Source organism: Pongo abelii, chromosome 4 (genome assembly GCF_028885655.2).
Source record: "Pongo abelii isolate AG06213 chromosome 4, NHGRI_mPonAbe1-v2.0_pri, whole genome shotgun sequence".
NCBI lineage: Eukaryota > Metazoa > Chordata > Mammalia > Primates > Hominidae > Pongo > Pongo abelii.
In genome coordinates this window covers 94270422-94414600 of record NC_071989.2, presented here as the reverse complement: position 1 = coordinate 94414600, position 144179 = coordinate 94270422, and the positions used below count along the sequence as shown (strand labels likewise).

General features: G+C 36.2%; 2 long non-coding RNA genes and 1 other non-coding gene across 5 annotated transcripts; 2 read left to right on the top strand and 1 right to left on the bottom strand.

Moving 5' to 3' along the window:
• Positions 1 to 10243: 10243 nt before the first annotated feature.
• LOC134761488 (uncharacterized) lies at positions 10244 to 23840 on the bottom strand. The gene is made up of 2 exons (XR_010140163.1): positions 23638 to 23840; positions 10244 to 10415 (listed from the first exon to the last, which is right to left on the bottom strand). It is a non-coding gene; the product is annotated as an uncharacterized LOC134761488 (long non-coding RNA).
• Positions 23841 to 66357: 42517 nt separating this feature from the next.
• LOC129059455 (uncharacterized) lies at positions 66358 to 125240 on the top strand. Of its 3 annotated transcripts, none has more exons than XR_008525359.1 (6): positions 66358 to 66449; positions 67186 to 67351; positions 68716 to 68825; positions 69659 to 69810; positions 72506 to 72580; positions 124791 to 125240. It is a non-coding gene; the product is annotated as an uncharacterized LOC129059455 (long non-coding RNA). The 3 variants fall into 3 exon arrangements; XR_008525358.2 differs by lacking the exon at positions 124791 to 125240 and adding an exon at positions 105662 to 105860; XR_008525357.2 differs by lacking the exon at positions 124791 to 125240 and adding an exon at positions 97733 to 98092.
• LOC112133535 (U6 spliceosomal RNA) lies at positions 110194 to 110300 on the top strand. The gene has a single exon (XR_002915182.1). It is a non-coding gene; the product is annotated as a U6 spliceosomal RNA (small nuclear RNA).
• Positions 125241 to 144179: the final 18939 nt, after the last annotated feature.

Here is a 144179-nt window from a genome sequence, read left to right as displayed (position 1 = left end):
AGAATACAATGCCTAGGAATCCAACTTACAAGGGATGTGAAGGACCTCTTCAAAGAGAACTACAAACCACTGCTTAAGGAAATAAAAGAGGACACAAACAAATGGAAGAACATTCCATGTTCATGGATAGGAAGAATCAACATTGTGAAAATGGCCATACTGCCCAAAGTAATTTATAGATTCAATGCTATCCCCATCAAGCTACCAATGACTTTCTTCACAGAATTAGAAAAAACTACTTTAAATTTCATATGGAACCAAAAAAGAGCCCACATAGCCAAGATAATCCTAAGCAAAAAGAACAAAGCTGGAGGCATCATGCTACCTGACTTCAAACTATACTACAAGGCTACAGTAACCAAAACAGCATGGTACTGGTACCAAAAGAGATATATAGACCAATGGAACAGAAAAGAGGCCTCAGAAATAACACCACAAATCTACAACAATCTGATCTTTGATAAACCTGACAAAAACAAGAAATGGGGAAAGGATTCCCTATTTAATAACTGGTGTTGGGAAAATTGGCTAGCCATATGCAGAAAGCTGAAGCTGGACCCTTTCCTTACACCTTATACAAAAATTAACTCAAGATAGATTAAAGACTTAAATGTTAGACCTAAAACCATAAAAACCCTAAAAGAAAACCTAGGAAATACCATTCAGGACATAGACATGGGCAAGGGCTTCATGTCTAAAACACGAAAAGCAATGACAACAAAAGCCAAAATTGGCAAATGGGATCTAATTAAACTAAAGAGGTTTTGCACAGCAAAAGAAACTATCAGCAGAGTGAATAGGCAACCTACAGAATGGGAGAAAATTTTTGCAATCTATCCATCTGACAAAGGTCTATTAACCAGAATCTACAAAGAACTTAAACAAATTTACAAGAAAAAAACAAGCTACCCCATCAAAATTGGGTGAAGGATACAAACAGACACTTCACAAAAGAAGACATTTATGCAAGCAACAGAATTATGAAAAAATGCTCATCATCAGAGAAATGCAAATCAAAACCACAATGAGATACCATCTCACGCCAGTTAGAATGGCGATCATTAAAAAGTCAGGAAACAACAGATGCTGGAGAGGATGTGGAGAAATAGAAAGGCTTTTACACTGTTGATGGGAGTGTAAATTTGTTCAATCATTGTGGAAGATGGTGTGGTGACTTCTCAAGGATCTAGAACTAGAAATACCATTTGACCCAGCAATCCCATTACTTGGTATATACCCAAAGGATTATAAATCATTCTACTATAAAGACACATGCACACATATGTTTATTGCAGCACTGTTCACAATAGCAGACTCTTGTCCAACCCAACTGTCCATCAATGATAGACTGGATAAAGAAAATGTGGCACATATACACCGTGGAATACTATGCAGCCATAAAAAAGGATGAGTTCATGTTCTTTGCCAGGACATGGATGAAACTGGAAACCATCATTCTCAGCAAAGCAACACAAGAAGAGAAAACCAAACACCACATGTTCTCACTCATAAGTGGGAGTTGAACAATGAGAACACATGGACACAGGGAGGGGAGCATCACACACTGGGGCCTGTTGCGGGGTGGGGGGCTGGTGGAGGGATAACATTAGGAGAAATACCTAATATAAATGACAAGTCGATGGATGCAGCAAACCAGCATGGCACATGTATACCTATATAACAAACCTGCACATTTTGCACATGTATCCCAGAACTTAAAGTATAATTTAAAAAATCTTAAAAAGAATTTTACTTTATAAACAGTAAATTTGAGAAGTCATCTATTTATGTTAAAATAAGTCATATGTGTTTGTATTACAAATAACCAAATAAAAAGAAACCAAACAGAAAAACAACAGTAAATCCTCCCATTGATTTCATATGCATCTAGGCTTTATTTTTATTTTTTAATATTATATAAAAATTGCATATGAAAATGTTTTGTTTTGAAACCTCTATATAGTTTCTATCTTAAATGAAGTTACAGCTTTGGATAAGTAGAGGACAAACTAATGGGATAGTTTTCAGTAGATAATTAGACTTCACTTTTTTCATAATGTGTATGAAATTATCTGTTGCTCATTCATTTGCCCGTCTATTTCATTTGTTCATTTACATAAAAATACATTGAATGTCTATTGTATTCCAGGCACTGTGCTAAATCCTGAGAATTTGTTAGTAATCAAGGAACAATCTTTGCCTTTGAGGGTTTATTACCTACAGTAAAAAACAAACAATACTGAATCATATGGAAAAGTTGCACTTATAGCTAAAAACTGGTTTTATATTGGTATGTTTAATTTAATGCATAGACAATTTTAATGTAGAGTAAGAAATATTATAACTATAGGGGTATACCACTGTGAGATTATATATACTTCCCTATGTTATCCAGGAGGACTTCTTGAAATGAGGTCCAAGCTTAAATCTATAGGGAAAGTGATGAATCTGAACTTCAAACCCTGGTGTAAGCCAAACACTACACTTTGCTCTTTTCTCTCACTCTTGTTAACTTTTCCCTCTCCATTCTTTTCTTCCTTCTTTTCTTTTTCTGGTTATTAGGCTTAAATCTGTAGGGAAAGTAAGTTAAGTGAAGATGAAATAGTGCTTTAGGTAGAGAAGTCAACCTGTCAGTGGAGAGACTTATAAATTAATCTGTTCTGACCTACATGTGGAATTTGGAGATCCTCCTGCTAATAGTTACTAAGCACTTTAGATTTTTGTTAAATCTAAACTGGAAGTCACTAGCCTGAGGCTGTCTCTGAGTTCCTGTGTAACAAACTACAACTGAACCTGGTAATAAACAAAGCAAAACCTGGTAATAAACAAAACTAAAACCTAGGTTTTAGTTTTTGTAACAAATAGCCAGATTTCACCCAATCACACTTGGCTGAGATTTAGCCAATCACAGGCATCCAACTGATCAGATCATACCTAAATAAGGCAAATGCCTTGTCACACCATGCCCACATAAGGTAGATACCTAGTTCATTGGGTGATTTTTCTATTTTGCTTCCATATTTGAACTATAAATGCTTACTGCTCACACCTATGGGCAGAGCCTTCTGAACTTCTTCAGGTTCCGAGTGCTACCCAATTCATTAATTATTCTTTGTTCAAATAAACTGTCAAATATATTGCATCTAAAGCTTTACTTTTAATAATATACAGAATAATGCAGGTGTTTAAGTTTCCATGTATTTACTATATACATTAAGAATTAATAATCAGTAAAAGTAAAGAAGGAAGAAAGAAAAGAGGGAAGAAAAGAAGGGAGAGAAAAAAGAGCAGCCAGTCCTGGTGACTCACACCTGTAATCCCAGCACTTTGGGAGGCTGAGGCAGATGGATCACAAGTTCAGGAGTCTGAGCCCATCCTGGCCAGCATGGTGAAATCCCATGTCTACTAAAAATACAAAAATTAGCTGGGTGCGGTGGCACGTGCCTGTACTCCAGCTACTCTGGAGGCTAGGGCAGGAGAATCGCTTGAACCCAGAAGGCAGAGGTTGCAGTGAGCAGAGATTGCACCACTGCACTCCAGCATGGTAACAGAGTGAGACTCCATCTCAAAAAACAAACAAGCAAACAAACAAACAACAATGAAAACAGCAACAAAACAAGTGAGAAAAAAGAGCAAAATGCAGTTTTTGATATTAAACCAGAGTATGAATTCCAGATTCATCATTTGTTGGCTTGTCACTTTGAGCAATTTACTTAATATATCTGAATTTCAGTTTGTCATGTTTAAAAAGGCATTGATTATTACAACCCTTTTACCCTGTGTTGGGAATGGAAAACAGTATGAAGATTCACCAGAAAATTAAAAGTGGAATGACCTACCATATGATCCAGCAAACCTATTTCTAGGTATTTATTTAAAAAATTAAAACCAAGATCTTGAAGAGATATTTGCACTCCCATTTTCACTGCAGTATTTTTCACCATAGTCAAGATATGGAAATAACCTATATGTCCACTGATGTTGACATGGCTTGAATCTGTGTCCCCACCCAAATTTCATGTTGAAATGTAATCACCAATTTTGGAAGTGGTTCCTGGTGGGATGTGATTGAATCATATGGGTAGAGTTCTCATGAATGATTTAGCATCATCCCCTTGGTGATGTTCTCATGATAGTGAGTTATTCTGAGATTTGGTTGTTTAAAAGTGCATTGCACCTCTCCCCTCTCTTTTCCTCCTGCTCCAGTCATGTAAGATATGCCTGCTTCCCTTTTGCCTTCTGCCACAATTGTAAGTTTTTGGAGGCCTCCCCAGAAACAGAAGCTACTATGCTTCCTAGACAGCTTGCAGAAACTTGAGCCAATTAAACTTCTTTTCTTTATAAATTACCTAGTCTCAGCTCTTCTTTTTAGCAGTGCTAGAATGAACTAATATAGAAAATTGGTACTGAGGAGTGGGGCACTGCTATAAGGATACCTGAAAATGTGAAAGCTACTTTGGAACTGGGTAATAGTCAGAGGTTGGAACTTTGTAGAGACTTCCTGAATGGTTACAACTAAAATGCTGATAGTGATATTGACAGTGAAGTCCAGGCTGAGGAGGTCTCTGATGGAGGTGAGGAACTTATTGGTACCTGGAGTAAAGGTGACTTTTGTTATGCCTTAGCAAAGAGGCTGGGTGCATTGTACCCCTGCCTTAGGAATCTGTGGAACTTTGAACATGAGAATGATTATTTAGGGTATCTGGTAGAAGAAATTTCTAAGCAGCAAAGCATTCAAGATGTAAACTGGCTGATTCTAACAACCTATGCTTATATGCAGGAGCAAAGAAATGTCCTAAAATTGGAACTTATATTTAAAGGAAAAGGAGAGTGTAGCAGTTTGGAAAAATGCAGCCTGGCTATGTGGTAAAAAACAAAACCTATTTTAAGGGGAGGAATTTAAGCAGGCTGCAGAAATTTACATAATGAAAGAGGAGCCAATTGGTAATAATCAAGACAATGGGGAAAAGGCCTCAAAGGAATTTTGGCGATCTTTACAGCAGCCTCTTCCATCATAGGCCCAGAGGACTAGGAGGACAGAATGGTTTTGTGGGCCAGGCCCAGTGCCCCAGTGCCCTGTGCAGCCTCAGGACACTGCTCCCTGCATCCCAGCTGCTCCAGCTCCAGCTTCAGCTCAAAGGGCCCCAGATACAGCTCAGGCTACTGCTCCAGAGGGTGCAAGTTATAAACCTTGGTGGCTTCCATGTGGTTTTAAGCCTGTGGGCTCACAAAATGCAAGAGTTGAGTCTCAGGAGCCTCCATTTAGATTTGAGAGGATGTATGGAAAATCCTGGATGTCCAGGCAGAAGCTTAATTTGATATATATGAAACAACTAAAACTTTGACTAATGGAGTTCAATAGATCCCCAATATCCAATTGCCACTTAGTAATATTTTAAAGGTACTTACTATGGAGATGAAGAGATAAATCATTAAACATCTAACCATAATATTTGGTTCTTACCACTTTCACAAGAAAAAGCAACATAAATAAATGTGTAAATAGAATGTATCCAGGATGAATTCTAAATGATGACCAAAGTTGTAGGCCTATTTCTTAATTCCCACCTATCAAGTCTTATCTCTCCCTCTTTCTCCCACTGTTTAACACTTTCTTCAACTTTTGAGTGCTTTTTAAAAGCAATAAATGCAAAAATAGATATTTTTTGTTTTACATAAATGTGGCATGCTATACATAAAGTTCTAACTTTTTGTTCAGTAAATATATACTGAATATCTTTATAGATTATGTATACAGATTTTATCATTCTATTTACCTACCAGAAAATATTTACTATCTGAATAAAAATCTTAAACCCTTACATAACTTAATTTTCTATTTGAAAAATCTGATGACATAATATAAAATGACTAACTGTAAAATTTATCTTCAATTAATGGAGACAACTGTTAATAGCTATCATGCTTAAATATGAAAAGAAATACATTAAAATGACAAATTAATTTAGAACAAGAGTCAGTAATGTGAATGAAAAGTCTTCTCACTGTTTTGTCTTTGGGCACCACCTTCTTAAGGATCTAGTAAGTCTAAAATAGGTGCTGATAGTTTTTCAGCAAATTTGTATCTTCTGATTTGCATTTGGTCAGTGATATTGCTATTGCTCCCACAGTATATAATAAATGTCAAAAATGTTTTGCACATATTACATTTTCTTCATTAACCTTCTGCAAAATGAAAATTAAGTACTTAGTTTTTTATTTAACATGTATTTTATTTTTTATAGTTTGTTACTGAGTTTATTGGAAAAATATTTTTAATAAGATTATCAATAATACAATAAGTGATCAAACTACAAAGTAAAAGCTTTCAGATTACTCTCTCAACTCTCTAATGACTATTCAGCTTTTATTTCATACACATATTTTACTTACACCTGCTCTTTAATTTCTCTTGTATCCCATCTTATGTGCAGCCAGGCAGCCTTGCAGCTGTTGTATCTCACAGACCTCTGCACAGGTCTCAGCATAAATGGTTAAATGCCAAAAATCTAGGCAAGAGGCAGCTGTTTCCCATACTTTTACTAAGATTGAATCTGAAGGAGTTAGCTGCCCCTAGTTGCTCTTGTTCTAAGGGTCTTTATTTTATTAGTGGGCAGTCAAGATGCTGTTTTTGAAAAGAAAGTGTTAGTTACTTTGGATCCATAAAAGCTTGAGAAAAGAGAAAAAGATTACACATTAAAGCAAGAATTACATTCACTGCATTGCCTATGATGTTGACTCTCTCCCAATCATGCCGTATGAATAGGCTTTATAATGCTATCATGAAGGTTTTAGGCATTTCTTGCTGACTTATTGATTCTGTAGTACTGAGACACTTCAGTTCATTTGCTTCAGCTTGCAATGCAGTCTTCAAGAAGCAGGAAGCTAGTGCCAGGTTGATAATAGTTCAGAGATCCACCACCCTGCTTCACCACCTGCAGTTTATGTATCTGTATAGCAATTAGAGAAGGTGCCTCAAATGAGAGAATCCCTTTCTTCAGTTATTGAGTTTACCTTGACAACTAAAGAAGCAGCAGTGGTCAAAATAGATGTTAAGATATGTAATTCAATGAGTAATTCTGAGAGGGGTGAAGCAGACTCTGATGTTTTCCATGCTGGGAAAGGTATGTGCAATATTAGCAAACTCAAAGGAGTATTAAAAATTCCATTCATATTCACATTTTTAAAAATGCTGAGCTGGATAAATAAAAACCTATACTGGCCAAATTCTACATAGGGACAATAAGTCAATGACTTATGAATTCAATCTTTAATTCCACAAATGAGGAGGTAGAATCCAAACAATTTTAAATGGCATGACTAGAGGATATGATTAATCAGTGGCCGTGCTAGGATTAGAAGGTGCACAGTCTTCCTATAATTGACTGCAAAATTAATGCTAATCCATGTGTATCCCTGGCATTCATAAATGCTTCCAACTATATCTTACTGCATGTATATTTTTTGAGTAAGACCTCTTTTGGAGTAATATGTTCTATAAATTAATCCCTCTCCTTATAAAATACTACATTAATCCCAAATCGGAAAGAAACTATAGCCCCTCTTCAATAGTACATTTCACCAAGACTTTAAAAAAGTGGCCATGTGGGTTTTCTCAAAAGCTCTTGATCTCGTTCTCGTAAACATAGCCCTTCTAAATATACTTCAGCACAAGGACAGTGCGTGAACTGATTATGCAAATGAATTCACCGTTTTCTAGGTCACAGCAGGCCTTTTACATAGAATGCACCAACAGGAATATCACGGGGTGCTTGTTGCCAGAATGTAAATGACTTCTACTGACAAAATTTACTGGAGATGAACGGTGTTATGTAACTCTTATCTTCCCACTCACTTAAATGAACTGTGATCTGAGACAATATTCTGCCACTCCAGAAATAATAGTCATGTTGGTTTCCAGGCTAGGTGAGTTACAAAATTTGGGCCTAAAATTTGTTCCTGCCATTCTGTCATTAACTCTGCAGGATCTTGTAAACTGCTTGGGTCTCAGATTCCTCATCTGAATAATCACGTTTATTTTTAAATGGGGGTAGGGAATAGATATTTAAATACTATAGCTAACACCTTGTTAACATACCCAGAGAGGACTTGACAAATAACTGGTTGTTAGGTTTCCTTAGATGTAAAACAAACACCAGCATTGTTATTATTTAAGATCTTTGGGAGGGTTGCTCATATGTTCTCAAATGTTAAGAAAATTCACTAGAATTGTAATGCAAAGCATTTTATTCTTCCCAATTTGTCTTCCACTGTGGATTAAAATATATCCTCTGTATATATAGATTTCCATGTATACTGAAAGGAATACATCAGTTTGGTTCAATGAAAATTGAAACTGCCTTTGCAAATATTATAACAGTGAGAAAATTATGGCAGTAAAAGATATCTAATCTAACCTCTCCCCCATCTTGTCTTTAGCCTTCAAACTACCCTTAATTATTCCTGGGCTTGGGCCAAGCTAACTTTGGTAGAAATTTAGTTTATAGGTTAAATTATAATAGCTGTTTCCCAAAACTCAACCGCCTTTGTAAAGCTAATGAGAGACCACCAGGTTAAGAGGGTAAGAGAAGCCTGAATTCTGCTAAGGTGCAGACATAAATGATTACCTGCTATTATTCTGGAGGTCACAATATGCAATTGCCCCACATACTCCTGCAGATAATGTCACTGTTGTAGAACCTAAGATTAGCCTTTTGTGATGTCTTTTCAGATTTTTTGCATGTTTGACCACCAATGGCTCCACCTGGACACACCAACCTCTCTTGTGGCCCCACCCAGAAGTGATTCAGCACACATGAGGACCATTTACCATATCCCTATAATTGCACCCTCGACCAATCAGCAGCAAATTCCCATTGTCTAGTGACTGCTCTTTCTTCCCCCCAACTATCCTTGAAAAATTCCAGCCTGTGAATTTGAATTTTCTAGGAGACTGATGTGAGTAATAATAAAACTGGTCTCCTGTTCAGCTGACTGTGTGAATTAAGCTCCTTCTCTATTGCAATTCTCCTGTCTTGATAAATCAGCTTTATCCAGGGAGTGGGCAAAATGAACCCACTGGGTGGTTACAAAACACTGGACATGGACTAGGACAAGTAGGAAAAGGTGCTAGTTCCACTACTTACACCTGTGGGACCCTGGACATGCTGTTAACTTCACTGAGCCTCAATTATGTCCATAAAATGATCATTATTCCATGAAAAGATGCTGCTGTACCAAAAAAAGGCATTGTTATTATGGTGTCATGTACAGTCATTTAAGAGCACTGAGGTTACATAAACATATTTTGTTGCTTCTTGCTGGCCTTTTATCTGTTGTCTAACTTTGATAAAATTTTGGAAGAAAATAATTAGTCCCCTTTCTGGAGAGCTTTGCATTTAGAGCACAGTCAACATATATCAAACAAACTTGCAGTTATGAGATGAATAAGTTCTGGATAGACAGTGTACAACATGGTGAATATAGTTAATAATTTATTGCCTACTAGAAATTTGCAGAGAGTACATCTTAAGTATTCACATCACATCTCTAGAGTTAATCTCCAGACTCATTTTAATGACAATAACAGTTTTGACCCCTGACTGAAATATCTGAAGTTTGACATCAGCTGCAGATGAAAGTTATGAGGAAAACAACAGACCCTTTTACAGATAGGACGTAACAATCTTCTATTCAAGGTGAATCACTGACAAATCTCTACAGAAGAGAAACTCTGCAAAGCATTATCTGTGGCTGAGCCCATCACAATTCAACAAAGATTACGCTTTGGTTTATTTTTCATTTCAAAGTGTGTGCATGTATGTGTTTTTCCCCCTTCTACCCACACATTCCCCTGCCTGTAAACTCCTTTTTACCAGAAGGGTTTTGGCAGAACAAAGGTGTCAAAAGAAATTCAGGCAGTCAGACACGATGTTAGCTGAACACATAATGGTGTTAGCCGCATGACTCAGGAAAAGAGAGTGTAGTTATTAAATCCCAGAAACTTTCTTTGATGAGAAAAATAAGTAGGAAACAAGGTAAAACAATGAAAACAGGATTTTAAAATTCACAAACTATAGGATTCCTTGGTTCAGAGACACTTTTGTCACTTGGGACTTGAGTTCATTGAAAATACTTATATTCACAAGTGACCATCAAGCCAAAGACACGGAATGGGTATAGCAGGTACCTTTGTATCTGTGAAGTCTACTGATACCATTAAAAAAAATAATGCAATGAATGCTGATTGAGTACCTGCTATGTGCCAGGTACCAATCTCTAAGTAAGAGATTGTATTAGAGATTATGGTGGAATCAATATGTTCACATTTCCAGATTCAGTTCTTGTGAGGTGGGATTACTTTTCCAGATATTTCTACTTCATTAGTTCCGAATAACTCTGCTTCTTGCCATCTCCTACAACCAGAAATAAAAACCAGGAATTAGGCAGAAGTTGTGCTGGTGCTGCTGATTGTTGGGCTAATGGAGGAAGGCTTTGGAATATAAATGGGGTGTGTGTATGGGGTGGAATTGGTGAGGGTATGTGTTTTAGCATAATCAAGTCAAAGATAAGTTAACAGAAAGAATGGAAATCTCTTATGCAATCTGGTCAAGCTTTTCTGGCAGGTTATCTAATCCTCACAGTGTGATCTCTAGTTTCATTTTTGTTTTTCTTTGGGGGAAAGACTAGGTAACAGCTAAGAATAGGGAATTTTCAAATTCTTTTTTTCTCCACCCACCAGGCCCCAAGAAGCATTCTTCCCTTTAGCAAGTAACAGACATTTAAATATGCAATTTATAAGAGATAAGACAGATATTGGTAGGTGACAATTTCCAAGGAAAGGAAGTTGTGACTTTACAAACACATAGAGTTGTGGTGAAAGAAGATATGGGAGAGCTGGAAATATTGACAGTCATGAAATTCTTATTCAAGAGATGAACTTTGGGAAAAAAATAGGTGGTAAAATTAGGAAATGAAGCTGTATTCTTGTGAGAATCTCCAGAGGCTAAGGACTGTCTAGACAACCCCCAAAATCTCTGTGGTGAGGCTTTATTTCTGTAGGGTACAAAGATATTGATTAGTTAGCAGTAAATTTTTGAAAAAATAAAATAAGGACTTATGCAAATATAAAACAAAAGTGCATTAAAGATTTCAACTAATTTATTTTCTTTCCCCTCCTTTTTAAAAAATGGAGACAGGGTTCTGCTCTGTCACCCAGGCTGGAGTGCAGTTGCAAGATCTTGACTTACTGTAGCCTCGACTTACTAGGATCAAGCAATTCTCCTGCCTCAGCCTCCTGAATAGCTGGGACTACAGGCATGTGCCACCATGGCCAGCTAATTTTTGTACTTTTGTAGAGACAGAGTTTTGTCATGTTACCCAAGCTGGTTTTGAACTCCTGGGCTCAAGCGATCTGCTCATCTCAGCTTCCCAAAGTATTGGGATTACAGACGTGAGTCACTACACCCAGCCTCACTAATTTCTAAACAGGAGAAGCAGTAAGATAAAGTTCGAAAGAAAATTTGTGGAACTGAGATATATATGTGTATATATATATATACACACATATACACACATATATATGTATGTATGTATAGTCAGTTGGCAATACTGAAATGAATTTGATAATAGAAACCAAATTGCTTAATATTGTATTGGACAATAAATTGTAATGTTTGCATTATTGTTTCAACCAGGGGGGAATTCAATTTTATCTTTACTGAATAAATTTAATTTACACAGTTATGAATAGGAACCATTTATATTGCCACAAAGAGGAATCATTTGTAACTTCATTTCTACAATTTAGTCTCTAAACCTACAAAATATACAATAGCCTTGTCAACAACAAAAAAACAATCGAAATTGTATTCTCATAGAGAATCAAATTATCCTTGAGGAGTCCACTAGACAACAACCAGCATGCCACAGAAAGGTCATTTAAATGGTATCTTTTGCCAATTTTCAAGCTTAAACTTTTTCTTAGAGGTGAAACTTTTTTTCAGTCCTCTTTGTATAGTTTGACATCAATTTTAAAAATTGCTTAGATCTTCATGAAGGTTTAGCATCTATATTTACTTTAAAATTGTAGCCAAGAATTTAGAATAGATAACCTCTATTCTGCAGTCACCAGCAGGCATCTGAAAGAAAGTTTATTTCCTTGACTTTCCCCTCCCAAGAGAATAATTATCAACATACAGAACAAAATATCTTTTTGCATGGTATTATGATATGAGGAACAGATTTTGTAGATAATCTAATAGCACATTCCTGGAATGCCCTCCTCATTATCTGAATGAACTCTGTCTAGTCTATTCAAGATGTTCTTTATATTTAAGTATCCTGGCTGCTTTTTAAACAAGACGCATTGGTCTTGTGAATTAATCGTTTCCATCTTCCCACCTGAAAGCACACTGTGGTTTTGGGATAGTACAGTACGTGTGCTGCACTCTGGTTGTGGAAATTTGGTTTTGGTATTGTATAATACAGTTTAGTATGAAGTCAGTCCCAAGCTAGAAGCCAACCTGGGTAGGCATAGGGGTCCTGAGCAGTAACACAGTGGTAAGAAGTACTTCAACAGATATAGCTAGGCCAGATGTGGGGGAACAAGATTGAGTACAGCTACTCACCACAAAGAGTAAGTACATTCAACAGTCTAAATCTTTATGGAAAAAAAGAGGTATAATGAAGTCAGATATAGTTTAGGAAATAATCCGTATTAGGAAGACCAGTTTAACAACTAGACACTACTAAAAAGAGTTCTATTCAGAAATCATGCTGATAGCAGGTAGAGATCTGACCATATGTGGATTCGGGGAATAGAACTCAGCTTCTTGGAAAAAAATAGGCTATAAAGATTTAATTCAAGCACTTGGTACTTATTTTATGGAGAACACTAAGGAGAATAACAAAGGCTAAACTCATGGAAAGACAATCTTGGTATATGCATAAGCTTTGAGTAGTATAGATTTTTTGGGGAATTATCACCAGGGAGCGAAGACTATCTGGGCCAGTGGCACAGGGTAAAAGAATTTACCAAGACAGTTGTAGGTAGAGACAGGCAGATTTATTAGACAAAGAAGGAAAATACTTGTGATGAGGCAACAGGCAGAATCAGCGGAAGAGAAGCTGACTGCCAAGAATCAAAGGCTTGCTGGGGATTTTGTAGAATAGTGTTTATGCTGTGTGCTGAAGAGGGCTTTGTGCAGTACTGATAACGCCAAGGTTGCAGTGAGCTAACTTGAAGCAGTCTGGTGATAGTTGGATGCAGAAAGATTGTGGGTTATTTGCACAGGAGGGCTGTGTATATTTAAAATATTTGATCCTAGACTATGAAGAAAGGCAGACTTGTAGCTTATCTGCCTTCTCTTTTTGCTTTCCCATGCTCCCACCAGTCTGATTCTGTTTCCCTAATTCAGACTCCAAAGGAATCACGTTTTGTCTCTGACACATTTTATCTATATAGGGTTGGAATAATAAAAATTTGGTGAGTTGAACACAGGGGACAGAGAAGGGCCATGTGACAGCCCTGAAAACAAAACTGAATTTGTTAATCCCTAGCTAGAAAAAGTATGCTGAAATTACTAATTTTATTAAGTGTGGGGCTGATATTTGGATTAATTTTTTGTTAAACTAGGGTGGGAATGAGTATGGTATGTGAGTAGGAATAGATGCACATTTAGGAAATCTTGAAAGTAATGGCACAAAATACAAATCTGGAACTAGATAACAACTAATTCATTATTCTATTATTTCTCCATCTTGAGCAAAACATAATAGAGTCGATCTTGTTGACTATCCAATCTAATATCCTGGGCTTCCTTCAGCTGGCTGTTGGTATAGAAATACTAGTACATGTGAGCTTATATTCATTCTGCAGTGTTTGTATATATTCTTTTTTATATCAACTTTTAATAAGTGATCACACGGCCTCTTTTTGAAAACCCTGCTATTTATAGACTTGTTAACTAAATTGACATATATTTCATTTTTATAGCTCCCTCACCTCTTTTCCAGGTTTCAATCTTCCAAGTTTTACAATTTAATATATCTTTTCCACCTATTGTTATGATTATTAATTCCATGACTTTTGAAGTTAATGATCTTACATCTGGGTCTTCTGTTGATTTAAACCTAATTTTGACTCACATTTAAGCATTATTTCTACCCTGAGGCCTTTTTAAGCATTATTTCTACCCTGAGGCCGCTTGCTTCCTGAAACTTTATTATCTATTTTCTTTAACCACAGTATGCTGGATGTAGCTTGTACTGATTCTACCAACTTGCTAGAGCTGATTATTAAATATTCAGGAATTTTGTGAGTAGATTGTTAAATTTGCCATGGTAGGAGTATTTATACCAAATTAATTTATAGTTCCTGCAGCTGAAATGTTCATAGACAAGAGAATCAAGATACAGAAAGGTTTATTAATTTTCCCAAGATCAAAATGCTAATAAGTTCTGGAGATAGAACCAGAACTTGGATCTTTTCTATTCTAACCCATGTCATGGGCATTTTATGATTCTTAGGGAATGTTGAAGCAGAATTTAATAGTCCAATATAATGTTTGTAGCTAAAAATAAGGAATGTAATGGTATGATATGTATTTTAATAAAAGATGGAAGATAATGACTGTAAGATAACTTAAATGCTCTTTCTGAAATAGGGTTCACATTGTAAAACTAGCTTAAAGATTGTTTCTGGCTGGGTGCAGTGGCTCAAGCCTGTTATCTCAGCACTTTGGGAGGCCAAGTGGGGTGGATCACTTGAGGTCAAGAGTTGGAGACGAGCATGGTCAACATGGTCAACCTCCTCTCTACTAAAAATACAAAAATTAGTCAGGCATGGTGTCACGTGCCTGTAATTCTAGCTACTCAGGAGGCTGAGGTAGGAATTGCTTGAACCTGGGAGGCAGAGGTTGCAGTGAGCTGAGATCGCACCACTATGCTCTAGCTTGGGCAACAAAGTGAGACTCAGTCTCAAAAAAAAAAAGGTATTTTCTACACAGTAACACAGTGTATAATTGATTTTTATATAGTTGGTTCAAGCTTATTTATGGTTACAGAACTTGAAGTGTTAATGTCTCTGAATAAATGCAGTAAAATAATATATTTCCATAAATTTCTATATTAAAACAGCAGCAGATAAAGCAGTTACACTAAATGCCAAAAAATGTATGTTGTTAAGTCTTAAAAATATACAATGCAAATTGGGGACTTATTTGTTATACAAAAAAGATACTTGCACATGCATGCTTATAGCAGCACAATTTGCAATTGCAAAAATGTGGAACCAACCCAAATGTCCATCAATCAACAAGTAGATAAAGAAACTGTAGTATACATATACAATAGAATACTACACAGCCATAAAGATGAATGAATTAATGGCATTCACAGCAACCTGGATAAGATTGGAGACTATTATTATAAGTGAAGTAACTCAGGAATGGAAAACCCAACATCATGTATTTTAAGTGGGAGCTAAGCTATGAGAATGCAAAGGCATAAGAATGACACAATGGACTTTGGGGACTCAAGAGGAAAGGATGGGAAGGGAGTGAGGGATAAAAGACTACAAGTTGAGTGCAGTGTATACTGCTCAGGTGATGGATGCACCAAAATCTCACAAATCACCACTAAATAACTTAATTATGTAACCAAACACCACCTGTTCACCAATAACCTATGGAAATAAAGAAAATTTAAAAAGGGGGACTTCTTGCTATTATTGATATCAGTAATAAATTAAACCAGTTGATTCTCCACCACTACCAAACCCCACAAATATTCACCCTAAGTTACAATCTGCTCCCCTCCCCGACTGGCTTTCTAGAGCCACATGTTTCCCCTCAGGGACTAGCTACTTGTTCTTCTCAGAGAAATTTGTCACCATGTTTCCAGCAGAGCCAGTCTTGGCAGTATCTCTCCTCCCTTAAACGATTTAGATAGGAAACCTTGTTATCTCTTCCGACTATATGACTCACACTCATCAAAAGTCCCAAAAGCTATGATCTCATGTATTAGGTTTCTTTTCCCTGTGGTTTTCTTCTCCTTTAGTGCTTCTGTTAGAACCATCTATCAACTAACTTCTTGGTCATTAACTCTCACCCCTTAGCATGAAAAGCCAAACCTTATTTATCAGGTTATGAACAGCCTTCATATATTGAGAAGTCTTCCTAGTCCCTCAGATGAACTGAATTGGTAATCAAGCCTCATTAATTACGATTTGAACTTTTCTCTCTTCCCTGTCTTCTCATTTCACTTACTACTGCTTTAATCTTAGTTCACGCCCGTATCATTTACATCAACAGTAACAACAGCCTCTTTAGTGGCCTCTTAGTATCAAGTTTTTACTTCCTTCACTATATTTTAAAATTATCTTTAGAGTAATGTTTCCAAAATATAAACCATATCACATTCAACTTATGCAGGGTTTTTGTATCCTCAGGATTCAACACTACTCAGGTCAAAATTTGTTTGTTTAAAATATTTGATTCAAAGATAATCCATTGTTAAAATATTTTTATTACTAATAATGTTCTCCTGGTTATAAATGCAATAACAAAGTGCAGAAATATATGAAAAATATTAAAATTATTCCTAATAGTATAATTTAGATATAACCATTATTAACATAGTATATTATCTGGTTTCAATCTGTAGAGATTTTTCTTGGTTGCAAAGTTTGGTAATGTCATAAAACAGCTAAGCCCACCATGATGATGGTTGGAATGACCTTGTTCTCCAAATAGATGAAGTAAATGCTACTCACTTTATTTAGAAATAAACTGCATTTAGTTTGATTTTTTTTCTCCTATTTTGGCAAGAGTGACAGCTTCTTTAAAATGTTGACTCTGAATTTTTTTCATTTATCACTTTATTCATCAAAAGCTATTATGCACCCATTATATGCATAGCACACAATCATTTACACAGTAGGTGAATAGGCTGGGTCCTTGCCCTACAGGACATACAGTCCAACAGGGGGAGCTGTGACAAATACATAAACTATTTTAAAACAAATTAGAATGGTACCAGGTATTTAGAAACAAAGTGATGGAGTGTTTCTGGAGAAATTGCTTTCTCTCTCCTAGGGTCATGGAAACTTTATGTATGAGTAGCAGTTGAGCTGAATTTTGAAATGTGGGTGTACATGTGGAGGAACTGCTAAAACAAAAGACTAAAGAAAGGAAAGCTGGGAGTCTTCGGGAAAAGCTATGGAATTGCAAGTGTGGTGAGATTCAGTGAAAGATACAGCTGTAAGATGGAGTATGCTGAGGCAAAGGAGAACCTTGAATTCAAGGAGTGGGTATTCTCAAGCTACTTGGTATAGTCAGGAATCCCTGAGTGTTTCTGTTCACAAAAATGACAAAATTATAGTTTTGTATTAGGCTTGCTACAGTAGCAGGCCAGCAGGCCATAAGGTGGGTGGGAGAAGGAAGAGCTTAGAGTTGAGAACAGTTTTGGAGTGCAAGTTAGAGGAAGCAAGAGCCTGAATTACAGTAGTGGCCACTGAGACTGGAAGACAGGAGAATTTAGGCAACATTAAGGACAAAAAAGTGACTGGACTTGCTGTCTGAATATGATGATTAAAGGTAAAGATGTAAAATATCACCAGCATGTTAATTCAGGATAACCAGGTAAATGGGTTGCCTTGAAAAGTAAAAGGGCTGAGAGGGAGGAGAATTTTGATGGAAGATGACTTGGTTTCAGATATAGGAATTTTAAATATTCATTGGCTCAACATGGAGACATTTTTCAGCATCAGTTTCAACTATTACTTTCAGAACTTCTTAAAAATTTTATTAGTTTGGCTGAACTATTCCTCCTTGAAAAGGAAATTTAGACTATTTGTCACTGTCATGCCAATTTCCTTTTTTCACGTTATGCTCTTACCTCTAAGATCTTTATATCCTGTAATCATGCCTTCTTTGTTTACAGGGCAGATGGTTGGTTTGCACAGTCCCTTCCCCTTCATTCTGCCCTGTAATTTTTGTATTGTTTTGACTGCCCTCATTGATCTGCTAACCACGTTTCATCCTGTAACTATCACCTTGCTAATAGTATGCTGTCTGTGTCTGCTGGAGAGGAGGATGCTCACCTTAGAGAGGCATGTTTGAAATCAAAGTTCAATGAAATATTTTGTGTCATACTCTGTGGGGGTGAGTAGCAGGCATAATGCAAGTTCTTTGAAATTATTTGGTTTGGAAATCAAAACTCAATACTTGGGCAAGCTGCCATTTTCTGTTGTTATTGAGTGGCACAGCAAGGTGAGGTAAAACAAATCAGCTTAGTTGCTTTGGTGTGCTAAATGATCCGTTTCCTTCTATTCGATTAAAGATGATTCTTAAAGTTAAAATTTCAAACATGTTTTGGGCTGGCACAGTGGCTCACACCTGTAATCTCAGCACTTTGGGAGGCTGAGGTAGGCAGATCACTTGAGGCCAGGAGTTTGAGACCAGCTTGACCAACATGGTGAAACCCTGTCTCTACTAAAAATATGAAAATTAGCCAAGTGTGGTGGCCCGTGCCCGTAGTGCCAGCTACTCGGGAGGCTGAGGTGGGAGGATCGCTTGAACCCAGGAGGTGGGGATTGCAGTGAGCCGAGACTACATCACTGTACTCCAGCCTGGGCGAGAGAGTGAGACTGTCTCAAGAAAAAAATAAATAAATAAATTCTGTTTTGCAATCCAATGATAGTTCCAAACTGTAAAAAAAAAAAAATGTTTTGCAATCCAATGATAGTCCCAAACTAATTATTATTATCATTGCCTAGTCTTCTAGCAGTATCTTGGTATTATAGATGCAAACTACAAAACAGTTTTTCAGGATAGTGTCATGATTTCTCTGTTGTGATTCTGGTGCTGATTTCAATATTGCTCTCTGTTCTTTCTGATAACTATATACTAGAGGTAAGAGTGGGGATAGAGTCAACCTGGTGTTTATGTAATTATACAGTGATACACAATTTACCTGGTATTGATAGAATGCCAAGTTTGCTTCCAATCTGTTCTTAATATTAACATCATCAACAATAACAGAGTTTTTGTTTCAAAGAATGATAGAAACAAGCACTGATACACCTGGGATTTTTTCCCTCTTCAGAGTTTAAATACTGGAAAACACAAGTGACTGAGCAGTATGGTCACTTTACAGCTTTTCATATTTGTGTTATATAATTCTGAACCCTCCATGTCCTCTTTCTAAAGTGCTTCATTCCCCAAACTGGTGATTTCTTAACAATGTGGTCTTGATTACATTTTCCCTCTTTACAATAGTAACGCTGAACTATCTGTCTCTTTACTGGGTCATGCCCTCTCATTCATATGCCGGTTTTGGTGCTTGGCAGGTGTCTGCAACCTTACTGAGACAAGGCTATTTGAAACACCACAAGGGCAGGACTTGTGCTGTTCAGAAGTCTACATCAGGTGAAAGGTCAAGCAGACTTCATCAGAGTTGCAGAAGTTTCTTGCAAGTAATTCTAAAACACTTGGACTGTACAATAAGGTGAACTTTTGCTGGTTTCTGGTATCAGAAAAGTACCTTTTTATCATAAGAAAAAGGCAAAGAAAAAAGGAATAAAGAAACCAGAAAAGCGTTTCCTTGCTATTGGAAAAAAATAAGAAACTTTAAAGTAACACGAAACTGCTTTATGTCATTCATAATAAAAAATAATAATTCATATCCTGCTCTAACTTTTGGCTGTTGACTTTTTGCTGTTAATCTTAACTCATAGGTCCCAACTGTCAAATTCATTCCAGGATTTTTTGACTAGCTTGCTATTTTTGCATTGACTTGACACAGGTATTCATAAAACTAAACTACTTTCCCACAGCTGGAATATTAAGGAAGGCTGTGGACTATAAACATAAACCCACATACTTCTAGGTGACAAACCCTTTTCTAGACTAAAATGTTAAGAACATGTTTTTCTTTTTAATAAAATTATTGAACCTGAAACACAAATTATATCTGTTGGCACTGTTAGTGCTATAATGTTTATATTTGCTAAGGTTTTTAACTCATAAAACATTTATTTTCAGGCCAGGCGTGGTGGCTGATGCCTGTAATCCCAGTACTTTGGGAGGCCAAGGCAGGCGGATCACGAGGTCAGGAGATCGAGACCATCCTGGCTAACACGGTGAAATCCCATCTCTACTAAAAATACAAAAAAAAAAAAAAAAACAAAGAAAAAAATTAGCCTGGCGTGGTGGCAGGCACCTGTAGTCCCAGCTACTCGGGAGGCTGAGGCAGAATGGTGTGTACCCAGGAGGTGGAGCTTGCAGTGAGCCAAGATAGCCCCACTGCATTCTAGCCTGGGCAACAGAGCGAGACTGTCTCAAAAAAAAAAAAAAAAATTATTTTCAGAGGACAGGAAAAGAAATGATATAGAAAATTTATAAACTTAAGACAGTAATTCTTTTGAATTCATAAACTAAATTAATCGATTTACAAATTACTGACTCAATATTTAATTCCATTTTCACTATGATTGACAGTTCCCATCAGACGTGGAAAAGTATTGTGCTGTTCTCTAAAGGGGAATGTGAAAACATGAGGGGGCAGAAATGCTATAGTTTCCACAGTCTACCATATAATACCATGAAACTTGGTTCTGTTCCTCTCTTTGCATTAGCTGCCAGAAACCCTGGAGCCAAACACTTGGTAAGTGTGCAAATATTCAAGATGCATAGGTTGTGTACTAACCTTCATGAGTCTTTCCTTTTTTCCTTATCTTTCTCTTAAATGTATTTTAAATGTATTGTTACTTATATTGCTCATAGTTGTTTTTAAACCTTTATTTGGAGTTAGATACAGGATACAATTTTAAAAGTTATATATTTCCTTAAAAAATCAATTTTCCATATATGCATTTCAACAATTTTTAAACAATGCCCCACAAAAAATTAGAATCAAATCAGTATGATATAAGTTTATTAATATGTTTCAATAGCTCTGTAAAGTGACAATAGAAGATTTTAGATTTTGAGGTTCTAAGATAGCATCAGGATTTGATTCCAGGTTGGGCCAAAGACCCAGTAGAATTTTCCAACCTTTTAAACACTGAGGATAATGTTTTCACAGCCAAAGTCCAAATCAGCTAAGCTGAAGGAACTACAGTGAGAATACTTTATTGAATATTTCAGAACCTGAGGCAATTTATATTTGGTATTGTTGGGTTTCTCATAACATCTTTTATTCTTCAGCTCTTTACAGACTACCCAGTCAATTCAGTAACATTTGCTGAGCATCCTTAAATTGTATAGCTTTATACTTGAGTCTTGATGTGTGTCTGGTAATTTCTGTCACCACTTGTTTAAAATTGCTTGGAGTGTTGGCCTCAGATATTTCAACTCAAAGTCATAGATAGCTCTAGAAATGTTAGACAGTCTATATTGCTAAATATTACAAAAGCTGTATTTTTCCCTGAGAAGTTGGTGGAGGGCACATCTTCCCATATTATTCTCCTTGAACATACTATTTGTCATAGATTGTCACAGTTCTTTGCAGCTTCTCCTACCTGGAGACGGAGTGTATTTCTTGACCTTCTTGAATTTGGATTTGTCTTGCAACTTGCTTTGGCCAAGAGAATGCAATGGAAACCAGATTACATAGGACTGAATCTGATATTTTGGAAACTTTTCACATTTATGCTGACTCTCTTGGATGCCTGTAACCACCCTGTGAGCAAGCCTCCTCCTGCTAAAGGATAAAAGACACAGACAGCATATCTCAGCTGGAATGCCTACAGTCAGCCCCTAGGTGATTGTCAGCTATCTGCAGACCAAGAATGAACACAGCTAAAATAAGCCTAACCAAGCCCAGATCAGCAGGAATGTTCAGCTGACTCAGAGACTCATAAGCAATAATAGAAGATTGCTGTTTTAAGTCATTATGTTTGGGGGTGGCTTGTATATGGCAATAGGTGACTGATTACATTGCTTTCAGGTCCTCTGAAAGTGGTCTGTTTTTAGCTTAACACTTCTCTCTTCTCCATAATGATAATTGTGAGTTTGAGCTGTCATAAACTTGAAGGTAGTTATGTGAAAGGGAGGCCTGTAGGCCTAATTAAGATGCTATCAAGTATAAACACTGAATCTTGCTATTCTCACGTGGCTGAAAACTCAAGGTAGTAGACTTTCTGGTTTTTCAAAACACATTGCCTAAAAACAGTCTTACGACCAGCCAGCAATCAATATATAAATATCAGGAAGAAGTCATTTTATCTTGTTGTTGTTGTCCTATTATTTAATAAAACTTACCTTCAGGAAGTTTGTTCTTATGTTATTACCATAAAAGTACTGTCTATTTCCCTGACACCTGTTTGTGAACCAGGCTTTCTTATTCGTTCGTTTTTTTTTTTCAGCGTACACATTTTTCTCAACAGGCTATTTTGCTGAAATGTTTTCAGAAAGTTCTATTAAAAATAACTGATGTCTTATACTTAATAGATTTTCAGTAACTTCGTTAAATGAATGTCAAGCACAATGCTAACGCTGATATTTGGAAATGATGTTAAAGTTTCAATAAGGACATCTAATGTTATGGATGGTAATTAAGTCTTACTGTAAATTACTACCTGACTCTGAAACTTAGTAAGAGTAAATGTAGCTCTGTAAGAGGAATAATAAAGATATAATTGTCAAAAAAAGTTTGTTCTTGTGTCTTGGCTCAAATTCCCTTTTTATATTTTAAACTCATATTCTGAAGTCTTTTTCCAGAAGTGAAACTTGTTGGCTTCAAGCACCCTCAGGGTCCATCTCTTGCTCTGCAATACAATCAGCGGTACCAAGGGCATGGCCAGTGACTTTCCCTGCGTATTAGGCTTCTATTTTGTGCTTGCTTTTTAGAATGCTCTGAGGAGTCTAAAATTTTTAATACTTGTGGCACCTATTCTATCTTTTTGGTAAAATATACCAGAGAATATCAGAGACAACATAGCTCATGAGTATAGGAAAGTATCTTTAAGTCCATCATTAAAATAAACCTAAGGAGAACATTCTGGTATCAAACTATTTCCTTAGATTTCCCATTTCCTTTGGAAAGCCACTAGAAATTTGCCTTCCTGCTTCACAGGAGAGAGAAAAGCAGCTTGTTCCCAGCAAACTAATAAATACAACCTACCTGGAGATTCATTTCAATATTCGTTAAACCTCTCTTTAGTCTCCTTCATCCACAATTGGTCTATCCATGTGCTATTCTCAGTACGGTACGTACCTAAACTCGTTTACTCCATCTACAACTACTCTCCAGAAGAAGAGCTCTTTTTTGCCTCTTTTATTACCCCTTTTATTGCCTCAAGACCTTTATTTCTAATTTCTAACCAGCTTGTCAATTTATTCATACACATCATATTAATATGTGATAACTTTTATGTTATCTCCTTTTCAGAGACATACCATGTTTGTAGTTGTTTCAGATTTTCAAACCCTAAACTTGAAGAGGTGGCTAATCAGTGAGAATTTTTGGCACTATGTATTTGTCCAGGGAGCCCACTAATATTATATCCATTACGTGCCATCTCTATTTTCACACAAAACCGTTTTTTAAGAAAGACCTCCCTTTTTATCTTACTATATTCCAACCAGATCAGTGTCTCATTCCTAACTGAAAGCAGCCAAGTCCCCTACATACTCATTATGAACTCCTTCCATAGATCCTGTTAGTAGACAAGAAAAAGGGGGCATGTGTGTGCATGCACTCCCAGCCGCCGGGATGAGCTATCCTTTCCATTCCACTTGGCTCCTCACCATAACAAGTCTTGGATATTTTGTGGCATACTACTTTGAAATGTCCGAGAGAGAAATAATCCTTTTTTGCTATTGCTTGAACCATTCAGATTCAACAAAGACATTCTGTAAATGATGACATCCCTTTAGAACATGATTCTAGAATGTAGGCATCTGCAATTTTTTGGTTGCTATGGTAATTTGGGTAGGGGTACTAGTTGAAAAGTGGACATAGCTTTTGTCCAAATATGAGTCTTGGATTTCCCGGGCACATGGTCCTACCAGTGGCACTACAGTCAACTAAACAGATATAATCAAAAAGTGAAGAACAAATGGAATTCCAGATTAATAATGATGAGCCCAAGGCAAGAGTAGGAAACGCAGAATGGCCTTGTATGCACATGATGAATTGTTATCCTTGGTCCTAGTGACTTTGAAAAATTAATAAAGGATGCTAAAATGCTTAATTCCTAGTAACCCATCAAAAGAAAGGCTACATTCCAAGAAAATTCTTCTCTGCATGATATTATATAAGCACGATTAATTTCAGCATAAAATTTTGAAATGCTTATGCCAAGGCCAATTCCAACTGAGGTAATTTTCTCAGATTAAGTTGCAATAAATGTCACATTTCAAAGAAAATTACATTGTGATATAAAAAAAAAGTCCTGTTCCAAAGGCAGATCACAGCTCCTTCTATAATAAAAAGGAATAAAAAAGAATTCTGATTAGTAAGAATGAATAAAATTTCCCCTGTATTAAAATGTAAGATACATGAGGTTAATTTTTACCCATAAGGTTCTAAAATTGCTTATAGAAATCTCCTCATTTATACATGTAAACTGGAGTGCGACTACATGTTGTGTGTGGGAAAAATTAAGGATTCAGCAAGGAACAATGCACATTAAACTTATGATTGCAATTTTAGAGTTTGAATGGAAGTTGTTTGAACATTGGTCTTAGAGCTGCTCTCCAGTGGTTTCAAACTTGGAAAAAAAATAACCAGAAAGGGGCCTGAAGGTGAATTAAAATATTGGCATTCATTTTGTGTGTACCTGACACTGGGCCTGGACAACTCATCAAAGAACTGTAACTGTCTATGTTGGACTTCCCCCAGTTGTGTGGTGGACTCACTGAAGTAGAGTTACCTGGGTTGCTTATTGAAACTGCAGACTCCAGACTTTACCTTGAATACTCTGGATCAAAATCTCTAGTGGGTGCAGCTTGAGAAAATGCATCTTTAACAAGCTGTCAGGATGATTCTGATGCACATTCAATTTGAATACCACTCCCTTGTGGAACATTAGTAGATACTCTGTTGCATGCAGTTTTATAAAATACAGTTTCTTAGATTTAATAAATACTACATTGATGAGAGTAGTGAGAAATAGGAATTATGGCCATTATTCAGGTGCAAGTTGTTTTGGGTATTAGAATATGGCCAAAGTATTATATAAACTTAATATATAAAGTCTGTCTCAATCATTCTCTTTCCTCAACCTTAACTTGATCCAGGCTTGACAACCAAACTTCTCTAATTAGCACCACCAGCAGAATCCAAGAATCTCTAATTTGTAAAACTTGTCATTGCCATATTTTTTTTTGCCTTTTTTGTATTCAGCCAGTTTAAAGTTCAAATTCATTTCATACTAGATGTCAACATTTTACGAGCATTTATTCATGCATATTTGCTTATCTACCTCCCTGGAAAGATAGAGTAGGCCAGGTGGCTGGTGGTATCTCATGAAATTTGATGACTGGGAGGTAATTTATACTTTTTAAATGTCATGCATGTGCATATTGCCCATTCTATACATTGATCAAATTTATTTCAAAATGTAATAAAAATTAGCTCTATATTCTATATCCTACCTAATATTAAACTCCTTAATGACTTAGACCTCTGAATTTTCTTTTCTAACCCCAGTAAGTCTGTATAGAAAATGAAAATTCCACAAATGTTGTTGAACAGGAGTTTTGAAACAGACAAAAGTAATTTCAAAATGCAAGCTTGTATTTTTAAAAACATGTATTGTATTATTTTGAAATTTAAGTATATTTCCTTTGAAGTGCTGCATTGCCTTTTGCAAATGATATTATTAGACAGGACTTCTTTCAGTACCAATAACATAATTTACCCTGACACTCTTTCAAGGAGATAACATCTCTGAAAGATGGATTGCTGAAGATATTTGAAAACCTCATCCTAATTAATTATTACTCTAAGTGGCTGCAACATCTTGGGCTAGATTTGAGACACAAACAACTCTATATTAGCTCTGAAGTTTCAGAAAGTTTACATTTTGCTTCTGCATTTAAAATGGTACCACTAGGGAAAAAATCCACACAAATGAATGTTTGCAAAGCCCCTTCTTACGTCAACTCAATACTATGCAGGATCCTTATTCAACTGGTTAAGCCATTAAAATGACAATATATTTTTAAGTAAGTATATAAAAAGCTGCACAAATCTCACTGATGCTAGAAAAAGAGTTGTTAGTTTTTGGGCTTAGTCATTGTAAATAATACATTCATAGGAACATTAAATGGAAAAAAAGTCCCAACTTCTGACAAACATCAAGCCATGCACAGGCTAAAAATGTTTAAAATACCAAATAGAATCAGCACAGGTAATGATGTCCTGCATTACATTTCTGATTATTTCATCTCATGCTGATCTTTTCCTTCTCTGAAATTTTTATAGTATTTATCTAAATGATATAATTTAGCATCTAAACATTGAAATATTTTATATGAACATACAAAGATATATCTTTACAATATAAATATAAACAAATATATTGGCATATTTATTGTTAGTATACTGTATAGAGAAGGAAACATAAAAATATACTGCTTAATAGAAAGTGCCATTAAACGTATGACAATCAATTGCCTTCCTATGTCAACATTACCAATAAAGACTTATAAGCCAACAGAATATCAACCCAGCAATTTCTTTCCATCCCCATTTCCTCCTACCCAGTTATTTCTTGCTGAGAATTTTCACCAGTTCTTTAATATTTGTTCATATTTAGGAGACTGGTTGCCTTGGCATTGCTTTTTTAAAATTTGCCTTTCTTGGGGCAGATCAAGCTTTTAGATAGAAAACTACATTTTAACATTAAATATATTTTAACATTAAATATTTCAGCTCACTATGTTTTTCAAGCAATAAAAATAGGATTGAACTGTTACTTTTATGCAAATTCCAACAATGACTCAGGGGCAATATGAAGAATTTTTAATTTAAATAAAGAGAAATTTGTTGACATTTCAATCCTTAAATACAAATTTACTGTTTAGGCTGACCAGTCCTTATTATATTTCAGGAACACTCTTCATTATTTTATGAAATTAAAATGTGCACAGTCTTAAGTAGGTTATCAGATTTTAACAATGGAGAAATGGAGGCATGCAGGGTTGACATGTGTTAGAGCAAATAACTCAGCAACTTTGGGGGTTGTTTTCAAAATAATGGAGGGTAGTGAGGAAATCACTAAAAACATTGCTGTGTAGATCCTATATGCTAAGGGGTGGGGCTCAGAAACCTTCATTTTCAGTAGCAGTTCCTAGTAATTCTGTTTTAACCTCTAAGAACACACTTTAAAAAATGATGCTATGGAGAAATCAAGGATACTTTATTCTATAGAGAATACTCTGCATAAACACAGTTGAAAAACTTTAAAACAATTCTAAATTTTCTCTTTTGTTTCAATCAGTTGGCTAAGGTTTTGGTGATAAAACTGGAAATAACACAGATAATGTTCCCCTAATCATATAATGTCTTTTTTTTTCTGATGAATTTTCCACACTGGATAAATACAAATTTTAAACTGGAATGTTTCTGCACACCAAATCACGCAGTCTTATTTCAGGAACACTCCTTTATCTACAGACAGAAGCAAAATGTAGAAATTGGGTAAATGGAAATGAAGATGGCTAAAATTTATTAAATGCTTACAACAATCTATGTGCTTTACATGTATTAACTCTCAACCACCCTCTAAGTTGGTTGTTTCTGCCATGCTTCTACAGATAGAAAGAAACCAAAACATAATTAAGAAAGTATCTTGCTCTTGTAGGAAATGATGGTGCTAGGCTTAGAATACAGAGTTAGCCCATGTCGTTCAGACACTCGATCATTATGCTTTTATATGACCAGTAAACTGTGTGTATGTTTATTCATTTCTAATTAGGGGAAATATGACAATTGGAAATGTTATCTCTGCGGTACCTGGGAAGGAGGACTGATTGAATCAGGTTTCCTAAAAGCAGAACACTACACATTTTGTGGCATGAAATGACACGAATTTATAATCTCATAGTTCTGGAGGTCAAAAGTCTGAAACAGGTCTCACTCGGCTAAAATCCAGGTGTTGGAGTGGGTTGTGTACCTTTCTTGAGTCACTAGGGGAGACTCCTTTTCTAGCTTCTAGAAGCTGCCTGCATTATTTGGCTCCTCGTCTCTGTATTAGGCCCTTTTTATGTTGCTATAAAGAAACACTTGAGGCAGCCGGGTGCGGTGGCTCACCCCTGTAATCCCAGCACTTTGGGAGGTTGAGGCAGGTGAATCATCTAAGGTCAGGAGTTCAAGACCAGCCTGGCCAACATGGTAAAACCCCATCTCTACTAAAAATACAAAAACTAGCTGAGTGTGGTGGCGGTCACCTGTAATTCCAGCTACTGGGTAGGCTGAGGCAGGAGAATTGCTTGAACTCATGAGGTGGAGGTTGCAGTGAGCCAAGATTGCACCATTGCACCTCCAGCCTGGGCAACAAGAGTGAAACTTCATTAAAAAAAAAAATAACTGAGGCTGGGTAATTTATAAAGAAAAAGATGTAATTGGCTCATGGTTCTGCAGACAAAGCAAGAAGCACTGAGCCAGCATCTACTTCTGGTGAGTACCTCAGGAAGCCTACAATCATGGCAGAAGGCAAAGGGGGAGCAGGCACAACACCTGGTGAGGGCAAGATAGAGAATGGGGAGGTGCCACACAGTTTTAAACAACCAGATCTCACATGAACTCACTTATCACCAAGGGGATAATGCTAAGCCATTCACGAGGAATCCACCCCAATGATCCAAACACCTCCCTCCAGGCCCTACTACTTCCAACACTGGGGTTACATTTAAGCATGAGATTTTGAGGGGACAAATATCCAAACCATATCAGTCTCCTTCCACTATCTTTAAAGACAGCAAGGTTGCACTTCTCTGGACATTCTCCTATAGTTACATCTCTCTCTGAACTCTTCTCTCTTCTACCTTTAGGGACCCCTGTCATTACATTGGGTCTACTTTGATAATCCAGTATAATTTCTCTATTTTATGGTCAGCTGATTCACTATCTAAATTCCACCTGCAACTCTTCTCCTTTACCCACGTAACCTAACATATTCACAGGTTCTGGGGTTTAGGTGTGATACTATCGGGAGCCATCATTCTGTGAACCACAGGGATTCTTTTTCAAGTGATTGATGAGAGTACTCTCAGAAGAGCAGGAACCAGGGAAACAAAATAGGTCTGAAGAATGGAGCTTCACTGAGATGTGATCTCAGCTGGAGACTAGCTTCAGCCTGATCCCAAGTCAAAGCCCTGGAGTATAAAGTGCACCCCTAAGTTAGCCCATCCTGAGGCAAAGGGCCTGGCAGAGGTCTGGGGTGGTTGCCGCCTACAAGCTGAGGTGGCTGCCATTTGGCTAAAGGCAATCATCAGAAGTGCAGCTGTGAGGCTTTTACAGGCAATACTCACAGCAGCTAGGTAATGAGTGCCACTTCTGGTAAAGAGGATTTGGACAGAGAAGCAACAGCATCCACTACAAACCATATTATGCAGTTAGTTATGTCCTCTCCCAAAAGATACATTGGAATCTTTGGTCTCAGTACCTAAGAATGTGACCCTATTTGGAAATAGGGTTTTTACAGAAGTAATCAAGTTAAAATGAGGTCATTAGAGTAAGCCCTAATCGAATATGACTGGTGTCCCTGTGAAAAGGGGATATGTGGACATAGAGACAGATATGCACTGAAACTAGATGACATGAAGGCACACAGGGAAAATTCCATGTAAAGACAGAGAACCACAATAATGCATTTATAAGCCAAAGAACATCAGAGACTACCAGAAGCTAGGAAAGAAAGAAGAGACAGTTCCTTCCCTAGTGCCTTCATAGAGAGCACAGCCCTATGGACACCTTGATTTCAGACTTCTGGCCTCCAGAACTGTGAAACAATAAATCCCTGTTAAGTCACACAGTTTGCGGTATTTCGTTATAGCAGTCCTTGGAAACCAATACAGACCCTAGGTCACAACGTCTAAAAGAGAGCAACTTCATAATCTGAAGTCAGCCTCCCGATAATTTCCCCCAAGGGATCTTATTACACATTGTCAGTGGGAATATTTGAGATTTCCTTTAGCTAAGAAATCATTAATCTAAACTCTTCAGGATAGATCCTTTTCTGACCCTTGTACCCTACTGGCAAATGTTATGAATTTCACTTCTAGATTCCCATTCTTCCTTGCAAGTGCTTTGACAATAGGTGCATAGCCCTTTAATTAATTACATAATTTTCTTATGTATAAACCAGCAAGTTCTGTGAGGACAGTTCTTTACATAGTCATATCTATTGTATCTAGCATGTGGCCTGATATGATAGAAAGGTTGAGGGAACTATTGAATAGTGTTTTTCCCTCTTGGGAACCCCAAAGAAACATTAACAGTACTTGTGTGTTACTCAAAGATAAAAATAAAATACAGAGAAAAGAAGATCTTGAATTATTAATGTAGTAAGCCAGGATATAATGGATTGGGTCAGCAATAGAATAACATGAGTTTTACCAGCTCTGCCCTTTGACCCAATAGGCAATCTCAGAAATAATAAGATTATTTCTGAGAAATTATAACCAACAGGCTTATGAAATGGAAGCATGATTAGAAGTAACTTTGGCCCAAACAACCCAGAAACACAATAATAGTTTAATACAGTTGAGAGAAAAAACTTCAGCCAAATAAACTACCTGGCATTGTTAGAGAAGAGAAATTTCTCCAATGCACTGAAATTATATAATTGTATGGCTCCTAAGAGATATTGAATCCTACCACTCTTGACTCAGTCATTGGGGCATAAACACAGCCTAGGTTTTATGCTGACCTAATACTACTTTAAAATTATAATTGAATTACTTAAATGTCTTCTACCACTGTGCTAAAAGCAGAACCTTGGGAGTGCTAAAAGCAGAACCTTGGGAGTACTAAAAAATAACTTTAAATGAAAGGACTAGGGTACCATAATTTCTATTCCAATTCAGACAGCAAATAAAATGCACAGTTGCCAAGGCCAGATTTCTTCTACTGTACTTTGAATAAATTTCATCCCTATAGGAAAAGTGTGTAAGAATCTTGGTGAAGGAAAACTGAAATACAGATTTACCCATCTATCATCTCTCTCTCTCTCTGTCTGTCTGTCTGTCTTTCTCTCTCTTTCTCTCTCAAATTTCTGTAATCCAATAATGTGCTTTCAGGCCTATGACATAAATTTTGTCTTAGCCTTCCAAACCCATTATCACACATAAAACTAGAAAAGATACATCTTAGAATTATCTTAGAGAGCACTCACATATTCAGGGGAAAAATACAAGTAATTTAAAAAGGGAAAAATATCATTATTGAAATGTTGCAGTAACAAAAACAGATTTCACTACATCTGTTCAAATACAGAACTGTAACATTTAGCTGGGGAAGAACATCAAGACGGCTGACCAGAGGCATTTGGTACTCACCTCCTCCACAAAGACAAATCAAAATAGTGGGTAGATAATCACACTTTGAAAACATCGTCTAAGAGAGAACACAAGAAATGAACACAGGAGTGACAGAAAACACCTAAGGAAAGGAAGAGAGGGAAGTGAGGCAGCCTGCTCAGCACGACTTAGCCTGGAGAAAAACTCACCAATGCAGGGAAAGGGTAAGTTTGAAATTCCCAGCAGTCTGCATCCCCACCAGGGACAACTGCAATCCTAGGTGTAGGAGAATCCCCTAGACCCTTCTGAGCACTGAGATTAACATACGCAGCTGCCTAAAGACTGCATGGTGGCATTGCTCCAGAAAGGGAGCTCACACTGGGTCTCATACATTCCCTGAATACTAAGCAACTACAGCATAGCACCATTTTAAGTGTCAAACTGCCACTAGACTGCATTCTGCACTGGGGCCCAATAGCCTTTGCATCTCCATGTCCCTAGAAAACCATTGACATCCCCTTCCTGAAGCTGCCACTGCTGTTGGCTGCTGCCATCAGAGCCAAAATGTGAGCCATTAACAGCAACCACATTGGCCCCAGCAGTGGAGCTGACATATATTTTCACATGCCTTGAGGACAGACTTCCCCAACCACAACCTCTGCTGCTACTGCTGAGTGCTGCTTCCAGGGCTGAAGTACAAGCCAAGGACAGCAATCCCACAGCCCCCAGCTGTGGAGTCACTGCACATTTACAAATGCCCTGAGGACAAGCTATTGCCTACAGCCAACACCTGGGGGCAAAATGCATACTTCCCAGCTGCCTGTCTATGGCTACTGCCACTGAAAGCAATTCAGGATATGAATGAGAAATTTGCCAAGCAGGCATTATAAAACAAGGGTCCCCAACCCCTGGGCCACAGACCAGCCTGTTAGGAACAGGCCACACAGCAGGAGGTGAAAGTGGGTGAGCAAGCAAAGCTTCATCTGTATTTACAGCTACTCCCTATCACTCTCATTACTGCCTGGTCTCGGCCTCTTATCAGATCAGCAGTGGCATTAGATTCTCATAGAAGCACGAACCCTATCATGAACTGCACATGTGAGGGATTTAGGTTGTACACTCTTTATGAAAATCTAATGCCTGATGATCTGTCACTGTTTTCTGTCACCCTAGATGGGATCATCTAGTTGCAGGAAAACAATCTCAGGGCTCCCACTGATTCTATATTATGGTGAGTTTTATAATTATTTTATTATATGTTACCATGTAATAATAATAGAAATACAATGCACAATAAATGTAATACACTTGAATCATCCCAAAACTATCCCCCCACAACTGGTTCACAGAAAAACTGTCTTTCACAAAACCAGTTCCTGGTGCCAAAAAGGTTGGGGACCACTGTCATAAAGAGAACCAAACAGAAATTCTGGAAGTGAAAAATTTATTGAATGAAATATAAAGTATGTTCAAATGCTTCAACAATAGACTAGATCTAAGAATAGAAGGAATTTCAAAACTTGAAGATGGGTATTTTGAAATAACCCAGTCAGACAAAAACAAAGGAGAAAGAATAAAAAGGAAATGTACAAAGTCTATGTGACATGCGCAACATGCTAAAGTAACCAAATGTTCAAATTATCAGGGTCCCCAGAAGGCCTACAGAACACCAAAGGGATAAAAACCTATTTAATAAAATAATAGCTGTAAGCTTCCCATGTCTAGTAAGAGATTTAGAGATCCAGACACAGGAAGCTCAAGGATTCACAGTGAGTACAATTCAAAAAGGTCTTCTCTACAGCAACTTGGAAAAACTGTCAAAAGTCAAAGACAAACACAGAATTCTAAAAACAGCAAGAGAAAAGAATCTAGTTACAAGGGAAACTCCATTAGACTAACAGTAAATTTTTTTCAGCAGAAATCATATAGTCCAGCAGAGAAAGGGATGATATCTCCAAAGTGCTGAAAGAAAAAAACAAAACAACAAATCTGCCATCCCAGGATATGATACCCAGCAAAGTTATCTTTTATAAATCACAGAGAAATAAAGTGTTTCTCTAGCAAGCAAATGCCAAGGGAATTCACCACTAAACCTGAACTACAAGAAATGCTTAAGAAAGCCCTACACCTGGAAGTAAAAAGACAATATTAGCCATCATGAAAATGCAAGAAAGTATAAAATTCACTGGTAGAGTAAACACACAAGGAAGAGAAAGGATTCAAATGTTACTACTACAAAGAATTTTGTAAGCAAAATGATAAACAACTGCAGAGACAAAGAAATGAACATATACAAAACAAGATACAAGATATAGAAAACAACCAGAAATCAATTAATAAAATGACAGGAATAAGTCCTCACATATCAATAATAACCTTGAATGTAAAGATTAATGTAATGTAAAGATTAAACTTTCCACTTACAAGACATAGACTGGCTGAACAAATATATAAAAAGACCCAACTGTATGCTACCTACAAGAAACTCACCTCAGCTATAAACACACATATAGGATGGAAGTAAAAGGATAAATCAAAATATTCCATGCAAATAGAAACCCAAAACTAGCAGGACTAGCTATTCATGTGTCAGATAAAACAGACTTTAAATAAAAAACACTAAGAAAAAGACAAAGAAAGTAATTATACAATGATATGTGGATCAATTTAGCAGGAGGATGTAACAATTCTAAATATATTTGTATCCAAAAATAACACCCAGATACCTAAAGCAAATAGTATTACATATAAGGAAGAAATAGGCTTTAATACAATAATAGTGGGGGACTTAAAATCCCACTCTCAGCATCAGACAGATCTAGACAAAAAAAATTAAAAAGAATCATTGGATTTAAACTGCACTTTAGACCAAATGGAACTAATGGACATTTACAAAACATTTCATCCAACAGCCTATAGAATACACATTCCTCTCATCAACATATGGAATATTCATTAGAATAAACCATATGTTAGGACACAAAAGAAGTCTCAATAAATTTTTAAAAGTCAAAATCATATCAAGTATCAGGCCAGGCATAATGGCTCATGCTTGTAATCCCAGAGCTTTGGGAGGCTGAGGTGAGAGGATCACTTGAGGTCAGGAGTTCAAGACCAACCTGGGCAAAATAATGAGACTATCTCTAAAAAAAAAAAAAAAAAAAAGAAAAAAAGAAAAAAATAATTGAAAATTAACTGGGCATAGCAGCACATGCCTGTAGTCCCAGCAACTCAGAAGGCTGAGGCAGGAAAATGGCTCAAACTCAGGAGTTAGAGGCTGTAGTGAGCTATGATTGCACCATTGTACTCCAGTCCAGGCAACAGAGCAAGATCCCATCTCCAAAAAAAATTTTTTTTAACTTTTATTTTAGGTTCAGGGGTACTAGTGCAGATTTGTTATATAGGTAAACTGCATGTCATGGGGGTTTGGTGTAAAGATTATTTTGACATTTAGGTAATAAGCCTAGTACCCAATAGGTATTTTTTTCTGATCTTCTCCCTCCTCCCAGCTTCCACCCTCAAGTAGCACCAATGTCTATTGTTCCCCTCACCGTGTCCATGTATTCTCATTGTTTAGCTCCCACTTACAAGTGGTATTTGGGTTTCTACTCCTGCATTAGTTTGCTTATGATAATGGCCTCCAGCTCCATCCTGTTGCCGCAAATGATGTGATCTCATTCTTTGTTTATGGCTGTGTATTCCATGGTGTATGTGTACCACATTTTCTCTACCCATTCTATGTTTGATGGGTATTTAGGTTGATTCCTTGTCTTTGCTGTTGTGAACAGTGCTATGATGAACATATACATGCATATGTTTTTACGGTAGAATGATTTATATTCTTTGGTGTATATACCTGATACTGAAATTTCTGGGACATATGGTAATTCTGTTTTAAGTTCTTTGAGGAATTGCCACACTGCTTTCCACAACAGCTGATCTAATTTACACACCCATCAGCACCATATAATCATTTTCTTTTCTCTGCAACCTCACTAGCATCTTTTTTTTTTTGACTTTTTAATAGTAGTCATTCTGACTGGCATGAGATGGTATCTCATTGTGGTTTTGATTTGAATTTCTCTAATGAGTAGTGAGGTTGAGCATTTTTTTCTATGCCCATTTGCCACATGTATGTCTTCTTTTGAAAATTGCCTGTTCATGTCCTCCGCTCACTTTTTCATTAAAGTTTCTCACTTTTTCATTTAGTGAGAAAGTTTTTCATTTAGTGAGAAACTTTTTCATTTAGTGAGAAACTTTTTCATTAAAGTGTCTCACTAAACCCAAACTCTACCAAACATATGATGTTTGGGGTTTCTGTGTAAATTTGTTTAAGTTCCTGATAAGATTCTGGATATAAGACCTTTGTCAGATGCATAGTTTGCAACTATTTTCTCCTATTCTGTAGGATGTCTGCTTACCCTGTTGATAGTTTCTTTTGCTGTACCAAAGCTCTTACATTTAATGAGGCCCCATTTGTCAGTTTTTGTTTTTGTTGCAATTGCTTTTGGCATTTTAGGTTATTTTCTATCTATTTTTTCCATCTATTATTTCCATCCATTAACCAACTAGGTTATTTTCCAGGATTTTTTATAGTTTTAGGTTTTACATTTAAGTCTTTAATCTATCTTGAGTTGATTTTTGTATATAGTGTAAGGAAGTGGTTCAGTTGCAATCTTCTGCATATGGCTAGCCAGTTATCCCAGCACCTTTTATTGAATAGGGAGTCCTTTCTCCATTGCTTGTTTTTGTCAGCTTTGTTGATGATCAAATGGTTGCAGGTGTGTGCATTATTTCTGAGCTTTCTATTCTATAAGATTTTAAATAAAAATATTATCAAGTATCATCTCAGACTACAATGGAATAAAACTATAAATCAATATGAAGACAAACTTTGAAAACTGTATAAATATATGAAAATTAAACAACATAGTTCTGAACAATCATTAGATCAATGAAGAAATTAAGATGAAAATTTTAAACAGTTTTTAAACATGAAAATGGAAATACAACATATCAAAACCTGAGGGATACAACAAAAGCAGTGCTAAAAAAGAATTTTATAATGCTAAATGTGTACATCATAAAGTAGAAAGATTATAAATTGACAACCTAATGTCATACCAAGGACATTAGAAAAGAACAAAGCAGACCCAAAATTATCAGAAAAAAAGATATAACAAATATCAGAGTAGAAGTAAATGAAAGAGATAAAATTACAAAGGATTAAGAAAAATTTTTTTTAAAAAGAAAAACATTGAGAAACCACTAGCTAGACTAACCAAGGAAAAATGAGAAAAGGCCCAAATAAATAAACCAAAAATGAAAAGGAGATATTATAAGTGATACCACAGAAATACAAAAGAAAAAATCAGCATAGGCTTATGAACAACTATACACTAACACACTTGAAAACCTAGAGGAAGTAAGTAAGTTTATGGAAACATACAACCTACCAAGATTGAATCAGAAGGAAACAGAAAATCTGAACAGACCAATAACAAGTAAAGAGACTGAATCAGTAATGAAAAGCCTCCCAACAAAGAAAAACCCAGGACTGGATGGCTTCACTGTCAAACTCTACCAAACATATGATGTGGAGTTAGCATCAATTCTCTTTAAACTATTTTAAAATATTGAAGAAGAAAGATTTCTCCCTAATTCATTCTATGAGGCCAGCATTACACTAATACCAAAAACAGGCGAGGATGCAACAAAAAAAAACTGCAGGACAATATCCTTGATGGACATAGACACAAAAATCCTCAACAAAATACTAGCAAACCACATTCAACAGCACATCAAAAAGATAATTAATACATGACAATCAAATGGGATTTATCCCAAGTTTACAAGGATAGTTCAACATATGCAAATCAATAAACATGATACATCATATTAACAGAATGAAGGATAAAAATAACATGATCATCCCAATAAAGAAAATGCACTTAATAAAATCCAACATTCCTTCATGAAAAAAAACTGTCAACAAACATAGTGTAGAAAGAACACATCTCAATATAATAGATGCCACATATGGATAAACCCAAAGCTCACATTTGACTGAGTAAAAGCTGAAAGTGTTTCCTCTAAGAACTAGAATATGAGAAGAATGTCCAGTTTTACCACTCCAATTAAACATAGTACTGGAAGTCTTAGAGCAATCAGGCAAGAAAAAGAAATAAAAGGCATCCAAATTGGAAAAGAGGACGTCAAACTGTCCATCTTTCCAGATAACATGATCTTATATTTTAAAAAATCTGTAGACTCTACCAAAAACTCTTAGATCTTATAAATACAGTAAAGTTGCAAGATACAAAATCAACACACAAAAATCAGTAGTGTTTCTATACACCAAAAATGACATAGCCACAAAAGAAATGAAGAAGCAAATTCTTACAACAGCTAAAAAACCCCAAAAAACAAAAAACAAAACAACAACAACAAAAACAGAAATGAATTTAACCTAACAGGTGAAAGATCTCTATAAGGAAAACCAGAAACTACAGTTGAAATAAATTGAAGAGGACTCAAACAGAAAGACAACCTATCACCCCAAAGATCAACTGAATTAATACTTTTAAATGACCACACTATTAAAAGGAATCATTAGATTCAATGCAATCCCCATCAAAATACTAATGTTATTTTTCACTGAAATAGATAAAACAATTCTAAAATTCAGATGGAGCCTAAAAAGAAACAAAAAAAGAGCCCAAATAGCCAAAGCAATCCTGAGCCAAAAGAACAAAGGTGGAGATATCACATTATCCGATTTCAAAATATATTGCAAGGCTATAGTAACCAAAACAGCATGATATTGGTATAAAAACAGACACACCAAGGGAACAAAGTAACAGAACCATAAACAAATCCACATATTTACAACCAAGTGAATTTCATAAAAGTACCAAGGATATATGTTGGGGAAAATAAGTCTCTTCAGTACATAGTACTGAAAAAAATTAGATACCCAAATGCAGAGGAATGAAACTAAACCCATACCTCTCATCATATTAAGAAAATCGACTCAAGACAGATTAAAGACTTACACATAAAACTCAGAAAGCAAAAAAATGCTAGGAGAAATAATAGGTGAAATACTTCAGGACAATGGTCTAGGAAAATACTTTATGGCTAAGACCTCAAAAGTTTAGGCAACAAGAACAAAAATAGATAAACTGGATTAAAGCCTCTGCATAGCAAAAGAAAAAACAGAGTAAAGGGTTAGCCTGTTTGAATGGGAGAAGATATTGGAAAACTATTCATCAGACAAGGATCTAACATCTAGAATATATTAATGCAAGGAACCCGGGGGGTGGTTCCAAGATGGCCAAATAGGAACAGCTCCAGTCTACAGCTCCCAGCATGAGCAATGCAGAAGACGGGTGATTTCTGCATTTCCAATTGAGGTACTGGGTTCATCTCACTGGGGCTTGTTGGACACTGGGTGCAGGACAGTAGGGGCAGCCCACCAAGCAAGAGCCAAAGCAGGGCAAGACATCGCCTCACTTGGAAAGCGAAAGAGTCAGGGAATTCCCTTTCCTAGCCAAGTAAAGCCATGACAGACAGCACCTGGAAAATCAGGCCACTCCCACCCTAATACTGAGCTTTTCCAAGGGTCTTAGCAAATGGCACACCAGGAGATTATATCCCGTGCCTGGGTCGGAGGGTCCCACGCCAATAGAGCCTCACTCATTGCTAGCACAGCAGTCTGAGATCTAACTACAAGGTGGCAGTGAGGCTAGGGGAGGGGTGCCCACCATTGCTGAGGCTTGAGTAGGTAAACAAAGTGGCCAGGAAGCTCGAACTGGGTGGAGCCCACCACAGCTCAAGGAGGCCTGTCTGCCTCTGTAGACTCCACCTCTGGGGGCAGAGCATAGCCGAACAAAAGGCAGCAGAAACCTCTGCAGATTTAAATGTCCCTGTCTGACAGCTTTGAAGAGAGTAGTGGTTCTCCCAGCATGGAGTTTGATATCTGAGAACAGACAGAGTGCCTCCTCAAGTGGGTCCCTGACCCCTGAGTAGCCTAACTAGGAGGCACCCCCGAGTAGGGGCAGACTGATACCTCACACATCCAGTTACCCCTCTGAGACGAAGCTTCCAGAGGAAAGATCAGGCAGAAACACTTCCTGTTCAGCAATATTCGCTGTTCTGCAGCCTCCGCTGCTGGTACCCAGGCAAACAGCGTCTGGAGTGGACCTCCAGCAAACTCCAACAGACTTGCAGCTGAGGGTCCTGACTGTTAGAAGGAAAACTAACAAACAGAAAGGACATCCACACCAAAACCCCATCATCAAAGACCAAAGGTAGATAAAACCACAAAGATGGGGAAAAAACAGAGCAGAAAAGCTGAAAATGCTAAAACTCAGAGCACCTCTCCCCCTCCAAAGGAATGCACCTCCTCACCAGCAACAGAACAAAGCTGGACAGAGAATGACTTTGAAGAGTTGAGAGAAGAAGGCTTCAGACGATCAAACTTCTCCAAGCTAAAGGAAGAAGTTAGAACCCATCGCAAAGAAGCTAAAAACCTTGAAAAAAGATTAGACGAATGGCTAACTAGAGTAACCAGTGTACAGAAGTCCTTAAATGACCTGATAGAGGTGAAAACCATGGCACAAGAACTACGTGATGAATGCACAAGCTTCAGTAGCTGATTTGATCAACTGGAAGAAAGGGTATCAGTGATCGAAGATCAAATGAATGAAATGAAGTGAGAAGAGAAGTTTAGAGAAAAAAGAGTAAAAAGAAATGAACAAAGCCTCCAAGAAATATGGGACTATATGAAAAGACCAAATCTACGTCTGATTGGTGTACCTGAAAGTGATGGGGAGAATGGAACCAAGTTGGAAAACAGTCTGCAGGATATTATCCAGGAGAACTTCTCCAACCTAGCAAGACAGGCCAACATTTCAATTCAGGAAATACAGAGAAAGCCACAAAGATACTCCTCGAGTAACTCCAAGACACATAATTGTCAGATTCACCAAAGCTGAAATGAAGGAAAAAATGTTAAAGGAAGCTAGAGAGAAAGGTTGGGTTACCCGCAAAGGGAAGCCCATCAGACTAACAGCGGATCTCTCTGCAGAAACTCTACAAGCCAGAAAAGAGTGAGGGCCATTATTCAACATTCTTAAAGAAAAGAATTTTCAACTCAGAATTTCATATCCAGCCAAACTAAGCTTCATAAGTGAAGGAGAAATAAAATCCTTTACAGACAAGCAAATGCTGAGAGATTTTGTCACCATCAGGCCTGCCCTGCAAGAGCTCCTGAAGGAAGCACTAAACATGGAAAGAAAAACCAGTACCAGCCACTGCAAAAAACATGCCAAAATGTAAAGACCGTCGATGCTAGGAAGAAACTGCACCAATTAACGAGCAAAATAACCAGCTAACATCATAATGACAGGATCAAATTCCACATAACAATATTAACTTTAAATGTAAATGGGCTAAATCCTCCAATTAAAAGACACAGACTGGCAAATTGGATAAAGAGTCAAGACCCATCAGTGTGCTGTATTCAGGAGACCCATCTCAAATGCAGAGACACACATAGGCTCAAAATAAAGGGATGGAGGAAGATCTACCAAGCAAATGGAAAACAAAAAAAGGCAGGGGTTGCAATCTCAGACTCTGATAAAACAGACTTTAAACCAACAAAGATCAAGAGAGACAAAGAAGGCCATTACATAATGGTAAAGGGATCAATTCAAACAAGAAGAGCTAACTATCCTAAATATATATGCACCCAATACAGGAGCACCCAGATTCATAAAGCAAGTCCTCAGAGACTTACTAAGAGACTTAGACTCCCACACAATAATGGGAGACTTTAACACCCCACTGTCAACATTAGACAGAACAACGAGACAGAAAGTTAACAAGGATATCCGGGAATTGAACTCAGCTCTGCACCAAGCGGACCTAATAGACATCTACAGAACACTCCACCCCAAATCAATAGAATATACATTCTTCTCAGCACCACATTACACTTATTCCAAAATTGACCACATAGTTGGAAGTAAAGCACTCCTCAGCAAATGTAAAAGAACAGAAATTATAACAAACTGTCTCTCAGACCACAGTGCAATCAAACTAGAACTCAGGATTAAGAAACTCCCTCAAAACCGCTCAACTTCATGGAAACTGAACAACCTGCTCCTGAATGACTACTGGGTACCTAACAAAATGAAGGCAGAAATAAAGGTGTTCTTTGAAACCAATGAGAACAAAGCCACAACATACCAGAATCTCTGGGACACATTTAAAACAGTGTGTAGAGGGAAATTTATAGCACTAAATGCCCACAAGAGAAAGCAGGAAAGATCTAAAATTGACACCCTAACATCACAATTAAAAGAACTAGAGAAGCAAGAGCAAACACATTCAAAAGTTAGCAGAAGGCAAGAAATAACTAAGATCAGAGCAGAACTGAAGGAGATAGAGACACAAAAAACCCTTCAAAAAAATCAATAAATCCAGGAGCTGGTTTTTTGAAAAGATCAACAAAATTGATAGACTGCTAGCAAGACTAATAAAGAAGAAAAGAGAGAAGAATCAAATAGACACAATAAAAAATGATAAAGGAGATATCACTACTCATCCCACAGAAATACAAAATACCATCAGAGAATACTATAAACACCTCTATGCAAATAACCTGAAAATCTAGAAGAAATGGATACATTCCTGGACACATACAACCTCCCAAGACTAGATCAGGAAGAAGTTGAATCCCTGAATAGACCAATAACAGGCTCTGAAATTGAGGCAATAATTAATAGCTTATCAACCAAAAAAACTCCAGGACCAGATGGATTCACAGCCGAATTCTACCAGTGGTACAAGGAGGAGCTGGTACCATTCCTTCTGAAACGATTCCAATCAATAGAAAAAGAGGGAATCCTCCCTCACTCATTTTATGAGGCCAGCATCATCCTGATACCAAAGGCTCGCAGAGACACAACAAAAAAAAGATAATTTTAGACCAATATCCCTGATGAACATCAATGCAAAAATACTTAATAAAATACTGGCAATCCGAACCCAGCAGCACATCAAAAAGCTCATCCACCATGATCAAGTGGGCTTCATCCATAGGATGCAAGGCTGGTTCAACATATGAAAATCAAGAAATGTAATCCAGCATATAAACACAACCAAAAACAAAAACCACATGATTATCTCAATAGATGCAGAAAAGGCCTTTGACAAAATCCAACAGCCCTTAATGCTAAAAACCCTTAATAAATTCGGTATTGATGGGACATATCTCAAAATAATAAGAGCTATTTATGTCAAACGCACAGCCAATATCATACTGAATAGGCAAAAACTGGAAGCATTCCCTTTGAAAACTGGCACAAGACAGGGATGCCCTCTCTCACCACTCCTATTCAACACAGTGTTGGAAGTTCTGGCCAGGGCAATCAGGCAGGAGAAAGAAATAAAGGGTATTCAATTAGGAAAAGAGGAAGTCAAATTGTCCCTGTTTGCAGATGACATGATTGTATATTTAGAAAACCCCATCATCTCAGCTCAAAATATCCTTACGCTTATAAGCAACTTCAGCAAAGTCTCAGAATACAAAATCAATGTGCAAAAATCACAAGCATTCTTATACACCAATAACAGAAAAACAGAAAGCCAAATCATGAGTAAACTCCTATTCATAATTGCTTCAAAGAGAATAAAATACCTAGGAATACAACTTACAAGGGATGTGAAGGATCTCTTCAAGGAGAACTACAAACCACTGCTCAACAAAATAAAAGAGGATACAAACAAATGGAAGAACATTCCATGCTCATGGATAGGAAGAATCAATATCATGAAAATGGCCATATTGCCCAAGGTAATTTCTAGATTCAATGCCATCCCCATCAAGCTACCAATGACTTTCTTCACAGAATTGGAAAAATACTACTTTAAAGTTCATATGGAACCAAAAAAGAGCCCACATCGCCAAGACAATCCTAAGCCAGAAGAACAAAGCTGGAGGCATCACGCTACCTGACTTCAAACTATACTACAAGGCTACAGTAACCATAACACCATGGTACTGGTACCAAAACAGAGATATCAACCAATGGAACAGAACAGAGCCCTCAGAAATAATGCCACACATCTACAACCATCTGATCTTTCACAAACCTGAGAAAAACAAGAAATGGGGAAAGAAATCCCTATTTAATAAATGGTGCTGGGAAAACTGGATAGCCCTGTGTAGAAAGCTGAAACTGGATCCCTTCCTTACATCTTATACAAAAATTAATTCAAGATGGATTAAAGACTTAAATGTTAGACCTAAAACCATAAAAACCCTAGAAGAAAACCTAGGCAATACCATTCAGGACATAGGCATGAGCAAGAACTTCATGTCTGAAACACCAAAAGCAATGGCAATAAAAGCCAAAATTGACAAATGGGATCTAATTCAACTAAAGAGCTTCTGCACAGCAAAGGAAACTACCATCAGAGTGAACAGGCAACCTACAGAATGTGAGAACATTTTTGCAATCTACTCATCTGACAAAGGGCTAATATCCAGAATCTACAAAGAACTCAAACAAATTTACAAAAAAAAAAAAAAAACAACAACCCCATCAAAAAGTGGGTGAAGGATATGAACAGACACTTCTCAAAAGAAGACATTTATGCAGCCAACAGGCATGTGAAAAAATGCTCATCATCACTGGCCATCAGAGAAATGCAAATCAAAACCACAATGAAATACCATCTCACACCAGTTAGAATGGCGATTATTAAAAAGTCAGGAAACAACAGCCGCTGGTGAGGATGTGGAGAAATAGGAACACTTTTACACTGTTGGTGGGACTGTAAACTAGTTCAACCATTGTGGAAGTCAGTGTGGTAATTCCTCAGGGATCTAGAACTAGAAATACCATTTGACCCAGCCATCCCATTTCTTGGTATATACCCAAAGGATTATAAATCATGCTGCTATAAAGACATATGCACATGTATGTTTATTGTGGCACCATTCACAATAGCAAAGACTTGGAACCAACCCAAATGTCCAACAATGATAGACTGGATTAAGAAAATGTGGCACATATACATCATGCAATACTATGCAGCCATAAAAAAGGATGAGTTCATGTCCTTTGTAGGGACATGGATGAAGCTGGAAACCATCATTCTCAGCAAACTATCGCAAGGACAGAAAACCAAACACTGCATGTTCTCACTCATAGGTGGGAATTGAACGATGAGAACACTTGGACACAGGAAGGGGAACATCACACACCAGGGCCTGTCACGGGGTTGGGGGAGAGGGGAGGGATAGCATTGGGAGATATACCTAATGTAAATGATGAGTTAATGGGTGCAGCAACCAACATGGCACATGTATACATATGTAACAAACCTGCATGTTGTGCACATGTACCCTAGGACTTAAAGCATAATTGAAAAAAAAAAAAAAAAAGAAATTGAATCCCTGAATAGACCAAAAAAAAAAAAAAAAAAATACAAGGAACCCAACAGAGAAGACCCAAATAATGCCATTTAGAAAATGGGCCAAGGACATGAATAGACATTTCTCAAAAGCAGACATAGCCATAGCTAACAGGTGCACGAAAAAATGCTCAATATCACTAATCATGAGGAAATGCAAATCAAAACCATAATAAGAGATCCTTTTACCCCATTTAGAACGGCTATTTTTAAAAAGACAAAAAGTAGCAGATGCTAGTGAGGATGAGAGAAACAGGAACTCTTACACATTGTTGCTGGGAATGTAAATTAGTAGAACCACTGTGGAGAACAGTATGGAAATTTCTCAAAAAAAAAAAAAAAAACCACTAAAAATAGAACTACAAAACAAACCAGCAATCCACTATTAGATATTTATCCAAACAAAAGGAAATCAGCATATCAAAGAATATCTACGTCTTCATGTTTATTAGGGAATCAACCTATGTCCATCAACGGAAAAATGGATAAAGAAAAATGTGATGTATACACACAATGGAATACTACTTGGCTGTAAAAGAAAATGAAATCATGTATTTGCAGCAACAGAGATGGAACTGGAGGTCATTATTATTATTATTATTATTATTATTGTTATTATTTTTTGAGATGGAGTCTTGCTCTGTCACCCAGGCTGGAGTGCAGTGGCATGATCTCGGCTCACTGCAAGCTCTGCCTCCTGGGTTCACGCCATTCTCCTGCTTCAGCCTCCCGAGTAGCTGCGACTACAGGCGTCCGCCACGACACTCGGCTAATTGTTTTGCATTTTAGTAGAGATGGGGTTTCACCATGTTAGCCAGGATGGTCTTGATCTCCTGACCTCGTGATCCATCTGCCTCGGCCTCCCAAAGTGCTGGGATTACAGGCATGAGCCACCGCGCCCGGCCTTTGGAGGTCATTATTTTAAGTGAAATAAGCCAGGCACAGAAAGGGAGACAGCAAATGTTCTCACTCATATGTGGGAGCTAAAAAAGTTAATCTCAAGGAGGTAGAGAGTAGAATGATAGATACCAGAGGCTTGGAATAGTTTTTGTATTGGCTTGTGTGGTGAGGGAGATGAAGAGAGGTTGATTAATGGGTATTAACACACAGTTAGCCTGGGCGCCGTGGCTCACTCCTGTAATCCCAGCACTATGGGAGGCTGAGGCGGGTGGATCACGAGGTCAGGAGATGGAGACCATCCTGGCTAACACGGTGAAACCCCGTCTCCACTAAAAATACAAAAATTTCTCCTGGCATGGTGGCGGGAGCCTGTAGTCCCAGCTACGCCGGAGGCTGAGGCAGGAGAATGGCATGAGCCCGGGAGACGGAGCATGCAGCGAGCCGAGATGGAGCCACTGCACTCCAGCCTGGGTGACAGAGCGAGAGGAGACTCTGTCTCAAAAAAAAAAAAAAAAAAAAAAAAAGAGGACTTGAAGTGTTGAAGTGTACCCAACACATAGAAATGATAAGTATTTGAAGTGATGACTAGATCATTATACAATTTATGCATGTGACAAAATCGACATGTACCCTATAAGTATGTACAAATATCATGTTATCAATTAAAAATGAAATTTAAAAATAGAGTTAGAAGAAAATAAGTGACTTCTGAATAAAGACCATAACTAATTGATATCCCAGAAGCAACAATGAAAACTAGATACAGTGGAATATCTTCAATATTCTATAATAACTATTGATTTAAAAAAATCATAACCATTATTTATTTATCCATGCATCTGTTTTTGTTGGAGTGTCAGTGCCCAGACAGATGCCCAATAAGAGTTTTATCCTCTCCACCTCCATGGTATGACCTTGTTCTTTTCTTCAGTCTATACCTCTTTTCTTGCTTCAGGATTCTACAGCTGCACCAAGCCCCTCTTGGCATCCTGTACTTTGAACAAAGATTTCTACAAATGTTAAAGTACTCCCCAATTAGCCCATAAGAGCTGATATTCTAAGGATTATTGTGACTGCTAAACCCTACAGATAAATTATTTGATGTATAAATATATATACAAAAACACATAAAATGGTTGGGCATGGTGGGTCATGCCTGTAATCCCAACACTTTGGGAGGCTGAGGTGGGCAGATCACCTTTGGGCAGAGTTCAAGACCAGCCTGACCAACATGGAGAAACCCCATCTCTACTAAAAATACAAAATCAGCCAGATGTGGTGGCGCATGCTTGTAATCCCAGCTACTCGGGAGGTTGAGGCAGGAGAATTGCTTGAATCCAGGAGGCGGAGGTTGTGGTGAGCCAAGATCACACCATTGTACTCCAGTCTGAGCAGCAAGAGCAAAACTCTGTCACAAAAACAAACAAACAGCAAAACAAAAAAAAAAAACCACATGAATATTTTTGCATAAGTTTAAACCTTTAAGTTAAAATTGTAGTCTACTAAAATATCTTCAAATATCCACATATGATGATCCTTAGGGTTTCTCTCCACTGCAGGTGAATACTAGGATTTTTAATTATTAACATTGATGCCAACTTCTTTCTTCAGTGACATTTTGGTTGAACCATTTTAGAAAGCGTGAGAAGCAAAATATGTCTGAGTCTTAGAGACGGATAACTCTCAAGTGCCTAGTAAACTTAAAGTATCCTGTCAAATAAATGCAAGCCCTTTACCAATCCCTAAGATTAAATCGACTTTCAGGCCCTCTGTGGAGTTACGACATAAACCAACTGACTCTGTGATTATCTTTCTGAGTAATTTGGTTTAGTTGTGATGCTTAATTATAAAGATCAGTAGAACCCTTTCATTATTTTTAACATTTAAAGTCTTAGAAAAATTTTAATAAATGACTCCCTTATTTGGACTTTCTAGTCTTGTCACGTTCAGATGTTGTTATAGTTTGAATCCATTCCCTCTCCAAATCTCGTGTTGAAATGTAATCCCCAATGTTGGAGGAGGGGCTGGTGGGAGGTGTTTGGGTCATGGAGGAGGATGCCTCATTGCTTGATACTGTTCTTGTGATGGTGAGTGAGTTCTCAAGAGACCCGGTTGTTTAAAAATGTGAGCACCTCCCTGTTACTCTCTCTCTCTTGCTCCTGCTTTCACCATGTGATGTGCCCGCTCCTGCTTCACTTTCCGCCATGATTGTTAGCTTCCTGGGGCCTCCCCAGGAGCAGATACCAACAGCCTGCTTTCTGTAAAGTCTGTAGAACTGTAGGCCAATTAAACTTTTCTTTTTAAATCACCCAGTCTCAACTATTTTCTTATAGCAGTGCAAGGATGGCCTAACACAGATGTCATTGAGGATTTTCTCTAAGAAAATCTACTCTAGGTGATGAGATTTAAACTGAATCCAAAGAAACAAATCTTATGAAGGGTACTTTGCGGATACAGTCAGTCCTCAGCATCTGTGGGTTCTGTGTCTGTGGATTCAACCAACTACCAACTGAAAATACTTGGAAGAAATAACATAACAATAAAAGTGATACAAATCTAAAAAGAAATACAGTATAACAACTATTTACATAGTATTTACATTGTATTAGATATTATAAGTAGTCTAGAGAGGATTTAAAGTATATAAATACTTTAAATGTGAGTACATTATATGCAAATACATACCACACTATTTTATATAAGAGACTTGAGCATCCCCACAGATTTTGGTATCTGTAGGGGTCCTGAAACCATGAATACCAAGGAAAGACTGCATTATCAAAATAAGTGTATAACTCTTTGCCCGATAATTCCTGGGTAAGAAAATTGAGAACTTATGCTATAAATACTAGCATGTGTGAAAATGACACGTGTTATTCACTTCTGCATTAATAATTGTAAAGATAGAAATTCACACAAATGTCCAGCATTAGTGGAGTAGGTAAATTATGACACCCCCCCAAATTTTATTTATAATATGTTCAAAATATATTGTTAAATTAAAGAAAGAAACAAAGATATTGAACAGTGTGTATATGAAGCTGTCTTGGGAAAAAGGAGTGGGGTTAAGACAATATAGTTATAATTGCCATAGATGCATCCAAACTATCAAGAACCTAATAATTATTACCTATGTGTTGGGGGATTGCTTGAAACTGAAGACACAGAGGATAGGGAGTGGGTGGAAGACTTTTCACTATATTTATTATTATAGTTTGTGACTTCTGAACTAGGAGTAATTACTAATTCAAATATTTTAGGAATCATGACACAAAAAGTTAAGCAACAACAACAAAAGAATTCCAATGTAACAGAACATACTAGGTAGGATAACTGAAAACGCTCATTCACTGCCTGGCACCTAAGTACTCATGCTATACAATCTCAGAGAGGATTGATTTCAGCTTGATTTAATCATTCAGTGATGTAAACATACCAAAATATTACATTGTACCCTATAAATATCCAATATATACAGTTATTATCTGTCAATTGGAAATAAAATTTTTAAAATATTGAAAAGGTGTTACCTCTCACACATCTTATGTCTGGTATAGCTGGAAAAACCTCTCATTTTTCTGGAGAAATATTATGGTACCATGATATAGATTATCTCTTCAAATGCAAATTTTTCTTTTTCAAGGGTTTTCTTCTACCATATTTGATATCTCCATTCCTCTCAATTTACTACAAATATAATCTGCTTAATATGAACATGCTCACCCTCCACCTTTCTTTGAATCATGACTTCTGAAGCATTGTTGGCTGACTTGACCTTCATAAATATAAGTCTCCCTCTGAAGGCTCTAGTCCATGCATTTCCCTATTCTCCTACTCCAATATCACCAATAGTGTTCTTCAATTTTCATTATTTTAACAAATATGTAGGAAGCAAAAACAATGGATCCAACACTGTGCTAGGTGTTATGAGGAACGAAAGAAGATTAAGGTGTGCTCCTGCCACAATAAGGCTATGATCCAACCACCTTGCCTCCAGCTTTAAACTATGTTTTTTTTTTTTTAACAAATATTGTTTGAGACCCTTCTTGTTACCAAGCACAAGCTTTTCAATTTTCTTAAGCCTCCAATTCTTTCCACCTCACGAATTCTCCTTCTTGATAGTAATACAAGCTATCTTTTATAGATATAATTTTCTGTGCCAGTCACAGGGCTTAGCCCTTTGTAAGTATAGAAAGTCCAAGTTTTACTGACTATAAATTTAGTGAGCTAGAAATGTAACTAATTTTTTTTCTATGACTGAACTTTTATTTCAAAATTGATTCCGCTGGTGGCAGAGATGGAATCTTAATCTCTGGATGAACTAAGTCCATTCAGGGTTTCTTCCACTCTCCCTTCAGTTTTATTGATATTGTGGTAGGCACTGGAGGGCAGCTGGAGATACTTATGCAGTATCCAGTTTTTGAGCAAAGAAATTATTTTGTCCTCAGCTGTGTTCTATCTAGGTTAACCTCTCCTGGGGTCTTCATTGTCTCATTTGATTGAGACTGTTATTTTTCACTAGCATTTTTTGGTCTTACTTGATTCCCTGGCACCTACTGTTGCATTCCCCACCTGCACTGCAATAGCCCTCCAGATCTAGAACTCTCAGTGTCCCCTCTGCTCCAGTGCTGATTACACTGGGAAACAGTCAGCTACTCCTGTACCATGGGTGGGTGGGAAGTTGTCAGCCTCAAAATCCTCTAACATAACATTCAGTGCTTCTACTCTGCTACTCTTACAACATGTTGCTGTTCTCTATAATCTGAGATTACCAAGCATATCTGGGGGAACTATATTTCTCTATGAAGGTCAAGGAAAGGTGTGCCCTCCTTCCTACATTTTCTCAGGTTTTCTGTCTCATTAACATCAGTACTCTCCTTTCCACCTTGCCCATCTTCTCCTACCCTAGAGGATGCTTCAGCCTCTGTGACATAAAGATCTGAGTCAGTAGATATTCATTCACATCTATTAGGTACTCCAAGAATAAGAATTTACATTTGTAGTTTGACATTGTGCTAAATTCTCTCTGGAAATATATCAGCTAATACACCAAAATGTTATCCCAGATGTACAAATATTAACTCATTTACTGTTCACAGCAGCCCTACAAATATAGGTACAATAATTTTTTTCTCTTCTGGGAACTGAGGCTTCGTTGTTTTAAGTTAGTAAATAAACAGGAATTGGATCCAGATCTGCTCCCAGGGCTTAACCAAATCTTTTATCAAAAAACTTTTTTTCTCCTAACTTCTCATGAAAGTAATACTTTTCTTAAATGATTCTGTACTCATTTAGTAGGAAGAAAACATCCAAATTTATTTTCATATTTGGCCACTAGGCACCTTTTTATAGTATACAGATTTTACAGTTTTTTATTTCAATCAGATCCAAATCAATGCTGTTGGTTATCAAATCTGTTAGCTGATGTTGCTTCTTTTGCATTTAGTGTTTTATCTAGAGATCATATTTTGCTCATCTTTGAGGCTTTTTAAAAAGCAGCTTACTTTACCCCAGATTTTTTTCTTCTTAGCATTGATGTGAATTTTCTTCTATCTCTCTTTACTGATAGTGTCCTTGACTCAAGTTGCTCCCCAGTGTTCCAGCCCGTTTTGGGTGAGTTTCCACTGTTCCCTGTGGCCTTTCCAACTTTGAGCATTTTCCTTTCAAGCAAAATTTGCAGACAAAGGTACAGCATGTGGGCACAGCCTCACCTGCATAGTCCAGCTGATCCTGCAATGCCTTTGATGCTCATGTCTGAGGATTAAGCAGGTGGATAAGCCAAAGCAGGATGCTCTCCTCTTACCTACTATGTACCCTTCCCCCTGCCCATGGCTTTGGAAGGAGTGAAAATGAAGAGATAAGGTCTAGGGAGGAGAATGATGGGAGAGGGGAGAGAGAGAAAAAAATGGAAGAATGGGGAAGAGGGAGGAGGAAGGAAGGGGGAAAAAGAACAGATAAACAACGGAAAATTTGCTTGGAAAGCAGAAGACCAGAGCAGAGCTTCAAGGGAAACAGAATCAATCTCTCTGTGGGAGCAGGAATGCTAGCACACTGTGGAGTGTTCTGACAGGTGGATTTTCATAACCCACTAGAGAGGAATATTGCAGCACACAAACTCCCATTAGGCACATATGACAGTGACCACATGATTGATAAGTTACAGAGGTGTGAGGTCAAAGAATTTCATAGCTCTGAGTTCAGGTTTGCTCTTCGAGAGAAAAGTACAGTTAATTTCTGGGGATCAGAACATTACACTCAGTTGTTCTGGGCTGAAAAAAAATTCTTAAGTGGAGGCATTTTAAGTGATGACCACGGAACTATTTACAGTTAAACTAACCAGACTCTCATCTAAGCTATGCACTGCAGTTGAGTTCAAGTCAATAAATATTTATGTACAGTTGCTATTTGGGGTACTAGAGATAGAATAGTGTATAACAGTCTTTCTCCTCATGGAACCTAAAGTCTAGTGGTAGAGAAGGATTCATTTATGACCCTTGACCTGAATAGAAAAGATTTGAGATGGGAGCACAGAAAATACAACTCATATGGCCAGGAGCGGTAGCTCAAGTCTTTAATCTCAGCAGTTTGGGAGGCTGAGGAAGGTGGATCACCTGGGCCCAGGATTTCAAGACTAACCTGGACAACACGACAAACACTATTGCTACAAAAAAATATTTTAAAAAATAGTTGGACATGATGGCACATGCTTGTGTTCCCAGCTACTTGGGAGGCTGAGGTTGGAGGATCACTTAAGCCCAGGAGGTCAAGGCTGCAGAGAGCCTTAACTGCCACTACACTCCAGCCTGGGAGACAGAGTGAGATCTTATCTCAGTCGATAAATAGATGTCCTTCTTGAAAAGAGAAAGAAAACACAAGTCTTAAGTTCTAAAGGTAACTAATGCATTCTGTTTACAGGTGCAGAAATGGCAATTTACCAGTTAGGTGACAGGTTTTGGTTATTCATTCTTCATTCTGTTGTTCAGTTAACAGCTGAACAACTTCTCTGTACCAAACACTGTATGGAATGCTATATGTAGAATAATTTACCTAGATTTCCCTGACCATTAGATTTGCCTCTGTAAAAACAAAACAAAACCCTACAGAATTCTCTTGGAGATTCTTACTTCATACAGAAATAAGAATTAGAGTTGATCCCAGAAGTATGTATGTTCAGCATGCCCTTCAGGAGATGCTTATAAACAAAAAAGTTTAAGAAATCCTGCTATGGAAAATACAAAGATAAAGTAGATATGGGACCTAGTCTCAAAGACTTTACAACTTCTCAAACTTTTCTGATTTTCCTCTGTTTGAAGTGTTAATTTGCTTTATGTCAGTTAAATAGGAACTATAAAATAATGTCACTTTATTTTTTGGTGACTCTGAAACTGGCTCTGCAGGAAATTCCAAAAGCACAGTCCCTAATATATTTGGAGTGGTGAATTTCCAAGGTGACTAATTTAAATTGCAGAATTAAAAAAAAAGTTTGGTATTAGAAAAAAAAGTATTACTTTAGAGTCATATGCTTCACAGTTATAAGCATGTAATTTTGAAGGTCTTAAGAATCCTGATAATTCTCTCAAAAATTCATGGGAAAACTGGACCCAGATAGGCTCAGTTTCCCACATTCATTCATTCAGAACTAGTCATAAGAGAAAGAGAACTAGAACCTCTATCTAATTCTAAGAATATGTTATTTTCATCTTATCATTATTAATCCTATCCTTCAGCTGCTGACAGAAAAGACAAAGGGTCTTCCACAGACTTCAAGCTTCACAAGGAGCATGGGGTTGAACATCTTAAGCTCATCACTGTATCCCAGCAGGGAGCACAGTGCCTGGAGTGCTTCACAGGTGAGGAACCATTTCCTCTCGCCCCATTAAACCAAGGGTACATGTGGAATGCGTATCAGTTTTTCTTGGCAAACACCCCAGCACCCACCTTAAACCACCCTCTCTCCACCCTTACCCTTCCCTGGAGCACTAGTACACAAATATGTTTACCAGGTCCTTTTGAAGCCTTCTGGGTAACTACTCCAAGCATGTTCCCCATCTCAGCAACATCAGCACCAACCGGGAGCTTGTTAGAAATGTGGAGTATCTGGACACCCCAGACCTATTGACTCAGAATCCACATTTAACAAGATCCCAGGATGATTCCTATGCACATTAAAGTTTGAGATGCACTGGTCTAGGGTCTATATCAAACACACATTGGACAAACTTTACTTTTTGTAAAGATGTAATGGCAAGGGAGTAAATTATAGTTTAGGAAAGAAATAGAAGATGGCTGACCTCTTTGGGGGAGACTGATAAAAATATTTCCAACCTATAATTACATTAATTAACAGCTTTATCCTTGGAAACAGTTTTTTTGGTCTTGTATCTAATTTGTTTAATAATAATTAAGTCCTGAAAAGATTTATTATATTGTTACTTAGGATGATTTTGGTAAAAACAAGTGAAGTAAAAGGCATTTCTTGAGGATTAATGAAAAGTTAGAAGGAATGGCTGGCTTGAGACAAGCCTGAAAGCAATTAATCCATCAATTAGTAATTCTTAACACACACCTTATGTTGAAGTTGCTATTGTTTCATTCACAGAGCACTGGGAAAAGAAAGAAAGAAAGAAACAGTGCTCTATAGATCTTTTCTCATGCTCTAGGCAGTTTCATTTTGTTGTTTGCTAATATTTTCTGGAGGCCCTTATAGAGAACCATTGCTTTGTTCATTAACCTTTCAACTTGCTTAATGTTTGCAGCATACAGTGCAATATGATCTATTGCTGTTACCTCAACATTTCATTTAATTCACTCTACTATTCCTACTACATGTAGAAAATGTAGTGTCAATTCCAAACTCCTTATGTAAATACTTCACTTAGGTGCTGTTATTCTGACTTCCATTACCTCTACTCTACCATTATTCCTGCCTCCTGTGAATCAGAAGTGTCAAATTACATATGTAGATTTGTGGGATTTTTTGGGTTTTGGTGTGATACTGAATGTCTCCCACAGACTCAGCAGAAAATCAACTGTATTTGAATCAACTACTGCATTCTGCATTTTCAAATATTACAGTTCTAATATGTCCTCTCAAGAAAAGTCTTATAGCATACAGGCCTTAAGAATTAGCTTAGGAAATCATTTCATACTTACAGAGCCAGGGAACATCTTCCCTCAAAACACATACATGTCTGTATGTTCACTGAAACTTCTATCTGAAGATGGTATTTAGTTCTAGGTTAAACTATGGAAGGATTCCGTACTATAAAAAAGTTTAAAAGATGAAACAAGACACAAGGGCTTACCTTCTATACATAAGACTTTTTTTTTTAATACAATAGGCTTTACTTTACATGTTTGTAAGTAATAAATAGTATGCCCTAAATAAATCTATCTGCCTTTATGTGCAATAAAAATGTATTTGAATTTCCTCAAAATCGAGTTCACATTCTTTGTATTTCAAGGAAATGTCCCTGTCTACAAGTCCATATGTTAGATCACTCTTTTATTCAAAACACAAGATATTAAAATACAAAAAGTCATTTTCCATAACATAAATAGAATTTTGCTCAGTTTGTTCACTGCTATTCCCATGTTGGTTTAGCCTCATATATGCACTCATAGCTGTGCATATGAGTAATGCACAGCTGACCTAAGAGTGTTCAGGTGAAGTATTTTTCCCCTTCCCCCAACTCCTCATTCCAAAACCCATTGATTCCATCTCTAGCTGGTTTTAAGTACCCTTATTAATGGCGGGTAAAATCTAAACATTTTTTATCAAAGGATACTCATGATCTGAGTCCAATTTAATCTTTTGAAAGTCCCCACCTCACCAAGATGAGTATTTCATCAATTATTGCCTGTATATTGAATAATTTCTCATATAGGTGTATATGTGTGGTTCTTTATCTTTAAATATATGTAGATGTAGTTGTGATTAATAGAATAATACACTTAAAAGTATTCTTACATTGACTTCTTATTATGTTTTTAATCTAAGCTATTGGATATTCATCTCTCGTAAAAATAAATTTATCATTGTTAAAAACAAAAAACTAGATTTCGTTATTGAAAATGTGGATAAAACTACTCTAGAGAAGAAGATAACATGAAGTGTATGTGTGCCTTCTTTTGCTGCACAAATGAAATCCCCACCAACCACTGAGCATCTGTTATCTAGTTAATGTCAAGCGATGTACTAGGTATAGATGACCACACTAAAATGTATATGACCCAGTCTTTGTTTGACCCGAAGTAGCTTATAATAGGTCTAGACCTGTGAACTGAGGCATGAGTTTTCAAGTTTTCATATGATTTAGTCAATTTTAATGCAATAAGATAAAGGATAATATGTAAAACAAATGCATTATGGATTATATTAAAACTTTATACAGAAAACTATATACATATATGTGTGTGTATACATATATGTGTGTGTGTGTGTGTGTGTGTATATATATATATATATATATATATATATATAGTTCATCTAGGAGTGATAATTTGTCTTATAGCCACCTTTAAGAAAGATGGTGATTGGTGACAGAAGAAAATGTAGATTAGAGCAGCTGCAGTATACAACATCTACTACACATTTAAAACACTGTCCTCAATAACCTTAAAAAGCCTTTGATTTGTGTGTACTTTTACCAGTTCAACAGATTTCTTCAACCTTTATTATATACTGACATCCACGGATATTGATCCAAACATATTTTATCAATAAAAGCAGTTGATGTATTTAAGCATCTAAAGATTTTGTTTTTAGTGCATTTTTATGTATGATTCATTTTCCCAAGATCAACAATTTCTTGACATTCATTTAAAACACGGTTAGAAATATCAGAGCCTAACTTAATTGACTCTTCTAATTAACAGTCAAACTTTTACAGATTCCTACAAATCCTGGTCTTGAAAATGGCCTAAAACAAAGAGTATATTACAGCAAATGTTTTAGGTGATGTGTGTTTTCACCAAGCTATCTCTTGTTTGAAAAACCTACCCAGTCAAAATTGTTTTATTAATGAATTTATAGATTCCTTTGGTCAAATAAGCAGTGCATTTACAACTTTAACGTCAGCGTAAGTCTTGTGACCCTTTTTCAGATTTAACTTTTTCTTCCAAATGGTCATTTAGAGTTTTATGGTTTAAGATACAGGATAGATTTTGGAAGTGATTATGATCTGAGGAGTGAATTCTGAGAGAGTAAAGTGTTTTCATTTCCAGGTTTCTGAAACTTTGTATTAACCAACTCTGTAACTTTCTCTATAATATGGATGAATTCACTGTATCATTTGAGGAATCACTAGTAATTATTAGCTATTTAGGCAGAAAATGTTAAGTATTAGATAAAAAAGTGTATTAGTCTATTTCACACTGCTATGAAGAAATACCCGAGACTGGGTAATTTATAAAGAAAAGAGGTTTGATTGATTCACAGTTCCACATGGCTGGGGAGGCCTTAGGAAACTTACAATCATGGTAGAAGGTGAAGAGGAAGCAAGGATCTTCTTCATATAGCAGCAAGAGAGAGAAGAGCTAGCAAGAGCAGGGAAAACTGTCTTATAAAACCATCAGATCTCATGAGAACTCACTATCATGAGAACAGCATGGGGGAAACTGGCCCCACGATCTAATCACCTCCCACTGAGGCCCTCCCTTGACACATGGGGATTATGAGCATTACAATTCAGGATGATATTTGGGTGAGGACACAGAAAAACCATATCAGACAGGAAATAAAAAGAGATTCAGAAGTTCAACATAATAAAATTTTTTAAAAAGTTAATTAACCAATTAACTAGTTTTCCCAAATAGTTGATGGGGCTATTTTGAAGTGCTGGATGATGCGCTGTGTATCAGTAACATAATTTGGCCAAGTTACAATATGGTGGATGAGATGGTGGTAATCAAGGTGAAAAGAGGTGAGGTGAGTAAAGAGGTGACAGGCATTTGAATTTGTAAGTGTTTTTTATAACCCATCTTGGCATATTTTTGGCAGATCAAGAAAAAAGATCACATTGGAAAATTTTAATTTACTAATCATTGAGGGGGAAGAGAGCCCATGATGGAGCAGGACTAAAAGATCTCTGTCCTTCCTTTAATTTGCTTAGATTTATACTTAAGTAATCAAAATATGTACACAAAACTGAATGTGACTTCTGACTATACTGAATAAAAGTAAGTGAATTAAAATAACTAGTTACTAATAGATCTGTATTATCCTAAACAACTGTTGACAGTAGTAAATCAACTTCTTTGGCCCTGATACAGCAGACAAATACTTTGAGGACACCTGATTTCAACAGGGTGTTTGGACATTGGGTGTAACACATATTTACTTCAGAGTATGTCAAGCACTCCTTTAAGTACTTTATCATATATAAGGTAGATGTAGTCTATGTCTTTGTTCTTAGTTACAAAATTAATGAGATTTCAATACTAAAATGCTTGCAACAATAAGGATATTGTAGACAAATCAAAGTGCATTATTTAGAATGTGAATTGGCCAGTTTGAATACCTTTATTGATTTACCTATTAAATAGCTTTTAAGCTCTATTAGAATAGTTCTAAGCTCTATTAGAATAGCTCTAACTATTCACTAAAAAAACTATTTTTTTAGTGAATGCTTGAATCCCTGTGGAGAAACAGCCCTGCTTCCTTGTAGTTTGTTTTCTAGTGAGCTATAAATAGAATAAACAAATAGATGAAAATCACAATTATGGAAATTGTTAATGCTATGAAGGAAAAAAACAATAAATAAAGTAAAATGAATATAAAGTCACTTTATTTGGCATCAGGCAGACACCATTTGAAATCTGTGGCCTAGTTTACAGAAAAAACACTGTACTTGTAATGAATTTGAACTCTCTAACAAGGAACATGCAAGCTAAGGAGTCACATAATGACTTTTGACACATAAGGTAAATCTAGAAACAAATGTAGATAATATCTAATAGCTTTGTAGAGGATGTTGCAGAAGTCAACACTCTTTCAATGAACCATTAACACTTAAAGATATGTATTAAAATGTTGCTAAGATTAGAATATAGAAAAAGGAGTAAGAAAATTTAATGATCAACTTAATACTTTAGTTTTGCTACAGGGCCCACTATTTTACACACTTCAGATAAATAAGTGACGAATAGTATAATAGGTCAATGATGTCAGACAGAGCTTCAGGGCAAAAAAATTAAGACATGGCCAAATTCTGAGCAATAATATGTAAAAAATGCTTCATGATATATTTTTTCTTTCAAATATATCCCTGTCCCAGTTTCCTAGTTAATAAAGTAATACTTTTTAGTCTCTCACAGCAATAACCTTTTCACACTGATTTATAAGAGAAAGACAAAGAATACTTTATTCAAAGCTTTCAATCATTTATTGTTCACTGAATTGTTGATTGTTCATTCAATCATTTATTTATTGAACAAATATTTACTGAGCATCTATTACAGTTCTTCCTAAACCTGATTTTGGTATTTTAGAAATGTACAGTGGCTGTTTTATACTCAGTAAGACCAAAGGATGATAACATAAAGAAATTATCTACGTATGCCCCTCATGGCTGTTTTACTTGGTTGCTGTGGATTCCTACAAGTGTATATATGGTGCAGAGCATCAGATTACTTACCAAGGACTTCCTTAGGACACCATTTAGTTGTGCTGAGTTGTTGGATACTTTGTGATATTATCTAGACACTGGCTAAGGCCACTTTTATATTTAGGAAAAATGCCTATCACAGAAATGTTAAATGGGGATTGTCTCATTTATATACATTCAGCATAAAATCACTGTATTTATTATATATGCAATATTGAGCTCTTTAAAAAAATGAATAAACACATCATTTGTATAAATAAGGTATAATATAGAGGAACCAAAAGAAAGTATTCTGTTATAGTTAGCACTTATTAGACCCTTACCTAAAGACTATGTCCAGATATTAATCCACAAACTAAGGAGAATGTAGATTTAAGGAAAAAATGAGAAAGAAAAATTTAAAATTAGAAAATCAGATAAGGAAGAAAATATTACATTAAAATCACTTTTTGTAAATATAAAAAAGCTGATATAATTCAGTAATATAGAACTGTACAGAGCTATTAGATAAAAGATATTGAGCAAATATTCTGTATAGTCAAGAGGGTAAAAGTGGGGTAGGAAGAAGTGGGAAAGTTAGTTTAAGGACCTTATATAATGTCCTTTCCCAAACTCTTAATCAGCAGTACACATGGTATTGCTCTTATCCGCTATGGGTCATTCATTCCAAAGTATTTCTAATTGAAATCTAGAGCTCTGACTTTATGTCCTTACAAATCACAATTGCTATTTTTTGATTGAGTTTGAACTATGTATGTGTAAGGCATTTTTCTATGGCTTTATATTCTAATACCACATCAGTGCTGCGAGGTAGGTGTTATTAAACCTGCTTGCCAATGAATTAACTCAGCATGGGAGTTCAAGCACCTCACTCAAGGTCACTCAAAGGCTGAAGAGTGAATGGTCCCTTTGGAAGCCCTCGATTTCTGTAGAACTCGGGGCTTGTACAAACGTCTTTGCTTCTGGGCTTTATCGGGAGGCAGAAAGTGTGTAGATTTGCTCTATCAAATACACAGTTCTTCAGAACACAGAAATCTAATTGCCTTTGAAATGACAGTCTCTAGATAATAAAGTTGCACTGACCAGCCAAAGTTTGAGTAACTATTCAAATTCTAGCAATAACTTTATCAAAAGTGTATGTATTTATTTAGGATGAGTAGGCAGCATAAATACTGATTTATGCTGATAAAGTTACTTGCAAATGCTGAGGCACTAAGCACAGAGAATTTCAATTACTGTGACTCAATACAGTCTAACAACAGTGAAATCATAAAGAGTTTATGTACTTGCAAGTAATAAAATATTGTTTTCTGAGATTGAGGTCTCAATAGCAAATTCCAACTTAGTCATACAAAATAAATGAGGTAAATAAGATAGAATCTAGTAAAGGTGTTGTCTATAGTTCCATATATTAGAGAACTTGAAATATCTAAGAAGGTACATTTGAAATTAATGGTGCATATGGAAGAAAATTTTAAATGTCAGTCTTGCAAGGAATGTGAGTGGGATGAGATAATGAAAGTTTATTCAACTTTAGAAATGTACTAGCTCAAAATGGTCTTGCTCTTCTAAACAATCATTTATTTTCACAGAAAATATATTAAGTCAATAGTTTTTATTCTACTTAAAGAAAACTTTTTGTGTTGATAAGTGAGGTAGAGTGGCCTGAGGAAACTTAAAAAAAAAAAAGGAAACATTAACTGCAGCAGATATTCGTTATATTACTTCACTCTTAATAATAGCTATAAAAATGTGCCCAAATCTGAGACCTTCAAAATTGTTCAAATATATTTAATAGAATTTCATCATGCATTTTCTTTCCATTTCTTTATATTAACAAACATACATTGTGTATAATAAATATTAATACACTGTCACCATGTTCCTTCCATTTCCAGATATATTTAGTTTACTTTTACTCTCTTCCCCCACCCTTTTTCCCCCCAGTTATAAGTCCCTCTCATTCCATTCAATGAAATGCAAATTTCATCTCGTCTCAGGGTCAAGAACAAAAATCTTCCACAATGTAGAACTTGGACCCCACACAACAACTGTGAGTTAATGTCCCTGGGGACCTGAAGCCTAAGGTAAATTCTCAGTGTTTGTTAGTTAAGTCTGCCATAGCTCTCTTGGAAAAGAGACTCCATCAGCTGCAAAATCCAGGTTTGTACAGGCATATGAAATTCCTTGAAGTTCTTGAATAAATTTTTTTCCAGTTCTTTCTTATTTACTATTATATCACCTTACTCTCATTATATCACCTTATGTCATCTGGTGCCAGAGTTATGTTATCTAATGGGAGATACAATCACTTGTATTGATGTGGGAAAGTTCTCAGAAACTCTCTGCCCTCTATTATGTTTGTGTTCAAATTTACACAGTTGCGAGTTTTTACATATGTCACAGAATTCAGGCTTTGAGGTACATTTTTAAACTGGAAAAATTGTTAGGTAGAATTTAGAACATTTGTTTTACATGGCAACAATTAAACTATATATTGCTAGCTACGTAAAATAGTGTTCTGCCCATTCTCTCTAACAATTATAAAAACTATTTCATACTCTTTTTCCCTATAGCTTTCATCTAACCTAGGTGTCCAACAAATACACTACATTTAGGTGAACTCCAGCCCTCCTCTCTATGTTTTTCCTATACCCCAATACTTTCCCCAGCTTTCACCATAGTGTACCATTACCATACTACAATTATACCATGCACATTCACAATAACTCCAGCCTTGCTATCAGAGATTGTGCCTCTTTGATATGAAATGACCTCTTGCATATTTCCTCCCTCTAACACAAATGTTCACTTCCTTACAGTATTTCTCAGGTCAGCAACCAAATAAAATGTGATAATTCTTCTAAGGTGCTAAGGATTTAAGGGAATATTGGCATTTTTTAAAGCAGCTTTCACATGCTACACAATGTTTCAAGGAGCTAATCATTACTAGCATACATTTAGGCAAATAAATACATTACAAAGCAGATATTTGGGAATAAAGGGATCCTCACATAATATCCTCCAAGGACATACATTAAAATACTTTTTCGATAGACTGACAATATATCTTTTCTCAGTTTCCTAGGTAAGATAATACAGTGAAATGGGAAAATCTACTGGACCTCATGGTATTCCAAAGTATTGGCATTTCTATTCAGTTTTGCAATGAATAACATTTCCAGCATTTCTCTTAAACTGTTTTAATCTCAACTTTTCCATATATAAATTAAATTTTTGACATTAAATATATGATTCTATAGTATTATGTTCTTAGAACTTAGTTTATCTGATATTTGTATTGTGAAACAATGGCACTGATACAGTTTGGCTGTGTCCCCACCCAAATCTCATCTTGAAATGTAGCTCCCATAATTTCCACGTCATAGGAAGGAACCAGTGGGAAGTAATTGAATCATAGAGGCTGTTCAGATGATAGTGAATAAGTCTTATAAGACCTGATGGTTATATAAAGGGGAGTTACCCCGCACATGCTCTCTTGCCTGTCACCATGTAAGACGTGACTTTGCTCCTTATTTGCCTTCTACCATGATTGTGAGGCCTCCCCAGCCACGTGGAACTGTGAGTCAATTAAACCTCTTTCCTTTATAAATTACCCAGTCCTGGGTATGTCTTTATTAGCAGTGGGATAACAGACTATTACAGGCATAGAAGAAAAAATACAGATTAGAAGGAGAGAATTTTTTATAAAAAATGAGAATTAAGCTTTCACAAATGTAAGATAAATCAAAATATATGTACTTTAACAGAGTACATGAGTTTAGTACTGGTACAAAAACAGACATGTAGACCAATAGAACAGAATAGAGAACTCAAATAAGACTGCATACCTACACATCTAAGCCATTAAATCTTCGACAAACCTGACAAAAACAAGCAATGGGAAAAGGATTCTCTATTTCATAAATGGTGCTGGGAGAACTGGCTAGTCATATGTAGAAAATTGAAACTGGACCCTTCCCTTGTACCTTATACAAAAATTAACTCAAGATGGATTAAAGACTTAAATGAAACCCCCCAAACTATAAAAATCCTAGAAGAAAATCTAGGCAATACCTTTTAGGACATAGGCATGGGCAAAGATTTAATGACAAAAACACCAAAAACAATTGCAACAAAAGCAAAATTGACAAATGGGATCTAATTAAACTAAAGAGCTTCTGCATAGCAAAAGAAACTATCAACAGGGTGAAGAGACAACCTACAGAATGGGAGAAAATTTTTGCAATCTATCCATCTGACAAAGGTTTAATATCCAGAGTCTACAAGAAATTTAAATTTACAAGAGAAAAACGATACCATTAAAAAGTGGGCAAAGGACATGAACAGACACTTCTCAAAAGAAGACACACCTGTGGCCAAGAAACATGGAAAAAAAAGCTCAACATAACTGATCGTTAGTGAAATGAAAATCAAAACCACAATAAGATATGACCTCATGCCAGTCAGAATGACAATTATTAAGTCCAGAAGCAACAGATGCTGGTGAGGTTTCAGAGTAAAAGGAAGGCTTTTACACTGTTGGTGGGAATGTAAATTAGTTCAACCATTGTGGAATACGGTAGAGTGATTCCTCAAAGATTGAGAAGAAGCAGAAATACCACTTGACCCATATACCTAAGAAATATATACCTAAAGGAATATATATCATTATAAAGATACATGCATGCATATGTTCATTGCAGCACTATTCACAATAGCAAAGATGTGGAATCAAATGAAATGCACATCAATGATAGACTAAATAAAGAAAATGTGGTACATATACATTATGGATTAATATGCAGCCATAAAAGGAATAAGACTATGTCTTTTGCAGGGACATGGATGGAGCTGGAAGCCATTATCCTCAGCAGACTAACACAGGAACAGAAAACCAAACACTGCATGTTCTCACTTATAAGTGGGAGCTGAATGATGAGAACACAAGGACACATGGAGGGAAATAACACACACTGGGGCCTGTTGGAGAATGAGAGTAGGAGGAGGGAACGCATGAGGAAGAGTAGCTAAAGCATGCTGGGCTTAATACCTAGGTGATAGGATGATTTGTGCAGCAAACCACCATGGCACATGTTTACCTATGTAACAAACCTGAACATCCTGTACATGTGCCCCAGAAGTTAAGAGAAGTTGAAGAAAAAAAAGGAAAAAATACATGATTTTTATTGAATATGTTTATAATTTGTCAATTGAGTTCTAAAGAAAAGAACCCAGAGGGGGTCATTAATGTATTAATAGGAACTTTAAGAATGAAATCTGACTGTAATCCAATCTTTATTGCTTCTAAGTATAATTTTATATTGCCCACAATTCAATGCATTTATTAAACAAGTGGACCTGCCAATTAATCTTAATCTTGAAGGGCAAACAGCTCTGCAACTCACAAAAAGAAATATTTAAAGACTTCTAGTTTTGATTATATTCCAAACACAGGCTTTATACATTTTACTATATTACTTTACAATGATATGTTAGCACTCCCATGCTGCATCCCAGTCAAGGTTTTGAAGCAAGGACATGCTTAAGTGAAAACCTGAGAGAATCCACAACGATCAACGCAAGGTCATTGTGAGCATACAAAGCATCTTCTACCCTCCAATTCCTAAACACAATTTGGAAACCTTTGAAACAAAGAAAGAGGTGCTGGAATCCAAGAAAAACTAATTCTTCAGATAATCATTTCAAAAATAAGATCTTTACAGATGAGAAATGACTCAGTTCAGATGTCATGCTACTAAAAACAGTAAAGAGATTTTAATTTATTCCTATGGGACAGAGTGTGGGGAAAATCAGATGAGAGGTAATTCTGTTAATCTGCTACCTGCAGATTCTTTCCAGTCCTGAGGAACTTTGATGACAAAATCCTTTAAAAGAAGATGAGGAGTGGATTCTAATCTTTTCCCGTGGTAGGGTAAGACACAGTGAGAGACTGTACTCCAATTGGATGAGAAAATTAAAGAAAACTTTAAGTTAAAAATTTTAAATTAAAAGAAAATTAAAGTTTTCTTTAATTTTCTCAATATGACAACTTCTAGCAGAGAATTCAATTAAAAAATAAATTTCTGATTTACATTGAGGAAGATCTTGAGATAAGAAATTGACAATACCTCTTTTCACAATCATATTTTTTTAAGGTCCATCCTAGGCCAACTCATAAACAAATTTTTGGGGGTCTCTTAATCTACCCCTTCAATGCTTTTTATAGGACTCTTTGTGTTGCATAGTGCTGTGTGTGTTGTTACTCTAAATAGTAGTATAACATTAGTCTACACAAGGATACTGTCATTCTATTAGATCTTGAAGACCTCCCCAGTCAAGAATGAGAGAGATATGTTTGGAAAAGAGATCAGTCTTTCTAATAGTCACTATTTATTTTGTGCTTGGTCCCAGGGATTACATTGGGTATCTTATTTTTAAATAACTTTTTTCTTCTCTTTATCATCTTCTAAACATTGGGTATCTTACATAATCTTTAAAATTCTCACCAAAATCTAAAAGTTTTCCATTTCCATTTTAAAGAGAATTGAGATATAGGAAAGTTTAACTTCTTTTTCTCTGAGACACAATTAGAAAATATTAAAGGTGGAATAGGAACCAATGCCTGTCTTACTCCAAAACTCTATATCTTTTATTGCATTTGCCTCCCTTTTGTGTTGTACTTCACTGCACATCACTTCCATCTACAAGGTAAAATCAATTTTCTCCAACTCAAGGTTGAGTGTTCACTACTCGGGACTCAGAAAGAGGACAAAAGTACAACAAGGCAGATGACTATAGGCTGTTAATTTGTAGCTCAAGGACCAACAATGTCAGTTCTAAATTCTCTTACAATGTCAGTTCTAAATTCTAGAATTATTCCAAGTCTCAAGACCTGCAGCTTGGTGCCACTCTATTCATCTAACCTGTTTGGATTCTCCACTCAGGCCAGTTTCTTCATGTCTTTCCGTGATCCAAGGTGTGTTTATTTGTATAGTCAAAACTCTTGCTGCTTTTCCTATTTATTCTCCTTCAGTTCCCAGTTTCTAGCTTATTCACATTCTACTCAACTTTTGGGGACAACTCTAACCCCCAATCCTTTTCAAAGCCTTTTCCAACACTTACAGACTATTCTGACCTCTTTTTCTGCTTCTGAAAAAGTCCTTGGCAGCTATGCTATTTTTCATTATCTTCCAAATTGTTTGTGTCTTGTCTTCCCAAGGAAATAGCGAGTAAGAAGCAAACAAAATGCTAGATCACTTGTTCTCAATAAATACCAACTATGCAAATAGTTGTGCTGTTTAAGCATGAGATATATCTGAGACATTGTCGAGCAAAACGTAACAGAAAAATCACCCTTCAGCCAATCCCAACTCATACCTTAAATGCATCAGGGTCAGGGAGGCATTTTTCTATAAGCCTTTCCCATCTAACTTAAAGAACCTTATATGTGCATGTGGTGAGCTCTTTAGAACATTCTGGAATTTATTCTCAATAAGAGCAATTCTCTGAATATTTGTAATATTACCCCAGCTATTTGTACAATCACTGCAAAATTCTTGATGATTATATCTAAGACACACATTACAATTTCTTAGGTTTGGGAACTTCGAGTAAAGAAAGAAACAAAAAAGCTTTTTTAAAAATGTAATATATACCATGAGGAGAAGCCTTGTGGTTTTTGTTTTGTTTTGTTTTTGTTTTTGTTTTTACAGTCCTCTTGAATACACTTGGTGAATATATCACTTCAAAAAAGATTCCAGTGAGCAACAAAGTTAATGTCAGCCTGGAACTTTGAAGAACTAGCAGAGCATTTTCAGTTAAATATCTACCTCTAGAAAAGAGCCCAATGGAAGAAACTCCAGTGAGTCACTACCTCAGGTATAGCCTAGATTTTATAATGGGCACAAACTCATGGACAACTATTTCTGGTCTGCTGGCAAGACTGTTGATGTTTTAAATTTACTTCATTTAAGTATCATATGACTACTGGAAGCTTTAAACCCAGTACTTTCTTTCTTTCTTTTTCTTTCAACCCAATTACTGTTTCTTGCATCTGCTCCCTCATGCACTATGCACAAGATCCACAAGTCTGTGCTATGTGGAAAATCTGAAGTGAAGGAGAGCTAACTCACACAAATTTCTATCACCTCCTTTTCTTCCAACTTTCTCCACTTTACCTAGAAAGATAACAGAATAGAGGGCATAAATAGCTGTGGGTTTTACAACCATAAGTGTTCTCTCTTACCCCTTTGCCTAGAGAAACTATGTGGTCCCTGTATCTGTTTGTGGCTTCCATCATGCAAGGCTATTAGAGGTGCCACCATGCTTGAAGCATATTGCAGAAGGCCTGGCTCTGGAGAGAGTAGGCAGGTCCTGAATGAGCAGTAGATACATTCATTTTTAAAATTCTATGGGATCTCTCTCAGTGATTATACCAATGCCTGGTATACAATAGGCACTTAGCAAATGCTGGTTAAGCTGATGCTATGGCTAGGATCCTGGAAGAAAATTTATTTTTAAGACATTACTTAAAAGAAAACATCTTGTATTTATACCTAACTTTTGCTGGGAGAGATCTGAAATGGCTTTTAAAACTATCAGATATATGCCTGTAGACTCTGGTTTTGGGGGCTGCAATAATTGTTCATATTTGCATAGTAGACATGATTTAATCAGTTTGTCTAAAATATACCAAAGCAACAATAACACTTTCAGAGTTAAGGATCTAGGTTAACATTATCACAGTTCCTCAACTGATGTCATGAAAAGTTCAGTGGAGAGGTCTTTGGCAATAGTTATCCTTGCTCAGAAACATTGAGACAGAACATTAAGATGATACTTAAAATACTATGCTAGTTCCCCTGGTTTGTACTTTGTTAACTGCTAGTACTTCCCTCTTTTGTTTCCCACAAAAATTTAATGTTTTCTATTCTAAATAAAAAAAATGTAGTGACTCAATTTTAAAGAGACATTAGATTAGGTGGAAATGTTTAGATGAATCTGGACACAAGTTTCCTTGGGGATGGTTTTACCTCTCTACTTCCTAAATAGCAAACAGTCAGACTGAAGTAGTTCTCAAATGTCATATTTTGTTATGTTTATCAAATAAATGGGATCCAGGGTCCTACAGTAAGTTGTAACCAGGAGACACCTGACTCTGTCTTGACTTGGGGCCATTAGAGCATATTGGGGCTGTTCCACTGCTATTGTCTGATCTTCATTTTCTTTTTGTATCAAACAAGGTGTTTCACCACCTGCTCTGTTCCACACACAGAAAAGGGAAACTGCCACAATTCCTTCAAAAAATTGTTACTCTACCAAAGGCCTACAGAAAAGCCTGGATTAAAATGAGGTTGGTAATTTGGTACTTTTTTTATCCTGCTTTCAATATTCTCAGATGTTTAAATCACTGACTTTGTTTCTCCCATAACACTAGCACAACCTCACTTTAACCCCAGTTTGATTCTGGCTCAATAGTTAATGTCTGACTTGCTTTCAAAATTTCAAAGACCATAGTGAGCTACTAGCATGGGAAGAAGAGAATTAAAGTGTCTGACTTGCATCTTAAAGGAGTCTGAAAAGCAGATATATACATAAGCTTTTAAGTTGACAAGTTTTATTTCAAGACTCTTGTTAAATTCTCTCTGTACCCTTATGTGCTTCATCCAAAAGAGAATCAAAGAATGCATGGAGAATACAGTTATCACCTTTGGTAACTCACCTTGCTCTTCCAGCTATTTGTCTGGTGAACTTCTGATAACCAGCTTCTCTAAGTTGGGGCTGGAACAACATATCATCTTGAGAAAATATTTACTCATGTTCTGAACATTAAAGATACTGCTTTATGCTGCATGACAATACTTGGTGGTCTAAAATTTGAGTAGAGTATCTTGTACACTTAGGATGTTAGTGTTCTGAAGAAAAAACTTGTTTATGTTAGTGACATTGAAACACTATGAAAGATTTTTCCAGGACTTTTTAAAAATAAAAGTCATCTGTTTTGTTCTAGAGTTTTTGATAATATAAATATCATTTTATCAGTCAGAAGTCATTACTGATAACATAGTCAATCTATTTACTGAGTGGATTCAATCTTCGTATTTCTTATTGCTTAGAAATTGCATCATTCATTCCTTCAGTGCTTAAAGAGCACAGTAACTTTCATCCTTCACTCTTATTTTTAAGATATAGGTCACAAGAAGATGAGATCAACTTTGAAGCCATAAGTTTTGTCAAACTTTATTTTCAAATACCCACCAAGCAGAACACCTAAAATTAAATTCTAAGTGTCATTTATGAAGAAGGAGTAAATTTTTCTCTCCACTGGCATAATTAAGGTACATGAATCATTTTTAATAGTACTTTTCCAAAGGTCTAAATGAACTTGTCCACTCTTTGGATCTTCCCCTTGGTGAAAAATATGACTGTTATTAAAAACAGATTCTAATCCTTATACCTTTATTACTTAGATGTCCACACAAAGCAAATGATAGATGGATCTATATACTGTCTTCATAAAATCCTTCCTGAGAGCATTTTTACTGATTACTAAATATTATAACACTAGAAAAAATAATTTAAGCAAAAATTTATAAATATAACAGAATTTTTGGTATTAATATTGAACTCAGAAAGGGTTTCATCTTGATCTAATTTATTCCAAATTAATATACATGAATGAAAGTGTTAAATAAAAATACTTGGGAGAAGTACCCAAGATTAAATAAATCTTGTAACAATCTGTATTTGCATTACACACAACGTACTACTTGTAGTCTTTTGTTTTTGGGTTTTTCATTTTTGCCCTTTTAGTCTTTTTTTTTTAACAATATTCTAAATTTAATTAGAAATAATTAGCCAGTATTTTGTATTACACAGGTTCATGTCAAAATTAGAACGCATGCATTTTAGTGGGACCTCACTGTATAACTTTTGATAATGCATAATATTCAATAGAAGGCAGTGCTAAATTGAATCACACCCAAGAGGGGCCTCAGTTACTAAAATATATTGGAGACCTCATTATAAGCCTATTTTCCCTTAAAGTAATCCCACATCCCAGAACTTTTTAACATCCGTACATAGCAAGATGCTCTTCTTTACAGAACATCCTTCTGAGCTTTGTGACCAAGATGTCCGATTTAAAACTTAAACACTAGATAGAAAGCAGATTTGATTTTCTTCCCAATGGGAGCTGAGAGAAAGCCATCAGTATGGGCGGACACATTGGATTATCCAGTGTGATTGTGGGGGGTGAGGAAGTCGCAGGAGGTGTTCAGTGAGGTCACGGTATAGGGGAAATATGAATTGATAACCTCTAATAAAATGACCAATGCCCTACTTTCATAGACGTTTGAATCTTGTGTTTTTGTATCGACTCTTCGAAGAGCTAATAAGTGCATATTTCCCCCAGAGTTACATTTCAATAACCAAAAGCATCTTTTTAACTTTTGACATCTAAGTTGGCGAGCCTTTTTATTGATATTAAAACATTTTAACACCAAGATCAACTTTCTAGATGTCTCCATGTCTACTCATGCTACAATTTTAAGGAACCAGGGACTTGTTCTTCTCTTACTCATATTGTTTTGCACTTCAATATCAAGACGAACCTTTGCCAGAAGGTACAACTCTTTAGTACCATCATTAGAGATATGGAAAACAGACACCTCTGGCAGAGCAAATGCATTGGTAAAACTGAAGAAAGGAGCATTTTTTTCCAGATAGTTTTTGAAACAGAGAGAGCATGAGGGTAATGAGTGCTTAAAGTGGAGTATTGATCACATAAAACAGGGAGGAGATATAGAAGAGAGAGATTGAGTATAACATTTAAGCGGCACAAACAGGTCTAAAAACAGCAAGCGATAAATGTTATTCCTAGTGCCTTTAGCTTTTCTAAAGCTGGCATAACTCTATGTCCTAAAAGCTGTTTATAAGGAATAAAGACTATCTTCAATTAATTAATGTTTTTGAAGAACTCGTTTGAACTGGGGGCTACTGAGGACTTAGAAACAAAAGCACATTCTCTGATCTTGAGGATTTTAAAATCTTGTTGGAAGAGATCTGAATGACACAAGTCAAAAAACAGCAATAGAATGTTAGTCACTCTGCTCTACACAGAGAACAGTTACCCGCTTTCTGCCTCCACTAACTCTCACTTAACTACCTCTGAATCTGTGATCAAACACACTGACCCATATATACTAATCATATAAAATGTATTTGTAAGGAAATAACAAGTGTAGATAGTTTCAAAGCAGGTTCTAAGATACCTAATTTTTAAAATTAAACATTGTAGATGAAATATGAATACAGGCATACCTCAGAGATATTGCAGGTTTGGTTTCTAGACAACTTCAAGAATGCAAATATCACAATAATGCAAGTCACACATTTTTTGTTTCCCAGTACATGAGTTGTATTTACATTATATGTTAGTCTATTAAGTATGTGACAGCATTATATCTAAAAATCCAATGTACCTACCTTAACTAAAAATATTATTTTGCTAAAATATGCTAACTAGTAATCATCTGCGCTTTCAGTGAGTCGTGATCTTTTTGCTGGTAGAGGGTCTCGTCTTCATACTGATGGCTGCTAACCAAACAGGATGGTGTTTAAGGTTGAGGTGGTTGTGGCAATTTCTTAAAATAAAACAGCAATGAAATTTGTCACACTCATTGATTATTCCTTTCATAAAAGATTTTTTCCCATAACATGTGATTCTGTTTGACTACACTTGACCCATATAGAACTTTCAAATCTGGAGTCAATCCTTTCCAACCCTGCCACTGCTTTATCAACCAGTTGATGTACTATTCTAAGCCCTCAGTTGTAACTTAAACAATGTTCACAGCATCTTTATCAGTAGATTTCACCTCAAGAAACCACTTTCTTTGCTTATCCATAAGAAGCAACTCTTTATCCACTCAAGTTTTATCATAAGATTGCAGCAATTCAGTCACATCTTCAGACTTGACTTCTAATACTAGCGTGTTTTTTTTTTTTTTTCTGTTTCCACCATATCTGCAGTGACTGCCTCCTCTGAAGTCTTGAATCCCTTAAAGTCATCCATGAAGGTTGAAATCAACTTCTTCCAAAGACCTGGTAATGTTGGTATTTTGACCTACTCCAGTGAATGTTGTTAATGGCATTTCAAATAGTGAATTCTTTCTAAAGGTTTTCAATTGACACTGCTCAGATCTGTCAGAGGAATCACTGTCTCTGGCAGCTATAGCCTTACCAAAATATATTTCTTAAATAAGATAAAGTTGAAATTACCCCTGATCCATGGGTTGCAAAATGGATGTTGCTGGAAGGCATTAATCTTCTTATACCTCTCTACCAGAGCTCTAAAGTGACCAGGTGCATTGTCAATGTGTAGAAATATATTAAAAGGAGTGTTTTCTTCCTGAACAGCAGGTCTTAACAGTGGGCTTAAAATATTTAGTAAACCATGCTATAAACAGATGTGTTGTTATCCAGGCTTTTTTGTTCCATTTATAGAACACTGGCAGAATAGACGTGGCATAATTCTTAAGGGTCCTAGGATTTTCAGAATGGTAAATGAGCATTAACTTTAACTGGAAGTCACCAGGTCTATTAGCCCCTAATAAGAGAGAGAGTCAGCTTGTCCTTTGAAGCTAGATATTGACTTCTCTCTAGCTATAAAAGTACCAGATGGCAGTATCTTTCAATATAAGGCTGTTTTGTCTACATTGAAAATCTGTTTGTTGTAACCACCTTCATCAATGATCTTAGTTACATCTTCTGGATAACTTGCTGCTTCATCTTATACTTCTGTATTATGGAGATAACTCCTTTCCTTAACCCTAATCACCCAACCTCTGCTAGTTTCAAACTTTTCTTCAGCAACTTCCTCATCTCTCTCAGCCTTCATAGAATTGAAGAGAGTTAGGACCTTATTCTAGATTAGTATTTGACTTAGGAGAATGTTGTCACGGGTTTGATCTTCTATCCAGACCACTAAAACTTTCTCTATATCAGCAATAAGGCTGTTTTTTTAAAAAATCATTTGTGTGTTCATGGGGATAGCACTTTTAATTTTCTTCAAAAACTTTTCCACTGCATGCACAATATGGTTGTTTGGCATAAGAGGCTCAGTTTTCCACCTGTCTTGGGTTTTGACGTGCCTTCCTCACTGAGTTTAATCATTTCTAGATTTTGATTTCAAGTGAGAGATGTGCACATCTTTTTTTTTTTATCACTTGAACACTTAGACTCCATGGTAAGGTTATTAATTAGCCTAATTTCAATATCATTGTATCTCAAGGAATAGGGAGGCCTGAAGAGAGAGAGAGAGAAGGAACTACTGGTTGGTGGAGCAATCAGAACACACATCATCTTTGTGTGAGCCAGTGCACTTAAAAGTGGGCATGGTTCATGGTGTCCAAAACAATTGTAAGAGTAACATCAAAGATCTCTGATCACAGATCAACATAACAGAAATAATAATAAAGTTTGAAACATTGCAAGAGTTACCAATTTGTGGTACAGAGACATGAAGTCAGCACATGCTGTTTAAAAAATGGCACCAATAGACTTGCTTGATGAAGGGTTGCCACAAATCTTCAGTCTCTAAAAAACACAATTATCTGCAATCTGCAAAGAGCAATAAAATGAAGCACAATACAAGATACGCTTGTATACTGAAAAGAAATTATGAGCTGAAAAAAAAATGACTTTTGATCTTTAGATATCAGAGTTGGCTACATAAAAACTTCTATTCCAAAAGACAGTTATGAGAACATGTCATCATTTAAGCAGTACTAATAATTTCATGACTTGTAAAAGCATTTTGATTACAATTAAATATTTTCAGGTAAATATCAATAGGGATGAAACATTGAAACATATATTATGTTATACAACATGTTATAAAGTCTTCCTCCTTGTTGTTTTCAAAATATATCCCAGGATTAAAAAAAAAAGTTCTCTGCTCTTTTCTAAAATTAACAACATAACCGTGTCTTTACTCAATTTGAGCATGATTGGTTAGCAATGCTCCAAACTTGTCATAGCTAACAAATTTGTGGTGGGATTATTTCTCACTTCTTAAACTTCCACATTCTACACTGCTGTACTACTTGAAAGTTGGTACTCTTCTGGCTTCCAAATTAGCCTATAATTGCAATAATTAAAAGTAGCATTTATTAAGAACTTTTTATGGGCCAGACAATGTACTACTGTACATTTATTAGCCGTGTGTTTTTCACAACAGTATTTATGGTAGATGTTATCACTATACTATTTAACAGATGAAGACATTGCAACTCAGTTTAAAAACTAGTATTATGTCTCTACTAAAAATACAAAAAATTAGCCGGATGTGGTGGTGGGCACCTGTAGTCCCAGCTACTCGGGAGGCTGAGGCAGGAGAATGGCGTGAACCCGGGAGGCAGAGCTTGCAGTGAGCCGAGATCGCGCCACTGCACCCCAGCCTGGGCGACAGGGCGAGACTCCGTCTCAAAAAAAAAAAAAACAAAAAACAAAAAAACAAACAAAACAACAAAAAACTAGTATTATTCAAGCATGGCTTAATGTAGGTCTTTCTGATTCCAGAGGTCAATTTCTTGATTACTTTTTCTACAACCTCTCTCAATAGCACTTTGGATTTTGGACTTTTCCCCCAAAGCTGTTGTTCTGTCTTATGATATTTCTATCACTTTATTAAGTCCTCCATAATGTACTAATTTGTTTTGCTTTCTCTACTTGTCTTAGGCAGCATATTACCCCAGTTCCTTATGTTCAGCTGCCTTTTTAATATCTCTAATGGCCTCTTTGTCATATGAAATGCAATTAGGATATATTAAGCTGCAGTAAATAGAGCTAGATACAGAGTCAGAGATTGTAAATCCTTATTCTAGATTTGTTATTAACTATCAGGGCTTGAAAATGCCACTTAAAAATCTTTGGATTTCAGTCTCTTCGTCTGTAAAGTGATATTTGGCTTCACAATCTTTAAGGCTATTTCAAATCTTAAAAACATGTTTTGTATTAAACTTAACACATTTCTTCTGAGACATACTCTTCATTCCAACTATTGCATTTCTCCTATGACAATTCCATTCACTTCTGTAGCATTCTGAATCTTGATCCGTCTCCTTATCCTGTAATTCCTACACAGAGTCATAAAGTTTAGTATTTCTTTGCTCAGTTGTGTTTATTTTGCCTTACAGCATAAAGCTCCATTTCTCAGTCATATCATCTAATTATGGGATTTAGTAAATAAATATGCAAGGGTAATTATGAGCCAAAATCTGTGACACTATGTTCTTAGAAATAATTAGTTTTCTAAGATTGTGAATATAACAAAAAAGATCAAAATTTAACAATAATACTATATTAGGAGAAATAAGCTCTGTGTGTGTTAATTAGCATGGCTGAAGATTAACTTTTAAGGTCCAAAAATAGAGTAAGATGTGGTTTCATTTTTTTTCTGTAAAAATATGGGCCTTTACACACTGACAACAGAGAAAACAAAAACAACTGAATGCCTTTCTGTATTATTATCATTATTTTTACTTTTTTCTTGGCTGATGTGTGTCTTCTGGGACTCAGAAGAAATGGTAGGCTCCCCAATGAAGAGTAAAAGTAGGATTTATAGATTCTATAACTCCAGGTCAAATTTGAAACTTGGTGGGGTGAAATATTTCCATTACCCTGTGGGTATCTAGTCCTCTGCTTATGGGATCCTGTAAGTTATAATCTTAATTTTTGTTGCAAGTGGTCTGACATTCAGTAGCAGGCAGCCTAGGTACCTATAACTCATTAATCCTTTTTAACAGACAACGCCAAAAGCAGGCAACACTCAAGTTTCAAGTATAACATTTACACCAAAATTAAAATTGCAATATTATAATCAAGTTATACCAGCAAGCTTTGTATATAAGGATTTCTGACTGTCAGTTCTTTAGGGCTGGTCAGGAGACCAAAGAAAGTCAGTCTTATTACAAAGTGACATTTACTTAGGGAGTTTCAGACATCATGAAGAGGACTACCTTCCAAAAACGTTGTGATTTTTCCATAGCAGATTCAGAAATGTTTACTCTGATAATTTCAGCCTTATCAACAGATTTGAGTCACTTGAGTCACTAGAATCATTATACAGAAAAGTATTTGACAAGATCCCTCTTTACTCCCTTCAAACAAGAAAAAAAAAGCTGCATCTAAATCCTCCAAATGATAATTTTATTGGTATACACACAAATACTGCAAGCCATTTGTACCTACAACTGGACTTAAATCAGAGAGCAGTTAAAGAAATAAAAATGTGAAACATTCATTCAAAAGAGTTAATTGGAACTAAATGAAAGTGTTTTGTTTTGTTGTTGTTGTTTCTTTGCTTAAGCAATTATATAATTGTCCCCCTCCAGTATTAAGAAAAAAAACGACAAACAAGTTCATTTATTGGTTTACAAAACTGAAATTACTTGGCTCAAAGAATTACAAACTCCTGATCACAAGCAGCTATCATTTCATGGAAGGAAAATCAGGAACTGAAGTGCTAGCAGTGTTACACAGTAATCAAGCAACAAACTTTCTTGGCATTAGTGAATTACTACTACAGAGCATTAATTTCATGCTTGTCTACTCCAGTAAACTATGAAAGCTTGCAGAAATTTAGGAAACAATAGTTAGAATAGAGTCAGAAAGCTCCTTAAAAGTAGAGAAAAATGAAGTAATTGAAAGCACTTAATACAATTAAAATTTTTTATCTTAACCATGTTTGCAAATATCATGAGTATATCTAGGGTCTTATTTTTTGGAGAAATTGTTAATAAGTCTATTGCACATGAATCATGCATATTAAAAATGATTTAAAAGTTATGAGAAGGGATACCTTTATTTAAGTTGAAATTTGGAAGGTTAGGAGTCAGTGAGGAGCCAGTTAGGAGCCAGTTTCATTCTTAATTCCCCAACCTAAGGTTTTAAATTTTATTTTACATTAAAGTGGTTAAAACTGAGGAATATGGAAAAATGTAGCAAGATACAAACTCATAAATTTTGGGTTTCACTTCACAAATTAATTTTTTCTTCTCTGATTTTACTTATTTATTCATAATGACCTTTCCTATTTTTTAATTTAGATTCATTGGTTTAGTCTGTAATGTAGCACTGATGATCCAGGAATGTTTTTTGCTCTAATAAACTGCTTACAGAGGTACAAGCACTTGTCTGAAGTCACTTTAACTTTGTGTCTGCATGCCCTCAGGGATACTATCATTTGTTTTGATGTCCCATGTGTGAACAAAAACACCTCGCAGAATGGCATTTATATGTGCATGGAAATTTTCAGCAGTTATTCTTCTGCCTTTGCCACTGACTCATTTGTAAATCACTTTCAAATATACCCTCTATTCTGCACTAAAATGACTTTATCCTCAACTCCTGAAGATAGTTTCATGACACAAAGTTGTCATCTTATGGTTCATTATTTTTGTGGAAGTACTTGAGCCGTATATACCTGAAGAGAAGACACCAGTGGGTTGTGTGTGCACATGCTCTTAGCTCTCTTGATCTTACAAGTATTCTTATTTCCCATCTCTCTTGATTAAAGGGGGAAAAAAGAAGGAATTGTGAATATTCTTATAATTGAATCAAATATGTAAGACCTATTCAGATATGTCAAGGACGTGTGCTTATCTGAGACAAAAGGGCACACTTCTGGTCATTCTTGCAATCTGTAAATAGGTATATATTTAGATCTGGAAAAGTCAATATAATCTATTTTGTCTTCTTCTCTAGAACAGATAGAGATGTTTGGGAGGGAGTGGGGATTGCAGAGCTACCAGTCTGGTTCAAGCCCATACATATGCCCAATGTCCCATACTGAACTGATCTGCCTTGTATTTGAACTTCGTGTTTCAGAAACATAATGATGAATAGTCTTATCATAACTTCTTTATGAAAACATGAAAAACAGATAAAAGCCCTCAGTCGGTAAAACGGAATTTTTTAGCAGTACATTTTCTATAATAGTTAAACACTCCTAATCTGAAAATCTGAAATCTTATATGTGCTAAAATCCAAAACTTTTTGTGTTGACATGATGCTACAAGTAGAAAATTCCATAACTGACCTCTTATGATGGGTTGCCATCAACATGCAGGTGCACAATATACAGTTTATTCAGTGTTCCTGGGGGAAAAGACCCTTGGTAAACCTTTTCAGTTGCAATCTATCTTCCCTGAGCACACCCAGATTCTTCCATGCAAGCACATCCACAAAGGGTAATAAGACGGCAAGCGTGTAGGCCGAATGTGCCAACAGCAGTTTCCTGATGCCCCACATGGGGCCAAGACCTATGTGGATTACCCATGATGATTTTTGCTTATTCTGTGCTGTGGTGTAAAGATGTTGTTGAAAATGCCAAAGAGGACTGCAGATACTTCTATGGGTAAAAGTGAAAAGAAAAGGAAGCATTTATGTTCATCTATAGCACAGAAAGCTAAGCTGTTGGAGAAACTAGACTGCAGTATAAGTGTGAAACGTATTACAGGAGAGTATGGTTCTAGAATGACCACCATGTGTGACCTGAAGAAATGGAAGGACAAACTGTTGAAGTTTCATGCTGAAAGTGATGCATAGAAATTATTGAAGAACAGGAAAACACTGCATAAAGCTAAAAATGAAGATCTTGACCATGTACTGAAAGAATGTATCTGTCAGACTAAGTGAACACATGTCACTAATGATATGCTGATCATAAAACAAGCAAAGGCTTATCATGATGAACTAAAAATTGAAGGGAACTGTGAGTAGTCAGCAGGCTGGTTACAAAAATTTTAGAAAAGACAGGGCCTTAGTTGTTTTAAGATTTGTGATGATAAAGCATCTGCTGACCACAAAGCAACCATGAAATTCATTAAGTGGTTTGCCAAGGTAACTGCATATGAAAATCTGATGTCAGAACAAGTCAATACTGCTGATAAAACATCACTGTTTTGGCATTACTGCCCCAGAAAGACACTCACTACAGCTGATGAAACAGCCCCTACAGAAATTAAGGATGCCAAAGACAGGATAACTGTGCTGGGATGTGCTAATGCAGCAGGCACACATAAGTGTAAACTTGCTGTGATAATCAAAAGCTTGTGACTTAACTGTTTTCAAGGCATGAATTTCTTACCAGTCCGTCATTATGATAACGAAAAGGAATGGATCCCCAGGAACATCTTTTCTGACTGGTTTCACAAACGTTTGTGAGCAGCTTGTGCTCATTGCAGGGAAGCAGGATGGAATGACCAGTGCAATATTTTGTTATTCCTTGACAACTGTTCTGCTCATCTTTCAGCTGAAATTCTCGTCAAAAATATGTTTATGCTATGCAATATCCCCCAAATGTGACTTCATAAATTCAGCCATTTGACTAGGGTATCCTTAGATTAGTGAGGAATAAATATAAAAATACTTTCTTAAACAGCATGCTAGCAGCAGTGAACAGAGGCATGGGTGAGGAAGGTTTTCAAAAAGGATCACATCAACGTAAAATAGCCGAGATAGTTCTGAATCAAGGTGATTGTGATAATAGTGATGATGAAGATATCATTGTTAACACTGCAGAAAAAGTGACTATAGATGACATGCCAGAAATATGTGATTGGCTTATTGAAGGACTAGAGCAGTGTGATGAAATCATATCCATTTATAAAATTGAAGAGAGAATTCCAAGACAAAATGTTAATGAGGCTGCCCATCATTAATGAGGCAGATGACTCAAAAAACATTTTAAAGAGCCACCCAGCAGAATTCCTCCTTATCTTAGAGGACCTGCTTCCTGGTCTCTCAATGGCCTCTGATGTTTCTTCTCACCTAAAAAAAAAATACAGTGTACAGGCCAGGCGCGGGGGCTCACGCCTGCAATCCCAGCACTTTGGGAGGCTGAGGCGGGCGGATCACAAGGTCAGGAGATCCAGACCATCCTGGCTAACACAGTGAAACCACGTCTCTACTAAAAATACAAAAAATTAGGGGGGCGTGTCGGCGTGCACCTGTAGTCCCAGTTGCTGGGGAGGCTGCGGCAGGAGAATGGCGTGAACCCGGGAGGCGGAGCTTGCAGTGAGCCGAGATCATGCCACTGCACTCCAGCCTGGGCGACAGAGCGAGACTCCATCTCAAAAAAAACCGAAAAACGAACAAACACACACACAAAAAAACAAAAAAATACAGTATGGGGAGGCTGAGGCAGGAGAATGGCGTGAACTCAGGAGGCGGAGCTTGCTGTGAGCTGAGATCACTCCAGCCTGGGCGACAGAGCGAGACTCCATCTCAAAAAAAAAAAAAAAAAATACAGTGTACATAACCTTTTAATAAAACACAGCATCATAGCTGGAGACTGAAAGCCTGCTGTTGTGTGTTTTTGCTGAAGTTTAACAGCTGATCCAGGTATTCTGGTGATGTTACTCTGCTGCTTAGTTACCATGAATGCATGATCTTTTCACTGTATCAATGGTATGTCATCCTTTTTCCTGTTAAATACTTATGTGTGAATAAGTATAAGGAAATAGTTGCTTAACAGTAGCATATATTTTCAGAGTCACAAATGTTGGTGTTGCCAAACAATCACAGACTGGCTACATGGATGACTGAGATAGTGAACACTTTTGCTTTCTGAGGTTCAGTGTACACAAACTAGTTTCATGCACAGAATTATTTAAAAATTGTATTAAGTTACTTTCAGGTTATATGTATAAGATACATGTGAAACGTAAGTGCACTTCATGTTGAGACTTGGGTCCCATCCCAGGATAGCTTATTATATATATGCAAATGTTCCAAAATCCAAAAAATCTGAAATCTGAAGCATTTCTGGTCCAAAGCGTTTCAGATAAAGGATGTTTAACCTGTATAATGCTGACAAATTTTCACCAGTTGAACAATTAGCTAAAATAATATGCTAATCCTATCAGGGCCAAGAAAGTGACTCAGTCAAAAAATTTCTTATTCCTCTGTAAACCAGAATGTGTGGCCAATAGAAAGGAACATAGAGACCAGTCATGGTACAGAAGTCAAGAGGGAAGCTTGAGAAAAGATCTCTCCAAGGAGCAAAGGAGGGTGGTAGCATTCAGAGCCTGAGAGTCAGTATACCAGGGAGAAGCAGGTGAGATGGTCAGAGGCAAAGTGGTTCAGGGTTAATACCAAGACTGCTACCCACATTAAAGTGTCCTGTGTTACTTTTGGTAAGGTGCATGGGAAGACTGGCTGAGCTGAAGTGACCAGAGGTAGGGTTGAGAACTAAGACGATTTGGCTTGGTCCCAAAGAAGTTTTGAATGAGGATTAACTTATCTCCCTGCTTTCTCTCAAACTAGTCTTCCATGTGTCCAGACCTTCATCAACTGAACTCTGCTAATAAATGAGCTTAAATATAATCTGTTTTGAAATGTCTAGGAATGCCTAGATCTTGATTTTTAGGTGTTTCATTCAATACCTTGCATGAAAAACTGACTTGAGGGAAACTCCAAGACTCTAGATAGAGAATTCTCTTATTCTTATAGCTAGCCTCAGGCAACCTAAGCCCTTCAGTGTTCATTGTGTAGTAAAAGACAATTTAGAGATGTAACCTAGGCCTTTGAATTTAAGATTAAAAAAAGTACAGGAGTCTTTGGATTCTTAACACCTTGTCAATGTATGAGTTTGAGAAAATCTCTGAAAAATGTTTTAAGCCCTATATCTTGAATACCTTTAATTTTAACAGAAAATCTTAATGTTTTATGCTAGTTTTATGCTAGTCACTATGATATCCAATATAAACCCATTTCTGACAGTCTACCGATTACCAAAGCCTTGTCAATTATGATTCTGAAAACAAAAGCACTTGTAGGTACCTCTAGAGTAAGAGCTTCCTAATTAGAATTCTAATAAATCATTTCATATTAGGCTAACTCTAAATATCACACACAAAACATCCCATTGTATACACTGAGGTGTTTTTAAGAAAGTTATAAACATGTAACAGATAAATTTGACAAAATTACCTAAAAATTACTATTTATCTTTCCTACATTAAGCTAACGTTTTTCATAAACAAAACAACAACAAAAAATAACCCACATGTTGAAACTTGTCATATTATTTAAGATCTGCTATGTAAAATAGTATTTTTTTAATAGCATAAAACTTGTAACCCTGAAATTCCAGCGATTCTGGAACGTTCATTCGAACTATAGTGTTTATAAATTTAAAACTTAGATTTCTCTTTAACCACCCCAGATGGAATCAAGTTATTTCTCATGTGGAAACTTCTATTCTTAGAGAAGTTAGTTTATTACAGATTTCCAGGCCCCATCTCCTGAGTTTCATAATTAATTGGTTTTGGGGTAGGATCCAGATATTGCTTTTTCTTCCCCAGGTGAATCTATTCTGCAATCAAGGTTGAGAAATCTGGTATCAGTGGTGTTTAGAAATCTGGTGAAGGCAAAAACCATATACCTTTTAAATTTTCAAATTGTAATAGATAAAAAAAAAAAACTAATACACTTTTGGTTAAAATTCTAGATTCTCAGATCATAGCCACAAACATTCTTGATAAACAGGTCTGAAATGTCACCAAATAATCAGTATTTTTAACAGATGGCCCCTGTGGTTCTAATATAGGAGGTATCAAGAAGGACGGTATAAAGTCCACAGTTTGAAAAGCAAATTCCTGCAATATTTAGTAAAGAGTACTGAGTCACGAGGGCCCAATATAGATCTGTAAAATGGAATATTGGGAGATATGATCATAATTTTGATGAATGATTCCATATGTTTTTACAAGCTCAACAGTTTGGCTGGGACACTGGTCAAGTGGCCTATGTGTGAAATTGAAGAGAATTTCTACGGGATTAAGGGCAAAGACACAAGCTCTTAACTGGGGCAGTGGAGCAGGCCATACACCATAGGAATATGGTCAATAAATATAGTGGACATCTGATGTTTTGTACAACTAGCTTTTTATTTCCTATTCCAGTGGCTAGCTAGGTTTAGTCCTTGGGCCAGCAACAGGAGAAATCACTCTGACACTTACTAAAAATGCAAATTATTAGGCCCCATTCCAAATCTACTAAATCAGAAACTCTATGGGTAGGGCCCAACAATCTGTGTTTTAACAAGTGTTATTCTAATGCATGAAAAAACTTGAGAATCATCATCCTATTCCTTCAATATATGCTAGCTGATTTTCCTGTAGTGAATCATCCTTCTTGCAAACTTAGTCTCGGTCTTCTGAATGTGGTGATCCCACCTCATCCTGAATCTTAGGGAGGGCATATAAGCCAGTATGGAAAAAGAGGCTAAGTTCCAAGTCTTAACATAGCAAAAAGCAGGAACTATTTTTAGTAATGGGGCTGAAAATAAAGGTCAACCCATAGGAAAACAAAGGCCAGTGATGAAGAGAGGCCAGAGACATAGTCTGAGCCCCTGATCTAAGCTGTGTGTGAAAACTGCACTTTCAGTTACATAAGCTAATAAAAGTTTTATTAACCAAGTCTGAGTTGGGTTTCTGTAACTTGCAATCAGAAGTTTGACCAATACAAACAGAATCCATTAGGGAAAGCAGGCTGCAAGGACTGAAACACAAAAGACAAGCTGCTAGAACATCTCAGTGTAGCCAAAGTGTTAAGGGTTAGGGCTGAGCAGAAGCAGAATCCGAAACTGGGATAATGAAGGGAGGTCTTGGGGCTTCAGTTGCAGTTTGATTAAGTAAGCACTTAGATTCTTAGTGTTTGTGTGGGTCAGAATGGCTCAAAGGGCCAGAAGAGGGAAGACAATTACTGTTGTGCCTTCCCATAAAGCTTAAGAATCTTAACACATACACTCAAACATCCCACAAAATTTTTAGAGTCTTCCTGTGTTTGCTGTGAGAGATGCAATGCCAGGAGAGCAGAACCCTGGCCTAATGAAAAATGTGGTTTCTCTTTTTAATAATCATAAATTATTTTTGTGTGTAGTAAATTATTTTTGTGTGTAGTAGTTAGACGTCTTTCTGTGTCATGTTGCCTGTGGTAATCTATAAACAAAATATAATCAATAAAAATAGTTGACATTTTTGGTACATCAGATGCAATTGCAGTCCAATTGCACAATCATGGTAGCCTCTGCATTCAGAAGTCTATGGTTTTAATTATTTGATTAAAAAACCAATTTAACCTGTGTCAGGTGGTTACCATATAACTGTTGAAACAACAGACACAAATCTCAAAAATATGAGTCCTTTAGATAATAGTAGTTAATAAAAGTTTCTGAAAAATCTGGTGTCAGTGATGCTCACCAGGAAGCATTTCAAGTCCTTCAGGAGTATTCAAGGGTCTTCATTAGGCATTTTCACTAGCTGGAATCACAGCACTATCTTTTGTAACCACTGAGTTAACCGTTAACACAAAGTCATTCAAAGTCTTTTCTTTCTCTTGAAATGTGCTTTTGACTGAAGAGGGTTTTTACATCATTTATTACTAAAGATTATATTATTTTACCCACATTTTTATTCAGATAAATTATTCCAAATACACTGTATTTTCAGGGAAGAGTAGATAGCTTTAGGACTATGTAAGCTTCTCTTTTGGCCTCTTCAATGTTACAGTCTGATACTTTAAAGCCTTTTTCTTTTTTTTAACAATATACAACATTGAGAAGATTTGTGAACAACACATTTAAAAGTACCAACAACTAATGTTTACAGAGCATTTATATGTGCCAAACATTTTATAGGCATTATCTAATTTGTGTTGATGGCAATCTTGTAGGGGTATGTATGATCTTGTAGGGGTATGTATAATTTTATACATGAGGAAACTGAAATGGAAAGAGGCTAAGTAGCTTTCATAGGGGAATAGCTGGGATTTGAACTCAGATTTGAGAGCTCAAGCTTTTTATGATACTGCTTAATAAAATTATATAGACTCTATATGCTTTCCTGAACATATAAGCTTTGCATACATAGGAATATAATTTGACTGTAAGACACATGAAGGAAGAGATCATGACCTGTTTTACTAATAATTTACTAGTACCTAACAAGTATAACCATGTTTGTCACATAGAAGGCAACAGAAAAATTATTTACAAACAAATAAAATTATGAGTAGGATTGTATGGTGATACCAAGCATACAGCCGATTTTAGAGGACAGACCTCAACATTATTAGATAATTTTGTGGCATATTTTCCAGAGGTATGATTTGATATACATGAAAAACTGCATAACATTTCATTTAATATTTGTTTAGTAAGTTACTCTGACCACAGACACATTGAAGGATTTTTTCCCCTGATAATCTAACCTCTTGGGTACATCAAAAAGCTACTGAATTATAACTTAGAAGTTCTTTATCCGGAACTTCTATTCATTGTTGAAATCTTATCTATAGCACTCTTCTTGATGTTTGGTCTCTGTAGAACACTTCAAGTGACAGGGAGCCCAGTATTACATATGGCAAGCCACTCCATTTTTGAACTCTTATTGTATAGAAAGTTCTATCTTATAGTTAGTTGAAATCTCCTTCCTTGCAACTTCTTCCCATTGTTCTTAGTTTTGTCCTTGAGAGCTACTCAGAGTGACTGGCTGGACAAATGTCTACATGACAGTTCTTCAAATATTTGAAGGCAGTAATCATATCCCTCTAGGTTTTTTGTGCTCCAGGCTAAAAATCCCCAATTCCCTCAGATATTTTTCATGCTGCATGGTTTTAGCATTCTAGTGGTCAGTTTGTCTTTAAAAATCATCCTTTGACAGGCATCGATTTACCAAGAAGCTAAGAGCTCCAGGGCTTCACTTAACATGGGCGCCTTCCACAGTCTTAGGAGGGGACAGAGCAACATGTGTACATAGGAATATGTTTGGTAAAACTTGCAAAAGGAAAATATTGAGGTATCAGTGGGTTAAGACTCCTCTTTTAGGTGATAATGCCAGATGGCTTTGTGTTAGCCACAGGCATTTTTGGATTTGGCTAGTTTGGGAAATCTTTTAGTGGTTTAGTGGGATGTAACTGTGGTTTTTAGTTACTTCTGTGACTGTTAAGCTATTGCTAGCTGTCCCAGTATAGGGATGCCTTCCAGGAATCTTTCTATGTCTTTTGTGCCAACACTTCAAGCATCCTGACTTCAGGAAATTGAAGACAATCTGGTTAGTGAATATCATCAGCTCAAAAGGTATTTACAATTAGTGCATAAAAAACTTGATATGATCTGAAATCTTACAGCTCATATATGAAACTAAAGAGCACTTTTCCTTAAGTTTACAATAATCCTAAATATTGATATGACATTACTAATGAGTTTTGAAACTGAAAACTGTGTTTTTAAGCAATCAATAATTAAAACTAATTTCAACCAACTATGCTAAAAGATTGAAATATCTTTCTCTTCCTTCTACAAAAAATTGTGAAACTGCCATTATATAATGAGGTCACCTAAAGTTCTGCAGTCAACATATGTTTCTTAGAGGTGTGTTACGCAGTTCATTATAATGATATTTTTGAATCTTGCGATGTTTGTGGCATTTGTCAGCTTTTCTCATTCTAAATATTAATGCTTATACTTAGATTTGCATTTGTAATTTTTTAATTTTTAAAGAAGCCCCCCCACACACACACACACAAACTATAACCCATAGGCTTCACAAAACCTGGATCTTCCCTGCTCTCCAAAATAAATGCTGTCTGAATGAAAATATTACAATAGAAATGTTACCTCCTTTGATCTAATACTTTGCTTTTACTGAAGGCGGCTGGATTCCATTAGCTTTTCTGGCAGTTTTGCCACTCTGATTACAGAATTGCTGAATCAGAATCTTGGGATTGAGTATAACCTCAAAGGTCATCTAAATCAAACACTCATCCTATGCTCAAATCCCCTGCTGATGCCCCTGCAGGGTAGACATCAGCCCATGGTCGAATGCTTCCAGTGACAGGAAACTCATTATGGCCTGTGGAACTCATTACATCTTTAAACAACTCAAAATTTCATAAGGGTTGAATAGTACCTCTTATTGGACTTACTGTAAAATTAAATATCTCTTTTTTAATACACTTACCTAAATCTGATTTTTTTTAACTTATTGAATTTAATTGAAAAATAAAAATTGTATATATTTATGGTGATGACATGATGTTTTCAAGTATGTATAGACTGCGGAATGACTAAACCAAGTAAATTAACATAGGTATTATCTGACATAATTTTTTGTGAAAATACTTAAAAATCTACTTACTCTTAGCAATTTTCAAGAATACCATATATTGTTATTACTACAGGTACCATGTTGTACCTCTTGAACTTATTTCTATTGTCTAATTGCCATTTTATATGCTTTGACTAGTATCTCCCATATGTCCCCCTCACTTGTTCCAGTCTCCAGTAACCACCATTCTACTCACTGCTTTTACGAGTTCTACTTTTTGAGATTCCACATATAAATGAAATCTTTTTTATCTGGATTATTTCACTTAACATAATGTCCTCCAGGTTCATTCATGTTGTTGCAAATTACATTTTTAAAAACAACTTTATCAAGATAGAATTAATACATCTTTTTATTGTACTTAATATTTACATTTTTAGATATTACATATATTTATAATAGGTGAATATAATAAAAGGATATTATTCATATTCACCTATTACCAATAATTTTAACTTTCCAACATATCCTTCAAATAGATATTCTTTAACTGATGGTCTGTACTGTGGTAGCCTGGTCACTAGTAGAAAAAAAAAAAACAACGAATGTTATAGTAATTACCACTTATACAGCATTACTGTATGCCCAGGAAGATTTTATTTATAAGAATTTCATTTCTATAATAACACTATGAGATAATATCTTCTGTGTCTTATAAGTTAAAAAACTGAAGCTCAACCCAGGTAAATAATTTGACTAATTTCATGCAGCCATAAAGTTGCAGAACCGAGGTTCAAACCTAAGTCTATGTAACTGTGAAGCTCATACTTCAAACCAGTAGACTACACAAGCTCCTATAACATTGTGTTATCTCTAGTAATGATATTCAGAAGCAATAGTATGTACCAAACTCTCTACATAAATTATTTCATGTTAGTATATTTATCTGGAAAACCCAATAAAGTAGGTATTGTGATATTCAATATATAGTTCAGAAGGGTTAATCTGTCCAAGTTTACTTAGCTAGTGAGTGGTATAGTTAGTGTTTGCATCTGTCTAATATTTTTGGGCTGCTATGACAAAATACCATAGAAGGTTTATAAACAACAGAAATTTACTCTCATAGTTCTAGAGGCTGGGAATTTCAAGATCAAGTTGCTGACAGATTCAGTGTCCTGTGATGGCCTCCTTCCTGGTTCCTAAACAGCTGTCTCCTTACTGGACTGTCATATGGTAGAAGGGGCAAAAAGAGTCTCTGGGGTCTCTTTAGTAAGGGCACAATCCCATTCATGAGGGGTCCATTCTTATGACCTAATCACCTCCCAAAGGCCCCACATGCTAATACCATTACCTTGTGGGCAGGATTTTAACATACAGATTTTGGGGAGATATAAACATTAAGATCATAACAGCATCCAAATACACTTAATGTCAAAGGCTTTGCCTTTCCCCTAGCTTGTTCCATCACTTGGGTTGTAGAATAGGTCAGTTGTCTAGTAATGTCCTGGGGAGAATCATGAGTCATCTAAGATCCTCATGATTGCATTGTCTCATTCTGTTGCTGCAGCTGATCTCTTGAGGCTGAAGGTTGAAAGCAGCCACCAGGATTTACAAATATAATATAATATAATATAATATAATATAATATAATATAATATAATATAATTGTGTATACGTACACATTTGTGTATTTGTCTATATTTCCATCCTAGTCATTTGGCCTAATATGGAGTGAATAAGTAAAATATCACTGCTAATAGATTTCCATTCCAAAGCTGCCAGCTCTATGATGAAAAATTCGGCTTACCACTGCCCAATCTGCTTCTCCACTTCAATCTGGCAAACTATTCACTTATTAAAAGTATATCTCTATAAAGCCTTTTTGATGGGAAGGTGAGACACTTGGGGAATATCATATTATAAATTCCACATTGAGGTCCTCTCTTCTTATGCTCATTTTAATACAAAGTTCATTTACTATGACTGTAAAAGTTAGATTTGGAATGGAAAAGAAGTGGTGTCATGTAAGGACAACATGACGCCCAAGATGAACACATATTATATCCTACCTCCGGGTGGAGCTGGCTTAGGTGGTCAATCAGTCCCATTGTGCTAAGTATATGTGTCTGCTTATGTATATCATCTTTAATGGTTGTTGAATGACTATTTTTTTAAATGATAAAAACTATAAATTGTATATAATACAGAAAAGTGTTTATCATCTACACATTGTTAGCTATTATCTTAGTTACTAAAAATATTGATATCATACTCTGTTTGTTGAGTTTAAAAGAAACTTTTAAGCTATTTTAGTATAATTATCAATTGTCCTGGAGTGTGAGTCCTAGGGAAAACAATTCTTCTATCAAATTTTTTAATTTCCATGGAATTTTATAAAATAATTATTTAACACCATTGCTATGTCAAACAATTAGCTACACCATTGGCTTTTTGAAATATGGTAGTTGTCACCTGTCTGATGCCAAGTGTTCTACTTCTGGTGGCTTAATAGGTAAGCCAGATTTGATTGTGTGAACTCTAATTGTCTCAGGGTGCTTTGCTGTTTGATTTTGTTTTAAATAACAATTGTAGACAAATTTTATCTCACTCATAACTTGACATATTCCATATCCATCTCAACTTGGTTGGTCCATGTTACCAGGACAGAACCCCAAATCAAAGGTTTTAGATTAAAAAGTCATTAGGCTTATTGTAGAGGTTGGCTGCAATCTTAACCTGTCAAGATCTAAACAGCCTGCCTTTAGCCTCCAATTTTATGGTCTTATGAGAACGTTTCCATGACTAAATTCCTGTTTCTGTTTATCTGCCTGATTTCCTGTCCCATTCATTCCAATATGGACTATTTTATATATATAAATATATATATATATATATATATATATATTTATTTCAAGTATTTCATGATTTTAGGATCTTTGCTAAAAAGTTGGACCATTAAGGAAGTGGTCATATCATGAAACACACTGTCTTCCATTATCTCACCAGCTCCAAACCCCTGGCCTCTCATTTTCTCTCAGTACTTGGCTGTTTTTCAGAATAACTCCCACCTTTTTTTACATTTTCTCAAGGATAACTTTTTTTTTTCTCCTAAATTCAGTCCCTAGTCCTTGCCTTTCTTTCCAAACTAAGCCCCTTAAGGAACTTCCAAATACAGAATACTCCCTAAAGGTAAATCTGGAAAGTGTAATTTCCTCCGTGATTAAGATTATTCACCACCCTATCGATTGCTAAGGTTATTTTCTCTGCTGTCATATCTCACGAAAAGCTTTGATAAAACTGACCAAACATTTGTAACATATCCTGAATCTAGCCACTTTTCTCCCCTTCCACTGTGACTATCTGTCCTGGTCACCATTTTTTCCCAACTGGATTATTCCCATAGCATTCTAAATGATCTCCCACTTGCACCCCGATCCCCTAACAGAATACTCCCAACCCTACAGCCAGAAAATCCTTTTAAAACATATATCACTTCTCAGCTTAAAACTATAAAACTTGCAATGGCTTTATATTTGACAGAGTGAAAGCCGACGTCCTTCCAATAGCCTAAAAGATCTTATCTCTCTCTGGCTTCTTCTCTTTCTACTCCCCTAACTCCTCCTTGAGACACTCCCAGCTCATGACACTTCGTCACTTCTGGTGATTATCTTTGCTTTGTTTGCTAGCTCAGAATAATTTTTCCCCTGGTATAAGGTTGTCCTGCTCCTTCGCTGATACCAAATCTTTCCTTAGTGAGGCTTCCATGGACATTTTACTTAAAATTCCTCACTCAACACACACCACTAATCTTCCTTTGTTTTGTTTCTGTAGCACTTTTGACCTTTTAACTGACTCTATTATTGCCTATCTTCCCCCTTCACCCATGCTTAGAATACAAGCTCAATGAGAACAGGCATTTTGTAAAAATTGGTATATTCTCAGAACCTAGAAGGGTTCTTGGTACACAATAGTTGGCAAATAAATATTAGATAGCAAAAGCAATGAATAAATTAGTGAGATTATTTCATATTCATGCTGAGATCTACCTTTAGTTGAGTACATTAATCAATGTTTAAAATTTGATTAGGTACATAACTTTATTCATTCAACTACTTTAGGGACACATTGATAAATGGCACTTAATATGTGGGAATACAAACAAATAAGTGATCATTTTAAATGATAAACGCTTTGAAGGGAAGAAACAGAGTACAGTGATGGAAGATAGCTAGGATGATCCAACTTAAATGGTTGACTTATCTAAATAAAGTGGTATCAAACCAAAATATGCAGAACGAGGTGTCTGCTACATGAGGAACAGGGGTAAAAGCTTCCCAGAAGCAAGTTACAGCACATGCAAATATCCTGCAGCAGGAAATAGCATTTGAGGGACTGAAAGGAATACCTGTAAATGGAGCCCACTGAGGGAGAAGGGTTTCATGAAAGGAAAGTGAAGAGTGAGGTGGGGCTGAGATTATGCTGGGTCTTGCAGACCATGAATAGGGGTTTAGTGTGCATTCTAACTGCATTGGAAGTCACTGAAAGGGAGCAACACAATCATCTAATTTTTTTTAAATGGTCATTTTGGCTTCTGAGTAGAGAACAGATTTGAGGGAACAAGAGTGTCTTAGGTTCTATGAACAACAGCTCAAGAAAGATGAGAAGATACAGGTTTTTAAAATATATAATCATAAAACAAAAAGTTAAGGTACAAAGCAAAATTTGGAATATAAACAGAAAAAGTGAATCATATTTCCTCTTTTTTTCCTCTCTGCTCTCTACTTTCCTACATTTCCAAATAGTTAGTGTTAGAATATCTTAGTATTAGTTAGGGGAAGAAAATCACAGGCATGAACATACATACAAACATAAAGAGAAAAAAGAGAAGAAAAATTCAAAGTAAAATGTGAACTCTGCTCAGTGGATTTATAAAGTAATTCATTTACAATTGAATTTTATTTTTTAAAAACCAAATTGCCACTGACATTAAATTTAAGTCATATTTGTTTTGGAGACTATCCCAAGTTAAAGTATAGATATGAATAATATAATATTTTGTTTTTTGTAGTTTTCCATTATTAAAAAAATCCAAACAAATACCACCACGACAGTATATAACAGAAACACAGCAATAGTGGTTAAAATATTTATCTTTGATTACAGAACTGAAGATTAATAAGTTATCAACATTTAAAGGGAGGAGTAAACGCCAAAGAAATTTAACATGCTTCTTCCATCTATCAGTGTCTATTGTGAAAAGTTCAAGTTACCTATTTTGTTTTTATCTTCAATGGGATAAAGATCCTTTGTCTACAATATTGGTTGTTGTTTCTTTGAAAATCTATGCTTATGGGAAATTTCAGAATTAAATGTAGAATGAGGTTTAAGTTTGATTAGTCCATTGCAACTGAACACAGCAGGAAGAGGCCAGCAGAGTGTAGGGTGGAATTAACATTCATGCAATATATAGGGTTGCCTACTGATAAATTGTGTGTCTGAGCCTTTTGCTTTCTTGGAAACTATTTTCAAGGTTGGTATAAGGCTGTGGAACGTTTTGTGAAATCACTAATGGTTTTCTAGACCTATATTGAGTATTTCAAAATGTCTACATTTGTATTTTGTGGTTGGTAAAAATGATTAATAATACCTTGCTTTTAAATAAAATGTCAAATTATATAATCTTCACAAAACTAATCATATTTTCCACCAAATTTTCTCAGTTCTCCTAAGCCCTTCTACAAACAGGGAGGCCTTTATGTAATATCTTGGCTTGCTCAATCGACAGAATGCTATGAAAATAACTGTTACTAAAGGTTTTAAACGAATAATGAAGGTTGGCTGAATTAAATGCCCTCCGGCTTATGTTTCCTTCTCTGACCCTAAGGCAAAAGGACACTCACAATATCTTTTTATTTTTATTTGTAGTAATTACAGTGGGCCCATATGATTTTAAGAGAAATTTACACCAGTTTCAAATCATTCATAAAGGCAATCTAATTGGCAATGATTCCTTAATGTGGATATTGGTTTTGGTTGCTGACTCCTTCAAAAACAACATCTTTTCTCATGTGGAAATACTGCCTGGGAAAGAACTAGAATGTCCATGTGACCAATGAGGTCATATCAGCCTTGAGTGGGTTTGGCTGCCTTGTCTGTTAATCTCCTGGTGCCAAGTTAAACACAGCCCAGGGAAAAATTATGTGCTCCATTTATTATCACGCACATCCTTGGAATGAACTGAAGGGGGCAATATTGACTAAGAAAATTCAGCAGAGCAGTAGTTAAGGAAATAAACTTGGGAACACTGTAACATTATTTAAGATAAAAATCATTTTTGTTTGCCAGCTGCTACTACCATTACACACATATACACATACACAATGCCCAATAAAGAATTACTGAGGGACTCAAAGTTTCAAATATCATGGATTGTATTATAAATTATATTCACAGATTATAATAACAGCCAAGTTGGTTTTTGTCTGCAAAGTATATTTTAAAAGGTACATTTTAATAGGTTTGGCACAAGTTTAGCTAACTTTATTAGCCTTTCTATCTAACTCACTCTGTGTGAAGTCCCTCACATAATAGATTTTGGTTGTTTCACAGCAAACATGATTTCTTCTTTCAATTAGCTTAACGTACACAGATAAGAGTAGATAAATCAGGCCTGAGGTGCCTCTCCTTCCAACAGCACTTTTCCTATGCGATTTCCTCTAGCCTTTATTGAGGAAAGCAGACATTCTGGCAATAATATCTTTAAACTTGTGCTATAGGCAGGCATGGTGGCTCATGCCTATAATCCCAGCACTTTGGGAGGCTGAGGCGAGAGGATCACTTGAGCTGAGGAATTTCAGACCAGCCTGGGAAATATAGGGAGACCTTGTCTCTACACAAAATTTAAAAAAAAAAAAAATTAGCTGGTTGTGGTGGCATATGCTTGTGGTCCCAGCTTCTTGGGAGGCTGAGGTAGGAGGATTGCTTGAACTTGAGAGGTAGAGGCTTCAGTAAACAGTGATTGCACCATTGCACACCAGCCTGGGTGACAGAACAAGACCCCCATGTCAAAAATAAAAAACCTGTGCCACAAGTTGTCATAAGTTTATATTTAAGTGACAAATATAGCAAACATAGTTTTTCACTTAGGAATATTTGTATGTGAATGAATGTGTGTGTGTAACTTTCTGCATATGATATGGCTTCTAATAAAATAGAATAACAGCATTTTCACAACTTAGATTTTTACTGAAAAAAAAACTATATTATATAAACGCATACCTGCTCATTTTATAATAGTAGTCAGACCACTCTAATTTTCCTGTTCCAGAAAGTGTGTTATTCTTGACCACTCCCCTTTTCCCTGGATAACTTTATTTGCAACAGAAATATCTAGTCTCTCACTTCTACTACTGAATTGCTCATTTTATTCCCCATTCTAAAACAAAACTCTTGGGAGGATTACAGTTAGTAGTATACCTGGATGAGGTATTGTTTGAAGAACAGATAATTTAGGGAGGTGAATTTTGTTGTTTTGAGTGGGGAGTGGGGACCCTCAATAGTTGTATTTTATACACACATAAAATTCTACATAAAGACAATTCTATATAAATGAAGTAATATAAATACAAACTAATATTAATACAAGATATATGAGATGTTTGTAGATAATTCTCTCCATAGCTTAATTTCTCTACCCCTAAAATGAGAAGGTTGGACTAAATTAGCCAAGGAGGGAATACAAAAAATTAGTACAATCACTTCAGAGACCTGGAATTGACACCAGAAGCAAGGACTTGATTATCCAAGGTCAAACTGCTCAAGAGAGCCAGAGTCAGGCCTAGAACCCAGGTTTCCAAAAGCCTAGTCCATGCTTCCTCCACCAGAAAAATACCGTATTGTTCCTAGAATGAATGCCATATCCGGATACTTGCTGCTGTTAGTCAAGCCCAGTGCTTAGGTGTCACATTGATGACAAGGTACATACAGAGATATTTACTGAACCAGACTAAGGGCATCAAAGTTTCCAAGCACACGTTTAATGAAATGTCCTCCACCAGTCAAGGAGGAATGAAGAAAAAGCAAAACAAAGAAGGGAGTGAAGGAACAATACATAAGAGAAAGACGGTTCCATTAAGGACAAGGGACAGGCATAAATATGAAGAAGATGGTATGGGGAGCTGGATCTGTGTATGCTTGAGGAAAGCAAAACAAAAAAGCAAGCAATTTTCTGTCTATTGCCGGTAACTCACTCTCCTTCCACCTTCCCTCATTGGGCAGGCTATTCTGAGAACCTATGATTTCCTTTCTCTCTTCGTTTTATCTTTGTTCCCTTTCAGCCGAACATCTGTTTATTTTTATTGATTAGTTTAATTATGAGATATTAAAAATGTGCTCCTACTAATTTCACTTTATTTTTTTCTTAATTAGAAAACAGTATAGGAATTGGCATAATCCTGAGTTGGGCCTAAATTGAACATTTTTAATTATTTTATTGTATAGCAAAATAACTTACCTTAAAATTAAGGGCCTCCTACAATTACAAATTTAAAGGATTACACAATGTTCCTGAGACACTTTTTAGCAATTATTTATAAAATAACATAGCATATAAATATCAACTCACCACCTAAGGGGTCCCAAGTCTAAGACACACCCCTTCTTCTCAGTACCTTTTTCCAATAAATCATTAGTCATGAAGATCTTATTGTGCCCCTAGGACACACTGTTTTAGTCCATTCAATGCTCTTATGTTTAAAGTCCTGAGAAGAACCAACTTGGTTGAATAAAGTAGCGAAGATCAAGGTCACAAGATTTCTTAGGATGATTTATATGTCTTCTGTCATCAACCATGTTGATTTCAAAGACATCAGTAAAGTATCAACCCTGGATTCAATTCAAAACTACGGATATGTGTTGCTTTAGGCTGGGGGGCAATCTTTTTTTATCTTACAAAAAAAAAGAAGACTATGTCTAGGGGAGTATACAGTGTTGTAAAGAACTGATGTCCTTTTCCAAATATGATACTACTATTTGCATTCACATATGGTTAGAATGTATTTATATATAATTTGTATATCATTCCCACTATGCACACTATGCATTAGTGGTGTCAGTTCTCTTGTTTACTGCTTCCATTGATTTTTACAACTCTAACTCTGAAATGGCACTACAGTTGAAGCTTTCCCTAGCCTCCTCTTCATTCTTTACACATTCTTTGCTCTTTCCATTGCTCTGGTTGTCCAGGCATCTCTAATTATACTACCTATTATAGTTATAATGAGCAGGTTTTCAGTTTTTCCCCTATCCATATCCATGATTATTAAATTCTCTATTACTCCTCCTTACCAGAAAAGATACTGTTTGTCAAACACCCAAAAGAGATATCGCTGTGATGAAGTCATTACTGATTTCTAAAATGATCAGAAGGAATTTTCTTGATTTAGCATTTTGTGTCTATTTAAATGAGGTTAATGAATTGAAGAAGCTCTCCTACAGCAGAGCATGTCAGGTTAAAATGACCATCTATGAGTCTTTGGATTCATAACACCTACAAATACATCAAAACACAACGCAGGCAGAAGAGCACTTTGCTCTGACTACAAGAGTGTTGAATCATTACAAATTATTATAATTATAGTACATGCATTCATGTGGGAATTTTTATCACTCCCTGACAAATAATGGTTCTCAATAATATTATAAAGTTCATAAGCAATTAAAGTATATCTTTTTCTTTTCATAGAATTTTCTCTATTCATTTGTCTTGTATCTGTCTCTATGCATTTGTGTGAAACATCTTTAAGGTTAACAGCAACTATGAAAATCTAGGGAGAGAGGATGATCTGAAAAAAGAACCAATGAATTTTAAATGAAGTTCATATTGGAAGGCCTTTGAAAAAAAAGAATTAATGTCTTTACTGTAATCTGACTATAGTGGGTTAGCTGCTTAAAACTAAGTTTTGAATTATTAATGCTGAAAAACATTTCTACAAATGTGCCTAATAGGAAGTTGTAGAAACAAACACAATAGTCTTTAGTGAAAATGTATAAAAGTCTTGCTTGGTTGTTTATAACCAACCAAGACATTTAAAATAATAAAATATATAAATGTCTTGGCCCTGTGGATGTCTCTTAAAAATAGGTACTTATGAGAGTGTACATAAAGAAATAAAAAAGACAAAACTAAGCACTATCAATTAAAAGACCTGCAGTGTGACATGTTTTGAATGCAAGTTGATGAGTCAAGGCTATGGTGCCCGGCTGAAAAGCAGGTGTCCCTGAGAAGCCAAGAATCCTGGAGAGTATCTGAGAACTACCAAGGAAAGCAGTCCCACCACACAAACGGCAGACGAAGTGCCAGAAAACCAGCTTAACAGCAGCTTACGGAAGGGAGGCAGCGCAAATCTCTCAAGCTGTTCTGCTGCCATCCAGGAGTGCCTCGTATGTAAATCCTAATAAACTCACCTACTTGCCAAGCTGGACTTGTCTGAGTCATTCTTTGGTCTCTTGGCTCCCTCCTAGTTTAGGAGAAGCCTTTTGTTTTAATGTGATTCCGGGTTTTTCTCATTACATCATTTCATGTCAATTGGTACAAGAACATATTCTCTATTTATGACATTTCTATACATATTTGACTTTTTGAATTATGTCAGATTTGCTGGAGAAATCTAATAATATCCATGACCAAGCTTATGAACTTCTCAAATGTTCACATGGACTCAAGATTCTGGGTGAGTCTGTAGACCATTCCTCTTGGCAACAGTCTGAAAGACAGAGAACCTGACATCTCCTTTCCCTATGCAGTCTTCAGTCCCAAGCTGGCTCTGAGACAGCCTGTTCTCAAGGAACATATGGCTTCATGTTAAGTATTATCCTGTTTCAACTCTCAGTCTTCCCATCTAGCTGTATTGGATCACATATGAACAACAATAACAAAATAATAATACGCTATTCAATATGGGACTAAAATCAACTCATTTAAAGCTTAAAGACTAAGGTATTCATATGAAAACAAGCTTTGTAAGAGAATCAGAAAATATGAAGTCTAAAGTCTTGACACTAAACAATTGACGTATCTTTTTTCATTTAATATAAACTTTTTATTAAGAGAAAACATTTTCTGAACTCAACCATATTGATAATAATAAACCATGGCAGAAAATGATCTTCTTACTCTGCTAACAAGCAAGTTTAATTTTCCTGGAAAATATTACATATTATCTTAATTTTAAATTTTTATGAGAACATAGTAGGTATATATATTTATGGGGTACCTGAGATATTTTGATACAGGCATACAGTGTGTAGTAATCACATCAGGGTAAATTGGGTATTCATCACCTCAAACATTTATCATTTCTTTGGGTTACAAACATTCCAATTATACTTTTAGTTATTTTAAGATGTACAATAATTTATTGTTGACTGTAGTCACCCTGTTATCAGATACTAGATCTTATTCATTCTGTCTTTGTACCCACTAACCACCCGCCTCCACCAACTACCCTTCCCAGCCTCTCGTAACCATTATTCTACTCCCTGTCTCCATAAGTTCAAATGTTTTAATTTTTAGCTCTCACAGATGAGTGAGAATATGCTAAGTGTGTCTTTCTCTGCCTGGCTTACTTCACTTAACATAGTGTCCTCAAGCTCCATCCATGTTGTTGCAGATAACAGAATCTCATTCTTTCCTATGTCTGAATAGTACTCCACTGTGTACATGTACCACATTTCCTTTATTTATTCATCTGTTACTTGGATACAAGTTGCTTCCAAATCTTCGCTATTGCAAATAGTGCTGCAATAAACACGAGACAGCAGATATCTCTTGAATATACTGATTTCCTTTGTTTTGATTATACCTAGCAGTGGGATTGCTGGATCATATGGTAGTTCTATTTTTAGGTTTTTGAGGAACTTCTATACTGCTCTTTACAGTGACTGAAGGATATTTACATTCCCACCAACAGTGTATGAGGGTTCCCTATTCCCCACAACCTTGCCAGCATTTGTTATTGCGTATTTTTGAATAAAAGCCATTTTAACTGGGGGGGAGATGATATATCATTGTAGTTTTGATTTGCAATTTTCTGATGCATTTTTTCATATGCCTGTTTGCCATTTGTATGCCTTTTGAGAAATGTCTGTTTAGATCTTCTGCCCATTTTTAAATTGGATTATTAGATTTTTTCCTATTGAGTTGTTTGAGCTCCTTATGTATTCTGGTGATCAATCCCTTGTCAGATGATAGTTTGGAAATATTTTCTCCCATTCTGTGGTTGTCTCTTCACTTTGTTGACTGTTTACTGTGCAGAAGCTTTTTAACCTGATATGATTCTATTTGTCCATTTTTGCTTTGGTTGCCAATGCCTGTGGAACAGTAAGAAATCTTTGCCAAGGCTGATGTCCTGGAGAGTTTCTCCAAAGTTTTTTTTTTAGTGGTTTCATAGTTTCAAGTCCTAGATTTGAATCTTTAATCTATTTTAATTGGATTTTTATATTTGGCAAGAGAGAGGGGTCTTGTTTCATTCTTCTGCATATGGATATCCAGTTTTCCCAACACCATTTGCTGAAGAGACTGTCTCTTCCCAATGTATGTTCGTGGCACTTTTGTTGAAACTAAGTTCACTATAGATGTATGGATTTCTTTCTGGATTTGAAATTACATTCTATGTGATGCTATCCTCTTCCCTGGCAATAAAACAAATGAAGTTGCCTTTGTACAAATTCCATGGTGACTTACAAATATTTTCATAGACATCTGATCCTTTAGTAAGAAAGTGGCCACATTTACTCATTTCTGATGAAACAAAAGTAGTTCTCTGACCTGTTGGTAAGTAATTACACAACAGAAAGTACTGACAGTTTGAGAAAGGAAGCAAGAATAAGATTCCACTTACATAACGGGACTCATAGGAAATTAGGAAAAAGAACAGGTCTTAGCAAAAGCTCTCATTTTGACAACAGTTGCCATTTGTCTTTTGCCTCTTAATCCTTACAATTACAAATATAGATTTGCTTTAAGTTACCCATTAGGTAGGAAGACAGAACAAAAACAACAACAAAACGCCAACAAATTCTTTCCTATTAGGTAGTTTTAAGCTAATATATTATCCTGCGGGCTGGAAATGCAAAAAGCATCTTATGGAATCACATCATAAATGACCCATGTAGGACAGTATATTTTTCATTAGCAAGGTAAGGAGGCATAGAGCCAAATAAATCAAAATGAACAAGGCAATTATTGTTCCTCCCATAATGTCACCTTAAAATGGAAGCAATAAAGGAAATACAATGTAAAGAAAGAATTTTTTACTGGGGAACACATTTTTATATTTAGAAAGAAAAACTTTATGCCTCTGAAAAATAGTGAACCAATTATTTTATGTGAAAAGTAAATTTTAAAAGAATACAAAGTTAGATTTATGAAACAGGTCTGGGAAATGCTAATTATTTACTCAAAATAATAGGAATGTAAGAAAAATTTAGACTTTAAAAAATAACTTCTAAGTGAATGCCAATGATAAGCAGGAATCAACATTTAGATAGCAACACTGTCCTTGATGTCTTTTAGATTTGTAATGCTATAGATTTTGTAGAAATATAATGACCATTATTATAGTGAATTCTTCAGTATGCATATTAGTGAAAATTGACAATAACATCTTCATAAGCAGTGAGATTCCCAGAGTTCAAATGTCTTTTAAGTTTGAATAGGTAATATTCACCTATAGTGGTCATTGCTGATAAATTGATTTTTGTAATGCTGTAAAGCAAGTAGGTATGAGCCAATTACCTGTCCCTCCATACAATTTTTTTCTAAATTTCATACTCAGTAATGAGGTCTTAAGGGGAAGCTTTTGTTTTTTTTAAATATATTTAGGGAAAATGGTCAAGTGTGAAAGCTGTTATGACTAACAGCAATCAATGTTGTCTCTTACAGTTTATATTACTTCTACTTAAGAAATAACATACTCTTACTTACGACTAGGCTCAACAGAAATTTTTTCTTTTCTAGACAAGAATAGAATGTATAGTAGTGAAAAATTGAGCAACCATATGGGAATGTGATATGGCAAACGGGAAGATGCGTGATCTTTAAGGATTTTAGATGCAGGACTGACAAGAGCATACCAGATGGTATCAGACCCATTTTTTTCCCATTTATGACCAAATTGTTGATGCCCTTATAGACTGTGTGACACCTTCTGAAGAAACTCTAAAGTGCCTCCAGGTCCCTTAAAGTACTAATTAGAAATTTAAAAAAGGGTTTATGATGCAGATGGGAGTTTCAATTCTTTTTTATTGTGCCGTTACGTCTTTAAAGAGACTATAGACAAAAGCTGGTACTACTAGATAGTGTCAAAGAGGAGAATCTTTCTTTTGGATCATGATTTAAGCTGTTATTTTGACAAGGGTAAAATATTCTTTAGAACTGAGAAGAATGTGTAATTCAGGGGGCTTGTTTACTATAGATGAAAATCTGATCACCTTCTTGGTTAAAATGTAGCAATATTCCCCTTCCTTTAGAATAAAGTTTAAAATTCTTCACCTAGGTAAATATAAACAAATATATATTCTTTGTCTTAGCCCCTAACTTAAAGCATTTTTCAAAACTCTGCCCCTTATATTTTTATGGCTAGCCCTTTCATTGCAAACTGTATGTATTTGTCCATTCTCATGCTGCTTATAAAGACATACCCGAGACTGGGTAATTTATAAAGGAAAGAGGTTTAATTGGCTCACAGTTTAGCATGGCTGGGAAGGCCTCAGGAAACTTACAATCCTGGCAGAAGGGGAAGCAAACACATCCATCTGGCTTCCTTGCTCCTTGAAGACAGCCTATTGTGGGACTTCGCCTTGAGATTGTGTGAGTCAATACTCCTTAATAAACTCCCTTTCATATATACATCTATCCTGTTAGTTCTGTCCCTCTAGAGAACCCTGACTGATGCACAACCTTTATCCCAATCTTTTCCCAGTTGACTCATTGTTCTAGCCTCATTCAGTTTGTACCTATTTCAGGAAACATTTTCTGAACTACTTTCTCACAACCTAATCTGGATTCAGTAGGCATTTCTTTATGGAGCTCCAGTAGCATCTTGAGTTTAACTTAATTGTTGGGTTCAGCATGCATTACTGCTTGGAAAAGCAAGCTATCTTTTTCCTCTACTCTCACACCAATACAACAACAATCAACACATAAAACTTCAAAATATGTGACCCCAAAATACGTGGTGATTCCTCCCCACCAGCAAGCAAGCAATTCTGCGGCAGACACCAGCTGGGTGTCCTCCAATTCAATTGACACTGTCTACCTGGAGACAGAATTAGATCCCACAGGTTGAGCGCTCAATTCCACAAAACCTCCTCCTCGCTTCCCACCAGTTGCATGTCTAGGCCTCTAGAAAGTTTGACCAACTTGCTTCAAGTTGGGGTTCTCACAACGCCTTCTTTGGGTTTGATTAGTTAGAGCAGCTCACAGAATTCAGGGAAACGCATTTACTAGTTTATTATAAAGGGTCTTACAAAGGATACAGATAAACAGATTCACTGGGTGAGGAATGGGGAAGAAGCATAGAGCTTTTATTCCTTCCCTGAGTGTGCCACCCTCCAGGAACCTCTCTGTGTTCAGCTACCCAGAAGCTCCTGAACCCTGTCCTCTCAGGCTTTTTAGGGAGACTTCACTGGACAGGCATGATTGAAGCATGGACAACCATGTTGAAATGTGATTGGTCAAAAGGGTATGATCTAAACATAATAAGGCCTGTCTGTTCAGATTCTTTTAGACCTTTCTGTGAAATATTCCTTCCTCCGGGGAACAAGTCAGGACCCTTTCTAGAATGAGGTTCTTGTAACCCACAACCAGCTTCGAGTCCTGCCGTGGGCAGGTAAAAGAAGAGCAGGAAAAGACCAGAGAGGAAGATTCTGTTTACTGTAACAAGAGGTATGGGAGTTATGAACCCAAAGCCATGGAAGAAAACACATATACATATATTAGGTTATTATGTATTATCACTATAAATGTCCATTTGTGAATTTAAACTTCATTTGAACTCTTTAAAGGAAGAGCTTGTGTCCTAGTAGTTTTTATCTTTATAGTCTCTTTGTCTAGCATGCAATATGACCTGTGCTCAATGAATACGTATATGGCTGTGGAATTGAACAGAAATTTCAGTGGAAGTGTTAAAAATGCATAGATAAAATTAAACCTGAGAAAAGACTGAGTAACATAGAACATACTAGAGAAGGCACCCAGAAGCTCTGAAGAAGTTAATGAAAAAGTGCTTCAAATTAAGTGTTTATGCACCAACACACAATACGTAGAAATTAAGAGAATTTACGCCATTAACATCAACTGACAAACTTGATTTCATAGATGATCATCTTAATATGTGTTGTCTGCTGGGCCAAGGCGTATGCATGTATTGGGACCATATATTTAAAATTTTTATTTTTTATAATACTAGACATATATGTATTTTTATATACAAATATGAGTATTTTATGCTCATGCAGAGCAAAAATATATACATATATAGGTATATATTCTGGGAGTTCTATATCCAGTAGAGGCCACTTTTTAGCATTTTCATATTTGTTTTACAAAAAAATTTTTCCTGTTATATATTGCTTTACATTTTTCCCCCCAAATAATCTAGAAGTACATGCTAAGTAATCAAGTAGAGGTTTTTTTAACTATACAGTTACAGATAGCTTAACAACGGGGATACTGTCTAAGATATGTATTGTTAGGCAATTTCATCATTGTGCAACTATCACAGAGTTATTTACACTATTCTAGATGCTACAGCCTATTACACACCTAGGCTGTATGATATAGCTATTTCTTCTAGGCTAAAAACCTGTATATGTTACAGTACTGAATACTTTGGGCAACTATAACACAATGGTAAGTATTTGTGTATCTAAACATAAAAAATATATAGTAAAAATACAGTATTATAATCTTATGAGACCACTGCCCTATATGTAGTCTGTCATCGACCAAAATATCGTTACACGGTGCATGACTGTATATCATAAACATGTCTCTATGTCACTACATCTGCATGTATATAGCTAAAAATCTAAAGATTGAACCACCTGAACAAAAGCATTTATTTAATACAAAAGAGACAAGATGGGATATCCCTGTGGAATGATATTATATGCAACCCTGTCAGACTGTATGTGAATGATTTTCTAAAATACATTGGAAAACAGGCACCAAGGCAAAATGTATTGGTAAAATGTTTATCTTCTGAAAGCATGTAACCTCGAATATTACCGTTTGAATTTGCTGTGGGCATGGGAATGGTCATCATGCAGAGCAGGGTTTTCAAACAGGCCTACAGAACAACCTACATCAGAAAATACAGTAAGCTTGCTAAAAATGCAACTTTCTGGCTCTACAACAAACTTCCTCAATCAGAATCTTTGAGGAAAAAATAGAGCTGGCTTTTTGGGCATGCTCAGAAGGGCCCCATGCTGGGTTTAATGTCTTACTGTCACCATCGTGTACAATTCTTCATGATTTTGATGTCACCATCAAAAATTCTTAATGCCTTTCAACATGGGGCTTTAATTTTGCACTATGCCCTGCTAATTGTATAGCTGGTTCTGAGAAAGAGCACTGAGAAATGCACATTTTAAACAATCACTCCACGTGTCTGCAGACCACACTGTGATACACACTAAAAACTGAAAATGATTGACTGAAGGTTAAAGAAGCAAAGAAATGTTACTCTTGGGTAGACTTCTTATAATCTAGGAAGACAGGACTATGAATGTGGAGGGAACAGAAACCATGGGAGACAGTGTAACCATGTCATCTTCGAGTTCATAAAAGCCAAGCAGTGAGAGACAGAGAAAAGCAAAATGCTATATTTTTTTGAAAGAACATTTCCGAAGTTCTGAGAGAGATAGAATTGTACCTTTGTTCAGAAGTTCTAAAGGGCATATGGTGAGGAATTAAAATCAGAGACTCCAAGTACTAATCCCCATATTATAAATGTAATGTAAGCTACTGACCAAATTTAGTAATCGGAAATTTTCATGTCTCTACAAGGTAATGAGATCAGACCTTCAAGGTTGAGAAGATGTAAGAATACAAAAAATGGAGAGAATCTGAAGAAGTTTACAAAGACTTGAAACACTGGAAAACTCTTAAGACAAAACAAGGGCCTTTACATAAATAAAGCAGAATAGAGCTTTAAATGGAATCAAAATCCAGTACTGGGAAACTTGCAGAAGAATCTGATGAGATTAAAAAAAAAAAAAAAAAACACCTCAGGAATGAAGCTTTCCCTGACCCAAACTAAGCCCGCAATCTTTCCATAAGAGAGAGCACTGAATACCAGCACTCACAGTGTGGATACTCAGTTTTGATCACTATCACCATTCTAGGGTAACAGCAACTATACAGACACAGTACCAAATACAGAGTAGGTGCTTTACAAATGTTAACTAAATTGTAATTCTATGTTTGTTCAAATACGAAAGTGCTACCTTAGGTTGCCTCAGATAAAAAACAAGAAAATGCATTGAGCTAGAGTATTCATAGTACCAAAAACATTCCAGGTGCTTCTCCAGTGAGTTCTCCTGGACACACATTAATCTCATCCGGCTCACCTCAGTAATTTGTTTGAACACCTGCATATGAGTTTTTAGTTTCAGCTTCACTCATTATTAACTGGTCTTAATCCCTATTAAGTAGACTTTCTTGGCTATGCTGCGGGTACATATGCTTGCTCAAAACAATCCACACACCTCAGGAAGTCTACAATTTACTACAAAAAATATGTTAAGCAACAAAGCAGAGAGCGTAGATTTATTCACATTCTGTTTTGCTCTTTTCCCCATCAAGGAAAATAATTTTCAAGCTGGCAAATCTAGAACAAACATCATTAGAAGGGAATTGAAGTACAAGATAGGTGCAGAGATAATAAGGGACTACTTTACAGCTTTAAATTAATTCAAGCCTTAGGGCCCAGATAAATTATATCCTAGGATATTTAAATGACTTGCAGATGTGATCAAGGCACTCCGGTTGTTAAACTCTAAGAAATCACAAAGAAAAAAGGAGGCCCCAAAAGTCTGGAGATGGGCAAATGTTATTCCCATTTCTTAAAGGTGGGTGTGTGTGTGTGAGGGGTTGAGGCAATGGGTTCTAGAAATTGTAAACTTAATGCTAACCCCTAACCAGATTATTGAACAGAGGTTAAGTAGTCTGTGAGTAGCTCTCTTGAAGGCAAGGACCCTCCCTGTCTGTGTCATTCAACACAGTATCCTCAGGGTCCTTAGCAGGGTGTGTCCTTAGCAGGCACTTAATAAATGCTTATAGAATATTAACTGCTTAGCAGGGAAAGTTGTATTTGAAATCAACATTTATTAACTGAGAAGTAAACTTAAACAAGTTGTTTGACTCTCTGGGCTTCAGTAGTATTGATTGTACTGGGTAAGATTTTCAAGGTTATTCTCTGGAAACAATTCTAATACCGCACCATCTTAAGTGACCAAGACTTACTTTTTGCTCACACTTCCTGTCCATGTGGGTAGACAGGGTGCTCTGTTCCGTGTCATCCTCACTCCAGAACCAAGGCTGACAGAGGAGCCAACCAAAGCATCACCAGTCGTTGAGGCAGAGAGAAAGACAAGACCCTACTTGGGGGAGGGCAGACCTACTTTTATTGCTTCCACCTGGAAGTGAGGCCGGCACCACACACATTTGATTGATCTAAGTAAATCACGTCGCCACGCCCACTTCAAGGGGAGGGGAAGTACAAACCACCTTGTACTCAGGAGGAAAACCTGAAATACCTGGCTAAAACTGTCAATGAATATCACAGTTATACTGTCTGAAAAATGAAAATTATAGTAGATATGTAGAGGTGTGAGTTTTCTTTGATCATACATTTTTACAAGAAATGTCATAACACTTTGTTTTTCTAAATCAATTGAAATCTATTGCTGAGGCCCACTGTACCCAGGGTGGCAAGAGCAGCATTTATTCTTCAAGGTTGCACCAATATCCAAAGAGTTTTCAGCCCGCCTTGAAAATAAAGAAATGTTTTCTACACTTTAATATATCATAGTCACAGCTGAAAAATAAATTGTGTAATCCTATGTGAGCCATTAGAAGGTAGAAGGTGGGCTTTTCTTGCTTTTTTTTTTTTTTTTTTTTTGAGATGGAGTCTCGCTCTGTCGCCAGGCTGGAGTGTGGTGGTGCTAACTCGGCTCACTGCAACCCCCACCTCCCAGGTTCAAGCGATTCTCCTGCCTCAGGTGCGTGTCATCACGCCCAGCTAATTTTTGTATTTTTAGTAGAGACGGGGTTTCACCATGTCGGCTAGGCTGGTCTCGATCTCTTGACCTCAAGTGATCTGGCTGCCTCGGCCTCCCAAAGTGCTGGGATTACAGGCGTGAGCCACTGCACCTGGCCTTTTCTTGTTATTTCTACACTTAGCTTGGGCACAGTTTGGATGTGGTGTAATACCTTAGCTGAAGGTAAAAGCCTTGGCCAATTGTCTAGTCTCCATGATTGCACCTTGCAGCTGTCCCTTCTAAAGTCCTATCTTCTCCCTAGGTTGCTGCAGAGGAACATAATTCCCATCATCAGATACATACATGCATTCTCCCATACATACAAGGAATATTTTATTCTCATGAGCTCTGTGTATTTCTGCCCACCTGCTCTGTACCTTCCACCACCTTCCAAAGATGAATCTCTCTCCCATATCACTGTGAAATGAACTGGCTTAATCCATTAAATGGACTTCTGTTTTCAAAAACAAAATGTTGGGGGAGGAGGTTGTGTTCAGACAACTTCTGCTTTAAGGCTTGTAACATCAACGCCCCTGAAGCAAGAACAACACGGGGTAAGTTCTTGGTAAAAGGGAGAAATACACTGGGAGTAAAATACAAGTTAGTGTCTCAACCAGTTATCTTTAATAATATTTCAAGGTAATATCTTTAATGATTAAATGAAAACAGAAGTAGAATCAAATACAGAAGCTGACAGAAAGTTTTCGAAAAAAGACAGTTTCTATTATAACTGTCAAATTATGTTTGATTAGCCATATTTCCATATTTAAAACAGTTACTCAACTGGCTATTTGAAGGACGAGATAGTCAATGTGTCTCTATTGACTGGAAAAATAAGCACTGAATTTGTAGAACAAAGAACACAGAACCTTACATCTGATTCTCCTCTTCCATTTTACAGATAAGCAATCACAAGACATGAAAATTTTCTGTAACAATCAGAAATTTTACATAGTTCCCTTTAATGCATATTACTATTCAATTATTTCTTGTTTTATACTTTTAATGTTATGAAAAATAAACCAATGAGGATCTATTTATTTATGATATGGTGAACTCTCATCAGAAATTATTTCTAACAACTTATAAGTTAAAAACTGTATCGGGCCTCCTTCTGTTTTATCTAAATATGTATTTGGAAATCACCTAAGCAGCAAAAATACCAAACAGTTTTATGTTACCCTTTAAGGGAAATATTTTGTGTGGGGCAGTACCTAAAAGAAAGCTTATTCTCAGGCAGATCTGTTTTAGGAAGGACTACCTTGGAAGTCAGAAAATTGATTCTTCTAGAATCACCCATGCCTGTGAGCCCTTGCATAAGACTGCAGTTGGAAAACCACAGTGCTATGTAATAAAATCTGGAGGGTTTTCTCTAATGAGAGCCCTGGGGTTTAAGTCCTCTGAGTTTGGCTTGAGCAGATACCTCTGAAGTTATTATGGATTAAGTTGAGAGACCATTTAGCAATATGCAGTACTCCCAATCACTTAGAAAAACTTAACTAAACTATTGGAAGGATTCCATCCTGTTTTTAAAATGTAGTATACTTATTAACTCAATAGAGAAACATGAAATCAAGATTGACTTCATTTTATTGTCAAACTGAAGGGTGACAAGCAATTTCAGCCTTAGCAGTTTGAGGAAAAAGAACAAGTCTGTACACTCCAAATCCTGACCAGAGCTTTCAACCCTGCATTTCATACCCACTGTCTGACAGTTGCTGAAAATGTTAACAACTCATCAAGTAAAATCAGCACCATTAAAAAGTGAGGAAAGCATTCATCTGATTCCTTTTTTACATGTTATTTTCTTTAAGTTAATTACAATGTGGTTTTGTTTTAGTCTGAGGGTTACTGTTGTTACTGATGTTAAATATAGTAAAAAGAAAAAAAAACAGATTTTTTCCCTCATATAAGTTTACCATTATCATTTCCCAGACTTGAAAATACTTTACCTTATGCTACTAATATAGAATCATTTTACTTTACCTTATGTTACTAATATAGAATCTTACTGTAAACCCAATTTCAACATATAATTCTATAAGTGTAGAATTGGAATAGCAAATTATATATGTTGCAGCATTGCTGGAAAAATTAAAAGTTGGAATACATACCTGGGAATTACTTAAATAAATTATATCTATACCATGCAAGAGTTAGTAACTGTCTTAAAACTGACATGAGTATAAATACTAATTTGGAAGATGCTTATAAATGTAAAAAGAAAACAGTATAGTAGGTATTATATGATCTCACTTATATTATTAAGATATTTCAGTGCTCACTTTGACAGCACATATACTAAAATTAGAATGATACAGAGAGGATTAGCATGGCACCTATGCAATGATGACATGCAAGTTTGTGAAGCATACAATATTTTTAAAACACAATGAAGTACAAAGACCAATGACACTATGAAGCAACCATGTAAACAAGTCTACAAAATAACCAGCTAACATCATCATGACAGGATCAAATTCACATGTAATAATATTAACCTTAAACGTAAATGGGCTAAATGCTCCAATTAAAAGACACAGAATTGCAAGCTAGATAAAGAACCAAGACCCATTGGTATGCTCTCTTCAAGAGACCCATCTAATGGGTCAAAGACACATTTAGGCTCAAAATAAAGGGATGGAGGACAACTTACCAAGCAAATGGAAAACAGAAAAAAGCAAGGGTTGCAATCCTAGTTCCTGACAAAACAGACTTTAAACCAACAAAGATCAAAAAGCACAAAGGAGGGCACTACATAATGGTAAAGTGTTCGATTCAACAAGAAGAGCTAACTATCCTAAATATATATGCACCCAATACAGAAGCACCAAGATTTGTAAAGCAAATTCTTAGGGACCTACAGAGAGATTTAAACTCCCACACAATAATTGTGAGAGACTTTAACACCCCACTGTCAATATTAGACAGATCGTCAAGACAGAAAATTAACAAAGATATTCAGGACCTGACCTCAGCTCTGCATCAAGTGGACCTGATAGATATCTACAGAACTCTCCACCCCAAATCAACAGAATATACATTCTTCTCATTGCCATACAGCACTCACTCAAAAATTGATCACATACTTGGAAGTAAAACACATCTCAGCAAATGCAGAAGAACTGAAATCATAACAGTCTCTCAGACCACAGCACAATCCAATTAAAACTCAAGTTTAAGAAATTCAGTCAAAACCACAAAACTACAAGGAAATTGATCAACCTACTCCTGAATGACTCCTGGGTAAATAATGAAATTAAAGCAGAAATCAAGAAGTTCTTTGAAACTAATTAGAACAAAGAGAAAATGTACCAGCATCTCTGGGATGTAGCTAAAGAGGTGTTCAGAGGGAAATCTATAGCACTAAATGCCCATATCAAAAAGCTAGAAAGATCTGAAGTTAACAACCAAACTTCACAACTAAAAGAACTAGAGAAACAAGAGCAAACAAACCTCAAAGCTAGCAGAAGACAAGAAATAACCAAGATCAGAGCAGACCTGGAGAATGTAGAGACACAAAAAAAACCTTCAAAACATCAACACATCCAGGAGCTGTTTTTTTTTTAAATTAATAAAAGAGATAATACTAGCTAGACTAATAAAGAAGAAAAGAGAGAAGAACTAAATAGACACAATTAGAAATGATAAGAGGGCTATCACCATTGACCCCACAGAAATACAACCAACCATCAGAGACTACTATAAACAGCTCTATACACATAAACTAGAAAATCTAAAAGAAATTAATAAATTCATGGACACATACACCCTTCCAAGACTGAAACAGGAAGAAGTAGAATTCCTGAATAAATCAATAACAAGTTCCGAAATTGAGGCAGTAAGAAATAGCCTACCAACTAACAAAAGAAAAGCCCAGGACCAGATGGATTTACAGCTGAATTCTACCAGAGGTACAAAGAGGAGCTGGTACCATTTCTTCTGAAACTATTCCAAACAATTGAGAAGGAGGGACTTCTCCCTAACTCATTTTATGAGGCCAGCATCATCCTAATACCAAAACATGGAAGAGACAACAACAACAAAAAAGAAAATTTCAGGCCAATATCTCTGATGAACGTTGATGCAAAATTCCTCAATAAAATACAGGCAAACCAAATCCAGCAGCAGATGAAAAAGCTTGTCCACCAGGATCAAGTTGGCTTCATCCCTGGGATGCAAGGTTGGTTCAACATACACAAATCAATAATGTGATTCATCGCATAAATAGAACCAAAGACAAAAAATACATGATTATCTTAATAGATGCAGAAAAGGTCTTTGATAAACCCTTTGTATCATAATAAAAACTCTCAATAAACCAGGTATAAAAGGAACATACTTCAAAATAATAAGAGCCATATATGACAAACCCACAGCCTGGAAGCATTCCCCTTGAAAACTGGCACAAGACAAGCATGCCCTCTCACCACTTCTATTCAACATAGTACTGGAAGTTCTGGCCGGGGCAATCAGCTTCCAGCTGAGAAAAAAATAAAGGGTATTCAAATAGAAAGAGAGGAAGTCAAATTACCTTTATTTGCAGATGACATGATCCTGTATCTAGAAAACTGCATTGTCTCAGCCCAAAACCTTCTTAAGCTGATAAGCAACTTCAGCAAAGTCTCAGGATACAAAATCAATGTGCAAAAATCACTAGCATTGCTATGCATCAAAAACAGGCAAGCAGAAAGCCAAGTCACAAATGAACTTCCATTCACAATTGCCACAAAAAGAAGAAAATACCTAGAAATACAGCTAACAAGGGAAGTGAAGGATCTCTTTAAAGAGAACTACAAACCACTGTTCAAAAAAATCAGATCAGAAAGGACATAAACAAATGGAAAAACATTCCATTCTTAAGGATAGGAAGTATCAGTGTTGTAAAAATGGCTCTACTGCCCAAAGTGATTTATAGATTCAATGTTATTCCCATTAAACTGCCATTGACATTCTTCACAGAATTAGAAAAGACTATTTAAAAATTCGTATGGAACCAAAAAAGAGCCCAAATAGCCAAGACAATCCTAAGCAAAAAGAACAAACTTGGAAGCATCACACTACCTGACTTAAAACTATAGGACAGGGCTACAGTAACCAAAACAGCATGGTACTGGTACAAAAACAGAAACATACACCAATAGAACAAAGTAGAAAACTCAGAAATAAGACTGCATACCTACAACCCTCTGATCTTTGACATATCTGATCAAAACAAGCAATGAAGAAAGGATTCCCTATTTAATAAATGGTGCTGGGAGAACTGGCTAGCCATGTGCAGAAAATTGAAACTAGACCCCTTCCTTACACCTTACACAAAAATTAACTCCAGATGGATTAAAGACTTGATTGTAAACCCCAAACTATAAAAACCCTAGAAGAAAATCTAGGTAATACCATTCAAGACATAGACATGGACAGATATTTCATGACAAAAACACTAAAAGCAATTGCAACAAATGCAAAAATTGATAAATGGGATCTAATTAAGCTAAAAATGCTTCTGCACAGCAAAAGAAACTATCAACAGAGTAAACAGACAATCTACAGAATGGGAGAAAATATTTGCAATCTATCCACCTGACAAATGTCTTATTTCCAGAGTCTATAAAAAATTAAATTTACACGAAAAAAAACAACCCCATTAAAAAGTGGGCAAAGGACATGAACAGACACTTCTCAAAAGAAGACATTCATGCACCCAAGAAACATGAAAAAAAAGTTCAACATCACTGATCATTAGTGAAATGTAAATCAAAACCACAATGAGATACCATCCCACACCAGTCAGAATGGCAATTATTAGAAAGTCCAGAAACAATAAATGCTGCGGAGGTTGCTGACAGAAAGGAATGCTTTTACACTGTTGGTGGGAGTGTAAATTAGTTCAACCATTGTGGAAGACAATGTGGTGATTTCTCAAACATCGAGAAGCAGAAATACAATTTGACCCAGCAATCCCATTAATGGGTATATACCTAAAGGAATATAAATCATTCTGTTATAAAGATACATGCATGCATATAACATGGAATCACCAAAATGCCCATCAATAATAGACTGGATAAAGAAAATGTTGTACATATACAACATGGAATACTACACGGCCATAAAAAGGAACAAGATGATGTCCTTTGCGGGGACATGGATGGATCTGGAAGCTGTTATCCTCAGAAAACTAATGCAGGAACAGAAAAACAAACACCACATGTTCTCATAAGTGGGAGTTGTACAATGAGAACCTATGGTCACATTTGTTCTCATTTGTTCCCGGGGGAACAACACACACTGGGCCTGTCGGGGGTTGAGGGTGGAGGGAGGGAGAGCATCAGGAAGAATAGCTAATTAATGCTGGGTTTAATACCTAGGTGATGGGATGATCCCTGCAGCAAACCACCATGGCACATATTTACCTACATAAGAAACCTCCACATCCTGCACATGTACCCCTGAACTTAAAATAAAAGTTGAAGATAAAAAGTAAGATATTTTTATATGAATATTTGTTTTTAAATGCATAGGTGATTTCTAGGTTACACTAGAAAGTGTTAAATTGTTAACAGTGGTTACTTCATGGGAGTGCGTTTCTTCTCACTCTTTACCTCACTTTATGGTTAAAATTTTAGATCAATATATATTTATTGCATAATAAAAATATTTTTGCCATTATTCTATCTTCTCGTGGTTCACATAAGGTATGAATATTGTTTAGAAATTCCAAATCAGGAAATATCCATCACAAGGTATCCACAACATAATAAAAATAAATAAGAAAATTGGAGTAGAAAGAAATTAGGGCAGAAAACAAATTAAAACTAAGGTTTTGTCCACAAAAAGTTCTGCTAAACAGTTTTTTCCAGTTCTTAAAGATGGACTGATAGTTGTTAGATGGGCTGTTTTCTTATACAGTTTGCTCCACTTGTTAGAGGAGCTCTGTGCCTCCAAATGTCTGAAGGAAATGGGCAAATATGATCAGTTTTGAGAATTATGTAATATTATCCTGGTGCTATGACCTAAGAGTACTTTCTACTACCCTTGCTCTTCAATAGGACATTGTTTTTCATGGTTATCATCATATTTCTTCATGGAAAGGAAACTGTCTATGTAAGAGAAGGGCAAATCAAAGAATCATCGGTTGATCCCAAATCAATGAAGTTTTTCTTTAGATGTGTCGACCATAGAAAATGTTTAAAATAACCATTAAAAAAACTAATTTGCTTCTTGACATATTTTATCACATAAAAGGAGGTTTAGATAGTTGAAGATTTGTTAATCCTAAAATAATGCCAAAAATTACTTTAAAAATTTGTTGTACAGCCCTGAACTACAAGAAAATTTAGAAATGTGCTTTATGTAGAATCAAGAACATCTATAAAAGCAAGGAAATGTATGTTTCCCTGGTAAAATGCTGTACTACATTGTGGTCTTTATTTTCATTCCAAAATTTAGGCCTGTCTACCACAAACTATAGATACTAGCAATTTCCTTTAGCAGTTTCAGAACCATCTTTTTTTCCATCATCTGGCCATATTAAAAAGTAATAGACACATCATATTAAATGTGTACAAAATCATGTAAAGTAAGGTGAAATGTGTAGGGTCTATCAAATGTTCATGTTTATAGGTTAGTCCTTCCTTGTTTTCATTTAATTTCCTAACAAAAACATTAAATCAAACATACTACATCAGCCATTTCTCCCATTTGATTTTGATTTCATACCATCCATTAATGTGTATGGCTCCTTGATGTTAATGAATATGTATTTAATTTTCCCTACTTCTATTCCCACTTTGTAAAACAATTTTTTTCCAGGGCTTACAGAAAGTGCCTAAAGCGAAAAGATTTCTTCAAAGCTCTGATTTTATTTTCCTTTTGCCAAATATGTGAAAAAATTTCCTCAAGTGCATTAGTGTATTCTACTGCATATATAGATATAGTCTATTAAAGTTCAAACACTACCCGAGCACCTTCATTTTTTGAAGTTTACATTGCAAAGAAGGGAGAAGAGTGGGAAAAAGGAGAAAAAGAGGAGGGAGAGAAATACTGAAATAGCATTAAAGAACTATGGCATATTTTTAATATTTCCATTTATCAATTATTACTTTAAAATGCAATATCTGTGCTAAAACTTCATTTGGAGATAACATAAAAGGTATAAATTTGAAGCTGAGGATATGAGATATGGACCATCCTTTTCGTCTTTCCTCTTCTCCCATCTTCTTCCTCACCCACCTCTCTACTCTGGTTTGCCAGAAATCCTGCTAAGCCTTATAAAAAATGGCTCATTTGTACTAGTTCTGAAGGTTCTGATATTGGAAGTGCCATGAAGCCTCCCAGAGTTCTCACCCATGGAGGAAATGTGTTTCTGTCTACATTTCTCCAGAACATTGCATGGACACATGAACACAATGCCCAACCAGGGATTTGGAGAAAGAAAAAGAGGCCAAAGGGGAGTCTACAAATATCTGAGTGAATCTGTGTCCCAGGTGCGTTGTGGTAGGACCATTTCTTAATACTCCATATTATACTAGTACTTCACTTATTGAAAATCCATAGAAAATTAATTATTAATCTATAACTTAATATTGTACAAATAAAATACCAATAAAATGTTTATATGAAAAACTGGGTTTAAAGTTCATTTGGAAAATAAAACATGCAAGAATGCAAAGGATATTTTGAAAAAAATTAGGAGTGAGAAAGAGAGAGGACAAAGAGGAAAAGAGAAGAAAAGAGAATTTGACTTGCCAAATACTAAGCCTATTATGAAGTTAAAGTAGTGTGGAACTAACAAAAAGTAAACAGCTGGATTAATGGAACAGATTAAAATTCTGTCAATAAAGCAAAAGATATAAGGGAATATAGTTACCACATAAGTGACACTTCATATCATGGAAAAATTAGTTATTCAATAAATGATGTTAGGACAAATAGATATACCTCCATGGGAAAATTTTTTATGACTATCCCCCTGATTTCCAATATGAAAAATAAATTTCAAGTGAAATTTGTATATAAAGAACTCAAAACCATAAAAGCAGTAAAAAATGTTATAGGGTAATTTAAAAAATAAATTTGGCATGGGGAGTACATTCTAAATATGTCACAAAGACTACAAGTCATAAAAATGTTAACATAGCAATAAAAATTAGAAAACGCAACATCAAAAAGACAACTACAATTTTAAAAAATATTGAAAAACTACTTGCAACACAGTTAAAATTTCTTATAGAAGGAGCTCCTTCGAATCAACAAGACCAACAACACAACAGAAAAATAAGCAGAAAAATGGACAGTTCATAGAAAAGAAATAAAACAATTTTTAAGTATTTGAAAATGTTTAATCTCTCTTATTTTAGGAGAAAGGCAACTCAAGCTAACTTAAAAATTCTAATGTTCATTTATCTAATCATCAAAGATCAAAAAGTTTGAAAACAAGGAAATAGAAAATTTTAGTTCTAGTGGTGCAAGTGTGAATTAGTACAATATTTAGGGAGTGACATTCAGCAACATTTATCCAAACTGAAAATCATTAGTGATAATGTGTATCATTAGTTAACTCCATTTACTTGCTAAATATGATTCCATTGCATGAATCCACAGTTTGTTTATCCATCACCAGTTGAAGGTCAATTCGATTGTTTCTATTTTTTGGATATTACAAGTATAGCTATCATAAATTATTATATAGCTTCTTATAAATTTATTTTTCTTGCACCAGTTATAAAATTATATATATACATATATATATATATTTTTGAGATGGAGTCTCGCTCTGTCCCCCAGGCTGGAATGCAGTGGTGCAATCTTGGCTCACTGCATGCTCCCCCTCCCAGGTTCCCATCATGCTCCTGCCTCAGCCTCCCGAGTAGCTGGGACTACAGGCGCCCACCACCACACCTGCCTAATTTTTTGTATTTTTAGTAGAGACGGGGTTTCACCATGTTAGCCAGGATGGTCTCGATCTCCTGACGTGATCCGCCCGCCTCGGCCTCCCAAAGTGCTGGGATTACAGGCGTGAGTCAACGCGCCTGGCCAAAAATGATATATTTTTATAAATATAAATATAAAACGATATATTCTAGCAACAGTTATAAAATGATACTGTCACAATGATATTCGGTTGTGTGATATAAAAGGTTAATAACAATGTATGTGAATGGAGGGTCAGTTAAATAAATTTTGTCACACAAGGAAACACTATGCAGCTTTTAAAAATAACAAGGATATTTATGTATAACTCACATAGAAGACAAAAATTGTCATCATATAGAGGTAAACAGAAATGACTAGTTATGGATAATAGCAAGAAAGCAAAGTGAAGAATCTCTAATGTATTACTATTTGAGTAAACAGAGAAAAAGAAAGGAAATACATATACACATATACATACAGGTTTGTATGTGGTTACTATATGAAATTGGCAACAGTACTAGTTTCTGTAAAAGGAACAGGTGGCTGAGGACTAGGATGAGAGACCTATTTTTTTCTCTCTACCTTTTGTACCTTTCTTTTGTACCTTTCACATTTGCTACTATGAGAATATTCTACATTTCAGAAATTTTTCATTAATTAATTAATGTTTAAGAGAAAGAAAATGAATTCTAAAGAGATGAATTTGTGTCTTACTGCCAAATATCAGATACGAATATGGAGACAAGACAGAGGCTTTGTGCAAAATTAATTCTACATTCGGAACTCATTTCTCCTCTGAGAAACAGTGGTTGAATACAAATCCACATAGGTATTTGTTGGCAAAAGACTTTTTTTCCCTATGATTTTCTTGTATTCCTCTCAGAGCTCTTGTTTGTTTAGAAGCCTTCAGAAATGGAAGGCAGAATGCTTAGGGGAAGATCTAAATGTACCTCTGCTGAAGAAAGTTCCTACTTGGGTAAGCAATCATTAATGGGAGATTTGCGAGTATGCAGTAATTTTCAAAGCTGGGAATTCCAAAGGTGAAAGTGTATCTTTGTAATTGAGAAGCGCATGTAAACCCCAAGCATGTGTCATGTAATCTTAGTGATCATAAATGCATCTTCATCAGAGCAGCCTCCTTCCTTGAGAGTGGCATTATCCTTCCTATTAACAGAGTTCTGATTTTTCCTCATATCACACATAAGAGCCTTCATACTGAATTACACGAGAGGAGAGGATGAAACTGGGAATGCTAACAAGCTATAGAGCCAGGTTTGACTTACGTCCTTTCTCCACTTTCTGGAGATTTAATGTCTTGGAGCATCTGTGAAAGCTGGTGACAGCAGGTTCTTCCTGGCAGTGTTATAATCCAGTTCACTTTATTGGGAGGGTCTAACATGGGAAGGGCCTAAGGTAGAAACTGAGTAACAACAGTAGGTTGTAATTTATTCTTCCCTCAGTATACTGGGGATATATAAATTTAAGGGCCTAGTGGATGTAGAGCAGTGGGGAATTCATACACAGAATGGTACTTTCAACCTAATAGGGATACAGCTCTCAGATATTTTATGTGTTCTGGGTTCCACACAGCTTGGTACATCCATATAGTATCCTTTGGGCCGTGTGTGTGTGTGTGTGTGTGTGTGTGTGTGTGTGTGTGTGTGTAAACGAAATGTTGCAATAGGTTGCTCAGCTATGTCTGCTCCCTGCATTGTTTGCCTCTGGGAAAAGAAAAAGTTGTATCTTCTGACATAGCTGTTTTCCCCTGGGGTATCAGGATCAGGCCTAGGCAGCAGCTTAAAGTAAGCCTGTTGGCTTTCAGATCCTTTCATGTCTATTTTTGCACCTCACACTATGTAAGTTCCCTAGGCCTGATCTTCAGATCCATGGGTTGAATTTCTCCCAGTTCTCTTCTTCCTTTCTTTCTGGTTCCTTCTGCGTCTCCCATCAAATTTAACAGCCTTGCTCTCCATCATTTCAATTTCAGATTTTTCAGAAAAAAAAACAAACACAAAATCGCATACTATAACATGTAGCTAAAATTCGAATATATGTGCTAATGTTACACCTTCTTGTACAACATATTTACATTTAAAGAGGGTTGTCTGGAGATTTAATGATTTAACCCAAAGGGATGAAAGTGTCTCACATTTGTATAGCACTCGGTAGATTACTTCAAAGGGCTTTTCACAAACAACATTCTTATGAATCTAAGTCACCCTGAGGCAGAGAGGGTAGGCATTTCAATTTACTTGCATATTGGTGATAACTTGAGGCTCTGAGAAGTTTGGAACTGCCCCGGAGTCACACAGTATCCAGCAAGATATGGACTGAGGTCCCTGACTCCTACTTCAGCGTTCTTTCTACTATATCAGACACATCCAGAAATAGCTATAAGCAATGAATATATATGTGATCATGGCACATAAGTGCCCAGTGGCTCCATCTGCTCATAGGGCCTGTAATATTCAAGGAACAAAACTGTAAATGGGGATGAAGTTTCTATTAAAAATGTAGATTTTTTAAGATTCTGTTAAAAATGCAGATTTCTGGGCCATCATTCATTTACTAAATCAGTAACAGAATCTCTGAAGCACATGACATTTTGAAAAACCTTAGATGATTCCTTCTTCCTAGTACAGATGTATGTCTTTTCTATCCTAAAATTCTCCAGTGTTTACCATGAAGTCACACAGATGTCTTTAATTTATTTGGCATGTCACGAAAAGCCTTCTACAGTATCGTCCTAGCCAGCATTCTTCATTCAGTGTTTTAACTGCTCTTTTTCACTTTGATACCTGCATATATTCTGCAGTTTATTCCCTCAGGGCTTTACCAAACATGAATTGCCATAACTTTCATTGCCTACTGCTCCATGCAACTTTTCTTGACCAGCTGGGATTTCTTCTTCTTCCTCTGAACTCACAGCATCCTTTTTAGTGTTAGCTCTGACTGTTGACAAATGCATATAGTCATGTAGCCAGGATCGAGATATATTACAGTTTCATCTTTCGGAAATTCTCTTGCACTCTTTGTAAGAAATCTTTCCTCCCTACTCCCAAACCCAGCTGATGAGTTCTCTGTACCTATAGTTTTGCCTGTTCAGGATGTCATGTAAATGGAGTCATACAGTGTGTAGTCTCTTGAGTCTGGTTTCATACACTTGGCAAAATGCATTTGATTTTCATGCCTATTATATTGTGTATCACTAGTTAATTCCATTTTCTTGCTGAATATAATTCCATTGTGTAAATGTACAATCTGTTTATCCATTCACCAGTCGAAGGGCATTTAGACGGCTTCTACTTTTTAGATAAGTATAGCCATCATAAACATGTATATACAGTTTTTTTGTATAAACATGTTAATATTTTTATTGAGTAAATATCTCAGAGTAGAATTTATAATTGTATGATAAGTTTAACTTTATAAGAAATGCCAAATTATTTTTCACCACTGTTTTGTATTCATAGTAGCAGTATGTGAGAGTTACAGTTGCTCTACATCCTTGCAAGCATTTGGTATTGTCAATTTTTTTTTCTTTTTTCATTATAGGCTTTCTGATAGATGTGTAATAGTATCTTATTGTGGTTTTAATTTGCATTTTCTTAGTGAATAATTAATGATGTTGAATATCTTTTCATGTCCTTATTTTCCATCCATATGTCTTATTGCTCTAGTGCCTGTCCAAATCTTTGCCCATACTTTTTGTTTTTAATTGGGTGGTTTATTTTCTCATTATTTAGTTTCGAGGATAGTTGAAATATTTTGGATACATGTCCTTTATTAGACACATGTTTCACAAATATTTTCCAAGTCTCTAGCTTGCCTTTTCCTTATTTTTAAGTTTCTTCCAAAGAGAAGAAGTTTTAAAATTTTGATGATGTTACTTTTATCAATGAACTGTACATTTCGTATCATATATAAGAAATCCTTACCAAATCCAAGGCCACACAGATTTTCTCCTTTGATTTCTTCTAGAAATTTTACAGTTTTTGGTTTTGCATTCGGATCCCTGTCCCATTATGAGTTAATTTTGTGTATGAATCATGATTACTTTTGTTGTAATAACTAGCCTTTCTTCATTGTAGTTATTTCTTCATTATGACTTTTTTGACCACGTATATATGGCATAGGATGATCTCTTCTGTTCTATTGATCTATGTGATAATAGATATTGTTCTGTTGATCTATGTGTTTTTGGTTTTTGAGGTTTTTTTTTTTTTTTTTTTGGTGAGGGGGCAGAGTTTTGTTCTGTCACTCAGGCTGGAGTGCAATGGGGTGATCATGGCTCACTGCAAACCCTGCCTCCTGGGCTCAAGCCATCCTCCCACCTCAGCCTCCCAAGTAGCTGGGACTATAGGTGTGTACCAACATATCTGGCTAATTTTTTATTTTGTGTAGAGACAGATTCTCACTATGTTGTTCAGGCTGGTCTTGAGCTCCTAAACTCTGGCTGTCCACCAGCCTTGGCCTCCCAAAGTGCTGAGATTACAGGTGTGAGCCACTGTTCCTAGTCTGATAACTTAAGAAAAAAATAACACTTTATGGCTTTGCAAAAAAAAATCACTTTCTGCTTTATATCAAAATTACCTAATATAACTGTCTTGGACTCTTCTGCTAAACTGTGAACTTAGGGAAGGCTGTAGGTCTATATTTGCATCTTCTGATTACTTAGTTCAAAGTGTTGCACAGAGAAGATGATCAAGATGGGAAAAATGCATGGTTTTAAATCACATTCTTGTTTGCATAATTACCATCATAGTTTTGTTTGCTGGAGGACAAGCTTAAGTTGGCAGACTGAACAGAAGTAAAAGTAATAATGCTCTTCCCTTTTATTCTTGCAAGGATACATATATCGTTGCATGAAATAAATATAGCCCAATTAGAAATTACACCGGAAGTGTTTTATTCATTGCTGCAAAAGCCAAATTTCAGAGCCACCAGATTCACGTAGCCTCATCTTTTGCTGGAGGGAATAAAACAGAGTTTGCTGGAAGAAACTCATGAAGATTATTTAGAGCTATGGAATACTTTCAAGTGAAAGTGAACCCATTCTGTAAATAGAGATACATAACATAAAAATGTTAGATGGATAACGGTTCTTGTTTTATGTGTGTATGTATGGGTTATTAATAGTAGTGGTAAGCATTTGGGGCATTTAGTTTTCATATTCTGAAACTGTTTAGAAGGTAAGACAAGTGCTGCCTTTGCTGTCAGTGTCATCTGAACAGCGAGCCTTAATTTCTAGTACAGCATTGTCATCTGCTCAAAGCTAATTTAATCACACATAGCAGGTTAAAGAGCAAGTGACATTTTCAGGAATGAGAGGAGACTAACTATATCAAATAAATTCTGTATTTTTTGTCTGCTGGGACAGATGTTAGATTGTGCTGGCATCTGTACAAATGCACAAATAGTTCCAGCTATGGTTGTTAATTTACAGAAGAATTTCTATTACCCAGTGCCTCAATATGAGAAATCTTATTATCACTCTTGTTCTCATATACCTTTGTCAACATTTGCTGAGACATACGCAGGAAGATTGTGTTCTGAGAAAAGGTCACCTCATGCCGATGAATAGTGTACTGACATCGTAAAGATGATTTAGAGTGTCCAGACATCACCAAACCAACTGTCAGTTTCAGGCAAGGAATTTAAGCAAGTTTAAAACGGATGATAATCAAGGAGTAAAAAGGAGAGGGTAGTTTATCAGAAATCTTTGGATATGATGTAATATGGACATGGCTTAGGATATTTCATCCCTCCAATTTCTTTCAACTCCAGTTTTATTATATCCTTTGTCATTTTGAAGTATTTTTGTCACCTTTCTCTTTAGCTGCCAGTCATGAGAATGGAAAGCATTTGCTTTCTAATCCCTGTTTGACATTATACTCCTATTCTTAAGAATAATACCAAGAGGAGCTTCATAGATTAACATGACAAAACAATTGCAAAGATTAAAATAGCACTTTTATTATAAAATATATGTGAAACTATTTTTAAAATCTTTTTTATAGTGAAAAGTTTTAAAAAGAAAGTACAAGAAAGAAGTCCCATGCTTCACAATTATACAACTTTTGAAGATCTTTCATCTATTTCTATTTTTTATTTCTTTTGCTGCTAGAGTATTTTAAATAAAAATTCACACATCATATCATTTTATCCATACATGCTTTAGTCTTTCTAATGAGAAAATTTTAAAAAATATAATCACAGTAACATTAATCACACCTAACAAAGTCAGCAATGATTATTTTATATCAGCTAATATCCAGTCCATGTTTAAACCTTCCCAGTTCTCTCAAAGATATCCTTTTTATTGTTGGTGTATTTGAGTCTGAATTCAAACAAATTTTGCACATTGCATTTGATTGATATCTGTCTTAAATTTCTTCTAATCCATAACACGTTTCCTCTTCCTACTTTTTCTAAATATCCCCCTCCCCTCCACTCTAGGTTATTTGTCTGATAGAATTTCTCATGTTCTATTATAGATTGATATTTTGGGGTGCTCATTTAGCATATTTTTCTGGATTTATTTTCTATATACAGTGATCGAATCTACATGCTTAATTAAATTCAGGGAGTCAGGTTTCATTTTATTGTATTTTATTTGGGAAAAAACATAAGTGGTTCTATGTATCCCTTATTACATCACATTAAGAGACACATAATATCTGATTTTCCTACTTTAATGATATTAAAATTGATCGAGAGGTTAATCCATTATAAAGTTGCCATCAACCTTTTATCTAATGGTTTTAGAAGGCATTGATGATTGCTATCTAGATTAGTTACTATATTACACTTTGCAAAATGGACATTTTCTAATTGTATTATTCCTTCTCAGTTTATTAGTTTTATTTCTTTTTTCTATATTATTAATATATAACACTCATTTTTCTCAAACACTTTCAAAAATTTTTAATTTAATTTAATTTGCTTTTTTGAGACAGGGTCTTGCTATGTTGCCTAGACTGGTGAGCTCCTGGGCTCAAGTGATCCTCCTGCCTCAGCCTCACAGCTCAGCCTTCCAAGTAGCTGGAATTAGAGGCATCTGGCTCATTATGATGTTTTTACCTTGTCAGAAAACAAGACTGTTACTCAAAACAGTGGCAATAATTTCATAGAAGCAAACAAGAAAGAGACAAGCAGACTTTCAGTTGTTCTTTACTACAAAACAGCAACAACAACCACTTGATTCAGTTCCCTGGAGCACATGACTAGACCTTCAAAAAGAACAACCACTATCTAGGACACAAATATATAAATGTGAAACATTAGCAAATTGTATGGGAAAACAAGTATGTAATGTAATATTGGACATAGACAAAAATTTGTCTGTTACCTTTTTTATTAACATTCATTGGTGTAAACTTCTACTAGAATAAAAATTACATGAAAGCAGGATTTTTTGTCTACTTTGTTCACTGCTGAATTTACAAGACTTGAAAAGATGCTTGGCACATCATAAACTCTAGGCAAATATTTACTGAATCAATACTAAATTAACGAGTTAGATAATTTCAAGAAGTGATTAATTAACAGTGATTACATCAAGAAAGAAGAAGATGAAGAGGAAAATACACTCTGGTCATTTGTGGTAATAGTTTACTACTGTGAGTTAAGAACTTACATTAGGAATGTATGTGTGCCACTATATGTAGTCTAAAGGCTTTGAATTGTTTACTTACATCCCTTGCCAGTTAAACAGACACCTCTGGATCAAAGAATTGGTGGCATAGTCTTTATTTCCCCCATTAATAGCCTCTACTCCTATTTCTCCAGTCAGGAACAATTTCATATTAAGTGTCTTCCATGTTTGCAAATACCTGTTGAATAATGAATGCAAAATTCATTGGTATACTGAAATTGCTGATAAAATATGTAACCAAGTTTTCTCCATAGAAAAATAATACTTACCTCTGATGTTTTAAGATTTCTTGTCATTTCACTTAATTATGCTATTATTAGGATGAGGATAATAAGTATATTCAAAAGCCCTTTTTGAAATTAAAGAAAATCTAAAGCACAATCTCAAAAAAATCTTGTGCTCTCAGTGCCTCTTTTCATTAAAAAAAAGAAGAATGTGCTTAATTTAGAGATGCTAGTCTACTGATGATCCTCTAACTTCTCTGACAACTCCCTCCTTTCTTTGTATCATCTCTGTGGATAAGGGATGTTCATTGTTTCTCCTTTAGTGAATTAATTGACTCTTACAATGGCAACAAAGATTTACTTAAATTTATATCACACAGACACATGCATGCATGCACGTGCACCTGCCTACAAACTTTATCACCAGTTCTGACCATTTTCCTGTGCTCTGGATCTGCATTTCCAGATGCACAATACCTCAAGCATGACTGAAGTCAAGTTTCAAATAGAATTCCAAAAGAGTTCCACTAGATCCCATAAAATTTATTATTTCTGCCAGTATCAATTTCTCAGTCTCTCAAGCTTAAAACCTTGTTATCACCCTTATCTTCTCTATCTGTTTTGCCATTCCACCTATAATTAATCACTAAATCCCACTGGTTTGATTTCCCTTATCTCTTGAATTTGTCTCTTCGGTTCCATTCCCATGGTCCCTTCTCTCATTACCTCTCAGCTTAACTATCAAAATAGCCTCTTAATTGGTCTTGAGTCTTTCTCTACTCCAATCAATTTTGTCTACTGCTGCCAGATTAATTTTCCCAATGCACAACTCAAAGTATATAACCATCTGGCTCAAAAAGTCCAGTAGCTCCCTATTACTTATAAGATTAAGTCCAAACTATTTTTCTTGGGTATATGACCTTTGTCTGAATCACCCATAATATATGCCCTAATTGCCAGCCAAAGTGAGTTATTTCCCACTTCCCGAATAAACTCTAGGATTTTCTGTCTATATTTCTTTAATTGTGCTTCTCTCCATCTGGAATGTTCCCTTCCCACAGCCCTTTTCACTTCCATGTCCATACAAATATCCTCATCCCTCAAGACATTGCACAAATGCCATACCCTTTCAAGGAGACCTTTCTACTCATCCTTTCCTCATGTTGTGGTCTCTTTTCTAAATTCCGTCTTCAATTTGTTGATACCTCTCATTGAAAAATTATCACATGTGAACTTAAATTGTGACTAATTGTATATTATTGTATTCCCTTTAGGGAATTTTTCTATCTTCATAAAGAAGCCAGGTTTTAAAAATCTGTTAGTATTCTTTTATCTTTCTGTATTAGGCTGTTCTTGCATTGCTATAAAGAAATACCTGAAACTGGCTAATTTATAATGGAAGAAGTTTAACTGGCTCATGGTTCTGTAGGCTGTACATGAAACATAGTGCTGGCATCTGCTTCTGGAGAGGCCTCAGGAAGCTTTTACTCCTGGCAGAAGGTGATGTGAGAGCAAGCACTTCATGTGGCAAAAGCAGAAGCAAGAGTGGGGAGGGAGGTGCCATACACTTTTAAATGAACAGATCTCAGAAGAACTCATTATAATGAAAACAGAACGAAGCCAAGAGGGATCTGCCCCTGTGATTCAAACAGCTCCCATGAGGCCCCACCTCCAGCACTGGGGATTAAAATTCAACATGAGATTTGGGTAAAGACAAATATCTAAACTATATTATTTTACCCCTGGCCACTCCCAAGTCTCTGTCCTTCTCACATTGCAAAATACAATCAGGCCTTCCCAACAGTCCCCCAAAGTCTTAACTCATTCCAGCATAACTCAAAAGTCCCGAATCCAAGTCTAAAGTCTCATCTGGGACTCATCTCTTCCCACCTATATGCCTGTAAAATCAAAACCAGTTATTTACTTCCAAGATGTAATAGTGGGTATAGGCATTGGGTAAACATTGCCATTCAGAAACAGAAATCAGCCAAAAGAAAAGGACTACAGGCCCTACACATGTTCCAAACCTAGCAAGGCACTCATTGAATTTTAAAGCTTTAAAATAATCTCCTTTAACTCCATGTCCCACATCCAGGGAATATTGGCACAAGGGGTGGGCTCTGAAGGCCTTGGGCAGCTCTACCCCTGTGGTTTTGCAGTGCGCATATCCCAAGTCTGCTCTTGCAGGCTGTTGTTGAGCACCTATGGTTTTTCCAGGCTCAGGGTACAAGCTGCTGGTGGATCTACCTTTATGGGGTGTGGAAGACAGTGGTCCCCTTCCCACAGATCCAGCAGGCAGTGTCCCAGTGGGGACTTTGTATGGAGGCCCCAACCCTACATTTCCCCTCTGCACTGCCCAAGTAGAGGTTCTCTATGGGGTTCCACCCCATAGCAGGCTTTTGCCTAGGCATCCAGGCTTTTCCATACATCCTCTGAAATCTAGGCAAAGGCTACCAGGAATCCACCACTCTCATACTCTCTGTGTCTGCAGGCTTAACACCACATGGGAGACACTAAGGCCTATAGCTTGCATTCTCCAAAGTGGCAGCTTGAGGTGTACCTGGGCCCATTTGAGCCTGGCTGAAGCTGGAACTAGAGTGGCCAGTGTGCAGAGAGCAGTGTCCTGAGGCTGCACAAGGCAGTATGCCTGGCCCATGAAACCAGTCAGACCTCCTAGGCTTCTGGGCCTGTGATGTGAGGGGCTGCCATGAAGGTCTCTGAAATGTCTTTGAGGCCTTTTTCCCATTGTCTTGGCTAGTTGCACCTGGCTCCTTTTTAGTTATGCGAATATCTCTAGCAAGTGGTTGCTCCAGAACCTGCTTGAATTTCTCTCCCTGCAAAAAATGATTTTTCTTCTCTGCTATATGGCCAGGTTGCAAATTTTCCAAACTTTTTTGTTCTGTTTCCCTTTTAAATATAAGTTCCAATTTTAAATCATTTATTTGCTCCCTCATTTAAGTATAGGTTGTTAGAAGCAGCCAGGCCACATCTTGAACATTCTGCTGCTTAGAGGTTTCTTCCACTAGACACCCTAAATCATCACTCTTTAGTTCAAACTTCCACAGATTCCTAGGGCATGAACAGAATGCAGAAAAGCTCTTTGTTAGGGCATAACACACGTGGCCTTTGCTCCAGTTCCCAATAAGTTCCTCATTTCCATCTGAAACCTCGGCTGTCTGGACTTCATTGTCCTTGTAACCATCAGCTTTTTGGTCACAACCATTTAACCATTCTCTAAGAAGTTCCAAACATTCCCTTATCTTCCTATCTTCTTCTGAGCCCTCCAAACTCATCCAACCTCTGCCTATTATCCAGTTCCAAAGGCACTTCCATATTTTCAAGTATCTTTATAGCAATACACCTTTCCTGGTACCAATTTTCTATGTTTGGCCCTTCTTGCATTGCTATAAAGAAATACCTGAAACTGGCTAATTTATAACAAAAGTGGTTTAACTGACTCATGGTTCCATAGGCTATACAGGAAACATAGAGCTGGCATCTGCTTCTGGGGAGGCCTCAGGAAGCTTTTACTCATGGCAGATGGTAAAGTGTGGGCAAGGGATGGGGGAAGGTGCCACACATTTTTATTTATGAGTTCTCATGAGTACTTATTATCACAAAGACAGCACCAAGCCATGAAGAATCTGGCACCATGATCCAAATACTTCCCATTAGGCCCCACTTTCAGCACTGGGGATTGAAATTCAACGTGAGATTTGGGTGGGGATAAATATCTAAACTATATCACCCTCCCTCACAATATATGACACAGTGCTTTGCATACTATAAAGCCTCATAAATATATGTTGAATTAGCATTAACTAGCTTTGTGGTAATTTTGAAAAACCAGCTACATTACTTGTATATTAACAGAAATAACCATCTAAGTGTGGCTACTGTGCTGCCATTAGGGTGTTAGTAGGCACTATGTATGCATGGCAATGTTGATAATGAAAATATCAAGGATGGAAACTAAGCTTTCTGGTCCTTTATGCACATCACATGGAACCTAATACAATGTGGATCATGCTTGCATTGATGCATCCTTGCTAAATGATTTGTATAAACTAAAATAATTGTTTCCAACATTTCTCAAAGAATAAAGGATTCATTATTTTGAATCAGCTGATCACAACCCTCAAATATACAGATTCATTTTTCAACACCCCAAGGAGAAGCACCAAAGTCACAAAAAAAGATGATTTCAGATGGTAGTTTCCTGTAAATAATTTCCTGGTGATAAGCATTTACAAGAACTAGTGGGTAACATTTCTCTGTCTACTATATCTTTGCCTTCTCTTGCCTGTTGCAAATTAGTACTCTTTTTTTTTTTATTTTATTTATTTTTATTTTATTATTATTATTATTATACTTTAGGTTTTATGGTACATGTGCGCAATGTGCAGGTAAGTTACATATGTATACATGTGCCATGCTGGTGCGCTGCACCCACCAACTCGTCATCTAGCATTAGGTATATCTCCCAATGCTATCCCTCCCCCCTCCCCCCACCCCACAACAGTCCCCGAAGTGTGATGTTCCCCTTCCTGTGTCCATGTAATCTCATTGTTCAATTCCCACCTATGAGTGAGAATATGCGGTGTTTGGTTTTTTGTTCTTGCGATAGTTTACTGAGAATGATGATTTCCAATTTCATCCATGTCCCTACAAAGGACATGAACTCATCATTTTTTATGGCTGCATAGTATTCCATGGGGTATATGTGCCACATTTTCTTAATCCAGTCTATCATTGTTGGACATTTGGGTTGGTTCCAAGTCTTTGCTATTGTGAATAATGCGGCAATAAACATACGTGTGCATGTGTTTTTATAGCAGCATGATTTATAGTCCTTTGGGTATATACCCAGTAATGGGATGGCTGGGTCGAATGGAATTTCTAGTTCTAGATCCCTGAGGAATCGCCACACTGACTTCCACAAGGGTTGAACTAGTTTACAGTCCCACCAACAGTGTAAAAGTGTTCCTATTTCTCCACATCCTCTCCAGCACCTGTTGTTTCCTGACTTTTTAATGATTGCCATCCTAACTGGTGTGAGATGGTATCTCATTGTGGTTTTGATTTGCATTTCTCTGATGGCCAGTGATGGTGAGCATTTTTTCATGTGTTTTTTGGCTGCATAAATGTCTTCTTTTGAGAAGTGTCTGTTCATGTCCTTCGCCCACTTTTTGATGGGGTTGTTTGTTTTTTTCTTGTAAATTTGTTGGAGTTCATTGTAGATTCTGGATATTAGCCCTTTGTCAGATGAGTAGGTTGTGAAAATTTTCTCCCATTTTGTAGGTTGCCTGTTCACTCTGATGGTAGTTTCCTTTGCTGTGCAGAAGCTCTTTAGTTTAATTAGATCCCATTTGTCAATTTTGGCTTTTGTTGCCATTGCTTTTGGTGTTTTAGACATGAAGTCCTTGCCCATGCCTATGTCCTGAATGGTAATGCCTAGGTTTTCTTCTAGGGTTTTTATAGTTTTAGGTCTAACATTTAAGTCTTTAATCCATCTTGAATTGATTTTTGTATAAGGTGTAAGGAAGGGATCCAGTTTCAGCTTTCTACATATGGCTAGCCAGTTTTCCCAGCACCATTTATTAAATAGGGAATCCTTTCCCCATTTCTTGTTTTTGTCAAGTTTGTCAAAGATCAGATACTTGTAGATATGTGGCATTATTTCTGACGGCTCTGTTCTGTTCCATTGATCTATATCTCTGTTTTGGTACCAGTACCATGCTGTTTTGGTTACTGTAGCCTTGTAGTATAGTTTGAAGTCAGGTAGTGTGATGCCTCCAGCTTTGTTCTTTTGGCTTAGGATTGACTTGGCGATGCGGGCTCTTTTTTGGTTCCATATGAACTTTAAAGTAGTTTTTTCCAATTCTGTGAAGAAAGTCATTGGTAGCTTGATGGGGATGGCATTGAATCTGTAAATTACCTTGGGAAGGATGGCCATTTTCATGATATTGATTCTTCCTACCCATGAGCATGGAATGTTCTTCCATTTGTTTGTATCCTCTTTTATTTCCTTGAGCAGTGGTTTGTAGTTCTCCTTGAAGAGGTCTTTCACATCCCTTGTAAGTTGGATTCCTAGGTATTTTATTCTCTTTGAAGCAATTGTGAATGGGAGTTCACTCATGATTTGGCTCTCTGTTTGTCTGTTATTGATGTATAAGAATGCTTGTGATTTTTGCACATTGATTTTGTATCCTGAGACTTTGCTGAAGTTGCTTATCAGCTTAAGGAGATTTTGGGCTGAGACGATGGGGTTTTCTAGATATACTATCTTGTTCATAATGACAGTCCTAGGTCACTGCCAGATCCTTCTTCAGCAAAGAAAGATGTATGTATATTCTGCTCTATTTCCTATGGCAAATAAGCACTTTAGACATTTAAATTTCTCAAAAGTAAAATTTCATGCTACTTAAATACAGAATTAAGGAGATGCCAAATCACCATAATCTATGTGACTTCAAATTAAAATGATATACTATGTAATGAAAGCTATAGAAAGCTTTAATTCAGAGCTTCCCACCACTCCCTATTCCATGGAAGAAAAGTTAGGAGAGTGGCAAGCTCTGAAAAATTTTAAAACGTCTTTACAATTGTACCACCAAATGAACAAAAGTTATTGGATAAATCATCTTAGTTATTTTTCATGGCTTTAGGAATAGTTATGTAAATACAATCCACTTAGTATTTATATAACTTAAGGCTTAAAAATGACATACTTCTGTTTTAGAACTGTGATAGATGAAACTTCATATCTGTGGGGAGAGAGTTGAGCTCTCTCTCTCACTCACTGAATATCTTGAGAAAGGAAGAATAATTGAATTAAACAAAAATTGATAAATTTTAATATAGAGAAATGGAGCAGGAAGAATTCTGTTCTATTATTGTTTAACAAGAATTTATTTTCCTTTCTGGTTTCTCCCCTAAATAGTTGTGGATGTATGTTGGCAAAGCACTTAGCTTCTGAGGGCCTCAGTTTCTTACATAATACAAGAAAGTTGAACTACATGATCATTATGGACACTTCCTGCTTTCTTTTTCTTATGGGGAAATAGTTAATAAACATGTAAATTAGAAATATAACTTCAGCTAATGATAAGTGGTATGTAAAAATTTGGGTGGGACAAAAGAGTCACTAGAAGTGAGGAGGTGACATTTAAGGTGAAACTTAAGTGATAAGAAGATAGTCATATGAAAATGTTGGGGAACAGTGTGCTAGGCAGAGAGAACAGGAAATTCAAAAGCCCCAAGGCAGGAAAAAGACCACTATGAAGGCTGGCATAGTGATAGGGTATGACACTGGGGAGGTGAGTCTATGGTAAAGAGTTTAGGTTTGACTTCATGACTAATGATAAAGGGAAAAGACTGATGGGGTTGATGCTGAAGAGTGATATGATCTGATTTAAGTTTTAAGACAACTATATGAGGTGCTATGTAAGCAACAGACTGTAAGGAAGCAAGAGCATTAGCAGACAAGGCAGAAGGCTAAGGATGGTGGTAGAGACTAGGCCTTCAGCAGTGGGACAATGGTGAGAAACAATTGGATATGAAAGTATGTTTAGGAGAGAGCAAAAACAGGACTTGCTAATGGATTGGAGGAGAAGGGTGGGGAAAAGAGAGGACTAAGGATGTCTAGTTATTGATCTGACAAATACATGATTTTGTCTATAATGATAGTTTAATCTAAGGGCTCAGCTGTTGGTAATTTGCAACCGTTCAGCTGTATATATGGCTGGATCATAGTGGAGATGTGAAGATTGAAAACGAAGATTTGAGAGACCTCAGCTTATACATGGTACTTAAAACCATGAGACTGGATAAAATCTTGAATGCTTTCATATTTACCTTTTTATTATCCAGCAGAAAAATTGGATCAGGTACATTGAGTCATTCTTATTAAATTACTTGCCATAGTATTTTAAAGTTCTTTGCACTGATTTAATGATGTGATGCAGATGAGGAGAGAAGCTATGAAGTGTGGCTCTGAAAATACTTGGTTTTTGTTGTAGCTTAATTTGAGATTTTACCGTTAGTTTTTTATAACTGTGCAGTATTTTCCAGGCATATCTTCACCTAATGTTGTTCTTTATGAGACTGAAAGGGAAGACACAAGTTTTATCATCTAAATTTACTTTGATTGTGTAGCATTACCATTTGGTTTCTCATCTATCCAAAGCCAATTGATTTCCAATTAAGAACAAAGTCTTCTTTAATTTTAAATCCACTTAATTAATTGTTTTAATTTGAAACGTAACAGCATTGCAGGGAAAGCTTCGTTTAAAGTTTGTTATTAACCGAAGTAAACAGAAGATAACGGAAACTGGAAGCATAGGAATCTTCTGTTAACAATAATTTCTTTCTCTTTATAATAGAAGCTAGTGTTTCACCTTTATTTTCCCCTTTTCATTCTAAGATAAACACTTAAGTCTCCTTTACATAAATAGTACGAAAGACAAAGGGCTTATTTCCTTAAAAGACAAAAAGCCATTATAAATCAGTAAGTGAATAATGATGCACATTCCAACCAAAAACTGAAAGCAAAACAAAACAAAAAGCAAGGCAAAGAATATAATCAGGCAATTCACATCATATAATAGATGCTTAACCTCAGTTTATACACATTGTACTCTGATTTTTTTCCCAAATTTTTTTTATTTTAGAGTAATAAACTGTAATTTTGTGATATCTGGCATATAATTCTGTGTGCCAGTGGTCCTTTATTTCACTTTTCTTAGCTTCTTAAACTATTTCTCTGTGTCTCCTTTATTCTCCTAACTTATCTCTGATTTTAATCCTGATCTGCAGAATAACTAGATCTAAGCAGAAGGAAACTGAGGAAATGGAAGCAGGAAGTATTATTGGTACTAATTACTGGCCATCAAATCTGACTTTCCTTCCCCCCTTGACTTTTTCTGATATATTTTCGAAATTCTCTTTTTGATAAATCTTGTTTTCCCAGTTTCTAATTAATCTAATTTTTGAAAATTTTTTTCTGTATTTACTCTTACACATCCTTCCGTATTTCTCTACATAACAAAATATCTAAGATTTTTTTGACATTTTCTAAAGGAAAATTAAATTCAGATTACCTCTGAACATTAAATAATATGAAGCATTTCTTTGAAAGGTAGAATAGAAAAGTTCTGAGAATTCACACCAACAAAAAAGGACTGTTAGAAATGGGAACTAGGAGTTGCAGCTAATATGGATGTTGGTTCTAGCAGGTAACATACAAATTGCTCTTAGAATGAAAATATACCTTTGAAGGATCTATTACATTTATCTTAAATATCCAGAAACTAAGCTTTGGAAGCTCAGAAACTAAGAATTAAGTTTTTTTTTTTTTCCCTCAAAATGGAATAAAAAGATTAGAGTGGTCCTAGCAGTCAGGCCAAAGTCTATTTTGAAAAGGGAGCTGAGGCAGTTTCTTGATAAAAGACAAGGAGTTAAATAAAGCAATTCTCCCTCCCTCCTGTTTACAAAAACATTTTGAATTTTTTTTTGAGCTAAATTCTCCTTTGATGCAGCTCTACTCTTAGTATCAGATCTAGGTTTCACTATTTCTAACTTTTTACATATATAATGGCTAGTATATCTCATTATTAGTTTACCAACAGGATTCAAAATTCTAGGAAGCACAGAGCAGCCAGTAGATAGAAATACGGGGTAATGACAATAGGCTTTACCAATAGCTGTTGCAATATTAAGAGTGACCCTCATGTAAACAATAGGAGAAACATGTTTCCTGTCCACAAATTGCTCATTACACCAGCGTAACTAGCATCTAATATGGTTTGCAAACCATTACCTCACTTGCTGACAGTGTTACAGCTCTAACTTGTGTCATAATCCTGAGCTGGCCATCTCACATGTGCAGCAGAGGTAGTTGAACACCACAGTTTTTAGGTGGGTGCTCCATCTATAAAGAAGCAGCCACCTTCCCTTCAACTCAGTATTTACCTTATTGACAAGCCCAGACTGTGCCAGCTAGTCTGCAACTCTTGAATATGTTTCAAAATGAGACAGAGATAGTTTGGCTTTAAAAGACCTGCCTCCTATATCATCTTCTGAAATTCATAGCTCAAACTCAGTGCTGAGTTGGGTTCCCTGCTTGGCAACAAAGTGTTTTCCATTAAATCTGGAAATTTTTGTTGCTTAGTCTGTATGGATTTTCTCTTTCTTTCAAGGTAATAAAGAAATTAATGACAGAATTAGCTAGATTATTGATAATTATTGGTTTAAAAATAGACTGTGAAATATTGATATAAAAGGTATTTTTGCTATAATAAACTTAGAAGCAGCAAAGGCAGTATTTTCTTTTAGTTTGAAAAAATTATTTTTGGAGTTAAGAAAATGTATTAAATCAAATCTCTACCAACCCACCCTTAGATAATAACCCATCAGAAACAGTTTTAAAAAATATATATAAGAGAATGTTGATGGAGTATGTGGGCTGAGAAACCTTGGGTAGAACACAAAATGTATCCATTTGATACAAAATAGAAATAACTATTAATTTGATCTATTTTTAAAAACTAAAAAGCAGATCCTAACATCAAAGTATATTTTACTGCAAAGCAGCAAAAATTGACTTTGAAATACCTGAGAAATTAAAGAGACAAGTCTGATTTTAATTGCATGAAACTTATAATTTTATGGATATTATGCACTTCTGTACTCCCAAATTTGTGTTCTTAGAAATATACTCATTTGCAGTTTACCTTCAGGTTTACACACATACATGTGTGTGCACACACGCATGAGTACAGACAACTTACATAATCAAATTGTAAGAGAAAATGTAAGCGACAGCACTTGAAAACTGAATTCAGAACACTAAATTTTTAGAAAATTAATAATGGTAAGGGTTTAGCTCTTTGAATCAGTAAAATCTACATTATCTCATATGCTGGCCCAGATCTTAGAGCTTTGGCAGTCATTCCTTTTGCTTAGGCAAGTTCTTTCATTCATAATGGCTGTGTACAAAATCAATTCAAAATGTAATAAAACAATAATCATTTAATACACAGTTTTTGTGAGTCAAGAATTCAGGAGAAGCTCAGCCGTAAAGTTTTTGCTCAAGGTGTCTCGTGCGGTTGCAGTCCGGTGGCTGCGGCTGAGTCAGCTCCTAAGTTTCTTCACTCACCTTACTGGTATCTGATCTGCGAAAATTCAAACAGCTGGGACTGAAACATCTGGGGCTGCTTGGGCCTCTTGCTCCATCTCTGTGATCTGTGTGATTTCTCCAGCATGGAATCTTCAGGATAGTCCGGTTTCTTACATGCTAACTCCAGACTCCCAAAGAGAGAGAGAGAGCAAGCTAGGACCTTTATCATCTTTTATGACCTTTTTTTTTTTTTTAACCACAATTATTGATGGATTGAGTTAAAAATTTCTGCTCAGGTTCAAGGGGGAACACAGATGGCACCATTTAATGGAGGCATTATCAATATCACATTGTAAGAATGTGACATGGGATATATATTGCTGTGTCCAAATGTGGATAAATACAATGTGCCACACTAACAAAAGTCTGGCTAAGCATTACACTTAGAATTTTTTCTGTATAATGATATTTAGAACAGTAATAGAAATAGTTTTAAAATGGCAAATAAGGAATTGCCACCACCATAGAGGAAAGAGATCATTCCTTTTGATGAACGTATACTCTCAGGTGATAGCTTTTTATACTAAATTGTATCCATCTCATGTGTATGTTCAGTTTCTGTGTTTCTTCTTTTTCTTCTATTTATTTATTTTATTTTATTTTTTCTGAGACAGGGTCTCTCACTTTGTCACGCAGGCTAGAGTGCAGTGGCACAATCTCAGCTCACTGTAGCCTCAATCTCCTGGGCTCAAGTGATCCTCCTGCCTCAGCTCCCCCATGTACCTGGGACTACCGGCATGCACCACCATGACCAGTTAATTTTTTTGAGGGTTTTGCCACGTTGCCAGGGCTGGTCTTGAACTCCTGACCTCAAGCAATCCACCCTCCTCAGCCTCTCAAAGTGCTAGGATAACAGGCATGAGCCACCATGCCTGCTCCCCTTCATTATTTTGTTGTTGCTGTTTAACAGATACTTATTGAGTACCTGCTCTGTAGTAAGCAGTGTATAAGAGGATGAGGTTGAAGTTACAGGCACAAAGTCATAATTGCTGTCCTCATTGAACACAGTGAGAATTGTGTTTTGAATAGTTTGTAAATGAGGCAAGTCTTCAACATAAGTAGCAGCAGATTTGAATTTTAGGAGTTCATGAAGACTCTGACAAGAAAAAAAACTGCATAGTACCAGCTTGAGTTCAAATAAAGGTAATGTAAAGCAGGGAGACCAAATTTGCGTGTGTGTGTGTGTGTGTGTGTGTGTGATTTAGAAATAGACTCTGAAATAACTTAAAGAAAGAAGTTCAAAAAAGAAAAATGTTTTGAGATCGTGATGGTGGTAGTACCACAAAAAGATAATTACCTTAGTTCTCCAAGGAAACTTATTGGAAAGTATATATCAATTTAATTATGTAAATTTGACATAAGTGCTTCAGTGTATATTCTATAGGAGTTGTGTGTGTGATAAGTCTCCCATTATCTTAGAACTTTTTTAGTGTTTTGAAAATCAAAACAATGTCTGGGACACTGCCAGAAAAAGGTATTTATTACATAAAAAGATATGATTTTATCAAAACTTAAAAACTTAGCTAATTATTAATTTTAAAAATCTAAGGTCAAAGCCCTCTTCTATTAATAGGTTTGATATTCTGGTGTATAATCTGTACAAAATAAAGTCATAAAAGCTCATTGTTTGTAGGGACTTTAAAAATCATCTAGTCCCCAAGCTTCTCCCATGTTTTAATCCATTCCACAAAATTTCCCACCAAAGTTGTCCAGTTTTTTTTCTTAAATAACTTCAGTGACAGGGCAAAGCATGGCTAGCATCCAGTGATGTGGTGCTTATTTCATTTTTCAGTCTCTTTGCAAATACAGTTGATTCTCTTTATTTGAAGATTCTGCAATTGTGAATTTGCCTACTCACAAAAATTTATTTGTAACTCCAAAATCAACAGTTACTGCACTTTTGCAGTCATTCATGGACATAAGCAAAGTGGCAAAAACTTCGAATGTAATTATGTGCACGTTCGCAGTTGAGGAACAAAATGGTGCTTTGCCTTCTTGTTTCAAATCTGATACTGTAAAAAAATATTCTTTCTGCAATCTATTTAGTGACATGTATTTTGCATTTTTGTGCTTTTTGTTGGTAATTTTGTTATTTAAATGACCCCCAAGCTCAATGCTGAAATACTGCCTAGTGTTGCTAAGTGCAAGAAGGCTGTGACATATCTTACGGAAGAAGTACATGTTTTAAATAAGCTATGTTTAGGCATGAGTTATAGTGCTGTTGGCTATGAGTTCAATGTTAATGAATCAATGATATACATTAAATAAAATGTCTTTAAACAGAAACACAAAAACATGTTTATGTATGGATCCATTGGAGAAAAATGTTGTGAATGGGGCTTGCAGAAACCTAACCTTGTATTTCCCCTATGAGCAATAATTCAGTATTTATTAATTCAGTGTCTGCCACAACTTTGTAGAACATAAATACTGTGAATAATGAGAATTAAGTGCACAAATAAGCATATTACAAATACCCAATAAGAGAGTGAGCACTGAGCTTTCGTTTGAGTATTCTTAGTAGTCTCAAATGACATTTCTGAACTTTTAATTCTTTCTCACTGTAGAAAGAATAGATCTTATGATATAGCTTCTAAATTATACTGAGAAAAAAAATCAAATAACTACAAATCATATTACCTGTGATTATTTGGCCTAGCAACCAGAATTCTGTTGTGCTTTTCCTCTGTCAGAACTATTTTCACAAAAATAGCCACTGGAGCCAGTTTACAGTCAACCTTCATAGAAGTAACAGAAAGAAGGCAAAACTATATTCACGTTGGCTAGAGAACAAGCAGCGCATGATAGAGAAGTATGATAGAAACAAAACTTTTTTTTTCTTTTTTTTTGAGACGGAGTCTCGTTCTGTCACCCAGGCTGGAGTGCAATGGTGCGATCTCAGCTCACTGCAAGCTCTGCCTCCTGAGTTCATGCCATTCTCCTGCCTCAGCCTCCAGAGTAGATGGGACTGCAGGTGCCCGCCACCACGCCCGGCTAATTTTTTGTATTTTTAGTAGATACGGGGTTGCACCATGTTAGCCAGGATGGTCTCGATCTCCTGACCTCATGATCCGCTCACCTCAGCCTCCCAAAGTGCTGGGATTACAGGCGTGAGCCACCGCGCCAGGAACAAAACTTTTAAACTATTTGCTATGGTCTGAATGTTTGTGTTTTCCCCAAATTCACATGTTGAAACATAACCCTCATGATATTGGTATTAAGAGGTGAGGTCTTTGGGAGATGATTAGGTCATGAGGACTCTGCCCGCATGAATGAGATTCCTGACCTTATAAAAGAGGCCTGAGGGAGCCTGTTTTCCCCTTCTGCCATGTAAGAACACGTAAGACATGCCATCTATGAGGAACAAACCCTCAAGAGACACTAAATCTTCTCGTACCTTGATCCTGGACTTCCCAGACTCCAGAGCTGTAAGCAATAAATGTCCATTGTTTATAAATCATCTAGTCTAAGGTATTTTGTTACAGCATCCTGAATGGATTAAGATATCATCCCTGGACTTCATGATCAACAACTTTTTCTTGTAATTCAGTGGCAATCCTTCAATAATAACCCATGGCAATTGTCTATATTCCAAATGTGTAAGCATGGCTTGACAGGGAGAGAAAATTTTGTTGTGTTTTGAGGTTATGGTAGCAGAAAAACCAGAAAGTTGCAGCTATTGGAATGATGTGAACAGAAGCAAAAATATACTGAAGATAATTACCATATATTACATTTCCACATGCTCCCCAGCATTTTCCAATCTTGTTGTTGTTAAGCACGGCGTGTGACTAGTCCTGGCTGATGTTTGGGCAGAAGTGGCACACTCTTCTAGTAGAAGCCTACAAGCAGGTTTCTTCTCCACTACTTCCCTTGTACTCTTTTCCCCTGACACAGTGAGCCTAAGAATTTCTATTATTGTGATGGTGCCACGAGAGGACTAAACCTCTGTCATCCTGAGTCCTTAAACAAGAAGCAGACCTCTACTACCCCACCCAACTTGATGACTAATTATCATGTAGAATAAACCTTGGTTTTGTTAAACCACTTTGACTCTGGGATTACTTTATTTCATTATTGTTAAATATTAAGTGTTTCTCTTTATTCATTTCATCCTGAATACATATGCAAGGTGTTCTGGGTCAGAGACAGGTTTCCTAGTACTAATTCCTCACAGTAAAGAAGTGCATTGGGCCCCCTTTGCCCAAGTCCTAACCCTTACGGCAGCATAGTAAAAGCCAGGTCAATTGACCTACATAAATGGCCAAGGAAAAATTATTTTTCCCTGCTTATAAAGAGGAAGGAGGCAGTGGTCACCTTTCCCTTCTAAAAGGATCTCCTGACTTCAACCCTTTGATAAGTAAATAAAATCTCTCCGGGAGCCAGATAGCCCATACATATCTCAACTTTTAAAACCTACCTACCTAGAGAGGTCTTCAGGTTCTGGAGCTTCATTCCGTTTTGAAATGTATTATGGTTTAGATGTTTTCCCCCTCAAAACTTCATGTTGAAATTTGATCCCCAATGTGGCACCTCTTAATGCACATCACAATAGCAATTAAATTTCAACATGAGTTTTGGAGGGGAAATTCAAAACATAGCAGAGGCCTTGTTACCTGGTGTCTAAGTGTCTATATGTCAATATGAATGCATCTAACAAGGGTCCGATATGTTCAAATGTGAGGGAGGCTCAAAGCAATAGTAAGAAGTCTGTATTGAGAAAAAAGGGCTTCCTCATAATAAATTCTGTACAAGTCATAGTTTCTATAAGAAGCTGGGGACTCCAACTCCTTCAAGTCTGACTCAATCTTGGTATAATAACTTAAAGTAATTTAACTACATGGACCTGGCCCAGAATGTGCCTTAGGGGGACAAAAACCTCTCTGGGCTTGGCTTCTGCTGTCACCTTCATCATACTTTTCTCTAGCGATGATTTCCAGCAGTTGTCATTCAAACTGACTGTAAATTGGACTTAGAATTTAAAAGACCCAAAGAAACTTCAAATATTTCCCTTTAAAGGGTAAAGTAAAGCTCTTAAACTGAGGTTATGTTATTACTTAATTAAGAGAAATTAAATGGAGATCTAAATATCAGCTATAAAAATCTTTCTTTTTGTTTTCTTGTTTTGTTTTGTTTTTGAGACAGAGTCTGGCTCTGTCGCCCAGGCTGGAGGGCAGTGGCACGATCTGGGCTCACTGCAAGCTCCATCTCCCGGGTTCAGGCCATTCTCCTGCCTCAGCCTCCCAAGTAGCTGGGACTACAGGTGCCTGCAACCACACCCGGCTAACTTTTTGTATTTTTAGTAGAGATGGGGTTTCACCATGTTAGCCAGGATGGTCTCGATCTCCTGACCTCGTGATCCACCCGCCTTGGCCTCCCAAAGTGCTGGGATTACAGGCGTGAGTCACCGTGCCTGGCCAAAATCTTTCTAAATGTAAATTCTAATCCAGTTTTCAAGGGGCTCTGAGAGTCTCTTGAGGAACCAGGGCATCATGTTCTAAACATTTCTCCTTCTGCAGACAGAAAGCCTAACAGAACACAATATAAAATAACATGAACTTTATCCATGGCTTCAGTCTTTTTTTTTTTTCCTTCAATTTAGCTCATCAACACCTAGCCACAGGGGTCTGTCTTCAAAATCTTAACATAGCAGGGAGAGGAACATTTTATCTTCCTGATGAAAATAATAAAAATAATTCTTATCTCCCATAAAATTCCTATCCTCAAAAAGTTGGGGTAAATGGTGACTGTACTTGGTGCATATCGTTGTGGCATTTCACATGGTGTTTGGTTTTTTCTCACCTGTAATTTAGTTTGACATCTGGGAAGAAATATCTGAAGCCTAACTGGTTATAATTTCCCACCTCTTAATAGTAGTATAATTAAAGTATTTGTAGGCATTGTGAATTTAATTGACATGCAAACAATATGCTTGTGGATGGTAAGCATATACTAATTTCCACATCAAAAATGAAGCTTTTTGCTATGTAAGTCTTTTGATGGAGCCTCTTTCAATGGTTCATTTTTTTTCTCATAATTATATTTCTGGCATAGGTTTGGCTCCAAACAAGAGCATTTATCTTAGCCTTGATAAGGATCCAGGTGCTAAATGATACCTTGAAAACTCAATAGAGGGAAAATTTAAATAATTTAGAAGGCAGACACATAGAGAAATAAGGGATATTTGGAAGGTGTAGACACACAAATAAGAGAAACTGTTTACAAAATAATGTTGTAAACATCATTTAGGGGAATTATTGATTCTACAGCAACCTCTGCCTTCTTTCCCACCCAATGTGAGAGAACCTATTGGGGAGATTAAGAGCTTATGTGGCATGAACCAGGCCAGAGTTCAAATCCCCTTGTGTCATTTAATAGGTACCACGTCCTTGAGCATATCTGGACACTCTCTTAGATACAGTTTGTTGTTATGTAAAAATAGAGAGAAGGATCCTTTACTTCTCTCATTCTCTTACTCCTTTAACAACCAATGTGCCAGGAAATTCTTGTCAGGAAATCCTATTAGCTCTACCTTCAAAATAACTAATGGCTAAATTTATGCATCAACTTGACTAGTCCATGTAATGCCCAGATATTTGGTTAAGCATGATTCCGGGGTGTGTCTGTGAGGGTGTTTCTGGAAGAGATTAACATTTGAATCAGTAGACTAAGTAAAGCATATTTTCTCCCCAACATGAGTGGAACTCATCCAGCCTGCTGTAGGCCTGAATAGAATAATAGGCTACGAAAAAATTCTTTCTTTCTGCCTGTTTTTGAGCTAGGATGTCACTCTTCTCCTGCTTTCAGATTTGGACTTGAACTGAAATTTCACCATCAGCTTTCCTGGTTCTCAGGCCTTCAGACTTAGACTGGAATTATACCATCAGCTTGCCAACTTCAGATCTTGAATTCTCAGCTTCCATAATTACATGAGCCGATGCCTTATGGTCAGTCTCCCCATTCCTCTCCAGATAGATAGACAGATAGATAGATAGATAGATATAGATAGATAGATAGATAGATAGATAGATGATAGGTGGATGTAGATGTCTATCTCCTATTGAGTGTGTTTCTCTAGAGAACCCAGGCTAATACAAAATAAATCCATGTTGGTTCAAGAGCCCATTATCCTTTGTCTGAATACTGAATATGCTTCTCTTTTGCCTTCTGATTTCAATCTTGCTTCCTACTGTCTTGGGTTTTCAATGTTGCAGCCACAATAAACCTTTTAAAATTTAAGTTAGATTGCAAATTTTAAGATCTGTCCTTCCTTTCCTCTAAAGTCTCC